At 39.5% G+C, this 121,896-nt stretch overlaps 4 protein-coding genes and 1 long non-coding RNA gene across 11 annotated transcripts; 3 read left to right on the top strand and 2 right to left on the bottom strand.

Annotated features, from left to right (window-relative positions):
• Positions 1-234: 234 nt before the first annotated feature.
• On the top strand, positions 235-23,848 carry LOC124116716 (L-threonine ammonia-lyase-like). 5 transcript variants are annotated; one of them, XM_048400323.1, is made up of 14 exons: positions 237-427; positions 2,579-2,585; positions 9,981-10,187; positions 10,896-10,966; positions 11,909-11,954; positions 12,547-12,732; positions 14,928-14,983; positions 15,900-16,062; positions 16,437-16,527; positions 17,567-17,642; positions 18,890-19,015; positions 19,519-19,686; positions 20,083-20,140; positions 21,396-23,848. In XM_048400323.1, exons 3-14 carry the CDS (start codon positions 10,032-10,034, stop codon positions 21,498-21,500), a joined length of 1,302 nt encoding a protein of 433 aa, XP_048256280.1. In that variant the 5' UTR covers positions 237-427; positions 2,579-2,585; positions 9,981-10,031; the 3' UTR covers positions 21,501-23,848. The 5 variants fall into 5 exon arrangements, with proteins under 5 accessions (XP_048256279.1, XP_048256280.1, XP_048256283.1 ...); XM_048400326.1 differs by having other exon boundaries at positions 9,978-10,187; XM_048400322.1 differs by lacking the exon at positions 2,579-2,585 and having other exon boundaries at positions 235-427.
• Positions 23,849-25,995: 2,147 nt separating this feature from the next.
• Positions 25,996-30,227, bottom strand: LOC124116715. Of its 2 annotated transcripts, none has more exons than XM_046478152.2 (4): positions 30,052-30,227; positions 29,594-29,721; positions 27,818-27,955; positions 25,996-26,444 (listed from the first exon to the last, which is right to left on the bottom strand). In XM_046478152.2, exons 2-4 carry the CDS (start codon positions 29,711-29,713, stop codon positions 26,367-26,369), a joined length of 336 nt encoding a protein of 111 aa, XP_046334108.1. In that variant the 5' UTR covers positions 29,714-29,721; positions 30,052-30,227; the 3' UTR covers positions 25,996-26,366. The 2 variants fall into 2 exon arrangements, with proteins under 2 accessions (XP_046334108.1, XP_046334109.1); XM_046478153.2 differs by having other exon boundaries at positions 30,076-30,225.
• Positions 30,228-30,382: 155 nt separating this feature from the next.
• Positions 30,383-34,715, top strand: LOC124116714. Of its 2 annotated transcripts, none has more exons than XR_007222337.1 (2): positions 30,383-30,453; positions 31,469-34,715. It is a non-coding gene; the product is annotated as an uncharacterized LOC124116714 (long non-coding RNA). The 2 variants fall into 2 exon arrangements; XR_007222336.1 differs by having other exon boundaries at positions 30,391-30,463.
• A 5,491-nt stretch (positions 34,716-40,206) lies between these two features.
• LOC124116713 (nuclear cap-binding protein subunit 2-like) lies at positions 40,207-45,942 on the top strand. The gene is made up of 4 exons (XM_046478151.2): positions 40,207-40,389; positions 40,933-41,114; positions 43,231-43,369; positions 44,979-45,942. The coding sequence occupies exons 1-4, from the start codon at positions 40,321-40,323 to the stop codon at positions 45,072-45,074; spliced, it is 486 nt and encodes a 161-aa protein (XP_046334107.1). The 5' UTR covers positions 40,207-40,320; the 3' UTR covers positions 45,075-45,942.
• A 4,950-nt stretch (positions 45,943-50,892) lies between these two features.
• Positions 50,893-94,726, bottom strand: LOC124116712 (zinc finger SWIM domain-containing protein 5-like). The gene is made up of 17 exons (XM_046478150.2): positions 94,360-94,726; positions 74,036-74,126; positions 70,296-70,423; positions 65,471-65,614; positions 64,394-64,542; positions 63,869-64,019; positions 62,855-63,034; positions 62,264-62,440; positions 61,631-61,783; positions 61,276-61,428; positions 60,182-60,367; positions 59,641-59,793; positions 59,039-59,174; positions 58,457-58,614; positions 57,822-57,985; positions 57,209-57,356; positions 50,893-56,121 (listed from the first exon to the last, which is right to left on the bottom strand). The coding sequence occupies exons 1-17, from the start codon at positions 94,724-94,726 to the stop codon at positions 55,322-55,324; spliced, it is 3,438 nt and encodes a 1,145-aa protein (XP_046334106.1). The 3' UTR covers positions 50,893-55,321.
• Positions 94,727-121,896: the final 27,170 nt, after the last annotated feature.

The following is a 121,896-nucleotide window of genomic DNA, read 5'->3' as shown; positions in this document are numbered from 1 at the left end:
ATATATTCTATCCTTCATTGATACACAAAACTGATTCTCATTCTATGTAATGTGTATATTTAATATATCTGGCATAACTGATTATCCCTATTAAAAGATGAGTTGGATATATACCCCAATGTACAACTGTTTTCGAAGTAGATTCAGTTGAGTACTCAAACTTGTTATCATTACTGTTAGCAGCTGTGTGGTATCTAGTATTCGAGTAATGGGGGCATTGAATGAGTCACGTGACCGAACACTTCCATCAATCAAAACGTAAACACCCACCCATGTGTTGGTGTCTGCCGTGACCGTATATATATTTACGCAGAAGTGTGCCTGACCGCAAGGACATCATACCCTCGCAACGAGATCCAACCGAAGGCACTTGGCTATCAACTGACCAGTCAACAAAAGCGCTATGAACGGAGAAACTAATTTTGACGTGCGTTTTTGTTTTGATCTTATAACATTGTTACTGATACATGGGTACTGAGTCTGCTTTGAACTAGTTTTTATCTCATACAGGAAAGTATGACGCTTGTTTAAGGATATTTTCATTCATATTTTGTGTATTGATGGACAGAGTGAACATATTTTTAGTATCAATGTGTCACGAAGGAAGACAGAATCACTGACGTACACACGACAAAGTATCCCCAAGACAAAAACATCACGTAATCATTCGTTTTGGGTAAAACCGGTTGAAACCACATTTTCTCACCTATTTCATAATACTCTTTTGACACGTCCATGTTCAATTATTAGAAATAGACACCAACTGAGATTTGTGTTTACATTGACCTTGCAAAACGACAGTCACCAAGCAGACGATGCTTTGGTCAACGTACAGTTTTACCACACACTTTGAGCTGATTGGATTAAAATGACACACCTCCGATGTATTATGACGACATCAACTACATATTGACCAATCAACACAAGGCATTTCCTGAATTTGACCTTGACCTTATCATATGACGTTTAAGTAATAGTAAAGAGGTTAGTTATTGACAGTTTTATTTCAGTCAGTAATTTATTTGTTTTATTAAATTTCAGAATATTGTTGTCTGCATATATTCAATATAAAATCACATAACAATTATTTGGATTATCACAAATACATCTCAACTGACTTTAATGAAATAGTATATATACATATTATATACTTATTATATTACATTAGTTTGTATTTCGATACAAGTGAGAAGTCATGTCCCATAAGGGTTCATGTCACATGAGGTATTTTTCAGTCTTCATGAAAAATACAAGCTATCATTTACACTTGTATTTGATTACTGATAACAAATAGATGACTAACTGACTCCCGTCATTAGCGCATCCTTGATCAGCTTGTCATGGAACCACGCACTACCTTAGATTCTTGAGTGTCTTGGCAATCAGTTTAAGAACCCTTGAGTCTTGTCAGTGTGCACAGCTGGTACAAGTAAATCGGACTGGTATTATCACATGGAATGCATGACCCTGCATGTTCATAAGCTTAGGGTGAAATATTTTAGTGATTTGTTGCTCTTTGCAAGAAAAAAAGACGAAAAATACATTTCAACTTTGAGATATTGGCATCTGCGTATCAGATAAACATTTCATGGCATCAGGCGCATTGCACTGCAGGATCTGGAATACAACTTACAGGCTTTGACTTTTGGCATAGTAAAAGGAGGTTGGCACCGTCATCCATTTTAGAATTGATGCCTGGAATGGATTGATCCCTGTCCCTCTTGTCAGTAACTTGCCTCAAATTTTCTCTTGTACATGTGTGCAAAGACGTATATACATGATATAGATAAGTCTTTGATGTGTGTAATTTGATTGGACAACTGTTTATATATTTAACTGGATCATCGTGAATGTCATTATAAATGATTAGGGGTGATTTCCATTCCTATATTAATTCATCATTAATTTGACTTCCTGTAAAATCTTTTCATTCAGACTTCATCAAATATATATCATGATATATCCAAAGGTAGTCCCACATTGTGAATACAGCTTCTTTTGAGACTAGGACTAGATGTTTTATTCAGTGATATGTCAAGTTTAAGACATTGTCTCTCTATGTTAATAGAGTTATTATTAACAGTTTGATCAGTACAAACAATAAAATTTTAGTTTACACACACACAGCAGTGCTAGAAACTGGCACCAGTCCCGTAGTCCTTGCCAAACTGCCCAATAGTTTCGGTATCATAAGGACTAGTAGAAATTTGCCATTATTAAGGGTTTTGCTATATGTTATCATAATAAGGACTAGTGGACTAAGAATGTACAAAACTCATTTTGAATACACTAGGATTGCCAATTGGCTCGAGCCTAGTCCCTGTTGAGGGATGGTTGCTAGGTGATGTTTGTATGGATGGGTGACCACTCAGGGAAGACTCTGTAGCCCGATTGAGCAAGTGGAGTGGTGTACACTGTTGACCCTCCAGACCCACCCTCCATGCAGGGTCCAGTCACTACAGCAGTGAGCAGCTGCTGTCAGGGAGCTAGGATATTTCCCACTGTGTTGTTATGCTATTCCCTCACATTCTATAGGAATGCTTGTTGATATGAGTTTGAACTGTTTTGCGAACACCAGATGATTGGTGAGTATTGCTAAAAGTCCAGGGCTTTGTTCCACTAAGCGATCTTAGAGCTATACCTGTCGTAAGTCTATGTTGAAGCAGAGACTATAAAATAAAATCTATTTCATGGTTTCTTGTTGAAGAGTGGGAGTTACGATCACCTTACTGCTAAGATCGCTTTGTGGGCCCCTGTGCATTGTGAATGTGTTATGTCTCTATCTGTGTAATCTGTTGTAGTCTTTGTGGATACCTTTCATTTCGTACATCTGAAATCTTCAATTTATCTCTCACTTTGTCTTTGAAAAGTTTGCTTTTGTATGCAATGGACTGTTTCATCACATTCTGAAATTACTGTGCAGTGTCTCAAAATTATTTATGAAAGTCATTATGTTTTTGTTGGTTAGATTGTCATAACCCTAATGTTGAAACTGTCACAGAATTAACAATTCCTTAGATTCAAACACCACAGCAGCTAACCTAAAGGTCAAGTGGATCCCATTAATTCCGAACAGGGGGTTCTGACTGGAGACGACTAGCCCAAACTGGGCTCTTAGCTTCATTTTCAGTAGTGTATAGTGTCATGTGGACTATTATAAAAATTCACAATTCATTATCATCATGTTTCGTACTGCATTATTACTGTTAATGTAAGTAACGTGACAAAAATGTATCTCCACAGCCCTAGACCTAGTCTGGTATACAGACCCTGATACAAATTAGGCTGGGACGAGTCTAAGTTTACTACCCGGGTACTCGACATACTATTACCTGACCCTACCCTGACCCTACTCTTAGGTACAAAATGTTCAAATGGAAGTTTTTTAATGGAGCCCTGGCAAAAAGTATTTATATATAGTATAAAACGATCTGATCATGCATATACTGAAGTTGACTGAAGCTTTGTCTTTACTCAAACGCATCAAAGTCAGAAGGAATGTGTGCACAGTCAGAAAGAAATGTGAACATTAGCGACTTGTACTTATAAAGTGTAACCATGAAATTTTATTGTTAATGTCATAAATGAATATATCATATGACTAACCACGGGTCCCACCCGACTCAAGTACCCGATTTATCGTCCCAGCCCTAATACAAATATATCCAATACAGCTCATGCAAGTCTATAATGTTTGGCAAGTCTAGATTATTGCAGTATCTGAAAATGAAGAGTCTCTGGGCTCCTTATTAAAGTTTTATTAAGATAATTGAACAACTGTTTTTTTTCCTGTACAATATGTTCATTTCAGAGACTAGATGCTAGTGTACCCCAGACCTATCCATGAGACAAAATAACATTTTCAAGAAGGCTGCCATAGGCTGCATGATTAATTTGTTATCTACATCTGTATGTTAAGTGTCTTCACACCACTTCTTGAATCATTCCCAAAGGACAGCTGTTACTGCAACATTCAAATACTTGTTTTTAGATCTTGATGGCATCTTAATGGTGTAACCTGGGGCGCCTAGCTTGTCCGCGGCATGCATGTGCTTTGATGAATGTACTCACTCACTCTTCTGACTTACATAATCTTTCACATTCTTCATGTTAAGTTTTGTCTTTTTTACAAAAGCCTCTCTTGTTTTACACTAACAGTTGTCCTAGATCTGCGTGCCAAGATTGACTTGAAATCAAATACAGCAAAAAGATTAAACTGCATATATATCGGCTAAGAACTCAGTCTGCTCATAAAACAAATTGGACTACTTTATTTCAGAAAAACGGGCGTTGGGTAAGCCCAGCAGTTAAAGCAATCGCTTGTCAGGCCAGTTTCAATTCCCCACATAGGTACAACGTGTAAAGCCCCATTTCTGGTGTCCCACCACTGTTATGTGAGATCGCTGGAATATTGCTAAATGCAGAGTAAAACTGACTTATTTCATAAAACAGCTCCTGCAGTCAAAATTCTCTGTATAATAGTAATTGGAGGGCATTATCTGTGCATGTTTCTTTAATAAACCTAACTTCTTATAACACTTGTGAACAAGGTGATGAACACAGTCAGTGTAGGCAGGAGCAGTCACGATCAAAGTATCAGCCTAACAAGTTCCATGAAAGTATTTTTGTATGCTACCTGTATAGACAATCCCCACAACTGTACATTGTTGTAACATATTGAGACTACTACTACTACTACTACTACTACTACTACTACTACTACTACTACTACATATGATCTGCCCATTGTTTTAATGCCCCCCCCCCCCCCCCCCCCCAATCTTTTACCTTGACATTTATATAAAATCCAAGTATGTACAAATTGCACTCCTATTTTCATGACAATAAAGTATCAGTCTATACAATACCACCATATCTGTTTAAGAGTAGTCATGAACATATACATATTCATTTTTCTGTAAGAACATTTTCTACTTTAAACACAGTGGATTTATTCATTACATTGAGGGAATGAAGAATTGGCTGGCATAATCACTAGACCCTGAAGTTATCATAAGTGGGAAAAAGGAGACAGCCATATCGCTTGCTTCAGACAAACCTAATAATCAGCAGGCCACTAATCATGCTAATTAATGCTCGTTAATACAACAGGCTTGATTGGGCAGCTCCATCTGTTTGGTGTATGTTTCCATTATGAGTAATGCACAGCATGCATGAACACTGCAGTAGCATATTGTGACAGTTATCATCTCTGGTAATTAATATTCCAGTTGAGATGTGAGTACCAGCCAGAAATGATATAAACAATAATTTTAAAAGAAATCGCATCAGGAATTATTAAAAAGTATTCTAAATATTAAGGAATTAATTTGTTCTTACCTAAGCTAATTATATCTTATTTTTCAAGTAATTGAAATATTTGAAATACCCTCCCATAATATATAATGCACTGTGTAACAAATAGCAGGCCGTTCGTACCCTGTTCCATCAACAGGAGTCAGACAAGGTACTTGCCTTGATCCCTCATTTATTATGGAATGTGAACACTCAGCCTGTGTGTGGTAGCCAATAGCAGCAGTCCCTCATAAACATGTTTGTCACATGCAAATAATGTCCACATGGCAGACGACCTCCGCGTGAGCTGATGTGACAGTTGGTGACAGCATCAACGGTTCATTTCACCACGTGTTGTGAGATCACATCTATTCGGATGGAGGTTAGAGAGGTGTAATCAGATTATCTGTAAGTTGTATTATATTATCAGGGATGAAATTGTTAAAACTGTGTGGTTTGTAAGCATGGTTAAAATTTAAAATCCTTGAAGAGGTTTTGTGTTATTCAAGTTGGCTTTGTTGTTCTGGATCGAGGATAAGTGAGTGCTTGTTTTTGTTGCCTTGTCTGTAGTTTGTTTAAGATAACTGACTTATTTGCTAGCACTCTCTTGCTGTGAGAGAGATAAAGCATGCTATTGTTTTCATATGACTGAATTTTATTGCCAGCTGTTATTGGAGATAAAACAAGCACATTTATAACTTAGTCAGCATTTAACTGGCTATTCCTGAAAAATTAACATTAATGGAGCCAGAGACCATATATGGTCTCTGATGGAGCTAATTATGTTTCTGTTGGCTAGCCTAGGAATATGTCATGATGTACAGATGCACATGTATATGATTTAGTACTAAATTTGGATAAATAGGTTATATTTGATGTAAGGTAAAAAATAAATTTATGTAAACAATATTTATTTTTCTGAAAAGAGATTGAATGTTACTTACTAGTAGTAAGGTAAATAAATAAACATACTCTCAATGGTACACAGCAGGTCATTATTGGGTCTATTCTAGGACACTGATTTTCCTCTTAACGTACATTAAAATACGAGCTTCTGATTGGTTATTTTTCATATAGCCGCTCACAGGCTAGGTGGGGTACATATTTCATGTCGTCTGCTGAGAAATCAATCAGAACACATCTTAGGTAACATGCTTATCTCTCATAAGTACTGTTGAGTTTCTGAAGTGAACCAACATTTTTATCCAAATCCGTCTGGTTCAAGATTTGCTACCTCTGTGAAACTGTTGACATGTTTTCTGGACTTGTAGGAATGAATGTCGGTAAGATAAATTTGTTGTCAACCTAATATTATCCAAAATGTCCTAAATATTCTTTGAAATTGGTAATATATATAAAAAAATGTGGTATTCAATATTCATAAAATCATGAAAATGTTCTAGATTGGCATGTGTCTCTGGCAGTTGCCCTGGTATTTTACTCTGTCACAGAATGTTTATCAGTAAAGCTAGGAAAAATATATGTAGCCGGGTCTTAAATTCATATGTAATACTTACACATGGATAACTCACTACTCATTTATATCAGTGTAGAGACTGCATGAGTTCTGTGACTATATAAATAAACACACACCCTAGTGCACAAGTCAATCATACTTCACCCTAACTACGTCCAAATATAAAATGTAATTAAAACTACAAGTGGGATTGGAGTTAGATAGCAAGACATGCATGGTCATGTAAAAACATTAATTCACTCATGTGAAATATTCTTCATGTTTGCTCTGATTATCACTGTAGTGGGCTGATATTAGCACATGTCAAACAAAATCATTGTGACCTTTTTATGGCCATGCTGCACTAAAACAAAATCATTTTATATTATACTCGAAGTTAAATATTGTCCATATTCAGTGCTTTAATGAATTTTAACTCAAATAACCATTTGCACTTATCAAATCAAACTTTTATGCTGACTATTTGAAGTGTCTTGGCCATAACTTTGCGAGAAACATTCAGTGAAGACATGCACTAGCATTTCACAAAGACTAGATTCCAAGAGGCAACTGCAGCAATCTCATTATACCTGCAGTAACCATTACTATGATCTAATGAAAAAATGTCTCTGTAAAATCATACAAATTATTGTTTACAGTAACAGAAATTACATGTTGCTGGTAGAAGGTGTGTAATTTGTGTCTATTTACAGTTTTCACTCACTATTGCGCCCTTCAATATAACGCTAACTCAGTTACAGCGCACATTAACGTATGGCTCCCTAAATTTACTTACAACTCAAGTTTGTTTTACTTTGACATGCCGGTAAAGTTTGAAATTTGCCAAAACTGAGAGCTGTAATTTCATTGGTCAGGATGTTATTCTCTGCCGCCTTTTGCTTTGCTAAGGCAATCATTTGATTGGTTGAATGTTTAAGACCTTGGATCACAGTTACTGAAATGGCTATGAAACATTCAGGGTTTATGGCTGAGAAGTTTATATTAATATTTTACCTATAATGATTTTGGTTGAAAAACTCTTGGGGATTGCTCAGGCGGTTTTAACTGTTATTGATGAGTTTTGATGTATTTGATAAATCCTGACGTTATATGGTCTGCAAATAATTGTAATGCACCCAAGTGATATCTCCTGTAGAAGCCAGTTTGGGATAATGAAATATTTACACATGTATGTTACATCATATATCTATAATCCATAAAAAAATGTACACCGATATTGCCAAGTAAAGTAACAATGAAAATATCTTAATTGATTGGCATTGACAGAGTAAAATGTGCTTTTCAGCATTATATGGACAAAACTAGATGTTATTATATGGTTAATGGGTAAGAACATCAGAAATGATTTGATACCTTTGATTGACCAATCAGAACTGAGTATTCTCAGTTCATGTTAAATCTTTCCTTTTGAATATCATGAACCCATTTGACACACATCCAAAGGTATGTCAGTCACTGCAACAAGAATTGATCTGGGGCATCCTGTAGGAAGTTCTTAGCTGTAGTGAAGGTCATTCACAAGTCGTGGTGAGTTCTGCGATGTGTGTTGTTGTCATCTTGCCTGTACAATACTATGTTCAGCTGTTTGCTCAATGTACACTGTGGCTGGTAGTGTGGCCGTCTTCTCTCAGATTAGCAATAGTCTCTCATCACACATGGATTCAACATGGACAAAATATTCAGATGTGAAACTTTCTGAACCATGTCAAAGGGTTGTTAGCTGATCTTTCTTAGCACATTGTGGGCAAGGAAGGCCCAGTAAGGCGCCATAATTCTCTGTTCAGATATGCGTCCCTTGGGTAGGCAAAAAACTTATGATCAAGGGTTCAAATCCCAGTTCACCCCGATTATGTTTCTAGGTTTGTCAGCGCCATACCCGTGCTCCTGGGTTTTCACCAAAGTGGTAAACGTCTGAGACCTGCATCACTTTGGGCTTTCCTCCCACATCCAGCTGACATGCTGTGATATAACTGGAATATTAAAGCAGCGTTAACCCAACTCAGATCACTCACTCTCAGCACACTCCCAAGGTTCTCACTTGGTTGTTGTAGTTATTGATTAATGTAACAGATTTTCTATCATTTGGAGAAGTCTGGATTATTTGTTGATCTATACAGTGTTAGAAATTAGCAGAAAAGTTTCATGAGCAACAGGTAAGATAGACAAGCCTGGAAGAAATGAACTTGTCTTTGGTCTTATGTTTACTGGAGTTTTCTTATTGTACTTATGATGAGTTCTTGCCAGTACATATACAGTGGTGGTGATTCAAACATGAATGCATGAACAAACTGAGGAAACTTTAACCTAAATAACATTGAGGAGGTACAATGTTTTATTCGTATTATTCTGCATACCGTATTCGACATAATAAGTGCCCAGGGCGCTCTCAAAATTAGAAATGGGGGGCTCTTATTAGAATATTATTTTGGTGAAAAACAACAGAGTTGAAAGATCTTACATTTTGTGGTTTATGCTGACAGCCTGAAATGTTTATATACGATAGATATATTTTTCCAGAATTTAATTTCCCATAATTAAGGGTGCATATAACATAAGTATTATTCAAGAATAAATATGTCTTGTGTACATTGATCAATCGGAAGGGGTGCTAATTGGGATTGTTCACTAGCCAATATATTAGCAAATATTAGAGCAGGGCGCTTATTACGTCGAATACAGTATATAGTCTCTGGTCTTTCATGTTTGACCTACTTGACTGATGACCTCTTGTCTAACATTTAGTGTCTTCATAAACAATATATATTTATTGTTTGCCAAGAGGCTCTTAGCTATGTGATGTCACTGTTGCAAATAATTGAAGATGGCGTCATCCATTGTTCACAATATCAAACTATTCTATGTGATGTCATATCCAACAATAGGCAGAGCTGATGCCCCCCCACCCCACCCCACCCCACCCCCCACCGAGATCAGGACACCCACATTTCTCAGAAAAAAAGACTAATGTAAAGAATAAACTGCTCACAAATCAGAATTACAGATTATCTGCCCAACATGTAATGTTGAAATTCCCTCACAAGGCTCAAACTTACAAAATTTATTCACTCTGGAATATAATCCATAACTGCGTGTAGCTTGAAGTTCATTGTCTAAATGATTATTAATTTTCTTAAGGATTTTGGAGGAGACTTGTGTACATTTAAAAGAGAAATGGAGTAGTAATGTCCTAATTTGTTCCTTTAAGCAGGCATGTAATGGGGTGGTAGCAGACAGTCAGGATAACCTTGACGTGTACGTGATGGATCCAAAGACCCCGAATGAGGATGAGGACGAGGAGTATGTTGAGGTCCATGATGAGTTCTGTGACCCCCAAAATCCACAGGTCATCAAGTTCCAGGACATCAGTGCTGCTGCCTACAAGATCAAAGGGGGCATCCAGAAAACACCATGCACTGTACGTAGTATACCTATAGTTTAGACTAAATAGATGTATCATAGTTTCTTAGACCATGTAGGAGCTGTGTGGTAGCCACGTGGTTAGGCATTGGCTTGTCTGGGTCCTGTGCTCCATATGCAGTAGCTAGTCATTAGTCTAAAAGTCAAAAGTTCTTTAAAAATCCATACATTAAGTTGGTTGGTTGGTTGGTTTGTTGTTTAACGCCGCACTCAGCAGTATTCCAGCTATATGACGGTGGTCTGTAAAATAATTGAGTCTGGACCAGACAATCCAGTGATTGACATCATGAGCATCAATCCACGCAATTGGGATCGATGACATGGATCAACCAAGTCAGCGAGCCTGACCACCCAATCCCGTTAGTTGCCTTTTACGACAAGCACAGTCGCCTTTTACGGCAAGTATGGGTTGCTGAAGACCTATTCTACCCTGGAATCTTCACGGGTCCCCTACATTAAGTCTATGATCTACTGAAAGTAACGTCAAGTGATGTGTCGCGCTAGTAATCTCAAAAGGTTTAGACACAGTGTGAATTGGTACAATGTGGGAAGCCCTTCTTGGTCTCAACAACTGTGATATGGCTAAATAATGCAGTGCACCACCCAGCAGTCTCTCACTCTCACTCTTTCATTATAATTGCTTAGTCATCGTATTCTTGCACTGTGCTGACTGTAATAGGAGATTCATCCCGACTGATGTTTTCAGAAATCTCAGATGTCCAACTTGTTTGGAATGTCACTCTACTTCAAGAAGGAGTTTCTGCAGTACACAGGGAGGTCAGCTGACATCATTGTTTTTCTTGCTTATTTTTCTTAAAGCAAACTCTACTTACAAGTATATTAAATAGCAGCTAGGACTTTATCTGAATATATTCAGTGGCAATAAGGACTTTATCTACATGTATTCTATAGCAACTAGGACTTTATCTACATGTATTCTATAGCAACTAGGACTTTATCTACATGTATTCTATAGCAACTAGGACTTTATCTACATGTATTCTACAGCAACAAGGACTTTATCTACATGTATTCTATGGCAACTAGGACTTTATATACATGTATTCTATAGCAACTAGGACTTTATCTACATGTATTCTATAGCAACTAGGAGTCGGGTAGCCTAGTGGTTAAAGCATTCGCTCTTCACGCCGAAGACCCGGGTTTGATTCCCTACATGGGTACATGTGAAGCCCATTTCTGGTGTCCCCAGCCATGATATTGCTGGAATAGTGCTAAAAACGGCGTAAAACCATACTCACTCACTATAGCAACTAGGACTTTATCTACATTATCTGCATGTATATATATATAATGGCAACTAACGCTCTATCCACATATATAAGATAGCTACGCAATAAATCACAAAGAACAATGAAGAACGAAGCATGGCTAATTTCACGATAAAACATTTCTTGAGATTCGAACATGCGCACGCAACTTGATGACGTACTCAGTGGCAACTAGGACTTTATTTCCATTATCTGCATGTATATATCATGGCAATTAACACTTATCCACATATATTATCTGGCAACTATATGACTTTTTCTACATGTATTCAGTGGAACCTAGGATTTTATCTCCAGTACATGTAATCAATAGCACTAGGACTCTTGATCTGCGCATACCCACACACTTGATCTCCAGGGTTGACTTAAATGTGCCTTCAAATCTATGATTATTACGATCACCAAAGATGTGTTGTGTTTGTTCCAGTTTCAAGGAGCGAGGAGCGAGATACACTCTGCTACTGCTGTCTAATGTAAGTAGTGTAGTTCACTCAGACAAAACAATGTATTAGGAGAAAAATCTTTCAATTACAGTTACTCCAAACTTTTTAGACAATGCTATAAAGTGGTGGTCGAAATTAAGCATAAAAGTCTTAGGGTTCTTGGCGTTTCCCTAATGATAAAAGTAAAACATTTAGGGTCCCTAGATTCTTTGGCAAACCTCAAGGACCCCAGACCCCCATATTTTGAGCACGGTTGGCATTTCAGCTCTGTGTATAACAAAATCAAATTGCAATTTGTAGTTTTTCTCATCCACAATACTAAACTAAATAACCATATGGACGTAGCCTTTTATTAGTTTGTTTATTTCTTGAGTGGTGGCTTTTGGTTCCCAACAGTTACAAACCAAAAATGAAAAAAGTTTTACTTTGGAGCAGTTGCTCAAATATTGTCTGTTCATGATGTTGATAGTCAACTGTGTGTTGTGTGTGTTGATGACGTTGACAGTCAACTGTGTGTTGTGTGTGTTGATGACGTTGACAGTCAACTGTGTATTGTGTGTGTTGATGACGTTGACAGTCAACTGTGTGTTGATGACGTTGACAGTCAACTCTGTGTGTACAGGAACAGAAGAAGAAGGGGGTGATTGCAGCCAGTGCCGGTAACCATGCTCTGGCACTGTCATTTCATGGCAATGACCTTGGCATCCCAGTCACTGTCGTCATGCCAATTGTGGCACCGCTCATGAAAGTGTCCGCTTGCCGACATTATGGTGCCAATGTGTTAGTGAAAGGACAGGACATTGCTGAGGTAAGGACTCTAGGATGCTCTTTAATTAACCTTTAGCCTGCTGAATTATTTTCACACTTCTTACCCCTGCCTGCTGGATTAATTTTAGCATAAGGCGCTCTAAAGAGGGCGGGTGATTTATTCCTGATAGAAAACTACACAGTACTATATAAAAATGTCCAGATGTTTTCAATCATACCAAGGTTAAGACCAAAGCGAACATTTGTAACTTTTCTTGAACTTACCTGAATTGCGTTATTGAAGGTGGTTTGCGTATCATGCTAGGAACCTTTTAATATCGTAACATTTGTGCAAATTGATTTCAATAATCATATCACTGATATCTTAATTTTAATTGTGTAAAAATTCGGGGTTTTTTATCCGTAAATAACAGCGCGATGGTAAATTATGAACCATTTCAGTAACTTTCTTATCTAAACGTTAAACAGGAAATAACTTAATTTTCAAGGTCATCATGTCGGTTGCAGAATATGAACATTCGGGTTAATCTGACTTGTCGTGTTATAAAATTTGCAGGAAACAATTAATGACTTATAAATATTCACTAATCCTAATTTCAAGCGTTTTGATTGAATATTTACGATAAACAAAAATAAACAATCGTGTCATGATGCTAAATCAAACATATGTCGCGCTTCGCCCGACCTCTGAATAACACTTTGCTATTTCAATATCAACAAAGTTTACATTGCCTTTATAAATATGCCTTGGCGAAAGTTGACAATCTTCTCAATCGAAGGATGTTTTATTTGTCATTTTCCAATTAATATGACAAGAGAAAAACGACAATAAAGATCGTGAATTCTGATAGCAATAATTCAGTAAGTGCAAAGGTCACCGGATGTGATTTCACAGACAGGGGTTGTCTCCTGATAATTTTTAGTACCAAAACAGTTACAGTAAATTATGAAATATTTCGCCTATCACATACAGCAAAAACATAAGTCATTACATAGTATCAGTAATCACCACTAATATGAAATAAAAATTTGACTTTGATGATGTAATTGGCGTATTATTTAATCCGTTTGACCTTGCATGCTCCCGTGACCCGGAAACGGTAGACGATAAATCAACATGCAAGTTTCTTGGTAAACTTTATTTGAACTTTTGTTGATATTTAAGAATCACCATTCAATGTTACGGTGAATATAAATGAGCATGCTTCATATTTCTGCGATGTACACGCTGATAAGTTTCACTATTATAATTGTATCCCACGCAATACGTCTATGGATATCGTCGATCAGCAATTTCAGATCAATCTCTACAACAGGTGCACGAAAATGGGCTTGACAAAACGTGTTTCAAAATAACATTCTTGCGTTGTTGAATATGATAGGATATATATAAGCAATAAAATGCTACATACATATTTTCGGTGTTAGTTCCACATTACATTTGGGACAGTTTTCCTTTCATAATACATTCATGGATTCTAGCATGATTTTAGAACAATGACCTTTATTAGTAACATTTAGTTCTTTATTCGTATTATTTGACCTTTATTGTGTAATTTTGTCCTTTTTTTAATTTTGTATTTTTTAACCGAATGGCTGCCCATAATAGCCTTCACATGCAGTGGGTTTGTGTACAATATTTTTGAATGGACTGCTTTTGTCCTTACACAGACTACAGTGTTTTGTGATTTTAATTGGGTGCTAAAGCTCTCCTCTATACCAATGAACAAATCATTCATGCATAATTTGTCATTTTTGAGATGTTTCTTCAAAGTTATTGTACATGGCAAGACCTTCTTCAGGTGCATGTCACCATTGCCCTTTCAATGTGTAAACTGTCCTCATAATGATAATAAAATTGTAGTTAAAAATACTGACATGTCAGAAGACATATATGAGATCCTTACTTATGAAAACATAAAGTTTTCATTTCTCAAAATGGTCAACATGCAGATATAGGGAATGGAAACCCAGCCAAATACTGAATGAAGCACCCATAATATGTTAGAACACCCAGTTTCAGAAGTAAACAGGTCAGGCTTACAAAATAAAAGAATTGGTTCTTACCCTTAATAACATCACTGGCACTCTTGATTCGGTCAAACATTTTAACAGGTGAACATCTGAACCTACAATAAACACTTTGATCATTGCATTATGAGTAGCTAACAGTTTTGTAAAAGGTTATAAATAATTCTTTGTGATTGTGACAGCACACAACCCTTATTGTTTCAGTCCAAGGTAGTGGCAATGAACATTGGAAAGAAGAATGATCTGCTGTACATTAATGGGTAAGTTCAGTCAACAGATGTTTGTACATTTCAATCAACAGCGAGTGACTTGGCTTAGCTCTGTTTTCATCAGAGCTTTGGGGTGGTCGGCTAGCCTAGTGGTTAAGCCTTTGCTCGTCACGCCGAAGACCCGAGTTCGATTACCGACATGGGTACAATGTGTGAAGCCCATTCCTGGTGTCCCCCGCCGTGATATTGCTGGAATATTGCTAAAAGCGGCGTAAAAACCATACTCACTCACTCACACACTCATCAGAGCTTCAGTTCTATCACAGCCAGCAGCTTAATAAGAGGAAAGCCTGAAGTTATGTAAGTCATAGATGTGTAGACCTCGGACCACAGCAGGGAAAATTGTAGATATGATCACCGGGAGATCCACTACGGATAAGGGATGTAATTCTGCACACTCTGTGACAAATTACACAGGTGAGCCACCGGTGTTGATTACTTATTACACTTTAATGAGGAAGTCATTTATCACTGTTTCTGGTGGAAACTGACTGCCACTAAGGAATCTATTACATACGGCAATCCAGGAAGAAATACACCCTCTCCTTGATTGGTTTTGAATCTCAGAAAATCAGCAACTTGCCTTTTTATTTTGACATTCATCTTTCAGTAGGTTACACTTCTTTTCAATAAATTGTAATAAATAACAAACGACATTATTTTTTCTAAGAGACTGAAATACTAACAGGGCTAATATCTTTGTACATTCGGGAAATGTAATGGAGCAAATATCCAGGATTATTTTTATCTGTTGACATATTTAATATCCAGTCAGAAATATTTTAAAACCAACTGTTCAGCATTTGTTCAGCAATTATTGATTGTATAAAGTTGATGGGCTTGTGTTGCCTCAGCAGTGTTCTATATCTTTGAGTGCCTGTGCTTCATGTGACCTGTGTCTGTCCAGGTACGACCACCCCCACATTCTGGCCGGCCAGGGGACGATGGGGCTGGAGATTGTGGAGCAGGTGCCTGACCTCGACGCCTGTATCATCCCTGTCGGAGGGGGTGGGCTCATTGCAGGGACAGCGCTGGCCATCAAGAGCCTTCATCCAAATGTGCAGATCATCGTGAGTTTAACAAACATTTTATGTAAATAGTGATTTTAAGAATTGACTTCAATGTATCTCTTTCTGATAAACATTAAATGTTTGAGTTAACAAGCTTTCATTGTATGTAAACTAATATGCTAGTATTTGTTATCTTCTTTATTTGAGGACTTGAAAACTAGTACCCATTACTGTTCTGTCTTTGACATCCAGTTTCATAAGCACTGATATTGGTTGAAAAGAAATAGAAACAGAGAGCTCCCCCTAAGAGTAGTGCTGTGGTTGTAGCCAGTCCAGAGTACTTGGAGCTGACTTCTGAAATAATACTTCTTTCTTCTGAACTGTGAGTGTTTTGTAAACATAATGTTGATAATAGAAGTTATCTCCCTTTCCAGGGTGTGGAATCTGAAAAATGTGCCAGTTTTGCAGCAGCTCTTAATGCAGGGAAGCCTGTCTACACTAAAATTACCTCCACCCTTGCTGATGGTTAGTGCACTGAGCAAGACAATTTCTTCCTTGATGAGTGATGGCATTGTTCTTTCTCTTCTGGGGCGGTCGGGTAGCCTAGTGGATAAAGCGTACATTCGTCATGCCGAAGACCCGTGTTCAAATCCCGACATGGGTACAATGTGTGACGCCCATTTCTGCTGTCCCCCGCCGTGATATTGCTGGAATATTGCTTAAAGTGGCGTAAAACCATGCTCACTCACTCTCTTTCTTCATTTCTTATAAATAGTGCACTATTCTAGCTATATGATGGCGGTCTGTAAATAATTGAGTCTGGTGATGATCTCACTCAATGTGACTGTGCCAGTTCTTGACAGTACCCTTGCATGGCACATGGTGTAATGCTGATATGTTCATGGAGGTATGTACATGTGAAGATCTGGGGTAGAATAGGTCTTCAGCAACCCATGCTTGCCTCCCCGTGAAGATCCGGGGTAGAATAGGTCTTCAGCAACCCATGCTTGCCTCCCCGTGAAGATTCGGGGTAGAATAGGTCTTCAGCAACCCATGCTTGCCTCCCCGTGAAGATCTGGGGTAGAATAGGTCTTCAGCAACCCATGCTTGCCTCCCTGTGAAGATCTGGGGTAGAATAGGTCTTCAGCAACCCATGCTTGCCTCCCCGTGAAGATCCGGGGTAGAACGGGTCGTCAGCAAACCATGCTTGCCGTAAAAGGCGACTGTGTTTGTCGTAAGAGGCGACTAACAGGATCAGGTGGTCAGGCTCGCTGACTTGGTTGAAACATGTCATCGTATCCATATAGCATGGATCGATGCTCATGATTGTCGATTATTTGCAGACCACCGTCATATAGCTGGAATATTGCTGAGTGCGGCGTTAAACAACAAAGAAATAAACAAACATGTTCCATTGTTCATTTATGTACAACTTCAGGTTAATACTGTAGTTTACAGTCACACCTTTTATATTTACATTGTTTTACAGTTGTTTTGGTATGTTTATTGGACTATTTTATAGGAGTTGAGTCAACTGAATGCCATATTTTATGTGATATTTCAGGTTTAGCAGTGCCAGAAGTTGGCGTAAATGCCTTTGTAACAGGGAAACCCCTTATCGACAAAATGGTTCAAGTCAAGTAAGTTTCAACACCGGATAGAAGTACAATTCACAATATATAAATTGAAAGTGATTCTGTGTCATTCGATTGGCTAACCAAGCAATTATTTTTATATTTCCATAAATCGAAATTTTTTAGGCCAGGCCTACTGACAGACTACTGATTGGCTGATAATAGACATGATAGAATATTTGATTCTGTATTGCCGTCTACATTATTGTGTGTGTTACTGATTAGCAGTCAGTTAAGTTATTATTGTCGACATATTAATTTATAAGAATTTACTTCATTGTTTTTTGCAGTTATGGAGTATAAATGTAAAACATGTTGTGCACACTTTGCGTAAACATAGATTTACACAAGATGCACACTGTTTTTCATATTTATACTTCATAAATGCAAAGTCAATTTTTAAATGAATATCTTGATCAGCAATTGGAAACGTCAGTCGATCAACATTCACCATCCAACTAGCTCACACATACAGAGTGTGAATAATATTTGACTGAAATATCCTGGCCGACTGTAAGTAGGAAGTCTGAACCAGACAAACCACTGACCAGCCATGAAACAGGGGCCCATGTTAGAATGGGACCCCATCACTCTGTTGTTGGTTGTAAGAGGCCACATCAATGGCGTGTTAAGGCTGTGACTTGGCTGATCATAATTCGCCAATGGCGTGAATCATGGCTCATGGTTTTAGATAGTGATGAGTATGGCCTGATATTCGTACTGCAATTTATGGCAATAATGATTCATGTATTGGGATATGTACCACAATATGATACATGTGTTATTTCACCTATAATTTGTTATGAACTGAATGAAAATAATTCCATGCATCAGACTTCCCCCACATAATTTTTGTTGGATGTTGCTATGGTGCCAATGGTTGGTTGGTTGGTTGTTTTTTTTACGCCACACTCAGCAATATTCCAGCAGTCTGTTAATAATCGAGTCTGGACCAGAGTGAGTGAGTTGGGTTTTTAACGCCGCTTTTAACAGTATTCCAGTTATATCACGGCGTGTCAGCTTAATGTGGGAGGAAAGCCCGAAGTGATGCAGGTCTCAGACGTTTACCACTTTGGTGAAACCCACGAGCACGGGTATAGTGCTGACAAACCTAGAAACATAATCGGGGCGAACCGGGATTCGAACCCACAATCATAGGTTTCTGGCGTGCCCAAGGGACGCAACTCTGCACAGCATAACATGAGAAACAAACTGGTGATATGTACAGTAAGACCTGTCGGGGACTGTTCCAGAGAGGAGAACATTGCTATTGCCATCCTGCGTCTGATTGAGCTGGAGAAGGCGGTGGTTGAAGGGGCTGGAGCTACAGGGCTTGCAGCCATTGTTGAGGGACTGCTTCCAGAACTGGCTGGCAAAAAGTATGTCTGTATTTTCTGATAAAAATTCAAATCTGTTACTTAATGTTTATATTAAAATTCAAATTTGTTGCTTTTAAGTATATAGCTTTTCATGTAGTTTTATAAATAGCAGGTAATCAATGTTCATGATTATGGTGTTTTCCTATTCTAAATAAATTTGCCACAAAGAAGTATTTCAGTTTGTAATTTGAAGAATATTTGTGTTTAAAAAGGAAAGACAGTATTTGAGATCAGTTTCTTAATTTCTAGATGCTCATATAGTTTTGAAATATGCTCGTTATTAATATTTTAGAAGCATTGATTTTGAATGGCTGATAAGAAAGCTCACCTGGATCAACATCCGATCTTTACATAGAGAGGTATCTAATCGGAATAAAAGATCTGATTTCAATGAGATTGCAGTTACACAAAGATAATTGTTTGTTCTCAAGGTTGTTTTCATCAAGTGAGGATAGAATAAATGAAGTGTGTTTGTTTCATTCCCTTGCTATTGTAATCCCTAGGGTGGTTGTGGCCCTTTGTGGTGGCAACATAGACACAACGGCTCTGGGACGGGTCATAGAGAGAGGCCTCGCTGCAGATGGCCGATTGGTCCGATTTGTCGTCACGGTTACCGACAGACCTGGAGGCATAGCAGAGCTAACCCGTATTATAGCAGACAAGGGAGTCAGGTAGGGTTAAGATTCAGAATTTTTGTAACCTGTTGATGTGTCCAATTGTTCTCTCACTAGTTAAACAGTATGTTTACTTCATGAATATTCTCTACCAATTCATCGCTAAATTATACATTGTGTTAATCATAAAGATATTTTTTTAGAAGTCTTTTTTTAAAACAATTCTAATTAAGTCTAATCACCTGGAAAATATATAAGGCAGAGTTAAAGAAACTTGAGGACAAGTATCATTTTTATTCAATGTTGTGCTGAAAAACATATTTTCTCTTTTTCATACTCATTTGGCTAGTTGTTTTCCTCATATGGCTACTTGTTTTATCTAAATTATTATAGAAATTTATATTTCTTTTATTCTTCTATATTTATATAAAAAAACACTCCAATTTGTTATAGTATCAAGGACATATTCCATGAGAGAGCTTGGCTGAAAAGTGATGTCTTTGCAGTGCAGGTAAGTTCAGAATCAAGGTAAATTTTGAAACATGGAATCCAGCAAACTATTTTCATTGCATTTTGCCCAACTAGTGATAATATACATATAAACAATACACATCCAGAAATCTTGATGCAATGACAGCTTATATAGGCCTGGACTTCATCGATGAAAATACTCATGAAGTAAATCACATAGAAATATGGTGGTGGCACGTGGTCCTGTGCACAGCACATAGGTCACAAATCAGGTGATCCTTGGATGGGTGACCGCGTTTTGGCAGCTCGGCTCCTGAGAGTTTCTAGGGCTTTGGTCCTGCCCCACACTGAAACACTTGTAACACATGTGGCATCTCCTTGGCCAAGTGACTTTGTTCTTAATGTGCTTCTGTCCACCCAGCAGTGAATGGGTACCCGGTAGGATGAGATGGCAATGTGGTTGTTAACCTTCTAGCTACTAACAGACAGCTTGATCCAGTGACCGGGGTAATAACAAGCTTTGAGCATGCCCCTGAGTGGTGTGGATATATGTGCAATATAAATAGCCTTTTTTTATTATGTTAGTATTTAGTAAAAATACTTCACAATCAACAAAATAATTCCTTGAGTGTTATGTAAAAATCTGTTCAATTCCGTGAAGATTCCAGGATAGAATTGGTCTTCAGCAACCCAAACTTGCTGTAAAAGGCGACTATGCTTGTCGTAAAAGGCGACTAACGGGATCTGGTGGTCAGGCTCGCTGACTAGGTTGATACATGTCATCAATCCCAATTGCGTGGATCGATGCTCATGATGCCAATCACTGGATTGTCTGGTCCAGACTTGATTATTTTACAGACCGCCGTCATAAAGGTGGAATATTGCTCAGTTTGGTGTTAAACAACAAACAAACAAACAAATCATTGACGGCACTGACAGATAATCTCTAATTTCCACTAGGGTATATACAAAACTTTAAAATGACATGCTATGATATAACTGAAATACTGTTCAAAGAGGCATTATAACAAACTCACATTAGATGTTCCCTTATTTCTTTCTATCAGTCTATATTTAACAGAATGTTGTGGAACACAACTGTAATCTCACCTGATGTTGCCTGGTGACAACAGAATGTGTGCACAACTATACGTGTGAAAACTGAAAATACAAATTAAGTGACCTCACATATACTACTAATAAGGCTGTTTATATTGTGCACAATTCCACATCACTGGGGACCATGCTTAATGCACATAATGCATAGCTGAGTCATATCTTACATATGCTTTCAGGTGAAGTGCGTTGTTGAAACACGAGACGCTGATCACACCAAGGAGTTAGAGCAACTTCTACGCTCTCACTACAGCTATGTAGCATGGGGGCCGATCTACTTCTAATCTGTACTACAGCCCAACCTTACAGTATATCAGTGTAGCAAGGGCTGGGACAGGTAACCCGCATACTTGGATCGGGTGGGTGCTGAGTAGGACCTGGGTACCCACAGGATTACCCGGACCCGTGGTTAGTCATGTGATATTATTAATGACAAAAAATATCGAAAACTCTACGGTTACACTACAAGTCAGTAATATTTGCATTTATATGTTTGAAAAAAAGATAAAACTTCCGTCAACTTCAGTGTATGCATGACCAGAACGTTTTACATGTGTATCTAACTTTTCTAATCAGACAGTTTTTGCCTATCTCTTGAGACCTACAGCCGGGTAGGGTCGGGTGATAGTAGGGTAGGTACCCAGTTAGTAAATTTGAACTCATCCCAGCCCTACAATGTAGCATCGACACCAACCTTACAGTATATTAATGTAGCACTGAAACTAAACTTACAGTGTATCAATGTAGCATTGAGACTTACTAACCATATGGTATATCAATGTAGCACCGAGACCAATCTTACAGTTTATCAATGTAGCATTGACACTTACCAAGCATATGGTATATCAATGTAGCACCGAGACCAGGAAGGAGGGTGCTCACACTTCAAGTTTGAAGTAATCACAATATACATTCAGAAAATGTCCCAGTGAAAAGTAACACTGCTTGCAGTATAACAGTATGTATCACCCTATCAATTCTACACAGTGCTACATTGTGTCATGGATTGTTGCTTACTCAGTAAAACAAAGGTTTGTCTACAGGCTCAGTACAATGTTACACATCATATACATGTTATATATAGCTCACTTATCTCACTCAACCAGTACATCAACGACTAATTGTCTGTTGTTTAACGCCGCACTCAGCAATATTCCAGCTGCCGGTATATGACTGCGACCTGTAAGTAATCAAGTTTGGTCCAGACAATCCAGGGATTGACATCATGACCATCGATCCACGCAAGTGGGATATGACGACATGCATCAACAAGGTCAGCGAACCTGACCACCCGATCCCATTAGTTGCCTCTCATGGCAAGCATAGTTGCCTCCTACGACAAACATGGGTTGCTGAAGACCTCTTCTCATCACGGATCTTCACGGGTCAGTTGACACATGCATTAGTGTGAAGCATTTTCAAGTTTGATGTGTATCCTGGTGTTTGTTGTTTAATGCAGCACCCAGCAATACTCCAGCTATGTGACAGCCTGTTTGCATCAAGTCTGGACCAGATAAACCAGTTTGTATTGTGAGCAATGTCTCATGCCCTAATGGTTACCACTCAATCCATTTTGTCGTATCTTTCGACAAGCATAGGTTGATCCAACCCCAAATCCCTACAGGGTTATGTCTTGCAGCTTCAAATTAATATTTACACAAATACATGTCAGTTATGAATGCATTTACGTATCTAAATGATTGTTGGTAACAAGAAGAAGGAAGAACAATTTCAACCTATATTTCATATATAACACTGACATGCCCTTTCATTGTAAGAATGTTTTATTTTGTTGTTAGCACATTATTGCATGTCATTGATATATACCACTCCACTTTTGATTGGGGTATGCTTTGTCTCTCCATCATGCACAAAACTGATTCTCATGAAATGTGTATATTCAGATCGGATGACATATCTGATTATTCCTTTCAAAAGTTGAGTGGTTCATGTTGTCACTTGAGGCAGCTAATCTGACTTCACCGTAATGTCTACCTCACATAGTGGAACTGTTGTGCTGAGGGAGCTAATCTGACTTCACCGTAATGTCTACCTCACCTAGTGAAACTGTTGCGCTGAGGGAGCAGGTCAAAGGTTGGAGGACTGATTTTCACATGCATACCAAAACCAAAGAAATGATGAGTCGAGTTGATGTTTATTGACTTGAACTGTACAAATTCTAAAACTTTGTTTTGTTGTATTGAAAATAGACAGACCTCTTCAACCCCCTGCCCTCTAAATGAGGTATTAAGACTTTACTCCAATTTCTGAACGATTTTCCCAAGTTCTACAAAGCTGTAAAGAATGTGGTACATTTCTATCAGAAGTATGTTGCGTGAAGTGTTTCATGTTGCGAGTGTGGCGGTCGGGTAGCCTATTGGTTGAAGCGTTGGCTCGTCATGCTGAAGACCCAGGGTTGATTGCCCACATGGGTACAATGTGTGAAGCCCATTTTCCGGTGTGCCCCGCCATGATATTGCTGTTATATTGCTAAAAGTAGGGTAAAACCATACTCACTCACTCACTCATAGTGCTAGTGTCTGACAGTAGGTATTAGATGCAGACACTAAAGCTGTGGCACTTCACATTCAGAATCTCATATTGCAATATAAGCTCATTGTTTCTCCAGCCTTGCGTCTGCACAAAAATCCTACATGAAAGCGTTGTACTTATGTTTTAGTATGGTAAAATACCAATCTCAATAAAATCAGATATTACTTCTCGCTATCGCTAAACAAGGATCTGATGAGATCTCATTACGGGTCACATCAGAACCACCTTTCATCCAACCAATGAGCGTCGCTTACCAGATCATGAAAGTGACAGTCGGAATGTGTTTTCTAATCATGCAACCACGAAATATTCAACACGGGGTATTCCAAACGACAGTTACTGGTTTTCATTACAATCTAGGCCATCAATAAGCCATTCCAGAATGTTTTTCTTATCAGCTATAAATATTTTAATCGAGAATACGTCAAAATATGTTTGAATCTAGTGTCGTAAAGCTCGAGAAAGCTGCCTTCTGATTGCTAATGTCGATTTCTTGTCAGTCATTTCATTGGTCGGTCAAAATTTGCGAAAGGTCGTTCTGACGTGATCCGTAATGGGATGTCCTCAGATCTTTATTTAGCGGTAGCGAAAAATAAGATCTGATTTTAATGAGATTGGGAAAAATACTTTCTTGAACTTGCATAATGCACAATTTTGTACTTTAGATCTGCTATCTACACCAATCATTATCCGGGAATGATTTGGTTTATTTGTTCTTGATATATTAACAGTGCTACGTAACCATATTCTCCTTCCTATGCATGGTCCTTAAAACCATGTTCATGCTGTCTGAAGACTGTATAAGTTGGGTGTATTTAACCTTGCACAATATCAGTGAAACATGGAGGATATAGTCTTGTACTCCATGTCCGGTGAGTTTCAATGGAAACGTGTAGAAATAGAAGTACTTAACATGTGTGGCAGTCATATTTACACACTACTGTGGTTTTGAGTTTCTTGTATATTATAATAATGAGTATTAATAATGCATTAGATTCCATACACAAGTGCATGCTGAAAGCGATACACTGTTATTGCCCCAGTAGATCAGTGTGCTCTTAAATGTCGTTCTCAGCTCCCTGGGGATCCATACGATGACAGATCAAGGTAGTATTGACTACACTCTGGGTCATTTGGCAGTCCCAACCACTTTCCCAGAATGCAATTATTATAATGTAGATTTGTCTTACAGGAAATGATTTTATCTTGACTGCACAGAAACTGTCTCGGCTGGTTCTCTGGGTCAAAGGCAGGTTTTTTTGGGGTATGTAAATAATATAATGTAGATTTGTCTTACAGTTGACTACAAAGGAACAATGTTTCGGCTATTAGTAGTCAGTTAGTAGTTCTATCCACTTTTTCGGTATGCAAATGTCATAATGTAGATTTGTCTTCCAAGCAACGATTTTCTCTTGACTGCACAGAAACAATGTCTCTTCGCACAGGAAACCAATTACAACATCGAGACTAGAAATTGTTAATAGATCATATAGTCCATCCTTAAATTTCACTGGACTAAGTGCAAAGAGAAAATTGTCAACTAAACTGCCGGGTAAAAGAAGATATACTCCCATATGTGATGGTGGCTCAACACAGCGTTAGAAATTGGCACTAGTCCTGTAGCCCTTGACAAACTGCCCAATAGTTAAGGTATCATAAGGACTACTAGAAATTTGCTGTTTTTAAGGGTTTTGCTATATGTTATCATTATAAGGACTAGTGGAAAACTGTTTGTTTCAACCGCTGCTAAACATCAAACAAACAAGAAATGGTTATTCAATGGTGAATGTGTGAATTTGTGTTTTAGATTTAAAGTTTGCAGTGCTGCAGTGACTGTTTTCAGCCTAGTAACACTTTGATAATATTTGTAATTCTTTTGGTCAAATCCAGTCCAAGGGGGTGCTTTCTTTTATCCTGCAGTTTAGTTACAATTATCATTGACATTTTTCCATCTGGTAAAGGATAGATATAGTTGGCATGGAAGGGTGGTATCATCCAGCAGAGCAGGTGCAGACAGTGATTCATGTTAAGGCATTTATTTATAACAAAATTTCACTGCTGCATGATCTGTTATTTATCTGTATTACAGTATTATAGTATTTATAAGTATATTTTTAGTTTCAAATATTATTTACAGAAGACACGCATGACAGTTATGACAAATCAGTTTGATGATTTCTACAACTCTGTAAAGTATTGAAATAAAAAAATATAAAAATGTCAAAATGTGATTTGTTTTTATTTCTGTACATAAAATGTACAAAACATATACACAAAGTGTACTTGATGCAAAACATCAAGAATCTTATTGTAAACATTTCACTCTTATAATTTCCTAGGTTTTGTAAAACAACCCATGATAATCCAGAAAAATGTACTGGGAGCATGAATATGTTGGACTGAACGTCTTTCTGAAATATTTTTGTATACATACATACACTACGATGAAATGATGTGAGGTCCTTGTTGTGACACAGTAACTTTCCGTGTAAGCCACCGGGATTACTACTGACACTCTTGGAAAGTCTTTGCACAGGCACTGTCATGTTATGAAGACCACCACTGGGAATACTACTGGATGCACAACTTGTATTCATTTAGAAGTTCTCATATGGTTGTTGATAAAGACAGCCTTTGAAAGAATTGAGTCTCACGTCCACTTCTCCTTCCTCTAACTGCAAACACAAAATAGATCATTTGCCTCGTGAGCGGTCACAAATATTGAACTAAAATACTGACAATAGGAGAGCTAAAAGTGTCCATATGAGCTAAAATCCATGTCTTTCCTTCGTTCACCTCAATCTTATTTTCAAACAAGTTGATAATTTTACATTAAATTGTCTATTAATATACTCACACTATGCATTTCTTGCTTTTTCTCTTAATCCTTGTGTGGAAACATCCTAAAACAACGTTCCCAACTTCTGAAATCATTTCGGCCGAACACCCCTGGCATCACCACAGTCCCCACCAAAACAAATTGGTCACACACTACAATCCCATTCATCGTGATATTTGTCTGTTGTAATCAGAATATATTCATATTTTTAAACTTATCCCATCTCACACTATGCATTTGACACAGTCATGGTTGTAGCATGTTGAACACCAGCTTACTCGTGTGTATCTCACGGCTGTAGACCACCACAGGCTAGGGAATCTGAACCCACCCTCTATCCGTGGGATAAAATGCATAGTTTGAGTTAGGATAAGTAAAAAATAATGAAAATTTTACATTAAATTATATATTTTTATAATTATCCTATCTCACACGTACATGTCTGCTCGTCCATCCCCGCCTCACAGTTACACTAGCCTGTCAGCTCCAAGAAAGAGAATGATGTTAGGTGATCAAACCACCTACATCACGATGCACAAGATTGTAGGATGTGTCCCACTTGTTTGGGTGGAGACAATGGTGATGCGAAGGGTGTTCGGGTGAAATGGTTTTAGAAGCTAGACACTTTGTTTTAGGACGTTCCCACAATAGGATCGAAAGAAGTAAGAAAGGCACAGCGTGAGATCGGATACGTTTAAAAATATGAATATAATCTGATTTCTACAGACAAATGACAGAGGAAGATATTAATTCTAAAAATCATACATGGGAGACCATGGTTTCTCCTTGTAAGTTTCTAAGATCCTTACTGACAATGAAGTAATGTTTTTATTTTGAATCATACAAAATGACTATCAATACAGCACTCAGAAATTGAGCATGGGAAATTTGGCAAATACTGTCTAAAGGTGGAATACCTATGGTGTATTAACTTATAAGCATGCAAAGTGCACAACTGCATATTAATTAATTGGTGTAGAAAATCAGTTACTTATTATTATCTATCTCTGAATAGTAGCTACATGTAGCCGGTCAATGATCCACCGACCTTCCGCTCTCCAGCAGATGACCTCTCCACCAGGCCTCATCCGAACGTGCCCATAACCAACATTTATTCCATGCCAGGATACGGAGACTGAGGTATGAAGCTGAGCCTTACTCCACAAAGTGATCTAGGATACGACAAAGTGATCACTTCTTCACACTTACTTCATCAGGTCCATACAGTTCATCATAGCACTTCTTGGACATGCATTCCCGCAGACACTTGATGAAGTCCACGCTCCCCTTCCCTTCACATATTCCAGCTCGTTCACATCTCTCCTTCGCATGCTTGTAACGCTTGTCCTGCAAGCAGTATAACACAATCTCATTAAAATCAGATATCTGACAATCTCCAATATGATGTGTCTCTGCAACCCCCCCACAAGTCGTATCAGGTAACCCCTGCATGAATTTGGACTGACCATTATAAATGAAGGATGAGTGGGTTTTCATCCAAGAAGATGCAGCTTTATAAAATGATATGGCTTATCGAAAGTGGTTTACCACCTTAAATTTCAATCTTAGCAAAAGAAGACTGAAAGAACACAAATATTCCCTTGATAGTACACACTTTTGCCTGTAGATGCCATGGCTCTTGGACGGAATGTATACAATATCAACAACAATATATAGCATGATATAGTGTGGCTATTTCTTTGCACTCCCCAATCATATTTGTTTTTGTGATACATAAATCAGACATGGTATCCTCAGACAGGTATCCTCGGGGTTACGTACAAAACAACCTTAGCGCTATGACTGTCGTAAGTCTATGTTAAGGTATGGGAGTTATGATCATCTTAGCGCTAAGATTGCTTTGTACAACGGCACCCTGATCTTCACGCACAGAAGTATTGTATTGAAGTAAAAGATCTGATATTAATGAGATTGAGTATAACATAGTGTCTGGAATCACTTCAAAAGACTGACAGATAGTCCCTATGTGGTAAATGTTCAGTCATCAACTAATGATTGATCCTAGTTCTTCATCCCTTTACTATATATCATCTTGAAATATTTGCACTTAAGAATGAAATTCTTTGAGGACTCATCATAACTCTAATGCCCCAGATATAGATCATGTAGATAGGCTAAATTCAAATACACCCTTACTTTCTAATACTGACTACAAACTATAATGACACAGAATATTTGTCAAGCTAAAGTCAAATGTTTGTTTGTTTGTTGTTTAACGCCTCACTCAGCAATATTCCAGCTTTTTGACGGCGGTCTGTAAATAATCGAGTCTGGACCAGACAATCCAGTGATTGACATCATTTATCTACGCAATTGGGATACGATGACATGCATCAACCAAGTCAGCGAGCCTGACCACCCGATCCCGTTAGTCGCCTCTTACAAGCATAGTCGCCTTTTACGGCAAACATGGGTTGTTGAAGATCTATTCTACCCTGGATCTTCACAGGTCCCAAAGTCAAATGAAGGTATCCATATCACATGTATCACCAATATTTCTGAAAATTTGGATTGCTGTCATCGTCTTGTTGTCTAATTAACTCTGCTTTAGGCAGTATTCAAGCTATATGATGACAGTAATAACTGAGTCTGGACCAGAAAATCCAGTGATTGACATCTTGAGCACCGATCTAAACAAACTGGGATGTGATGGCATGCATCAACCAAGTCTGAGCATGCAAGCAATCCTGTTTGTCGCCTCTTACAAGGTTGCTGTAGACCAATTCTAACTCACAAGGGTGTCATATGTTCTGCAACAAGTGTAAAATAATACTGATTATACTGATAATAATAATAATGTTGAATAAAGTTAAGGAGAATTTTCCTACTTTTTTCTTAAAAACACATTCAAAAGACAAGGGATATGCACATAATAATGATTCATGTTCTCAAACTTAGCAAGAGCTTTATAATGAACAGAATCAGTGATTATATCTAGTAACTTATTATCCTGACAATACTGACATCTCGTTTCTTCTTGTAGCTGTATCTCTTGAAGGTGAACTCCACTCCACTGACGAGAACCAGCTCTAGCAGGAGGGACAGGCACAGTAGATAAACAGAGAGCTTTAATACACCTCTCATAGCTCAATCTGTCTCAAAATAAACAAAGTAAGCAAGTAAACAAATAGGAAAAAAACACAAGCCATATCAAGTTAAATTTTAATGAATCAACCATTTCAAATTTAAACTTGGGTATTTTAATGAATCAACCATTTCAAATTTAAACTTGGGTATTTTAATGAATCAACTATTTCAAATTTAAACTGGGGTATTTTAATGAATCAACTATTTCAAATTTAAACTGGGGTAAGAGCGTATAGTTTTGCGCTGCTTTAAGCAATATTCGGTGTTTCACTAGACTGCTTCATGGGCCTGTGTCATCATTATATCGGATGCATGATACAGAAATGAGTTCTCACCTAAAATCCTATGCAACGTTTCACCTTTTTTGTTGTCTGTGGGCTATGGCATCTCAGTCAATGTTCTACCATGTCTACCAAAGCATTAGCTGTAATAATCTAGTCCAGAGACACAAGTGGGTAATGTTGATGTGCAAACTCCACACATCGCCATGTCACGACAACGCATGTCATGTCGAGTTAATAACTTTAGTTGCGTACATTTCAAAACGAACTTTCTACAAATATCAGTGACATAATTTGTGATTATACGGAATAAAATAATATTAGAAATAAATTAATGTGTTATAGCAGTAGTAACTTAGATATTTTATACGAAACTGCGACAGGTGCGCGAAGTTAAATGCTCCAGAAGTTGAAATTTTAAGCGCTTGCCCAGTCTTTGATGTACACTACTGTCAGGTGACATTTGGTAAAAAGGGTGCTTTTTTGTCTTGGTTTTCCAATTTGCGGATAGTAATCATGCAATATTGTTGAATATACAGCTTATAGGGCCCAGGAACTCGTTATTGGTCAGTAAATAAAAATATACACACCCATTTTGTAAGTAGAGAACTTACATATAGACAGAGACCATATACCGGTAGATCTATATGGTCTCTGATGTAGGGGTATATAATTTTTTATTTACTGACTAATAACGAGTTCCTGTGTTATAGGTTATTGTGATGGAATATACTTAAAAAGTGTTTTGGGTGAATTCAGATACGCTAGCTTTTACTTATTGATTCTAAATCAGAATTCTGTTTGCCGCCAAATATGTTCGTTATTACTTATTAGTTATTAACAGCTCATTAGTTCTGCCACATATGTGAATCTTTGGCATTAGGGGACTGAACATAATCTGTCGCTACACATATTTGATCAATATAAATTTGGCATCACAAATGCAGCTTTGGACCAGTAAGAGAAAGTTTCATACAAAGCGATGCACAATTCCAAGAGAATAGAAAAATGATTACTGTGCAATGCTTTGTGAAATCTGTGTATGCACATTGTAACTGGTATCTTGGATTGATGGCAAGAGTTTGAGCATGTTTAACATAAAGTTTGCACCAAAAAATACCGGAGACCATATACTGCATATGGTCCCTGGAAATACATATGGGAAAGAACAATATGTCAACCAGACCTTCTACCTTTGAATTTGTTAGCAATGAGAATAAACATAAAAGCAAATTTTGAAAATCTTTGTGTCCACATTGTCAAAGGCAAATAAATAACTGCAGATCGTAACAAAAAGGGGGGTTCTGTTTTCATATTTTGGATGTGATAATACTGTTTTAGTTTATGTCAATCAAAAACATTGATGGTGGTCCATATCTGTCAGTCTCATTAAATACATGCAATTTTTTACCTCAAAGTGTGATAACTGATAAACATCTAAACATATGTTTTTTTATTTGTTTACATTTAGTTGAAAGAGGAAGAATGGAAGAACTGCAATTTGATGTGCATTATCACTCAGGAATTCAGTATATGACAATTGAGGTGCAGATAACCCTGCACACTGTGCCTAGCACTAATGCACATACTGGCACAAACAGAACTCGTGACAAGGTCCAGAAACAAGCCAAGGTCAGTAGCTGTGACCATATGACAGGGGTGATGAAAGCTCTGCAAGAGCCACTTAACATGCCAGGTGTATCTCAGGATGATTGGGATATAAAGACCTACTTCCTTAATGACTCCATTGAAGACACGGTCCCAGTGTTATGTGGGTCACCTGAGAATGACATGCAGTGTCAGGATGGTGGGAAGAACAAGGTAAATGTGGTACCGAAGGTGAAGGAAACACTAATTCTTCTACCAGGAAATGTGGACAGATGCCCGGATTTAAGCCTCCAGTTTGAATGTCTTCTGAAGAAGAGGAGTCAAGGATTGTGACTGTACTGCCAGTGTTGTAACTGTGTTGTATCAGTTTTAGGGTCAGGTTGTTCTACAATGGCAACACTGTACTCGGTGTCTTCAGAAGGAATGTAGACATCGACTATCCTGTATTGAAGCTATTGTCTAGTTTTTCATGTTACGAAATTGTAACTTTATGCTAAATGACTGTCTTGTAGATTGTTTCAACATAACTCAACACTCTCATCCACCACACACACCAACTACCCTTAACCCCCAACCCCCTAACCCCCCAACCCAAGACAGAGTTGTGGGTGACCGTGAACAAGCTGATTTTGTGTGCACCGTAGTTCATATTAGGCAGAAAAAAATAAAAATTTAAAATACATGTGTTTCAGGTCACCCTACTGACCCATTGTTTCACTTGCGACACAAATGTTTTTATCATGGTGGAAACAGTGGTCAAGAAACCCTTATTAATCATTTGGTTAAAAATCAGATTTATTTTTGCTACGGCTATTTTTACCTACAAGTTTTAGATACTTTGCATCTAACATGCATTCTCTGCAAGCCATCCATGTTCAACATCATTAAAACGATATAAAAAAAGTAGAACCTTACCTACTCCCGCATACCTGTTTGGTCCATGTAACCTGAAACACAAGTACCGTATTCGACGTAATAAGCGCCCATGGCGATATTTGCTAATATATTGGCTAGTGAACAATCCCAATTAGCACCCCTTCCGATTGATCAATGTACACAAGACCGATTTATTCATGTATAATACGTACTCGTGGGTAGTATGCACCCTTACTTATGGGCAATTAAATTCTGAAAAAATATATCTGTTGTATATAAACATTTCAGGCTGTCAGCATAAACCACAAAATTTATCTTTCAACTCTGTTTTTTTTCTTCTCCAAAATAATATTCTAATAAGAGCCCCCTATTTTTAATTTTGAGAGCGCCCTGGGTGCTTATTACATCGAATACGGTACTTTTTATTTGGCCTTACATGTGTCTCTGTAAATAGCTCCTGGCACATGGTGTTATGTACAAAATCCTCCTTATTTAACCTTCTCTGTATTTCATATGCCCTGACTCGAGTCCAGTGTGACAGGGAGTTCAAGAGAAACAGCAGGAAGTTTGAGGGCAATATATCTGATCTTGTAAATGTAGTATAATGTGCCAAAGATGTTATTATGTAAACATTATCCCCATTAAGCCCCTCTCCCTATCATGTGCCAGAAGAGTTCAGTGGAGGGAAAGGTCTGGGCTCATTGCTGACCATGGCATTCTGTGGCTATTGTGCTACTGGAGGTGAGCGTTGATGATTTGTGCACATGTTTTGTCATCTGGAAAGACGAAATGTCGACCAAAACATCTTGCAAATGGGACAACAGTGGTTGTCAGTATGTTGTCCCGATAGTACTGTCCAGTGGCCCTTCCTTGCACAATATGGAGTGGGGTTTGGTCAGTCACAGTGAAGCCACCCCACACCATAACCAGTCCACCGCCAAATCTGTTATGACATCTCAAGTTGACATTGGCTTGAAGTTCATTTCGACGTCGCCAGACACCACCATGCCTATGAAGGAAGTCCCAAGTGAATCGGAACCCATCTGAAAAAAAATGACAAGTTACCAGCAATGATTACCCCAGTTTCGATGCTGTGCACACCATTGGCGTATGTTGGCAGTGTGATGATTTGTAAGGGTCAGCACAGCACATGGCCATCGAGCATGGAGATTAGCTGCATGTGGACGAATTCAAATCGTCTGACCAATAACTTGCACACCAGGAGGCTGATGAAAGTTGCATTTGCTGTTTGAGCTCGATTTCATAGAGCCTGGTGTCAGATCGATCCTGTACTCTTGTCGTCGACCTGGGACGACCCTGGACGGGATCGATCGTCAATGTTTTGGGCTTGTTGGTACCTGTTCTGTAGTCTGCTAATGACAGACTATTGCATTGACATTTATATTTCAAATGATCCAGCTAAAGGACAGCCTACTCCAACGTCCGTGCTTTGTCGCCTGCATATTTAAGTGTTTTGCTAATTGCTACATATACTCAGGGAAAAAATCTTGAAACTTGAACGCATTGGTCCCACCCAACTGTTGTAATGAATATTGTGTTGTACATGTATTAATAAGAATGATGTGACTCCAATCACCTGAGACCAGGGTTAGTGTGTGACAGGGAACTCAGAGGCACTGCTGGAGGGCTTTAGGTTTGTTTCTGTTAATGTATATTATGTTGTACATGTATTAATAAGAATGATGTGACTCCAATCACCTGAGACCAGGGTTAGTGTATGACAGGGAACTCAGAGGCACTGCTGGAGGGCTTGACGTTTGTTTCTGTTAATGTATATTATGTTGTACATGTATTAATAAGAATGATGTGACTCCAATCACCTGAGACCAGGGTTAGTGTGTGACAGGGAACTCAGAGGCACTGCTGGAGGGCTTGACGTTTGTTTCTGTTAATGTATATTATGTTGTACATGTATTAATAAGAATGATGTGACTCCAATCACCTGAGACCAGGGTTAGTGTGTGACAGGGAACTCAGAGGCACTGCTGGAGGGCTTAGGTTTGTTTCTGTTAATGTATATTATGTTGTACATGTATTAATAAGAATGATGTGACTCCAATCACCCGAGACCAGGGTTAGTGTGTGACAGGGAACTCAGAGGCACTGCTGGAGGGCTTTAGGTTTGTTTCTGTTATTATGTACATTGTAGACAACACTGGTAGAGAATATGCCAGCTTGTTAATCCTGTCTCATTAAAATTATCTTCCAACATTTGATTTAGTCCATTTTCTGTTCATACATCAACTGTATATAGACAATGATGGGGAAGGAAAAATCCTCTACAATGATGCAAGCAACCTTGTACTTCTGAAATATATAAACTCATCATTTCATAGTACTATATCTGCATCACTAAAAAAAATTGAAATATGGTATACACATTGACTATTTATTAAAGGATAATGTCATGGTAGATAACCTTGGGCTTAAGGCATATAACAAGAAAACTAGACTTGGGATCAGATGGACACAATGGCTGCACAGCATGGATAGTGCATCTTGGAACAGCACATCTTCCCGAGGAAAGGGACTTAACTGAACTAGGCTGGAATTTCTGGGCTCGATCTTATCACCACTTGTTGCTATTACGAGTTATGTCCTTTCTATGCCCCTCCTATTGACCAATCAGATTCCACCTCTCATGTCACTTGCATTTGTTTCAAATAAAATGGCAGCAGCCAGTCAAGGCGGTGTGATCGATGATCAAGATCTATATTGTAATATAACAGGTCTTGCCTGCGACTGCATCAAATCACTAGAATACCTTGATTAAAAAACATGAAACGATTTGGAAATATCTGTCGACGCCCAGTTATTTTACACATCCTTTGCAAATCCTGCTGTCGACCAAAATCTGCAGTTGAAATCCATGTTGTTAACGACCCGGATGTCGATTTCGTTAGGAAATTTTTATTGGACTGCATAGATTAGTTACTTCAGCCAAAAAACTCCAAAATTCCAACCTAGTTCGGCAAGGGTGGAAACTGGACTTTAACAGTCAGTTAACTCCCTTGACTTGGGAAGATGGGAAAACCAGCTCTCAAGTATGAAATTGAAGATTCAATGTTTAAGTCAAAAACATTGCTTAATCTCCTTGTTTCTCGTTTGCCCCACCCCTGAAATAGAGGTGGTGAATGTGGTAGAGACAACTAATATGATAATCAAATTATTGAAATGTATAACATATGTGGCCTGTGTGTCTCTGTACCCTGACAGTCTGGATTGTTGCTCTTTCTGGCAGACCCGTGAAGATTCCAGGGTAGAATAGGTCTTCAGCAACCCATACTTGCCGTAAAAGGCGACTAACGGATCGGGTGGTCAGGCTCGCTGACTTGGTTGATGCATGTCTTCGATCCCTATGGCGTGGATAGATGCTCATGTTATCAATCACTGGATTGTCTGGTCCAGACTCGATTATTTACAAACTGCCGTCATATAGCTGGAATATTGCTCAGTGCGGTCCATTCTAACCAGAATTCACACGGAAAATCAGTGATAATTAAGATGTCAGTGCTCATAATACGCTCCCACACTCTTTAAAGATGCTCTGAATAGTGTTTGTTTGTTGTTTAACACCACACTCAGCAATATTTCACCATATGACGGCGGTCTGCATATAATCTAGTCTGGACCAGACTATACAGTGATTGATGTCATGAGCATCGATCCACACAAATGGGATACAATGACCTACCTCAACCAAGTCAGCGAGCCTGACTACCCGATCCCATTAGTCGCCTCTTTAATACCGCAAGCATGGGTTGCTGAAGACCTAGTCTATCCGGGATCTTCATGGGGGCTCTGAATAGTGAGTGAATGGTGTTTAAAGCCAGTCAGCAGTATTACATATGTCAGAGCGGATTGTAAATAATCGAATCTGAGACGGACAAACCAGTGACTGAATGTATGAACAACGATGAACCAGGTCACGGCAGTCACAACGCCTGACCATGCACACATCCAGTTTGCGTATTGTCGCTTGTTTTGATCAGCACTGGAGTGCTAGGACCTTGTATACATATCAGGCTTCCCCTCAGCCCACATTATACATACATTTTCGAAACAGAAAGACATTTACGTTGTATATATATTGTACTATGTATATATATATATAGTTTATTGCAACGCCAAATCAGTATGATGTGTCTTCGGAAAACGTGTTCATCGGCGCTGTGATAATTCAATTTATGTCTGGGAGGAGGTTTTTAATAGAGAAGAGTATGTTTGATGCAGACCCAGTAGAAAATATGTATGAAAAGCGTTAACGTTTAACAAATATATTCAGAATCTTGTCATGCACAAAGTGAACATGAAATACAAGATACGTTGCAATTAATGCTCTTCGGCGATAAAAGTATGATTGAAAGCTCAGGGCCTTGCAAACGAAGCCGAAGGTTTGTTTGTTATTAGTATAGTTACATGGTCATGTACTGTAAGTTGATGGTAGTTGGCCCAATTACTTGAGTGAGTGAGTGAGTTGGGTTTATCGCCGCTTTTAACAGTATTCCAGTTATATCGCGGCGAGTCAGCTTAATGTGGGAGGAAAGCCCGTAGTGATGCAGGTCTCAGACGTTTACCACTTCGGTGAAATCCACGAGCACGGGTATGGTGCTGACAAACCTAGAAACATAATCGTGGCGAACCGGGATTCGAACCCACAATCGTAGGTTTCTTGCGTGCCTAAGGGACGCAACTCTGCCCGGCGCGGCGCCTTAGACGACTGGGCCACCCATGCCCCCTTGTTACATGAAGTTTCTAACTCAGACACGCCACGGTCCAGACTTCTAAATAGTACACCTTTGTGAACTACATGTTTGTTTGTTTGTTTGTTTGTTTGTCTGTTGTTTAACGCCGCACTCTGCAATATTCCAGCTATATGACGGTGGTCTGAAAATAATCGAGTCTGGACCACACAATCCAGTGATTGACATCATGAGCATCGATCCATGCAATTGGGATACGATGACATGCATCAACCAAGTCAGCGAGCCTGACCACCCGATCCCGTTAGACACCTCTTAAGACAAGGATAGTCGCCCAAATTATGGCAAACGTGGGTTGCTGAAGATCAATTCTACCCCAGATCTTCACGGGTGTGAAATATATGTAAGGTATATCATTATGTGCCAACAATACCAAGATGCCGTTCTTCGTCCAGTGATAGTCCCTCATTTTGACAACCATCCTCTTCAGACAAGACCTGTTTACATGGACGACAATGCTAGACCACGCAGATCTCGGGCAGTTTTGGCTTATTTGCGTCAGGAAGCTATTGCCACTCTTCCTTGGCCGGCCTGTAGTCCGGATCTTAATCCGACTGAGCATCTCTGGGACATTCTTGGCCGGAAAATCAGATATCGTGATCCCCCAGTTCAAAACCTCGCTGGACTTGAAGCCGCACTTCATGAAGAATGGATCCGTTTGCCTCAGAGAAGCATTCAACGACTTGTAATGAGCATGAGGCGTTGGGTTGAAGCTGTGGTCAATGTCAGTGGATCATACACACGTTACTGACGTTTCTGTCTTGCAATAGACTCTGCACTCCCTAGGGTGTCTGTCTATGTGACACCTGATATGGTCTGCTGATAGCATGACAGTTACATGACAAAAAAAGTTTTTCAATGATTTCTAATCCTTCAATTTCTGGTCTTCGGTAAAATTCCTTTCTGCGCATATTCTTTTGGCACACAAGATAAACTTGCTTTGGGACAACTTTTGCATTACATGAGGTTTACATATACGGCTTATAACAATCGTACATCTCGTTATAATAGTCATCATTAAGTGCCAAAAGTAACAGCTCACAAATATGGTGGGTGGCGCTTAACTTTTGTGCATGTGTATATATGTTCTCTGCATCCTAGCATTCATTCACAGAGTAAGCATATGAAAGGGTAAGCATATACTCCGAGCCCTTTGTCCTGTCTGAAGAGGATGGTTGTCAAAATGAGGGACTACCACTGGACGAAGAACGGCATCTTGGTATTGTTGGCCATTCAGGTTTCAACGAATTGTCACCAGCGGAAGTTTGCAGCCGAAGGAAACACAACCCCATATCATGACAGCGCCCCCGCCACATGCTAAGGTCTTCTGGATGTTCCTTGGTGCAAAACGAGTGTGACGTTGCCTCCAAACACGTATTCGACCATCAACAGTTCGCAGCAGCATTCGACACTCGTCAGACCAATGGATCCTTCTCCAGTTGGCCAAGTTCCATCGACTACGGGCACGACACCATATCAGACGATTCCGCATGTGCCTCTCAGTCAGTTGAGGACGTCTTACTGGTCTTCTGGCGTTATAACCAGCTGCTCGGAGGCGACGCCTTACGGTCATCGTCGAGAGTCTCTGATGGGTAATCCACTGCAGTCTTAAATCTGTTGAAGTGGCAAATGAATTTCGTCTGACTATCCTGAAAAGACGTCTATCCTCTCTGTTAGAGGTCTTTCTTGGCCTACCAGACCTATGCCTGTCACTGACATAATTGGTTTGACCATGTTTGACAATCAAACGAGTGATAACACTGTGATGGCGACCCATTTGTCTTGCAAGGGCCCTGCATGACATGCCAGGATTTTTCATGCCAATCACTTGCCATCTTTCAGCGTTCGTTAACTTTCTCCTCACCATGGCTGATTTTCAACCTCTATTGGAAGGGGAATCTCACACAGGAGCAAAACGCAACCACGTGTCCGAAACTTGAATTTCACTATTTATAGGGTAGGGGAACTGCAACAACACGTAAAGCACGCTTTCCTTGTGGTATCTGGAAAAATTTGGGTTCATGAAACTATGGAAGCCTAATTCAGTCATACATCATCGTATTTCGTATTTCTGATTCCCACACGTGAAATCAAGAGACTATGAATATGGTGGCGCTTAACTTTTGTGCATGTGTATATGTACATATAAAAACAACAAAAGTAATAAGATAACAAAGGTGGAAACATTATCAGAAGAAGCAAACAGTTTATTATGGCTGGTTGGTGATTAGCAATGGACAAATGGAAGGCAAAAGCCCCAGGTTCGATAGATAGCATAATGTGTGAAACAAATTTCTGGCATGGAATGACGGGTTAATTAAATAGTCACATCAAAGACGTATATAATACGTCTTTAAATGAGAGAATCGGGTGGTCGGAACAAGCCGATTAAACTCGGAATGTTTTACAAATTGCAGCGCCATCTGGCGTTCTTTGTTGTCAACGTCCTTTCGTGCTCACTGACGTTCTTTATTGAAAACGTCCTTTCGTGCTCACTGACGTTCTTTATTGAAAACGTCCTTTCGTGCTCACTGACGTTCTTTCGTACACATGGTTCTTTCTTTTCTTATGACGTCTTTTCGTAACATTTGACTATTAATATTGTATTTTGATCTTTAGTAGTAACATTTAGTTCTTTATTCGTCATATTTGACCTTAATTGCGTAATTTTGTCTTTTTTTTCAACTTTGTATTTTTTGACCGAATGGCCGCCCATACTTAAACGTCTTTTGTGTAGAATATATGATATTATGTCAAACATTGTTTCACAAGTTGTATAAATAAAATATTAGCTGTGAATATGTTCAGGGGACTGGACAGATCCTTCACATATATCAAATATTGTTATGGCCACCCAAATCGGAAAGACAACATCACAAATATCCAACAGTCAGTAGCACGCGCTGTGGCGACGACCGAACAATCTCTGTTTGGAGCTTGCGCGTTTTATACTCTCCACAGCGACGTTGACGGCGGAAGCGCGGATTGTGTGTTTCACGAAACCACTCTTCGTTCAAAGAAAGCAACTCTTTTCAACCTTGTCCAAACCTTCAAAATGACTCAAATTTTGAAAAAGAGATCTGTATCAGTGGGTCTTAGTGCCTACCGGGACCAACATTTCAAGGTATTTCGCAGTCTTATTGTGATAATTGCCATATTTTAGTTCCACTTACGGAATCATGCACGGGAACGGGTATTGGTTGTCACATTTTGTCAAATTTCATGGGTATGGTTGTTGGTTATGCTGTGCACATGACCATGTAACTACTACTACTACTACTACTACTACTACTACTGAAAAAAAACCTCGCAAAAAACTTGCAGACGAGGCCGAAGTCTGCGAGTTTGTTTGTTATCATTTTTATAGTTACATACTAGTGTGCTTTCTGCTTCGTTTGCGAGTTTGTTATTATTATTAGTTACATGGCCCTGTATGACATGTATTAGTTGTTTGCTTAGGAATTGACGATAAATTAGTGGAACCTTTTCATGGCACAACTGGACATCCATAATGTGTGGATACTCGTATTAGTTAAAGCAGAGACCATATGGTCTCTGGTTAAAGTAGAGAAATTTATAGATAGAGAATTGGTCCGAAAATTGTCAGCTCCACTACAATCTGAATTATGATCACAGTGATGCAGTTTTCGTTGGTGTTTGTTTACAGGGAAGTCGAAATGAACAGGAAAAGGCTCTCACGTATTCAACAACTCTTTATGTTGGCAATCTGTCATTCTACACCACAGAGGAACAAATCTACGAGCTGTTCAACCGATCGGGGGACGTAAAGAGAATTATCATGGGACTTGACAAAATGAGGAAGACACCATGTGGATTTTGTTTTGTAGAGTATCCTTGAACCCTAACACCTTAATAAACATGTTAAATGTGATTTCACTATCATGATGAATTTATGTGTATGCATGTGTTTACCGAGGTCTGTATATTTAAACATCTGCTTGGAGAGCAGAATGTTGATGGTTCAATCCCTGGCCGCTTCATAGATCTACCAAAAGACATTAAAAGATGGTACTTGTTGTTACCCTGATGGTGCCTGGCATAAAGGGGTTAAAACATGGACTGGTCCGCTCAGAGTCAGCATACTGTGTCTGAGTGGGATATCCATGTCAAACTGCAGCATGGTATCTCGGTGGGCTAGCAGTATTCACCGGGACTACTACAAGCAGCGACACACACAAATACAAAGAATGTGTAATGCCTTATAGAGGTTATTGTCAGGTTGATAGATGGGGATTTCTTTGTTTTAATCTTTACTGTCTGCAAACTGATAGTATATCTATCAGGTAATTCCTACGTACATGCTAAAATATCATCAGCTTCAATCACTCTCACATCCATAGTGTTTTGCACCCAGTGGTACTTGCAGTTGACATTATTTGTGTCCATTGTTAATGTTCATGAGTACCTTATTCGACATAAGCGCCCTACTCTAATAAGCACCCACGGCGATATTTGCTAATTTATTGGCTCGTGAACAATCCCAAATAGCACCCTTTCCGATTGATCAATGTACACAATACTTATTTATTTGCGTATAATACGCACTCGTGTGTTATATGCACCCTTAATTATGGGCACTTAAATTCTGGAAAAATATATCTGTCGTATATAAACATTTCAGGCTGTCAGCATAAACCACAAAATATATCTTTCAACTCTTGTTTTTTCCCGACAAAATAATGTTCCAATAAGCGCCCCCTATTTCTAATTTTGAGAGCGCCCTGGGCGCTTATTACGTCGACTACGGTATAAGATGCAATATTTTGCATCCAGAAAAGCCCATATGCATATTTCTCAAAGTCAGAAGTATCTCATTTCCTGTTCTGAGCCATACATCGTGGAATAAACCCCTCTTAAAGACACTGGTTCTGTCTATATTTGCACTGCAACAGGTTTGTCATGTGTATAGGCTGCTAGCTTGTGCTTCATTTCGCTGATACAGTTGTGTAAGCATATTTGGTGAGCATTGCCCCTTACTTCTGTGCTCTATTGGTAGAGTGTCCGCTCAGAGCACACGGAGAGCGGAAGGTTCGGGGTTTGATACCTGTGCGTTGCATACCAAAAGACGTTAAAAGATGGTACTTGTTGTTACCCTGCCTGTCGCTCTGCATCAAGGGGCTTAAACAAGGACTGGTCATCTTAGAGGCTGTATACTGTGTCTGAGATGAGGATCCATGTTAAACTGCGGCATGGTATCTCAGTAGGTTAGTACTATAAAATCAACTTTATCGCCAATGTTCCAGGTATTTGGCCATTCTGTCCATGAAAAACATGGCTTATTCACCACAGATAAGAGAACATGCAAGTCTCGTGATACATTTCAGATTGTGAACAAGGTATCAGATCGCACAGTTAGTGTATCGTCCCTGCCCTAGCAGTCAATGGTAATATAAGGGTAACGCTACTTTTCAGGGCATTATCATTTGCAGAAGCCCAAGGTCTTCCATTAACTGCCCGACAAAGGAGGGCAGTTGGTAAGATCTCGGGCTTCTGCAAATGATAATGCCCTGAAAAATAGTGTTACTGTTATTATGGCTAAAATGGATAGAATTTGTTATCAAATAATTTTATTTTTTTCTGCAATCAACACGAATTTCACGACCCACTTTTACAAATATAGATGTCATAAATCAAACCAGATGACGTCACTATTAAGTGTGATGTCACCTTTCCCTATCCCTATGATGTCAGCTAACAACGGGTGTCATAATGGCCCGTCGTCAAGAAATATGAGGGCATTATCAAGTTTCAGACTGTCATTTGTGATAACATGTGGGCGGTTTAATGATAATTCTATCCATTTTAGCTGTAATAAATGTCATATTTTGGATTTATGTTCCTCCAGATATGAATCAGATGATTTTATATATGAATACTTGTAAATGTGATCATTCTCCTGTGTTTTTGTTTTGTGAAGAGTGGAACTTTCCTTATCGAAACACAGATATTATGAGAGAATTGATGCAGAGAATGCCCTGAGGTATATCAATGGAACTCGTCTAGATGATCGGATTATTCGAACTGACTGGGACGCTGGCTTCAAGGAAGGGAGGCAGTATGGGCGTGGCAAGAGTGGGGGACAGGTGAGTTGAGTGATAACATGATATGTGTAGCATGATAATCCTCACAAGGCCAGAGGGGCGGTCGGGTAGCCTAGTGGTTAAAGCGTTCGCTCGTCACGCCGAAGACCCGGGTTCGAATCCCGACATGGGTACAATGTGTGAAGCCCATTTCTGGTGTCCCCCGCCGTGATATTGCTGGAATATTGCTAAAAGCGGCGTAAAAACAAACTCACTCACTCACTCACAAGGCCAGACATTTGTTTTCGGATTTTTAGCCTAAAAATACAGGTCATTAGATCAAGGGAAAATCCAATTTCAGTTATTATTTTGGCAGATTTGTAAGTCAAGTTTAACAACATGTATGGCATTATGATCATGATAAGGAATCATGTTTATCTTATACTAAACTGACCACAAGACCCTTGAAGATCCTGGGTAGAATAGGTCTTCAGCAACCCATGCTTGCCGTAAAAGGTGACTATGCTTGTCATAAGAGGTGACTAATGGGATTGGGTGGTCAGGCTTGCTGACTTGGTTGATGCATGTCATCATATCCCAAATGTGGATTGAAGCTCATGATGTCAATCACTGGATTGTCTGGTCCAGACTTGATTATTTACAGACCGCTGTCATATAGCTGGAATATTGCTGAGTGCTGCGTTAAACGACAAACAAACAAACTCCAACTCATGTTAGAATAAGACTCCATGAAGAGATTTAGAAAACTTGTTCTGGTGAACCAGAGTGTGGGTAGTCGACTAATATGTATTTGGTAGTCAAGATGTATGAACTGGTGTCTTTGTTGCTGTCAACCACTGATTTGCCTAGCCCAGATTGGATTATTTACAAGCCCCTGTTGTAATTACTGAGTGCAGTGATAAACAACCTAGACTCACTCATTTAAATCTTATCATGCTTAGGGACCGACTACATGTATTTGATATTCTAGGAGGGAGGGCCTCGAATTAATCGGATAAAAAATGTCCCAGAAAATCTTGCAAAAACAATTGTTTCTGACTGTTGATAAAAAGAAATTGTCTGCCACAAAAAATACATTTTTGCAAGGTGTTTTTAATTTTTGTTTGTTATTTAGTCTCATAATTGTAATTTAAAAAGTATCTGGTTTGGCAGCTGTAGTCTCCATACAACATTCCATCAGGTTTTACAAAGAAAACGTAAAATGTCATACCAAGGATGAGGTCTTTACTGAGTACTAAGAAAAAGTAAAACCTGCTCAGACTCATTAGAGGATTTACAAAGAAACAAGTAATGTCCAAAACAATGATGAACATCCCTGATAGGTTATAACACAGTATCACCTTCATAGACCCGTGCAGATCCAGGGTAGAAAAGGTCTTCAGCAGCCCATGCTTGCCGTAAGAGGCGACTATGCTTGTCGTAAGAGGCGACTATGCTTGTCGTAAGGGGCGACTAACAGGATCGGGTGGTCGGGCTTGCTGACTTGGTCGATGCATGTCATCGTTTCCCAATTGTGTGGATCGATGCTCATGATCCAGACTTGATTATTTACAGACCGCTGTCATATTGCTGAGTGCGTCGTTAAACAACAAAAAAACAAAATAAAACAAAACTTGAAATTTGTGAAACATGTACTGTTTTTCTTTTTAAGGTGAGAGACGAGTACAGGACAGACTATGACGAGGACCGAGGAGGATATGGGAAAATTGTGACTACTAAGATCAGGACAAGGGAAACACCATACTAACATCAGGTCTCCAGGGGGTACGGGTTTCATCGGGACACTTTGAAGGAGGTGGAGGTTGTGTTCCACCTTCTCGGCATCCGAACACGGGATCGGATACTGTGACATTGTGTGATGGACTGCAACTGTGCTGAATGTTTTGTCAATAGTGGAAACCAGTACAGGGCTTGATTTAAGGAACTTGTTTTTACTTGCACCAGGTGCATGTTGACATGAAAAGCTAGTTGCACTAGACAAAACCAGGTTGCACCCTGGACCCATAAATTTATCAAAGTTGAAACATGCATAGGCGAGTCGAAATAAGTACAATTTTGTGATCACTGATGACTGTGTCATGTGTCATGAATTACGACACATAACACAGCAATTAGTGATGCAGTATGGTAAATATAGCTTAGAGGTATGGAGTGTGTTCAAAACTCCTTATGTAAAGGTTACTCTGACACAAATTGGACATAAATATTAGGTTGCATTTTTCAATAACAGAATGCACTAGTGCATGTTTTATATAGACTCAAGCCCTGCAGTAGTTAACAAGTTGATTTGAAATATTTAGTTCCTTTATATTTGAAGTTTGATAAATATTTTTTTCTGCTTTAGTTCTCTTCATTTCCCCATTATCATGTGTACTTTTGTCAGTGAAATAAATGATAGGCATTGATAAGATTTCTGTTCATTCTGTGATGATCACAAGTAGTCTATCTTTGTCTGTGAAACATGTTTGAAATGATTGAACTTTTAAGCCGGGAGACTGTAGCCATGGTAACAGAAGTTTTACTGTTTTTGTGGTGTGTTTGAGCGAATTTTCATGGAAGATGGTGAATGTAATGTTGACTGAGGTGGATCTCATGTAATAAAATATGTCAGTGATGTCATGGTGTTTCTTTTTATTATTAAACCTAGTCCTTCATTCCAACACAAGGAAACATATAGCTGAGAGCCACAATGGGATCTGACATTAAGACATGACCCTCGTAGTCTCATATCTTTCACACCTGTTGTGGGGGAGCACCAGTCGCCTAAGGCGCCGCGATTCGCTGTGCAGAGTTGCGTCCCTTGGCCACTCCAGAAACCTTTGATTGTGGGTTCGAATCCCGGTTCGCCCCGATTATGTTTCTAGGTTTGTCGGCACCATACCCGTGCTCGTGGGTTTCACCGAAGTGGTAAACGTCTGAGACCTGCATCACTTGGGGCTTTCCTCCCACATTAAGCTGACACGCTGTGATATGACTGGAATACTGTTAAAAGCGGCGTTAAACCAAACTCACTCACTCACTCACTCACTGACACCTGTTGGCCTAGAAACATAGATCCCATTATATCTTACTTGTTATTGGAGTGAAAGCTGTTTTTGACACTTCAGCAATTTTGGTCATTCGTCTGATCAATGTTTTATCAAAACAGTTTCTTTGACAAAAACCCATATCTGACACCAGGAGAGGAGGGACACCAGGAGAGGAGGGACACCAGGAGAGGAGGGACACGCCCTAAAAGATGGGTGGTGTAGCAACTCGCTTAACAAGGTCAAGGTCGGGTGTGTCCTCCATTTGTGTTGATACAGACGCGGCCTGGAGGATGTTGTTTCAAACGTCAACCTAAGAATGGCCGAACTAAGCTAGCATTACTGGCTGGTTCTGGTCCTATCGTATGCTTCGTTCCATGGCAGTACAGCAATGTCATGCTGCCTCTGAAAGTCTGTTACAAAGTGTGGAACGTGTGGGCCGGCCTTGTCCTGCTGCTATGTGTCGTTGGGTCCCTGCATTTGTACAAAGTGTGGAACGCTAGGGCCGGCCTTGTCCTGCTGCTATGTGTCATTGGGTCCCTGCATTTGTACAAAGTGTGGAACGCTAGGGCCGGCCTTGTCCTGCTGCTATGTGTCGTTGGGTCCCTGCATTTGTACAAAGTGTGGAACTTGTGGGCCGGCCTTGTCCTGCTATGTGTCGTTGGGTCCCTGCATTTGTACAAAATGTGCAACATGTGGGCTGGCCTTGTCCTGCTGCTATGTGTCGTTGGGTCCCTGCATTTGTACAAAGTGTGGAACTTGTGGGCCGGCCTTGTCCTGCTGCTATGTGTCGTTGGGTCCCTGCATTTGTACAAAATGTGCAACATGTCGGCCGGCCTTGTCCTGCTGCTATGTGTCGTTGGGTCCCTGCATTTGTACAAAATGTGCAACATGTCGGCCGGCCTTGTCCTGCTGCTATGTGTCGTTGGGTCCCTGCATTTGTACAAAATGTGCAACATGTCGGCCGGCCTTGTCCTGCTGCTATGTGTCGTTGGGTCCCTGCATTTGTACAAAGTGTGGAACATGTGGGCCGGCCTTGTCCTGCTGCTATGTGTCGTTGGGTCCCTGCATTTGTACAAAGTGTGGAACATGTGGGCCGGCCTTGTCCTGCTGCTATGTGTCGTTGGGTCCCTGCATTTGTACAAAGTGTGGAACATGTGGGCCGGCCTTGTCCTGCTGCTATGTGTCGTTGGGTCCCTGCATTTGTACAAAATGTGCAACATGTCGGCCGGCCTTGTCCTGCTGCTATGTGTCGTTGGGTCCCTGCATTTGTACAAAATGTGCAACATGTCGGCCGGCCTTGTCCTGCTGCTATGTGTCGTTGGGTCCCTGCATTTGTACAAAATGTGCAACATGTCGGCCGGCCTTGTCCTGCTGCTATGTGTCGTTGGGTCCCTGCATTTGTACAAAGTGTGGAACATGTGGGCCGGCCTTGTCCTGCTGCTATGTGTCGTTGGGTCCCTGCATTTGTACAAAGTGTGGAACATGTGGGCCGGCCTTGTCCTGCTGCTATGTGTCGTTGGGTCCCTGCATTTGTACAAAGTGTGGAACATGTGGGCCGGCCTTGTCCTGCTGCTATGTGTCGTTGGGTCCCTGCATTTGTACAAAGTGTGGAACATGTGGGCCGGCCTTGTCCTGCTGCTATGTGTCGTTGGGTCCCTGCATTTGTACAAAGTGTGGAACATGTGGGCCGGCCTTGTCCTGCTGCTATGTGATGTTGGCTCCCTGCATTTGTACAAAGTGTGGAACACGATCTCAAACAATGTCGTCCCGGAAAAGTACGTCATTCAAACCGCCATTAACAGTGATGAGTTGTGTTCTCTCATGAGTTGTGATGTCACCCCATACCATGACACTTCCATTCTCAAACCTATGAACGTCTGTATGTCATGTGATTATGTCTAGAGGAGACATTTAGAACTACTTAAGCTGAATTCCTCAATGTCTATGAATAATGTCACACAGGGACGGCCTCATCATATGACAATTTCTTTTAGATTGTGCACATTCCACCAAAACTAATGCCATAATTTAAGTTTTCAGATAAGAGTGAATTTGGTCTTTTTCTCACAAACATGGTATACTTGTAAATCATTAGAGAAAACTAGTTTCAAAGGTTTCATGGCTGATGTTTCCAAATATTAAAAGTGTTCAAAATGGTACGCAGCCCACTGTCTGAGAGTGACATCGATTCAGGCTATGACTGATGCAGGCTTTGAAGCCAGACAGATCATGTGTATGTCGGGTCGCCGAAGTGAAGCGTCCATTTGGAGTTATAACAGAGACGTCACGATGTCACAACTCTCCGCATTAATATAGTTCGCTTTAAATAATTAAAGTTTGATGTTTATTGGATTGTTTTGTTTTGATTTATGTATCTGTCATAAGGATTGAAGTTGTATTTGTTGATGCTCATCAGCTGAAATATGGGCGGTCGGGTAGCCTAGTGGTTAAAAGTTTAATTTACGCTTGTGATACTGAAGATGGTTCGATTCCCGACATGGGTACAATGTGTAAAGCCCATTTCTGGTGTCCCCTGCCATGGTATTGTTGGAATATTGCTAAAAGCGGTGTAAAACCATACTCACTCACTCACCGAGTAATACAAACGCCGCTATAACATTCTTCTGGATGCCTGTAGACCCTTCCATGACTATCAGAGCTGTCCAGATGAAACCTGGACTCATCTGTGGACAGTATACTGTCCCAGTCTTGTCTTCTGAACCTGAGAAGCTGCCTACACCAAGTTAGGCGTGCCTAAAGGTGACGTGGAAGCAAATTTGGGCATATCGATGGATGTTCTGCCGCTAATTGGTCTCAACCCAGGAATTGTCTGAGCTGTTGATGTGACTGTTTGGCACACCGATTCCAAATGGTAAAGGTGAGCCAATATTGTTGTCTTGGTGACGTGACGTCACACGTGGATGACCGACCTGTGGCAAGTGCATTTTAGTGTTCTCAATGCTGATTGGTCAGTTGGCATCACTGTGTTTTATTGTTGAGTGAGTGAGTGACTGAGTTTAACGCCGTTTTAAGCAGTATTCCAGTTATATCACAGCGTGCCAGCTAAATGTGGGAGGAAAGCCCGAAATGATGCAGGTCTCAGGGGTTCGGGATTCGAACCCAGAAGTGTTTCTGGTGTGTCCAAGGGATGCAACTCTGTACATCTAATAGCTGTCCCCCTTTATTGTTTATTGTTGAAAGAAATATGATACATCATCCATTGTTCATGACATCACAAATTGATTACAGGACATCATCTGAACAGTAGACTGCCTTTAGTAAAGTTAATCTTTAGGGTTGACAATTCATGTTTTTTTCTCTGTCTATGAGTATAAAATAACCTACACAGAATTATGGATTATCTGCCCCTAGTGAGTGAATGCTGCAAGTCCCTGGCCTTTAACACCATTCAATCACTAGGGACAGATTATCCATAATTTCTTGTAGCTCGTTGGTCATTTCCTAAATGTTGTGCATATGTTGCATTATTCACTGAATGTGGTACTCTAGTCAACCAATCAGACAGCGTGTCCTCAAGTGTGATCATAATCAGAACAAGGAAGTAAACATCACACTGACATCAGTTATATTGGTCATACTGACTACATTGTATGTTAACACTTTTTCAAAGCTGTGTTTTGTACTTATGTATATTTTATCCAATCAGGTCGGGTATTGATTTTCGACAGCCCTGCCAGCTATATCCCCAGGCTGTATGTCCTTGCCCTGGCCAGCCATACCAGTTGTTGACAGCATTAGCAATGATCCACAGTCAAGGTACAATGAACAGGTGTTGACTGGTTCTATCCCTTTGTATCGACTCAACTTATCCCTATTGTGACACACCACGGAGCACCTTACATTGCAATACATTTCAGGCAGTGATCGACCCGTGAAGATCCGGGGTGGAAGAGGTCTACTGCAACCTATGCTTGTCATAAGAGGCAACTAACAGGATCGGGTGGTCAGTTTTGCTGACTTGGTTGATGCATGTCATCATATCCAAATTGCGTAGATCGATGCTCGTGATGTCAATCACTTGATTGTCTGGTCCAGTCTCGATTATTTAAAGACCGCCATCATATAGCTGTAATATTGCTGAGTGCGGCGTTTAACAAACAAAATCAGGCACTCTGAAGTGTGGGTTGCAATGATCCACGAGTTCGAATCCCATGATCACCCTGATTATGATCCCTGTCCTGCCAATACTATGCCCTATATTCAACAAAGTTGTAAAACGCGATGCTTAGCATATACCTTATATCGTCGTCTATAAAGCATTATACGGTAACTCGCTTAATTGGTTGAAGCGTGTCATTGATCCCAATTGCGTGGATCGACGCTCATGATATCAGTCACTGGATTGTCTGGTCCAGACTCGATTATTTACAGACCGCCGTCATATAGCTGGAATATTGCTGAGTGTGGCGTAAAACAACCAACCAAACAACCAACCAAGGTTATACGGTAAGTGGCTTTCTCCAACATGAACCCAACTCTCTAACCCTAAGTTGAATGAAAACGAAAACAGCAGAATGCATTTCTCACTCTTTTTATTATACCATGAAAGATAATATGAAGGTACAACTTATCAAAACCCATGTTTTGGGTTCAATAAATAGACATCTTTTTGTTTTCATTATTTTTAATGAGTGATGGTAGCGACCAATGACGACTAACATTCGACTCGTATACAACTCATGGGCACAAAATACAGAAACAAACCAACACAATACATGCACCTTTCTGGATAAACAAACCCAAGCTTCTCCCATGTCTAACAACAGTGATAGCATCCACCAGACTCCTCCACGAATCAGGGTGGTCCTTGGGTACACACAGTCTGTTTTAAAAACATATCTCAACAATTCATCTTCCCGTTCACAAGAGGACAATCATCCATCACATTGGTACGCTGTTTTCATTGGTATTAAGCAGTGTTGTAGAAGCTTAAACTGGGCTTGAAGTTTTGATTGCAGGCTATTTTGACACTAATTATACAATCCTTAAACATCCCAACTGTATCTAACTTAATATGAATTGTGCTCAAATAAATAAATGAATTAATATGGCTTCATTTATGATAAGAAAACATTTGCTTGTTCTTTAAATGCCTTAATTTAAAAAGCTACTTACCCTAAAAATGGAAAATAAAATTTGCTTATTTTTTTTTTTCGAACAAAAATTGCTTATTTGTAATACCAGTACAAAAGATAGTACATTAGTCGGATAAACGTCTCTAGGCAAGGACATGATCATGCATGGATTGATTGTGTCATGCTGACCTTCAAAACAACAATAGCACTGTATAAACCAAGATGTAGCACTGTTAGTGACCATCATCTCAGTATGTGCAGTCATGTCTTACACATGCAACACAGACACAACTAGGAATAAAAAGGTCATTATGACTAATTATTATTTAAAGAATAAATAATCCAAAATCATTACATAATAAATCCATTCTAAGACAGATTATTTTAATAGTATATGATAACATAATAGAATTGAATGCCACTTATTATAATATTTAAGTTTCTATGATGACGCTATGAAATGTAAGGGACATTACTCTTCCCTTGTGTTGGAGAAGTTTTCAAATACCGTAGGGGAAATTGTCCAAAATAGTAAAACTATTAAAATTCAGGGCTACCTATTTAGAAAATGGGGAAATGTTTTTACTTCCTTATGTTATGGGATCTATCTTGCAATTATGACTGATACAAAACAATAGTACATATACATTACTTATAGAAATAAATATATAGAATAAACATTTTACTGATCTGTCACAAGATGCTATAGGCTTTATGCACATCGACATATTGATAACACATGCTAAGCTCTGCTGCATATCATTACATCCCTGTTGAGAGCTTGGCAATATTGCTCGGTGTATAGTATTACAAAAGTTATTATGATTTGGGAAGAAAATACTTCAGGCTCAATGTAATCAATGAATTTCCTGTAGTGACAAACTGCTCATGGGATTTACATCAATTCCACACCAGCTGACGGCGATTCAATACTGAATGTTCTTGGAATTGGAACTCAAATGATTTCTATTGCAATACATGACAAAGAAATGAAAAAAAACAAAAAAACATTATGAGCTAACGGAATCAGAATGTTTTGGCAGGTGTTGGGATGAATATAAAACAACCTACCTAACATTTTGTACCATGAAATATAAAATATTTTGATTGCTAAAAATCCAACATTATATAGATGGCAGTATATGCCCTTTCTGTAGTGTGTCGAGGATAGAGTGCAGGGGAGTTTCAAAAACAAGTTTAGGAGAAAACAGACTTTGAAAGAATGTAAGAAATTTGACTGGAAGGAGGAATTCAGTATCTATATTGAAATTGAAAATTCTTGTACAAGGGTTTCTGACTAGACTACAAAATGAGGCTATGCACATCGTTATGAGAATATGGCTGATTCATGATGATTATGATGATGATGGTGATGATTGATGATGAAACTTTCAAGGTAGATTTAGTTTGATTTGTACCACTGATATCCCAACAATGACTGTTTATGAGGTAGGCCCAAACAAACACATCGATTATATACTTCTCAACATTTGCAAAGAACCAAAATAGTCATCTTTAGTCCAAGGTGTGGTCTTAAAACTACTCAAACGTTGAGTAGCATATCAATACACGAACAACCAGTAAAACAGTCATTAAATACATACAAAGGGATTCATTTCCAATTTAACTCTAGCCTTTGTCTGCACAGCTGAAGTAAAGGTTTAAATTTGTAAATAACGGTCTCTAAAAACGTTTCTGTTTTCAGTTTTATGGACACAAACGACATGTGTTGGGTTATCAGCGGTGAGAAAATTATGCTGGCTACATGTTTAGATAGTCGACATTTGAGGTAGATAACACACAGTTTTTAATATTATAACTTTCATGGAAAAGATGATATCACATTAACACAAATGTCAAGACAGACAACAGATATCATGGTTCTTTGTACAGGTAATATGTCACACAATGTTCAAGGTGCAGGACTCATTAATAACTTACTTAGGTTATTACTGAGAGTAAATAACTCTACAATGGCAATGGGTATATATGCTTAGAAACAGTTTGAAAATACAAACTTAGGGCTTGAAAAAAATGGGTTTCAGTCCCTGAGATCCATATTTTATGAATCCTGATTTCCATCAAATAAAAAAAAAAAATCAGAATTTTAACAACTTGGTCACAGAACAATACCTACAGCTCAAGTTGTTTCCATTTTCTTTGTATGTGAATTCAACTGAATGAATACGCTGACAAAACACATTAAAACTGCATGACTGAGACTCTGAAAGAATAATAGAGTGCCAGGAACAACAATACACAGAGGTAGCCAATTCCAAAAAAAATAACACCCCAGAAAGGAAATTAAAAATCCCATTGGAACATCTTTTTCTCCTGACATGAAATACATGTATGCTCAAACAATACTCCGCTAATCCTTTTGTTCCAAATTAAAACACATAAATGGAAAATGTAACCAATAATAATATTCCACAAACAGGCATAACGTAACAAGTACAATAACAATACATTTTCCCAAATCAAGAAAATACTGCAAAAACAGATTTAGAATATATCAACTAAATTAAAAGTTTATTTCAAACTTATCTTAAAATCGTATTACCCTGTCCTCACAGCATGTGAAAACTTGTAAACTTCTCACATCTTTTACTGTGACAGTTCCGCCTTAAAATACTCAAACAGTGTTATACTCAAGTGTTGTGTTCTCAGAGCTAACAGTGTTTGCATACAACTGTTAATGAATGGAACAATACATTCAACATATTGTTTGTAGTATTTCCCGTACGAACTCAATTTTTTCAAAAGGATCTTTGAAAATAATTTGGATTCTTTCGACCATTTTTACCAAACATGTACCACTGTGGCAAACTAGTCCATAGAAAGTCTGGAAGCTAATGTTAAAGCTCCACAGCTGAGAATGTGTCAAGCCCCAACACATTTTTAATAATGGCTTTAATTACTTGTTTTTGTTCAGAGAAATCCAAAATTGGTTGATCTTATACAAGATCCTAATATTCCAAAGTTTGTTTATTTATAGTTTTTCCAAATATCAATTCCTTGATCACATGCTGAACCCTGTAGATGCACATAGCATGACACCTATTGCATTGTGGGAAATCTATAACCTGACTGATTACGAATATTCATATGACCTCAGGTCAGTTGTTAACCTACATCAATGAACATTCCTTCACGACTTGCTGACATCTTGGTCATGCGGTCAGAGTCAAGGTCAGAGGTGACTCTGACCAGCCAAGCTGGTGACCTTAGCATGTGACCTCTGACCTACAGGTGACCTTGACACTGTATCAGGTCAACACAACACTATTTGTATCATTTCTATACATTCCTGGACACTGTCCAACACTTTGAGCTGTATTCATTACAAATCCTATGTGTAAAATCTCAAAACATGCATTTAGTGTTTTCTCAATCATTCCATAAAAAATATGTCATACAAAATACAGACATGGGAAACGTGCTGATAGCCTTTGGTTACCATATATATTGCATTCCTGAGTTTCAACTCGATATATATATTGCTGGTCCAATGATCAAGTGAGACAACGCATTATGGCTTGGAAAACTAGAAAAAAGAAGTCAGTTTGGCATGACAAACTACATCCTCAGTGTGTAAACTACTGACAAATCATATTCTACAAGTATTCAAAAACAATATGTATATTGACATATAAACAAAAGGAGAGAAATCAACAACTGTGTGAGTTATGAGCCTATCTGGAAATACTGGGTGACGATAGTTGCTTGTCCAGCCATGTTTGCGTTTCCCAGGGTCACAGACAGATGGGTGTGGCACCATTGAGATGAAGAAAAGAAGTCCATAGCACTGATGAAGAATGATAACTTAAAAGTGGTCCCGTGAATAATGCTGTCGCACAATTGCTCACTCATAATCCAAATCGTTCCTTTATTAAATACATAAGCTTCTTTTTGCCTTTATACACCAGTTTCATGTTCTCAATGAGTTGAGCAAACTGTATATGTCCGTCTTGAGCTAAGATGAATGTTTCCCTAGCCTTGCTGAGAAACTCAATGAAGTCTCCGTAGTGTCGGGGACTAATATGGGTCAGTTTGGAATGAGTCGTTTGGATGTATGCGTATATGGTCGCTTCCATAAGTTGTCTGAGGGGTAGCTTTTCATACGACAGCAATTTAATTGCTCGTCTTTTACCGTCCGCACTTGCCATACCCGGCGCCGTTAATGTACACCGACGCAAAATGTCTGACAGTACAGCAGCACACTGCACATTTTCTACGAGTAACGGGATCATGTTGGCCAGTTCCGTTTTCCCCAGCGAGTGACTGAGCAAGCATGCCCAGTGAATGTCATTGATGGCTGGGTGGGTGTCTTGATTGTAAGCTAGGTGGAGATTTTTCATGGCAAGGAGCGCCAGTCTATATGCTCGGTGGGGGTAGGCACGATGCTCCATATAGCGAGCGATAGTAAATAACTGACTGGAATTCATCACATGAGCTGCAGCGTCGATGACGATCTGATACGCTGTCTCGAATGCTACAGGATCCTTCTCACACAGAGTTAGGGCACACAATGCACAGTTCTGGGGATCTTTGGTGGCACACTGGAGTGCGAGGCTGCGGGCACATCGAGCCAGCTCCTCGTGTTGGGGGTACGTTAACTTCAGCTGGTCCATCGTTGCTCGGGACACCACTGTCGTAGCCACAGTACCTGTAACAGCAATAATCACAGTTAGTGAGGAATACAGCCATACTAAATGAAGTTCACAAAGAAATATGTTAATTAATGTTTACTGCTGTGTTCAGTAGAAATGCATCACATCAACAAAATTCGTCCCTGATTTAGAGGTAAGTGTTCAACCCTTGTAGTGGTAACTACCCTTTCCTTCTAGGGCTAAAATGGGTAACTCGGGTACTCAGATTGGGTGGTTCCTGAGTAGGACCCGATAACCCACAGTACTATCTGGACCCGTGGTTACTCACGTGATATATTGTTTAATGACTAAAAACTCACTGTAGCTCAGTGGTTACACTACAAATCGCTAATGTTTGCATTTCTTTCTGATGATGCCAACATTCCTTTTGACTTGTATATGTTTGGGTAATGATAACGCTTCAGTCAACATCAGTGTACCATGATCTGATCGTTTGATACATGTATCTAAATAGTTTTTGCCAGGGCTTCGGTACATTTTGTTCCCAACTCTTGAGACCTACAGTGGGTACCTGGGTAGGGTCGGCTAATAGGGTGTCGGGGAGTGAGTGAGTATGGTTTTACGCTGCTTTTAGCAATATTCCAGCAATATCATGGCGGGGGACACCAGAAATGGGCTTCACACATTGTACCCATGTCGGGAATCGAACACGGGTCTTTGGCGTGACGAGCGAACGCTTTAACCACTAGGCTACCCGACCGCCAATATATAGGGTGTCGGGTTCCCAGGTAGTAAATTTGGACTCGTCCCAGCCCTTTTCCTTTCCCTTCCTCAGTTCAAGCAGTCTATCTGCTTCACAATTCAGTTTTCAGCATGGTCAGTGTAAAAATCAATGCTCAGTATTACTTAAAATGTAAAGTTAATTACCTTGAGTACTAAATTAGAAGTAAATAGCTCTTTAAAAAACAACAACTAAAGAATAAAATAAATTGCACCAACATAAAAATCTTGGTAAAAGAAAGTTAAGAGTGATCAAAATGTCTTCAGCAGTCAAGCAACTGTCGTTTACCCCATGCATGAGGAAGCCTCCCGGTTCCATAAACAAGATGGAGACACTGATGAGGATCAATGAGCGAAACTTACTTGTTGCCTCGATGGGTGCAAACAACTGGAACCAGTTTTGCATGATAGAGATGAGCGCCTGAACTCCAACCTCTGTTGCACACGTCACCAACCACCGCACCATTTCCCGACGTCGCCAATTCAGAGTCATCAATGTCATTCTCATAACCTACACAGACATGGAAGGATGCAAGTAACATGTCTGCAAACATGGCACAGGGAATAATTTTAAGGGAAGTCATCACAAAACATGTTCATTTACTTGATGTTGAGTTACCTCCCTTGCCACAGGCAAGCAGTGATCAAGATATACGTTGCAAGTGTTAGAAATTAAGGGAGGTCCATCATTGATAATTACTGCTACATAGTATATAACTGAATGTGGGGATCCCTGTTATTAATTTAATATGATGGTTATGGCAAGAATCCACTGACTTCCATGTTAATTTTGAAAAACAGGTATGGTCTTCAATACACAGTTTCTGTACTAAAACCCAAGATGTTCATAACCCAAGATGAAAACCACTAATGATATGTTAAAACCATAATTACAGTCACTAGTTGAATTAAAATTTGGTTCAGTTTCAGTTTCAGTTTCAGGCAATTCAAAAGCAAATGGCAGCAATTCTCCTACCTGAAGACCTAGTTCAAATGCGGCATTGAGAGCAGGCATGTGTTTGGAGCCGTCTGGGGTGGTGGCAATCTTGAAGGCATCCTGCGCCAGCTTGTACAGCTGGGAGGAGCTGTGTATGTGCTGCTGGGCGCACTCCAGCACTCGGCGCAGTCGACCGGTGTCACCTGCAACATAACATAACCCACGGCTACAGAAACATACAAGGGGTGCGGACACTCACAGCAACTTGTCCGACAAACACACTCATCAATATGGTCTGGTGCTGTCATTCAGGTTTTCTGAAATCATTTTTACTTACTGTGTGTTCAACTGGGCCAGTATTTCACTAACCCATCATTAATAAATTATTCATAAACACACTTAGATCGAACACAAAATAAAATTGAAAAGTAATATAACCAAATCAACCTCGTCCTCATACAAGCATATTGATCATTTCCCAAACACAGACATTGTTCCCAAATGCATCATCCAAACTAGCTTCACAGGGAATCAAGCAGATTTCCTCTATTTGCCACAATCCTTTACAAATTATTCACTGATAAGAACTGACGTCTGCCAAATTAATCACATTATTGATCTAGTGCAATGTTTTATTCTGGAGAAAGATGGGCAAATGATCACTCAGTACTAACTTTTCGAGGCAGCAAGTAGCGTAGAAGCCAGGTCACACTGCTGTGCCTCCACGTGACTCAAGATGAACCACCGCGGGAAGCGACTCAAGATGGCCGACCCAACATTGTTGATGCCATTGTCAAGGTTCACTTCATCTGTATTCTCCAGCACCGGTAGTCTGAAGTCAAATATTGATTATTAATATCATGACAGCACACAATGTGTTAGTGAAGGAATTGTATTACATCTCCTGCCAGGCAGCTAACACATCTTATCACTGCGCAGGACAACATTGATTTACGCACAATTTATACAATTTCCAGTAAATGGTCCAGAGTTTCCATAATCACATTCTTTCCCCTTCTTCTCCATGGCACACGTTTGGTGCTATTGAACACGGTTTCCAAACTTCATTCAAAACTTTATGACAATAATATTCTTACAAATCCTGTGACAGAAATTTATTGATTTTTTCTTCACGTTGGAATACGTTATTGACACAACAATTAATGCCATAAGAGCAAGGCTGATTGTATTTCATAGATAAAATCGGATCAGTAGCCTTGTCTAAGGGCAGTGACTGGTGATGGGAAGATGCCTACCTCATTGCCCTCATGCCGATCATATAGGCGAGGTCGACATCAACAGGAAGCAAACAGTTGAAGAGGTAGCGAGCAAATGTGTGCATGGGGTAGCTCTCCGGATGGATGCCAACTCCCAAACCACTACTGGGACCCCCTGAAAGATAAATAGTCATGCTTGCATTAAATAGTGCTCAACAATATTAAAGTATTCATAGGTCTGCCTCTCACTGAACTGGTTCTATTTCCTGAGTAAGCAAGTGAGTTCAGTACATTGCAGCAGTGTCATAACCATGGACAAACCTGGGTGCCATTGTACAAAGCAATCTTAGCGCTAAGGTGATCGTAACTCGCATACATTAACATAGACTTATGACAGTCTTAGCTCTAAGGTTGTTTTGTACAATGGCACCCTGGCCAAATTAAAATATCAAAGGCTAGAATACACACAGACACTGAATCTTTAGTGAGTAAACACATAATCTGTGGAGTGTAAACTTCGATATAATAAAACTGAAGAAAACAGCTTCCATGAGCAGGATGTAATGGTCGTAATATTTCTGCAGGATTTGATATTATTGTATTCATGAACCAAAGCCTTCTATTAACAAGTAAACACCTACCTTCCAACAGCAGCGTGGCCTGGCTCTTCATGACGCCAATGATCACCGGGTCCGAGGGAATGTTGTGTAGCATGGACAGCAATCTCTCCTCCTGTTTACACGCCTTCTCCTGAGCGTACAGCCCCGACGGCATGATCCTCTGCTGCCCGAGACCTACACACAAAAATTATACACTGTACAACTGTCAGCAGCTTTGGTGATGTTAAAACTGAGAATAACAATTCATATGTACTAGCATTTGCAGAAACATAGTCCAAAACGTGGGAAAGGATTTCCCATGATATATCAATGTTGGAGGGAGTGTGTGAGTGAGTATGGTTTTACGCCGCTTTTAGCAAGATTCCAGCAACATCAAAGCAACACGGTGCACATGAAAGTAAACAGGCAATATACTACAGGGCAATAATGGTTACCGAGATGATAGTAAACAGGCAATATACTACAGGGCAATAATGGTTACCGAGACGATAGTAAACAGGCAATATACTACAGGGCAATAATGGTTACCAAGACGATAGTAAACAGTTGGCAATAACCATACCTATGAGAGCCACTTCTATGGCTAGAGTGAGGTAGGTTTCCCCGGATACCAATCCTTCAGCAAAGTGTGTGTAGCGCTGTGAGGATGACGACGATGAAGATGACGTTGATGATGATGAAGATGAGGAATGGTTGTTGCTGGAACTGTTGTTGTTGTTACGGGAACTTGAACTTGAAGATGATGACCCTGCGTAAAACAACATTCCATATGAAACACAGTCAAACATCGTCGTGTCGGACTTACTGTTGTCTCGAAGTAAAAGCCTGGTCCCTGTGTACTAGTTCATTAATGATAATTTTTCAGTTGTGTCGAACCTCTGACACTCGAAGTATTTACGTAGGTCCCTTCAACTTCAACTCATTTCTATCTTGACCTTCCCCAGTATCCAAAATAAATGATATCAAGCTTAATGTGATACATATTTCATCAAGCTAGATGTGGCCATGAAATTCTTAAGCATCATGTAAAATGACAACTATCTATGATGAAATATGGATCTATATTAAGGCAGTATAAAGAAGAATGCATGAATAACTCAATACTCAACCTAGACACACACAATATTTCCAGTATATGTTAGTCTGCGTTTATGAATTAGTTTAGCGGATATACAATTACTAGGCCAGAATCATTTTACAACATGCAGGATTCAGACTACGACAAATTAAGATAGTAATATAAGTTTGTCATTCATATAAGCAGTAACATACAATATCACTTCCCTGGGTCATTAGAAAGGATTGTTAATGAACATAAAAATGATTAAATTATTTTTATGATTATTAAACAGTAATCATCAAAAGGAAGAGAACTTATGGATGTCAACTTCTTTATTATAAGGAAGTTAACATCCATGAATTCTCTTCCTAATGTGCATCACTTCTAAATGCAATTTGAGTGAGTGAGTGAGTGAGTATGGTTTTATGTCGCTTTTAACAATATTCCAGCAATATCATGACAGGGGTTACCAGAAATGGGCTTCACACACTGTACCCATGTCTGGAATCAAACTCGGCGTCATAAGTGAACGCTTTAACCACTAGGGCTACCCGACCGCCCCAAATGCCATTCAAAGTAATCGTCATCATTCTCACCACTTCCATGATGTTCATCGGGCCCCAGACATGCCTCCAGCAGGGTTTCAAACAGGACAGAGATGGGGTTCAGGGGGTGACCAATCAGACCAGTTTGATTGACAGGTGGTTGTGACCTTGACCCACATGTTGACATACAAGGATTGGCTGACACTGCAAAAAAACCATTTACAATTATTATATAACCAGAAGCATGACTTGAAAATATTGATGAAGATAATGCCATTAAGTACACATACTTGACAGTCACTTTAAAATATCTTCTGAAACTATTTTACAAAGATTATATCTGTTATTTATTCAGGTAAACTTGATACAGTTTCTGTAGCATCAAGTGAATCGTCTTGACACATACCTATATCTCTCTGCAAGTCTCTGTATCGTTCTTGATTTCTCTTCTGTTCTAACTTCATTGTTCTTACAATAGAAACAGCCAATCGCAAAGCTTCTTTAATGTAACCATGGGAACGCAGGGCATCCACTCTGGCACAAGCTGTAGGTATATGCTCTGCAATTAAAACAAACATATTACTGTCAAATCGACATATGAACATTACTTACATATAATTTTCAGGAAGTTGACCTGACTGAGAAGCTGTATGTTTCAATTGCTGACGACTGTTGTTCATTCATGCAAAGAGTCAACCCTACATTGAGCAGAAGTTATAATATACTACTCAAAACAAATTAAAGAACACATGATATGACCGACTTACTATAGTCATATGAAAAATACTATATGTCAACTTTCAAACAAACCCCAAAACACGTGGTTCTCAGGTGATGCCTCTTTATAAATAGGTCAGGAAAAGAGGCCTAGTTTGGACACTAACCTTTGTAACTTATTACTTGTTCTCTCAGAAACAAAATGCTACCATGCAGGGACATATTACTAGTGTCGTATTGCTGACTGAGAACAAAGACAGGTACTTCTAAACTGACTGTTTCAACTCTTGTTTTCCAATGATGGCTGACACTGAGTACTCACCATGCCAGAGAGGAAGTCCCCGGGAGTCGAAGAGTTTGGAGTTCCATGCATCACGACTGTGGAAATTGTCCTGGTGGACAATCAGTTGTAGGTGTCGGTCTTCCCACGTCAGCTGGCTCGCTTCCTGGGCATGCTGGAACACTGTCCGGGGGCGTGGCCGGGTCTGAGGGGGTGTATCTGGAGACAAAACACACACATAAAAACAAACTGCTACATCATCCTATAGTCTTGTACATGGACACACAATTATCAATACATGAAGTGAGAGTGAGTTACACCGCTTTTAGCAATATTCCAGCAATATCAGGGAGGGGGACACCAGAAATGGGCTTCACACATTGTAACCATGTCTGGATTCGAACCCGGGTCTACGGCGTGACGAGTGAACACTTTAACCACTAGGCTACCCGACCGAACCTTCGATACATAAATCAACCGCACATCCCAGAGGTTACATAGGCAAGGATAACAAATTGACCTCCATACTGATATTTCATAGTTGGCATTCAAATATCAAAGGTAACAAGTAACATTTGTTCTAAATCCATAACAAAATCCTTCATAAAGGTAAGACATAATGTGACTACATACTGTTCGTGCCTCCAGCTAACAGATCCCGGGTGAGGGGGACATCAGGTATTTGCCGACCCCCATCTGCATCCTCAAGGGGGCACAGAGAGTTCCCGATCCACTGGTCCAGGAGGGCACGCCACTGTTCCTTCTCAAGCGGAGAGCAGCTTGGATTTAGCACCACACACACCCATAATGCACCTGAAATAAGTTTCCGTTATAGTAAAAAAACTAAAGTATCCTTTTCTCAAAATATTTCCTTGCTATGAATTTAAAAAATTACAACATGCAATTTACCTAATCTAAGAAGATTATTCCACAGTGTTTGTACAAATTGAGACAAGGTTGATCACATTACAGCAAGCACTGTTAATAAGGACTGTACAGTCGCCAGGGAAATCATGTGGATTTTCAAACAGTCTTATGAATGAGTCCTGGGGTTGGTTGGTTGGTTGGTTGGTTGGTTTGTTGTTTAACGCCGCAGTCAGCAATATTCCAGCTATATGATGGCGGTCTGTAAATAATCGAGTCTGGACCAGACAATCCAGTGATTAATATCATGAGCATCGATCCACGCAATTGGGATACGATGACATGCATCAACCAAGTCAGCGAGCCTGACCAGCCGATCCCGTTAGTCGCCTTTTACGACAAGCATAGCCCCCTTTTACGGCAAGCATGGGTTGCTGAAGACCTATTCTACCCTGGAATCTTCACGGGTTGAGTCCTGGGGTAGCTCCATGGGTACACATGTACCCATCTCCAGTAGCAAGTGGCCCCGGGAAGATCCAGGTTAGAACTGGTCTTCAGCAACCCATGCTTGTCGTAAGAGGTGACTAACGGGATTGGGTGGCCAGACTCACTGACATGATTAATTTCGTAAATCAATGCTTATGATGTCAATCACTGGATAAGCGGGAATATTTCCGAGTGTGGCATTAAACATCAAAGAAAACAAATCCAGCAAAGAATATCACCATAAGGAGGGTTTCCAGATTAACCTGGCACAGTTTCAGTGTACGGGTATATCCTTACCCAGCTCATCCCAGAGTTGTCGGCAGTTGTCAGTCATGGGTGTCCCTTGGGTCTTCCAGACAGTCAGCCGAGGATCAGCCAGGAACTGCTCTGTGATCAGCGTCAACATTCGAGCGCCATTAGAGTCTCGGGCTCGCAACATCTCTCTCACCTGCAAAGTGGAAAGGGATATGATTTCAAAAGTCAAAAAACATATCTCAAAGGGATAATATTTGTCTGACTGGATATGTGATATTGACCTCTATACATTTCGTACCCCACCCGTATATACTACTTCAATGATAGGTTTCAAGCAATTTAACATAACTGATCAATGGTTCTCAAAGAAGTGATCTGATTGTCTGAGTTACAGAACCAAACAAACATGGAGTCTAGTTTTGATTGGAAGAGTGACCTACCTTGGCATCATGGAGGCTAGTTTTTATTGGCAGAGTTACCTTACTTGGCAAACAGGGAGTTACGTTGATTGGAAGAGTGACCTACCTTGGCAAACATGGAGTTAAGTTGATTGGAAGAGTTACCTACCTTGGCAAACATGGAGTTAAGTTGATTGGAAGAGTTGAGGTATCCACCCTGAGAGAGGAATGTGCGAACTTGTTCCCGAACCTGTTCTTCATCCAAATGCCAACTGTTGTCATCATCAATAGATGCGCCTGCTGTAGGGTCCGGGGCACCTGCAACACCGCCACATTATTCTATACGAGTTCCACAACAACTCAAACAATGAGTGAAAGTGCAGTCCAGGACTAAACAACACTTCAATGAGTTCAGGTAGGGTGAGTGCTTGTGCTGAAATCATCAACGCTACAGCCATATTTGTAAATCTGGATTTTCGCAAAACACCCGTGATACATTCACATAATTTTCATCGTTATTTTGCGTTTTAAAACTCAATGGAATCTGTTTGGTCTGATAATAGACTGGTTATTCTCAGGCATTGACATTTTTATATTTATATTTCACTAAAGTTTGCTTATCTCCATTAAAATATACCACACCAGTAGTTAGTGATTATGAAACAGACATTAACAATAAAAATATTCTTCAAAGGCTTTGGTATTGAATTGCAGGCAATTATTATTGTAAAATATGTTCATTTTTCTAAATTATCACATTTACCATTGCTAATGTATGCAACAGAATGCATAATTAACAATAATATTTTCACATATGTAATAGAATAGAGAATCATTATCTCTGAACTCTTTTTATTTCCACAAATGTGATAACACATGTTTCCGTATATAATTTCATAATAAATTGATATTCATACAGTGAAAAATCATGTGAAAAATGTTTGATCATTTATGAAATGTGAATTATTCTACATGGAGACAATGCTAGGATTAATCAATACCAGTGAGGAATGGAGTTTGGCCATCACAGCAGACACATCAATTTTCCTACAAGAATTATCAATACCTGTCAACACAGCTCTCAAGACAAATCTAAATTCAAACTCCTTTGTTGAGCCTCAGAACAACAAATGGACCTGTCACATCACATAAATTTCACAAAGCAAATCCCTACAAGACATTTGCACTCAATGAATATTAACACACTTGTTAGTTTCTGCAATCGACGCTGTGATCAATGACTTACCTGGAAGCATGTTGATTTCGGACATTGCCTGCAAGATTTCATCTGCTATTCTCTGGGCTGTGGGTAGAACATCTGTATGATGTTCTGCGATTAAATACTGGGCAAATTTCTGCAGCTGTTCCCGACTCATCTGTAGAAGTGTTTCTGTAATAGATGGCACACAGAATATGAGTGAGTGAGTGAGATGGGTTTAAGGCGCTTTTAGCAATATCCAAGTAACATCAGAAGAAATGGGCTTCACACATTACCCATGTGGGAATAGAACCTGGGGTTAAGCATGAAAAGAAAACACCATAACCACTTGCCTACCCCACTGTCCCATAGATACTATTAATAGTTAAGCTGAAATGATTAGACACTGAACAGTGTTGAGAAACATTTCACATAATAGATTACCAACTGGTACTTTGTAGTACACTCTCGACATATTGTAGAAAAAAACAACTCAGAATAAATATGTTTTTATTGCAAATATAAGGTTTGTGTGCGTGCTGGTGATGTGCTTCATTCCAGGTCGCTTTATAGACGGGGTATATGATTTAGGGTTGATTTTGAAGGTGGGTACAAGGGAGTTGCCTTATAGGGGGGTCGCATTAAGGACGGCAATATATGGTAAACATACGAATACTGTATGTCATGCTGCACACTTTTCAGTCGATGGTACAGGAAGTCACTCATGCCACTGCACCCCAAAAGTCACCATTACCAACAGCAGTATCAAAACTATCATAATTCTTTTTGGTTTGTTGTTTAACGCTGCACTTAGCAATATTCAGGTTCTATGCAGCAGCCTGTAAATAATCGACTCTGGACCAGACAATCCAATAATTTATGATATTATTAGCAACAATCTACGCCACTGGCATCCGATGACATGCAATCATCCTAGTCTCGGGACTCTCAAGTTGCCTCCTACAACCAGCACAGGTTGCTGGAGATCTGTTCTAACTCCTGTTCTAAATCCCCACAAGGGTTATCATAATTCAAGCCAAGCAATAGTATTAACAGTCATATTACTATCGTTGATGACATATAACTGACATATAGCAATACTGACATCTGAGATAATGGGTATAGCAGCAACTACAAGATCTAACCATCAAATCTTGTATCTTGACCAGACCAATATCTTTTGTTTGTTTTACAAATTTTCCAAACCAGTGTGTCATAATGCATAGGGCAAAAAACAAAACTTTAGCTTGGAACAGGCTGATGATAATCAGCTAAGAAAGAATATCAAAGTGAACCAAATGCCATAGGAATCAGGTTTATATTTAGAAAACACCTGTCAATCAAAACAGTACTTATTTCAGTCTCTTAAAAAGGGTTCAAACAAAACTATTGATAAAGTATTTTTAGTAGAGAGACTAAAACATCACATAAAGACAAGCTCCGGCCATAGTAATTTAAGCAAACATTTTTGTGGTTGATCAAAGGACAATACTAATGCAAATGATGGAATAGACCGAAGCATCAAATTTTCAATCAGCTGTGCAGGGGCACTCTGAGATAGACTGGCTATTAGCACCGACATTTCAACCCTGTTATTAAGTCTGTAACTTGAACCATTTGGCTAATGAGTCCTTCTGATTAAACACACAGACAGCAAGACACTGACTAATGGGGAAATAACAGCAAAACCACATGAAGAAACACCATACTATAGTCCCCTGACCCAAGAATACCCTGTACTCTAAGATGAAAGCAGTTTCAACATTTTGGAAAAGAATTCATATAATTTTAAACCTTAATCATATCAATATCAGATGGATACATGTTATACGATATATTAATGAGACCACAACAGCTCTTCTTGTCATTCTGAATCATGAAGATATTCAAATGTTCTTGTGAAGTGAACTCAATGTGACCTTAATCTATTTCTAGGTTTTCACAATTCAGAATAAACAACTCAAAATAGTGAGGGCAGGATTAAGCATGTATCTAATTATTTGGCCAGGGACCTACATGTCCGACCGTTCATACTGACTCCAACTGATGAAGATGCACAAGACTTTGTAAAATTAATTCAAACAATGATACTCAACTTTTGATGGGGATAATTTTCATCTTTCCATGATACACAAAAATGATTCTCAGAAGTCAAGTGTATATTTACATCGGACATATCTGATTATCCCTATCAAAAGTTAGGTAGCATACAATCACTATTAGCATGATTAGACAAACAATCAGAGTTACTGCTATAGAGGTTTGTTTGTTTGTTTGTTGCTTAACATCATACTCAGCAATATTCAAGATATGATGGTAGTCTGTAAATAATCAAATCTGGACCAAACAATCCAGTGATTGACATCATGAGCATCAATCTACGCGATTGGGATACGATGACATGCATCAACCAGGTCAAGGATACTCCTGGAAGAAACCATCTTAGAGTTTTGTAACCAAAACTTTTTTAGTAAATTGAACCTTGTAATTGACACTATTAAACCAACCTAATGTCCGATTGTTACACAACCAATGTCCTTTAACCAAAAGACTCTCAGTACAATTCTTTTGTATTTCCCAATAAACAGGTGCAGCCAAGCATCAACAAAAATTGATAAATGATAAACTACTTCAACTTTAAATACATTTTATGGGCTTGTATCTGAATCACCAATAATGCATGGAAACAGAATTTAAAACCTATCAATATTATCATGTCTAAAAATACCTACAAACTACCCCATAACAAAAGCTAAGCAATCATAGATATAATTCAGAGAACACGAACTAAAAAAAACGGATTTGCACCTAGGTGACGAGCTAGGTACAAAACAACATGGCCCCCTCTATCTTAGCCTTTACTGTGCTCAGTGAAGCTATGGTGGAAATTCATCTGTAATGTGAAGCTCATCCATTAGTTCCAAGTGGATTAATTTGAAACCCTCCTTCAGAGGACAACCATAAAGCTACATTCAGTTTAAATTAGTTCAAGTGTAAGAGCTCCATAATGAATTTTCAAAGATAAATATTTATGAGCATCCAACATAAAAACAGACGCCACCATAACAAACAGGAACCTAAAGTTTAAGCCAACATCTTTTATTTGATATAGTTTAAAGAGAGTAACCATTTTAATTCTATGAAACTTCACAGCTTAATTGTCACAATATTCTGCCCTTATCGTCTTACAACGTCACAGAGCAATGAAAAAATTTGCAGTTAGTATCATTATCCTTAATTTTCAAAATGGCTGTCATCGTTGAATTTATGGTTTACTGAACCTAAGAACCAAAAAATAATTTGTTGTTGGCATGATAATGCTATACAACTGACACATGCATTAATACCCACTCATCCAGATATTTTGATTGCCTAGGATCTCAAATGAAATGTTTTTCAGCTTTGACATTAATTTTCCAAAATATTTCTGGAGGTTTTTTTCAGATGTTTTCTTGGTAAAAAAGCGTTTGAATTTGTTCGTAAAGTCCATTTCAATCTGCAACCACTAATAAAGAAAATACTGAAGTAATGTAACAATATTATTTCAAATATTGGAAGATCAGTATATGAAATATAATACAGCATAATATTATCATGAAATTGATAACCATTTCCTTTTTTCAACTTTGTTTAATGGATGTCCAAAATATTTGTTTTTAAGATTAACTTAAGTGAGACAAATTCTTTTCAGAATTTCTATTTTTGTCATGCAAAACACATTTATCACAAACTACGTGACAATCAATTTCTTAAAAAATATATTTGCTCATCAGCTTCTTTACTGAGAGGAACATTTAACACCATCCTGCAGTATCAACAACATACATCAGTCTTTAACAAACAACAATGTTTACTTGAAAATGTATTATCTATAATGAGCAGTAAGGAAAACATTACTTGTTATGCAAATAAATCCACTGATAATGCAATCAAACATATTTATTTGTTGACATTAAAATCTTTGCAGACACCGTCTAGTCAGGGTGCACTACTTGTCTATACGTACAAGACACGAAAACAACAAATTCCTGTTAACATATCATGCAAGGAAATCTTAATGTATACTTTTGAACTTGAAGGAAAATTTGATACCATATCCATAACTCTGACACTATAAAAAAACTTATACAAAACTAAAAACTTAATATTTTGGCTCGTTTGGATCAGTTTGTACTGTTTTAAGGAACCCCCATCGTTGACAAAGACAATACAATGGTCGTATTTTGTAAGAAGCTTTCTAAACACAGTGAATGCTTGTTAACCTGATGTTGCTATATGGAAGCAGAATTCTATCCTATATTCTCACATCAGCAAATATCTAGAATGACCCCAAGGATTTTTTCACGTTTTAATAGACAGTAACAACAACACCAGTCTGCAACTTTAGCCACTTGCCTGAAGCCAGAGTCAAGTCAAGTTCAGTTTAATTAGCAAACTCAGCTTATAAACATCATGTAACAGTCTGCAAATTGATCCACTTGTCCAAAGCCTGAGTCAAGTACAATTCAGTTTGGTTTAAGATGAACATATAACACAAAATATACTTAAACTAATACTAAAAGCTACTTCAAGCTTGTAGATTTGTAGTTTTGTCACAGACAGCAATTCTATTATTTGATCAATCTGCAAACAAACATCACAGTATATTGATTCATAGAGGTGCGACAACAGGTGCTTGCGATGGAATCCTATATGTTCCCATAGAAGATGACCAAACATTGTTTGACACACTGGGGCACTATTACCACTTTCAGTGACAAAAAAGAATTCTTCTGCTGAAATCCTATGACACCCTATTTTTAACCATCAGTGTACTTGTTAGTGTAGCCAGATAGACTCTATTGTCAACACAGCCTTCTATGGCAGTACCTACCGGATATCGGCACCCGTAGTTGGACACTGTCTGCTTTCCGTATCCGATACAGTGACAGCGCCACCACATGGTGGCACCAGAATATATCTCGGTTTCCACAGCCACATTTTACAGATGTGATTTTACACCTGAAAAACAAACACATTTGTGAGCAATTCTTAAAAAAACTTAAGTCAAACATATTTACAACAATTTCATAGCACTGAAAATGAATTCCACAACGTGTACTCAAGAGAAGAACTGAACTCCAACCCAAGCCAACTTGACCCCCGGCTTCATATGCTGCCAACTTCATATCGTGTTTTAGATTGGTTGGTTGGTTTGTCGTTTAACGCCGCACTCAGTAATATTCCAGCTATTTGACGGTGGTCTGTAAAAAATTGAGTCTGGACCAGACAAGCCAGTGATTGATATCATGAGCATCGCTCCACGCGATTGGGATTGATGACATGCATCAACCAAGTTGGGGAGCACGACCACCTGATCCCGTTTGTCGCCTTTTACGACAAGCATAGTCACCTTTTAGAGCAATGGCTAACAAATGTCAGTTAAATGTGTTTCAAAGTTTCTATATTATTTGAAAGTCATGTAATACTTGCAACAATATAATTAAACATGAAACATAAACTGCCTTAAAAAAATAAAATAAAACAAAACATAAACCAATAAAGTAATAACTTAACATTGTTCTTTACATTTAAGAATACTAGTCTAATTATTCAGTCATATTTAAGAGTCCTAAACTTTATTATCAAAAGACAATTTTGAATTTTGTTTCCCATCCCATTACACATGTGCTACAATAACTCTTTCAAAATACCCCGACAACAGGTGGTTGCCCCAGAGCTGGATCCATGGTTGAACTTGAATACACATTCAAGTTGAATATTAACTGCCTTTGATGAATTAGAAATAGTCGAAAGACTCTAAAGTATTCCTTTAAAAAAAAACAGATAAAAGGGATAAGTGAAAACACAAAACAGATGCGACGAGACCTAGGAGATAAAGCTTGCCCCTTTATGACAATAAAACTATTTCACATTACGTCATTCCTGTTTTCAAAATGCACGCAGAATTAAACTCAAATAGATCGCCAGAAATCCATCCAACAAAACATTTCTAAATGTCTTTATTCTTATTATTATTGTAACAATAAATGTCTTTATAAACCAGTAAGGATAATAGCCCAGACAGCCATTCAGTATATTCAAACTAAATGCATTTTATGTGCTTGTGTGAACCTCATATCGCCATGTCTCCCATTGTGAGCTGGAAAGTCCTTAGAATGATAACTTGATAAGCGTCCATTGAGATGGAAATGTTTTATTCTTGCTTCCAGATGATTTATATAAGGTTCTTCTCACACGTTTGGTTGACTTCAATCACACTTTCAAACTAACTGTTCGCTTTATAGAAAATATTGATTTTTAGCTTCTCGAATAATTGGAGTTTCAATTCAAGATAATAGACATTCAATGAGCATAATGGCAGAAATATTAACTGCTGAAAATAACCACACAATCCCTTAAACCTGAAATCATATTTTTGCATTTTGAATCATCAGGTTCACAAATGGCCCTAATTGGTTCCTTTGGAAGTGAAAAAAATGTTATCAAGCTTGATAGTTTGCTTTGTTCTATTAGCAGTTGTAATCAACACCATAAATCGCAGGGATCCTGAGACTAAACACATGAATTCTACTTCTGGTTGACAAAATTAATCGCAGTTTGCATCATTTTGTCTGCAAGGCAACCAGTTCTCCACCAAAATCTCATAAATCCATTGTAACAGCAAGCAATTAGTAGGCAACGTCTAATCCAGGCTCAATCATAAGGGTCTTTACATGAAATAAACATTGATAAACGGCAATAAAGTTTGCAAACAAAGCACATCTCCGCTTCAAGGAGTTTGAGGAAAACTAGATATCTCTGCTTCCTTGCTTCTCTCATGTGAAAAATGTTTTTCAAACGCAGTCACCATCACAGCAAGGAACAGCGCCCCCTGTAGGACAGCTTTCTCTACAGCTGAACTACAAACATGGAACGCTTGTTAGCACTTGGATTCTTAGGCTAATAATCCATCTTCCTAATTATACATCATAGACAAATTATAGTGGAGATAACTTTTCATGTACAGCTTAGCAATTTGAATGTGTGAAGTCAGGTGTATTGATGGAATCGTGCATGCTTGACTGGCTACCAAAACATTGTTGAAAATGAAGAGGGCCTCTTGACAGAGTTGTCCCCCTTGCTACACTCCCTGATTCTGGTGAATGGGGTGGTGAATGGGTGGTAGTGTGGGTGATGCTGTAATCATAGGGGGTGGGGCTACATGGTCAATAGCTTCATCAACAGACGGAGACAAGTATGTCATTCAGAGTAAATTGTCACTGACATCAATGGTGTCACATTTCGATTCAATTACAAGTTTTTGTTGAAAACTGATCCTGGGAGAGGTGAACTTGCCACAGATTGGCCATGCTCTAACACTTTTATGATGATTAGAAGCGATTCCTGTTCAACTCCTTACTTCCACATTATAAAGGTGGTCATATCCTGCACACAACACACAGGATAGCTACCATTTAAAATGTCATAAATCTGTTTACGGGGTATTTAATATTTCATTAATATTATCATGTAATAAATTTTAGACCAAACACAAATGGTAGGCTTTGATTTGAAGATTAAGGATCAGAGTCAGAAGATAAATTTATTCTGAAATACTACTTCATATGTTTATTCCTCATTTATCAGAACCAAGACAGAATTTTTAGCAAAGTCCTCAGCATACAGCTAGTGAAGTAACAAGCCACACCAGTGAAGATCCAGATTAGAATTGGTCTTCAGCATCCCATGCTTGTTGTAAGAGGCAACTAACAGAATTGGGTGGCTTGCTGACTTGGTTGATGCATGACATCGTATTCCAATTGCGTGGACTGATGCTTAGGATGTCAGTCACTGGATTGTCTGGCCTTGACTCGATTACTTACAGACTACCGTCAAATAGCTGGAATATTGCTGAGTGCGGCGTTAAACAACAAACAAAAACAAACAAACAAACAAAAGTAATCAGCCAAACATTGATGGTGTAATGAACCAGTTTGTACCAACTCAAGTTTGTACTTCACCCAAAAGAGTACCGTATTTTCTTGAGTATAGTGCGCACATTTTGTTCCAAAAAACACAGCTGTGTAGAAGGGGGTGCGCATTATACACGAATTAATGAGTTTTGATGTTTTTCCCCCATGGAAAGACATTATCGTGAGCACGTAACACCGGAAAAACCATGTCAACAAATCCATACTGAAGTACGTAAATTAATCATGTAATTACACTGTCTGGCAGTAAATCAACCTGTCTGGTGATTTTTTATCTCAAATTTCGAATTTGTACTGACAAAGTTTCTCATCACCTGTTTGTTTGCCGGACTTCACTAAAGGGGTACGGTGTCATTTTTTTTCTGCGCTTGGTATTCAAATTTTTTTCCCAAAATATTGAATCTGCTAGAGGGGGGTGGGCATTATACATGGGTGCGCACTATACTCAAGAAAATACGGTACTAGAATTTGTACTCCACTTAGAAAGTGTAATCCCAAACATAATACTTGTTACATTTGACCACTTTCTAAAAGACTGTGTATTCACAGGTCGTACCACAGTTCATAACAACCCAGTACTGTAGCAAGTTGACAAAATGGCAGGCATAATGGTATACTGTATGTAGACAAGGCAACTCACCTGTCAAAACTTATTGATACTTGGTATGGTTTTTCTGGCTCTGAGAAAAGGGGTTTGGCAGGCTCTGTTATCGTTCCGCTTAAGTGGAAGCCTGAAAAAGAACAAGACAATCTTAAATATGAACAAAGATAAACAGGTACAAAGTCAAGTGTAAATCACATGTGCTAGAAAACAATCTAATTCTGAATGTATGCTGCAGATTCTTTCAATGTTCACAGTTAATAGCAATATTCCAGCTATGAGAGCAGCCTGTAAACAATGGAGTCACACAAACCAGTGATTAATATTATGAGCAATGGCCTACACCGTCAGGCTACGAGGACAGGCAATCACCGAAGTAACAGGGTGTGGCCACCCAATCCAGTTACTTCTTACGACCAGCCTAGGTTGCTGGAAAGCAGTTCTAACCCTTAATCCCAATTGAGTGATTCCTGCAATGAATGGCTCTTTAGAATACATATCACATTTCTCAAAAGAACAAATACAATTATGACATACATTCCTCCACGGCAGTCGTGGTATTTCAATAACATGCATGTCTTCGTTAAGGGCTTTACACACTTAATCCAACTATGGAGGCACTGGGGTAGCCTAGTGGTTAAAGCATTTGCTCGTCACACTGAAGGCCTGGGTTCTGTTCTCGACATAGGTTGAATGTGTGAAGCCATTCCTGGTGGCCCCCGACATGACATTGCTGGAATATTGAAAAACCCACTACACTAACTAAAGCAACCAGCTGTATGTTCTAGTAACGTCTACTAAAATGACAAACAGAAATATCTTAAAGTGACAAATACTGCCTAAAATATTTTGTAGCATTTCCATAGCAACACAACAGGACATAGATAAACTATATTCATAAAAATTATAGAAACCTGAAGCTCTCGACACTCCACTTTCCACTCTGTTCAAACTATCCCATCACATCATCATAAAGATAACGCTCCTAACATAGCCAGCCCCTTGTATTCACTTTTAACAGACTCACATTGCTTCATGCATGTCAACATCCTAATTGGCATTCTGATAAGGGATTGTTAGAGTAATTTCCACAATTCACAATGCCCAATATGCAGTGGCTGTAACGCTAGTAGACCCCAGCGGCACACCGGCCTACACCTGGTCCTGAGTGCGCAGGGCCCTGACTGTTTGTAGCGCCACAACCATCGTAATGACATCCTTTAACAAAGACTTACAACTATCGTAAAACTACAAACACATTGAGTTTCGGATGATAACAAACATCCCAGGAATCCTACATTTCTTTCATTTCCAAAGCATTAGAAGCACTACAAGTGGGTGAATTGGGTCTAACGCTTCTTTGAATACATGTATGTGGAACAGTATATTAACAATATCACAGCCTTATGTGGAAGGTCCTAAGGTGACACAGTTCATAGATGTTTACCGTTTTGTGGAAACCATCAATTTCTTGGACGGTGCAGAAAGACCAAGGATCACGACCTCGGTAGATATGGGACTGAACCTATGAAAAGTAGATCCTGGTCTTAAGGAATAAAATACGCAGAGCCAATTGCAGCAAGGATCAATTTCTTGACCTCATATGTTTTCTTCCACCCATTTATACAAGAGTCATAAACTGATTCCAATTACAATGCTAATTAAAAAGGACCGCCTCCGTGGTCTTGTGGTAGAGCGTCCGCCCGGAGAGCGGAAGGTCCGGGGTTCGATCCCCGGCCGCGTCATACCAAAAGACGTTAAAAGATGGTACTTGTTGTTACCCTGTCTGGCGCTCGGCATTAAGGGGCTAAAACAAGGACTGGTCGGCTCGGAGTCAGTATACTGTGTCTGAGTGGGGTATTCATGTTAAACTGCAGCATGGTATCTCAGTGAGCTAGCACTATAAATCGGCATCAGTCCGGACTAGTACAAGCAGCCACACAAACACACACACGTACATGCACGTCGCTATATAAGTGTAATAATCTTGGACGCGACGTTAAATCCAATTTCACCTCACCAATTAAAAAGAGCACACATGTCTTTTTCAACATGTTCAACAGGATCGAGGCCTTGAGTGACTATTGTTTACTGAATGGATGCAGTGAGGTCTAGAGTTTTAACCTAGAGTAGGTAAACGTGTAGAACAAAAGAATAAAGAATTGTTGCTATCTTTTTCAACATGTTCAACAGGGTCGAGGCCTTGACTGACTATGGTTTACTGAATGGATGCAGTGAGGTCCAGAGTTTGAACCTCAAGTAGGTAAACGTGTAGAACTTCTCATACACAATTTAATAATAGTAGTATTATCATACATTTATGATACAGTATTTCCGTCATATCACAGTATGTCAGCTTAATGTTGATAAATTCCAAAGCGATGCAGGTCATAGACGTTGACAACTCTGGTGACAAGCATGGGTATGGTGCAGACTAACCAAGGCCCATAACGGGGATGAATCTGGGATTCAAACCCATATCACAGAATCCTGGCATGCATAAGGTATGCAACTCTGCACAGCTGAGGTCTTAAACACATCTTATTCCCCTATAGAAAGGCATGATAAGTTAATATTACCTCATAGCAGAATAAACTATGTACATACCATGGGCAACATTTGTTCTCTAATATAGATAGTTATTCCACCTGGTTATTCTTCATCAGCCACAACATGCTAACTGTGACAATATGTCCTATTGGCAGATATACATCCAAGTTTTCACTTATCCCGTTTATAGGGCTATGCAGTCAGGTGCATATATTTACTTTTCTCCTAAACATGACACTTGAATAATTTCAACAGATAAATTGTGTTTTTGCAATTACAGATTTGAGGTCTTAGTGTCTATCGCACATACATAAATGTTTACTTATGAAAGACATAATATTTGTGTAAAAGTACAGGTTTGAGGTCACAGTGTCCTACCTATATATGTTACCAATATCATGTTTAGACCGAAAATATTTCTACACTCCACTTACTATAGGCACTTGTTAATATTTTCAATAAATTCTTTCTGATCTTTTGTTACCAGACAAAAAAAACTTTCCTTTGTCTATATACATGAATTGCTGCAAATATATGCAACGTCGATCATATTCAATATATCATGATATATACAAAAGTATTTTTTAATAATTAGAATGTCTCAAATTTCATTATTTACATGTTTGCATATGTATATCCTGAAGAAATATAGATGTCTATCAAGCATATTTTTGTTGCATCCATATTATGCCTATTCATGTTTAGTAATTCTAAAAACATAAATGACAATATATTTTATGTTGCATTGATGCTTTACATCCAGTATGATGCATACATCATTTACATGTCATGGTCAAATAGCAGACATCTGTTCTGGTAGACATCTTGTCATGCTGTTCAGCACATATGTTCAGTATAAATTATCACAAAATTTGAAACATAAATCTATAATTTTGTCATCAACATTTGTTGAACAAACCTCACCATCAGACAGCTGGGAATAATTCAATATTTGGAGTACAACGAGTAATGATACTGCCTTTGTCCCTCACCTACATCAATAGCATCATTTTCTCGGGAGAGGAAAGTCAAATCAAGCAATGAAAAATATTTTGTCCCATATTTTCCTATCAACAAGATCAAATTATTGTAAAAGTATTATTCCAAAATGTGAATAAGTGACGAAAGAGGTCACAGGAATTTGAGACATATGAAAACTGAAATTACACTAGATAATACTGTAATAAATATTACCAATCACCATAATTTAATTAAATCTACACAACTATGACCATGATGAAACACACAAACCCAAATGAACTGGATCACAGTTCATACTCAAACCCAATGATCACACAACACAGAATACTCCTAAATTACAATATTAATCAGTAGATATTTACTAATATTCATCCACAATGGACACACAACGATTCTCAGTCTAATAATACTACATATATATGTTGCATGCATGCATATGTCTATACGCACTTACTCAGTTGGAAAAGATTGAGCAATTTAGTTTGGCAATACCCTGTGACAAAGACGGGGAGTCAGAGCCAGGAGCTGGGGTAAGTTGACAAGCAATGTAGGAATGCCAATGGGTCTTCTAGACCGACACAAAGAGGTAACTCTAGCATGGGGAATTCGCCTTCTCCCCTTCCTCTTATGTTCATTAAAGCACCAGTGGGTAATAAGCCTTTCTGGCTGATGCATTAAAAGACAAAAGATTTCTTTCTTGGCTTGTTCTCTACCCGGGGCAGTGAACTTAAGAACCAATCACATTTTGGGTAATCAAAAGGCTGAGTGTTAGGTGATTGATCTGCCTTGAAAGTGGAGACGAAATAGGCAGACGTCCGTTCATGCAGTTAAACACCCTGCAGAAAGAGGGCCACACCGTTTTTGGAGGAGGAGTGTGGGGCACCGTTGTGCAGGCCTCTCCGATTCCTGGTCAAACAACCCTTCTCCCATTGACAAACTCCGCTCTTCAATTGAGAAATGCTTTTGTTGACTATCAACATTGGGTACAATACGCACACTGACAATCATTGTAGCAGCCCTAAACCTGAATTTCAATGAAAGCTTACTTCCACATGACAAGGGTTTTTAAAGGGAGTGATTTGTATCTCAACTTGTAACAAAAGCCCAACTGATCTCATAGCAGTTGACAAGTCTAGCTTAGGGCCAGCAAGTTATTGATGGTTGACATGCAGATATTAATGACTGCTGGGAAACCTTGTCCATGATACTCGATGTGGGTATATTGAACCATGATACAGTTTCTGACATACTTTTTGAAAAGGCAAACAAACTCGGATAAATATTCAAAGAATGCAGTGCATCAGCCAGGGCCTAGCCCCTAACCAGCATGTAAACTTTACCATGTATACTGTGGGGAAGAATTTACCTTATCTGTGGAATTTCTCACAGGGGACACAAGGTTGTAGCTTGGAGAACGAACACTAACCATGGTATTTATAGATAGTGTGTCCACACCAGCAATCACAACTCCATCAAACTCAAGCTTGTCTTCTCAGGGACATTTATCCTCGAGTTTTGAATGACAAAGAACGGACTTTGAGTGGTGGCTAGATCTACAAAGTGAAGTATGGCTTGACCCCCAGGCCGAGCCTTGGGGTGGTTGGAAGAGGGATAGGTTTATGGTCCAGGGGGCACACTCAGATCCCTACTCATGCCTGGAAGAGTCCAGACCAGTCAGCTTTCCAGCGGAACAGATAAGCTGAAATAACATCACTGATTTATTATTCCTACCTGTGAGGCTCATGCAGCCATGAGGCCATGTATCATGATGAACATTGCATGTGGGCCGATAGATCTGTCAGCTGTCTATTCATGCCTGTCATTGCATATCGGGACATTTTAGCCACCGACACCGGCTGCGCCTATGAAATATATATCTGTTGTAGACACAGCCCAGCATGGAGCAAGCCCTCAGCAAATGATGTCCCAGGGAAAATGCCAACCACATGTTCCGACTGTGGCCATGAAAGGCCCCGTGCAAACCACTCCATTTTCTGAACTTTGTCATCCATTACTATATAATTTGAATGTGGATACTGAACATGGCATGTGTAAATATTTGTAATAGCACATGATACTCAATACTTTATGTACTGGCATAACAACAATAGATAATTGGAAACCTTACTATCACAGAATCATTTGCAAGTAGGCTCAGGTTTCTAATTTCTTGTTAATATATTGAGAACACTCAGCTCACAATAGTCTCAGTAGCGATAAAAGAAGTACTCAGGTTAACTCAAAGTCTGTTGAACTGAAGTACCGTATTCAACGTAATTAGCGCCAAGGGCGCTCTCAAAATTAGAAAAAGAGGACTCTTATTAGAATATTATTTAGGTGAAAAATATACAGAGTTGAAAGATCGTAAATTTCGTGGATTATGCTGACAGCCTGAAATGTTGATATACAACATATATTTTTCTAGAACTTAATTTCCCATAATTAAGGGTGCATATAACACACGAGTGCGTATCATTTATGAATAAATAAGTCTTGTGTACATTGATCAATCGGAAGGAATGCTAATTGGGATTGTTCACTAGGCAATATATTAGCAAATATCGCTGTGGGTGCTTATTAGAGCGGGGTGCTTATTATGTCGAATACAGTTTTCCCAAGCCAAATTATAGTCAACATGTGAGCATGATGAACTAAGAAAAGAAAACACAAACTTAAATCAAGAAGCCTACATCGGCTCCCTTTCTAAACATATCAAGTTGAATTTTATGACTATTATGTGCAAGAAGGGAACAAAATGTTGATTTCCCATCAGAATTTCCCCACCCTCCAGGGCAATAAGAATTCAGGATGTCATAAAAAACTCCATGTGTTAAAGTATTTGATCACGTACAGCTGTTGCCCTTTACAAACTTCCTCACCAACCCTAGGAAATGTACCCTCGATGTTTAAACTGAAGAGCATCTTACCCGGAATGAAATACACAAACATATGACCCAGGTTAGAAAAATCTATAAAAGTCATTTGAATTGGGTGTTGAGAAGAATTTATGTGGATGTCCTCGACCACTGCCATGTTACAGAATATGAGCTGGATTGATATTCTACTTGATAATCTTAGCCATTGTGCTAGCTGTAGCACTGTAAACAGTCACCTGAAGTTTATATCCACTTACTGTACAACCGACAATATATGGTACCTTGCAAACCGTTGCTCCGTAATGAGTAGGAGGCCAATGTAAAAACCTAGCATTATTCAATACTCATGATATATGCTATAATCTCTCATGCAGAAAGTATTGTCATGTAAAATGGATTTTTTTCGACGATATGAAAGCTTGCGATGAAAATGGATCGATCTAATAGATTCCTGATAAAAAAGATAATTTTGCGTGCTATCATTGAGCCCATATGTAATTGGAGAATACAAAGGAGCATATCTGTTCTGTGATTAGCCAAAGAAAAACATCATGTTATTCTGGTTCACAGATCAATCGTCTCGAATGACTGAAGGAAGTTATAAAAGAACTCTCGCAATAACCCTGCTGAAAGGCTGCATAACAAGCCTTCCGTTCTAGCAGTAACTCACTTGCTTAGTTCATCTCACCCTTATTAGTTGCCTACTTATGTTTAAAGCCCACAAAAAATGATGTACTTCCCATAACCTGGCCTCATTTTTTTTAAAGTCGACCCTTGCAATTTTATGGCGATGCACTTCCATCCAATAGGAGAGGTGAAGTGCCCTAGTGGCGTTTTGCTCATCAGGCCAAGGTCAATTGGTTTCCCCACATGGGTAAAATGTGTGGAGGACATTCTTGGTGCACTGCCATTATCAGGATTTTATGGAATCGACCTCACTTTTCATGTTACCGGTAATATGATAATTAAAAAAATATCAGTTTTGCCTTCTTCTTTTTTATCATGACTTTTGGAAAACATTGTAGCAACTGAAAACCATGAAATCTAAAGATGAATATGTTTAGGTCTAAAAAAAACCAAACTAGTGAAAATCTACAACATGGAAAATTAAAAAAATATACAAGTGCTGAAAGTGTATTTCTAAAAAAATCAGTTTCTAATCACTGACTAGAACTATTCCTTCAATAAATATGTAAATTTATACAAGTTCAAGAGATACTTCCCCCTCCAATCCCTTCCATAGACAAAGCACTGCTGCATACTCAATATTCATGAGGCTAAAATTAGTAGGTGTCACATCTGATCCTATTGTGGATGAGTAAGTGCTATCAATATGCAGCTGGACTTAAGGATGCAGGCAAGTCCAGCTGAGTCCAAGGAAGCTTTGGGCAGCAGCTCTGCTAAGCTGACCTCCCATCCTCCACCAATCTTCATCACTACACCAGAGTCAATGAGAACACATCTGTCATGACTGTGTGCCACACAATAGTACCTGTGCCCGGCCATTGTGGTCGTGTGAGGGGGCGTGACTCTCCTCAATGAACAAGTGCAGCACATGAATAATATATGTTTTCTCAATCATTAGCCATTGATCTGCCCCCATCAATCTCAGCCCAACTAACAAGGGACAGAGAAGGGTTTAGTGGGGTTTAGTTCTCCAATAGAAGCTTCTTGGAGCTCTGGACACAAATGACCATAGACTTGCACTGGCCAGACAGCAGGGAATAGTGTCAGATTTCGTCTGCAGTTACTGACTGGCCGTTGACCTCGAACCTGGGGTCATGAAATACCAGCATCGCAGAAATCCATGTCAGTCAGTTGGCATGTGTAAGGGATACCCGATATTCAAATCCAAGGGGTGCAATTGGTGGGTAAATAGGTACAGGATGCCTTGTCAGTGTGATGTATGCTTGTGTCCACGACAGTAGCCAATGGGAAGGTATGCTTTGTCTCAAAATTATCACTTTCCATAATGGAGCATTGTCCTTTTATATTAAATTATCCATCTCAGTTTGAGAGGGTTCGGAGAAAACCATGAGAGAAGGTAACTCGAGGACATGAACCAGCTAATGGGGATACTGATCCTGGGGACAATAACATGTATCAGGCTGTTAGGGACAGTGAATGAGTGAGTGAATGTTGTTGTACACGGCAATCAGCAATAGTCCATTATAATATGGAGGCCTATAAAAAAAATCTGGGTCTGACGAACAGGCAGTTGATAGCATGTCCAAAAATCTACACTATCAGTTAAAGATACAGCACTATCACTCAGGTCATGCACCGAAACCATCCAATCCTGGGGACTTATTTTGCACCAGAATCAGTGGCGGATTCACACGGAGGGTTCTTTGCCCCTACCCACCCACCCAAAAAACAAAAAAAACATCAGACATTGTGTATGCAGACCATAAGGAAAAAATTAGTGGTTTACATATTGTGTATGAAATTATTTGGGTAGGCATTAGGATGGACCATCATTTCCACTATAATGAGAGAAACTGTATGAAACTTTTACAGTAAATTATATCCAGTTCCTTTAGAGAATAGTTATAATAGTACAGCTGGTTTAGAAGTAACACTCTTCTGCCAAACTTGACTGGACTAGTTATCTGACATTAGCTGAAACAGATTTGAGTTTCGCCATGTGCATAGTTTTCTAGCTGGACAGATAATAGTCTGGGCTGAACTTTAGGAATTATTTATCAAAGCTGCTGACTGTAAATTGAGAGAGTTTGGACGGCTCCCCAGCTTTTGGACTGACAGTAATGCACCCTGAAGCATACACTGATATTTCAACAATTATAGTCCAATAATACCAGGATGGAGAGCTTCACAACTGTGACCAGTGTCCGTGCTGATACCTAACAATCAGTCATTCAAGCATTTCCTTTTCATACTGTCAAAATCCTTAAAATGATTCCACCCGTTTACATGTAGTAGTTAAGAGATCAGCCCAAGTGTGTAGTGTCCCGGAATGTCACCTGACAATGGCCGGAACTGACCTATTGTTGCAAGCACCTGCCAGTGGCTACAACACCTGAGTACGTCCAGTGATAATTGAGCTGAAATGATCAATGAATTATCAGTTTCTTGTGAATGTGTAAATGTAGATCCAGATACTAGATCAATACCCAGAGATTGCTGTGTGTGAACAAAGGATAAGATCATGGCAGCACTATTGTATATAAAAGTAATCAAACCATGTCCCATCACGACTGTTATAACAAACTTTCAACATGTTCAATTGAAATGAAATATCAATGCAATATAAAGTCAACATGATCAGTGTTATTTACAGTATAAGCTCACTGAAACATCTCATTAAAAAGAAACAATTACAGCATAAAATAACAAAAAGGCATTGTGACATTATCAACGTTTTATGATAGTAATTATATACTTGTGGGTAAAAACATTATGCTCTTTCAGTGTGCAATGTGAATCACTTCATGATCATAAACAGAACAATAATCTGTACACGCATACACGCACACAGACACACACACACGTGTGTGTGTGTGTGTGTGTGTGTGTGTGTGTGTGTGTGTGTGTGTGTGTGTGTGTGTGTGTGTGTGTGTGTGTGTGTGTGTGTGTGCGTGTGCGTGCGTTCCATATTTATAATGACATGATAATAATTAAATAAAATTAACATAACATTATTACCAGCAAGAAATAACTCCCCTCAAAAATTTCATCTATTAAAGGTGTGATAAGAATAGGATAAGGAAGCGAGTGTCATGGGTCAGCCTCCACTGCCTTCCTGTATTGTACGTAAATCTAGGTCATTCTATTTTGAAATAAGCACACAATGAAAATAGTGTCATAAAGGTTTAAATGTGACAGAAATATCTTGCTTCCTTCTGTTGGCTCAATACACACTCAAGCATGGAGATGCAAAAACAGCTCATGGGAAAAACTGACAGCGATCTCTATTTAAGAAGCAAAGGTCAGAGGAACTGGATATCGTTTGTGCAAGAGGATTCCCATAGCATCAGCTACATCCTCTCACATCACATGAGAGAACTTCCCTTCATGGTGACTGTCCAGTTGTAGATGCCTCCCACTAACCCCCTACTGCACTCATATTCTGTGTTGAAAATACCCTGCCACTCCCCAGGCAAACCATGCTGTATATATGCCCCATTCTTTGCTCTGAATAGCAACAACACTCACCCGTAATCACCCCCATGTGGAGTACAGATAACCCTGTGTAGAGTAATGGTAACCCCATGTAGAGTAAGGAAATATCCATTCTCACACCCTGCGCAGTGGACACAACCAAATATTTCTCCCATGTAGAGTAAGGAAATATCCATTCTCCCACCCTGAGTAGTGGACACAACCAAATATTTCTCCCATGTAGAGTAAGGAAATATCCATTCTCACACCCTGCACAGTGGACACAACCAAATATTTCTCCCATGTAGTGTAAGGAAATATCAATTCTCCCACCCTGTGTAGTGACACAAGCAAATATTTCTCCCATGTAGTGTAAGGAAATATCGATTCTCCCACCCTGCACAGTGGACACAACCAAATATTTCTCCCATGTAGAGTAAGGAAATATCCATTCTCCCACCCTGCACAGTGACACAAGCAAATATTTCTCCCATGTAGAGTACAGATCATCCCGTCATTAGCTAGTAGTAAGGCTAAACGATTTTCATTTGTAAGTTTACAGATACTTCTTGGGGAAATTTGTGTTTGGAATGTGAAAAAAAGACAATTCAGATTTTTTTTTGTTCTTCAAGAAGCTATTGAACATATATGTGTGCAGTACATCTATGAGGCCAGCCTCTTTTTATCTTTTAGTTCAACATTGTACACACAATATTGGTGCTAAATATGTAACTTTGCAGTCACACAGTATTTAAACAGTATTAAAAAATAAGGCTTCCCCACCCTGCATATCTTAAGAGTATTACCCTGACATAGTAGAGGACAAATAACTCAACCCCAACCTGAATTGTCAGAACACCCCACCCTGAATTGTAAGGACACCCACTCCTATTCCTAATAGATACTACCACCATAAAGACAAGACCATATCATATTACCCCCACACTAACAATTACAACAGCCACCAAAAAATATGAAAGAGGAGACAAAGATTTCATTTTGCGAGACAGGACACACTTGAGTCCACTGCTCCACAAATTAACCTTTACCTACTTTTCTACAAGGAACAAGAGCTCTCTAATTATCCTCACAATAAGTTCTCCCTCACACCCAGTCACTTGAACTCCATATAAAGAGCCTCATCCCCCTCTTCCTCCCCCCTCCCCTCCCTATTGTCCCCCACAAGGCAACCAACCAACCCCCAACACAATAAGAGGGAGATAAGTCATTAAAGTCGTTCAATACTCTCTGAAAGGGTGTACTGGGACACTACTATGCCCATGTGGAAATTCCTACATTAATTTATCAAAGCACCTGTCACCTGAAATGCATGAGGAGACTGCAATAAATGAAGAAAATAACTTGCCAACAGGTAGATGGATCTAACATCATTTTACCTATGATTTTTATTTGTCCTCTAACACCTGATCAAACCCACAAAAGATGAGAGTGTGCAATATTTGTCAACAGCTAGTATAGTTGAATATGTTCACAAAGACAAGCAAAAAGGAGTATTTTCGCCACAAGATTATCAAGCCGCTCGTTTTGTGAAGAAGTGATTCTCCAGTTAGAAGGCGCGGAGGAAAACACTCCTGCACAATAGGACGCCAATTGGAGGAAAGGGATGAAAGACTGTTTTCTCAGTTTTGTGAGGGTTTTGAAACCCAATCAGACTGGTGTGATGTGGGACCCAAGTGACAGTGGACTGTGAAGGCAACCAACTCTCTGCCCATCCACCGACAACGGCATCCTGCACTGGTTCACCCAGGAAATCCCTTGCCCTGAATCTTCTAAAGCCAGTGAAGGCAGGATTGCCTGGCTTTCACAGTTACAGTCATACATGTGCACCATCGACACTGTCTCACTTCAATGACGCTTAATTGTTGGCTGTTTCTTCCTCAGGTAAAGTAAACGCAAGGCAGACCACTCCTGCCATGCTTAGCTGAGCTAAGCCTCTTTGCCTTAAACTACTTATCTGTATGTGTGCTGGTAGGTATTTGAGAAAGGGATGACTTGAGCGTGAACAAAGTATATCACAAGTCGTGTCTGGCAGTCTGGCACGGGGAGGTGGCGACTCATTCCTGTGAACACGCTCAAGACACCTGCCGTTATAACTACCCAGGAATTTGGATTGAGAAAGAAACATTTGTCAGTCCTGTGAGGGCTGTACACGCAAAGTGTAGTACGAGGGCTTTATGGCAACAGGGAGAATTCCCTCAAGGGATTTGACAAACAAATCTGTTTTGTTGTGGACATTGTGTATTTGGTCGCAAGCGAGGAGAATATAGGGCAAACACAGAATGGAATTTTGAGAATCTTAAAGAAGGCACAGAATACACGCTTGAATCTCGAGAAAATTACAACAAATATCCAACTGATGACTTGCTGTGTTGCCAAGCAAAATACAGCCAGTTGAAGAGCTGTGACATTCTCGAAAAAGTGGAAGGACTCAAAAGCAAGTTAATTCAGAGATTGCCAGTCAAATGACATTTTTAGCTGTGGAGCAATCTACAGCCACTTGGCTACAGAAGCACATTAACAGGTGTAGGATACGAGACCCCTAGTAACTCTCCACAAACACACACATTAGCAACAAGTCAGGTCTAACTAAAACCTGGATTAAGTCACTCCGGGGAAACTAATTAACATCCCATTTCACATTCAATATACAAACATACTCAGAATCTCAACATTACCAGATTATCATCATCATCATCATCATCATCATCATCACAGTTCTGATAATTAGTATCATATTATGTATAACAACCTTATTGGCACAGCAAAGTTACTTATACCATGTCTACACTATTGTCCAATATTTCATATTTGTTCATAAATTTTTGTATTTATAATAAAAAGGGCCTCAAAATGTTTTCACCATGCTCACAAAATGTAAATACTTTCATGTAATTTACAGCTATTTATTAGTATGATTAATGTAAAAAACTGGCCCAGCATTAACCATGTGAACTGCCTCCATGAATCATAAAATACATTTTTCCCAGACCCTCCCACAAGCTGGGGGTCCAGCAGACACCAGGTCCACATTCCTGTACACAAGGATTGTGAGCCAGACCCCCATCCCCCAGACTGGCTTCACTCAGTAATGGATCTCTGTATACACAAGTATGACACCAATGTAAATCTTACACTGTATATATCGGTCCTAAGGAGGTACTTTCAATAGCTGCAGGGGGATAGACTTCATACCCCTTGGCCCACAAAGCCTAACAAAGACAGATAGCTCTGTCCTGATCCTTGTCAAAAGAATTATCTCACATCCTTCTCATGTGGTAATTTATTCATCAACATACCTGGCAGAATGCCAAATTATTTTGACATTCAGGTGACGCTTTAATTAATAAGTCATCTCTACGACCCTGTTTTACATCATCCGTTCAGTACATGCACCAAGAGGGCTTCGAAACAATGCCCTTCTGGTAAAATTACGTCAGTTGGAACATATGAAGATCAAATTTGCATAGAGTTACCCTCAAGGACCCAGGATTAAGAATGGGTCAGTGGACTGCTCTGGGTCCCTGGAAGAATGCTTAATTAATCATTTCATATATTGTTACAGGGCTTGTCGTGACCGTAACCTGCCTGGCGAGTGGCGACTCAACTGAACCTGAATTCCTTCTCATTTAATGCATACATAAAGTACCATACTTGTCAATTGTTTTCATTCAAAGCAGATCACCATAAAACGTATTATTTGCAAACTTCAAAGGATGATATAAAAAGAAATAAGGACAAATTACATTTATGTTTAATGTTGTATAATGGTATATAAATATGTGAAACGTGACATTAATCTCAAAGATAAAACATGAAAAATTCATTCTGAAGAGGATACGCTAGTATAAACATAGTGCAGATATTTTCATATACTCTAACTGACATGTATCTCTTTCAAACATCAAACAAATATAAAGTTTGATAAATATTTAACATTAGCGTCAATAGACAGGAATGTGAGGACAGACGTATACTCCATGTACACTGGCCATGGAATGCTACAAGGCAGAGCTGCGAGGGGTTCCTTACACTTTCTACATAATGTATATAACTTCGGGGATAGCAACATTCCTTGAGCACTTAACATACTTCATTAGCCTGATTAGGAGATCCATAACACAACCATGCCACAAGCATGAAAATGTCATTTCATCATGACATATTTGCAGTAATACTTTTGCAAATTGTTGTTTACAAATAAACAGTGAGAGTATGGTTTTAGGACGTTTTAAGCAATATTCCAGCAATATCAGGGAAACCAGGAATGAGCTTCACACATTGTACATGTGGTGAATCGAACCCTGGTCTTTGTCATGACAATGTACACTTTAACCTCTAGGCTACCCTACCTCCACTCATATATGTAACCATACCAATCCCGCCATGAGACTGAAAAACATAAATGCTACTGATTAACATAATATGTCATGTGACACTGGCTATTAAGTGCTGACTGTGCACTGTTAGTACAATTATGCAGACTTTCCTAAACACTTTGTTGCACATTTTGAATGAAAATGTTTACTATACCACAGTGCACAATGTACAAACAACAGTGCCACTGGAATTTTATGTGAGTAGACTATACCAGTCTGTGACTTAAGCCATGGATTAAAAGCCAGAATCAGCTCTTTCAGACTTGTGGACTTAGTTCGTGTTCGAGACTAAACTCTACTGAAAATGAGTCAAAATATGGTAAACTGAAACACACTGGCACACTTACCTAACCTCGCCTGGTTATTCATATTTGATGTCATGCATAAATTATCATCGACTTATTAGAATTTAATTTCAACTGCATTTAAAGGGAAACCAGGTTTTTTTTAAAACCCTTTTTAATGTATATTAATCTAGCAGTTGAGGAGTATCCTAATTACAATGTACATGGTATATATGTGGATCAGGGATCGAAATTAGCAATAGCCTGGATCAGTGTTTATTAACGTTAAAGGTATCCTAAGGTCTAGTAGAATTTCAAACATTTTGGTGGTATCACTATTTGGGCTAGTAGATGTTTCACTATTTGGGCTAGTAGATGTTTCACTAATTGGGCTAGTAGATGTTCTTGGTTAATATCCCAGTTGATGAAAATCTGCATCAAGATATGGAGCATAGGCCCCTTCAAGTCTAATTTAGATGCCTTAGATCAGTCCATGCAAATATGGTAAAGCAATGTTAATATTATGAATACACAATCAGAGCTTTATCCAGCAAACTTGTAAAGATTTTTTTAGCATTTTTAGGCTGACTAAAAGAAAATCAATCCAGCACACCCTCCTGTTTTAGATTAAGTATACTAATAGGTAATTATCCTCCTACATAACCTACACAATTACACTTGTCAGTTCATGGGGTTCTCTATGAGCGCATACTCGGTCCAACATTGTACACAAAACTAACAATAAACTTTACATGAGAACAAAGATGTTGACGGATGACGAAGTAGACACAGTTTACAGTAAAATCCATAAGTTGCTATCCTTAAACTGTGTCTACTTTATAACAAAGGCAAGCAACAACCCTAAACCTTCTTTCATTCCATTTGAACTAAGCATGGGAGCTGTAACTCCATACAGAATATCACCAACTTGAGTAAGACAAATCACCAGTTTAATGTCTTATCTATTACCAATACACAGGTCTCAGCATATCGAGGCCTGTGACTAGAGTAATCTCTGTCTACATTAGTCTATGCACACACATCTGGATAGCTGTGTCACCAACGTCTCGGTGGGGAAGGTCCTCATTTCTTTTGTATTGTTGCTTGTGAACATTATCTATACTTGCTTTATCTTTCCAGCACAGACAAAACACAATTTGTGTAACCTCTCAACACATCAATAAATGTTCTTTGAAATATACTGCATAAAATAAAACTCATGAATAGATAATCACACCAGCAACAAAGGTTTCCAGCTGAAACTATGCATGAGGTATTATTGTTTGTTCCATTAAGATAAAACATAAATTTCCATTTCATAACACAAGACAAAAGTATGGAAAGAAAGTCTGTATAAACTACATGTTGATAGGGAAATTTTATTTTTCTATCATACACAAAAAATATACTCACAATCTCAAGTGCATATTTGAATAGAATGACATATCTGACCATCCCTATCAATATTTGAGTATATGTATTTGTTTTTTGTGTGTGCGCACGTGTGATATGTACGTCATGTACATACAGATCTATCTAGGACAGTGCTATACACATATTTGCTGAGGTTTTGCTTGAGATAAATGCCAGGACATGGCTATGATTCTATCAACCTTTTCCCTGATCTTACTTCACATTACAAATTTACAGTTATATTTTGTATTTATTTGATTTCATTCTGAATGACCTACACTTTGGACATGTTGGAACACTATCATACTTATTAAACACATTACTGATGTAAAATAACACTTATAAGGACATTCAATCCTGTTCATCTATTAAATATACAAGCCATAAAAACATGAAAAGAGGAGTGTTGGCATGGTTACATGGCTCTCTTCATTTGGGTTAGTAAATTATTGAGTAGTTTTTGGAAGTTGATTTTTTTTTAAATGTACAATAATGGGCCACAGAGGATTTATTCAAAAATTTGATTGTATTATGATAGGGATCACCAGAATAGGGATTCTTGAGCATGACAACACATTGTCTACACGCTTTATACTATAACATACAAATAAATACTCTTGACGAAAACAAGGAGCTGAGGTGGTCTGGTTAGAGTGCTGAAGGGGTCGGGCTCAATGGTACTTGTTTTCGTATGTTTACCTCGTCAAGAGTAATCATTTGTTTCGTTTAACCGAAATTCACTTTAAAGTTTATGAAATCTTTAAACAGTCCTCTTTCATGACAGTAACTTATCTGCGAACTGTGAAATGTTCGTACCACATACCATCTTGTTTTCTAGCAGACGGGTCAATATTCATCATGTGACAGGTCAATACTGATCATGTGACGAGTCAATATTCAAGGTCGGTGTCAGTTACATGATTCAGGGTCTACGTTGAAATATATTGTTTTGTCACATGGTACGGATTAACCAATGGAACTGCAAGATTCTTTATTGAGGTATAACACTCTATGCTGTTAAATCGCTACAGGTACTTATAGTTTTACTTAAGAACAATGTTCCGTGTCACATGAACAGTACCAGGGTCTTCCACTGTTCCAGCTACCAACCAGAGCCTCTAGAAGCCTGATTTATAGCATGCCTAAAGCATGGCCATCTTTTCTCAGCAATAATACACAAAGTGATCTAAATATCACCCTGGCCTCGCTCTGCATTTGATCTTCAGGAACAGGCCGCCATTTAATTTGATCTTAGGCTGGAAAGGGGATACAGTCCTACATATGGGACCACTCAGTTGAGTCAGCTCCACAGTTAAACATGATACTGTGAAAGCCAGATTAACATTACACAGGCCCATATCAACATGAAACAAGTTTTCCTTAGCCAAATCAGCCTGATTCAACACCAACTTGAAACAGTTTTTAAAGCCAAATTAGACCACAAAGCCAGATGAAGTCGTGACCCATATATTTTTCCGGGTTAAGAAGTGGACTGAAAGAAGTGAAGCTGCTGTTCTGTAAAGTGTGTAAGAAAAGTCTCATAAGACAAACAAAGAGCTCTGGAGTGAGTAGATCTGTGTCTAGTACAACTCCACATGGCCTGGTCTTCTCATGGCACAGCTTGAAGCTTGGCTTTCCTGCAAACCAGCTGTGAAGCTGGGAGCTGATAATAGAAAGCTGCCTCTCAATCACAGTTGAAATGTGACCATCCACAGTCCCCAGTTCCTATTCAGATGCCCTCCACTCACACGGAGACATGTGCAATGGACGAGATCTTGTCTTTGGTCACTGTCAACAAATGCCTTCATGTTGACTCTGGACAGGTTGAACTTTTCACATTGACAGTTTAAATCTTTGCAAAAGGATTTGAGCAAGTTTCATGACAGCATGGCATAAAGATACTGTTTGAAATTGTCGATCTGGAATCTTCACTGGTTTCTTTGTGTCAGTTCAATGTTAGAAGTATAAATAGTTCTAGTTTGTAATTAAACAATGAAACCTGAGAATGCAGTTTGCAGGCAGGACATGTAAACCGGACATGTGAAGGAGGAGTAGAACTGCAAAAAGTGTATCTAAAATGCTGTCAAAAATCAATATACAAATATATTTCAGAATAACAGACTGTGTCATTCTTCTACATCAATTTCAAACATGTAATGATTTATTTATTTTTATTATTAGTTGGGTTTCCAAACCAAACATGTTTTTACCAGACTACCATGATTACTAGAAGGAAGTAAAGGTACTATCACGTTTTTTAGGAAATACATATTGATTTCTGTCACTTAATTTCAAATTAATCATCAGACTTGGTAAAAGATCCATGACAAAGCACATTCTAAATCCAAGGCACCAATGATGAAGAATTCATTAATGAGAAACAATGGCAGGATTAACTCTAGGTGCAATAAAAATGCCAACAGATTAGCAAAAGTGAGGCCGTCTGAGCAAGAAACTAAGTAGGTCAATCATGCAAAGCAACCCCCTACCAATTTCCCCTTTTTCACACACAACTTCCATTACACCAGCTGTCATTTCATTGAGGTATGGACACGCCCCCTTGCCTCACAGAAACTTATTCAGATTGCCTCAAAGCAGCCCTACTCATTATCTTATTTTATGACCACTTTGAATGTGAGAGCCAGTGCCGGGAAGATTAACAAACCCCAACTCAGTTACACTTGAATGTCTACCTGCATACCATCTTGATCAAATTGCTTGTGAGTGTATTTTATGACCCAATTAACTGTCTAATCTAATCTGATTGCTAGATTGTCTGTAACTCCTCAGATAAACATGTGGCTCAATTTACAGACCAGAAAACACACCCATGTTGGTTGATCAATGAGCAAGTCAATATTATATGCAATAAACATCTCTATCGGACCAGCACAGGGTTTATGGTAATTGCTTGTAAAGAAAATACTCAGCTTCACTTCACTGACCTTTTGAAGGAGGTAAAAATATATTAAAAAGAGCTATGTACATTCAAAATATTCAGCCCTCAAGATGTGCTTTGAAAATGTACAAGTGAATGATTGAATGGAATCCACAGAGTAAACACACTGAACAAACATTCTATCAAGCTCGGTCACAATAGCTTGTTTCGGAATTTAAGTGCCATAAAGTACAGATATATTTTATGACATCTTTCTGAGTCATAGAATGCTTAGGAGAAAACATGGGGACAACTGTTAAACGTCAATCACAGTATCACCCCTCATGTACACTCAGGGGTTGATGACACAGAGTGAATTCTCACAACCGGAAGTGAATAATGACCCCCACAAACATAGTAAATAAAGGGAGTGTTCTTTCAATTAGGTTGTAAAAAAAGGTTGGTGTGTAAAGGGACTTCTGTAGGAATATATATTCTTCTTAAAACATTGGTCTAGGAGAAAAATGAAGTTTCTGTGGGATCAATTATTGAATCGATAGGCCCAGCAGCCCGTCTCGTCTGAATATATTTTCCTTGCAGAACCTCACACGTCCGTCGCCTCTCTGTAAATGTTAAAACGATTACAAGCCGAAACTGAGACGTGAATTTGTGCCTAGCCCACATAAAGCTCGAGATATCGTTGACACATGCGACAGGCGAGCTCTGGGGTCGTTTACAGATATTCATTTCACTGCGATACCCACCCATTTGCCTTGCAATGATTAGGCCCTGTATAGCCAGAAGAGAAAAGCAATAAACTCTATCGATCTTCACTTTCGTGGGTTGCAATTCGATATCTTACCTATTTGCAGAACGTTGGAAACAGCACCGTTTTCTAAAAGTTTAATTCCCTGATAAAAAGGCAGCTTTTGGCTTTCACAGTTGTCCTTATTAGAACAGTTTGCATAGGAAGAGTACATGCAAATATCCTTTTCATTTCGGGGAAACGACCAGTACACAATCCGACTTTGAACGGGCTCCGGTATCCGATCGTAAAGCTGTTCTATCCGTTGAAACGGAATATTCTCTGCCACAACTTTGGCAGAAATGTCCAGAAGAGATTCCACTTCTCTTCTATGTCCCTTTTTGTCATTAGATCCATGTGCTCTGCGCGAATTCTCGCTACAATCGCGCGATCGAGAGGAGCACAACCTCTTCGAAGCCGCCATGGGAAACATATGATACTACTGGGAAGGTTCCCACTGCCCATGCGCGAAGAGGCTTAAAATAACTTGGCGCATGCGTATCGCTGTGGTATTTAGGTAATCCTGATTCCGACGTGAAAAATTAATGCCTAGTCCGGGCCCGAGGGAATCCCTTTGGGGAAATCCCTTTGGCTGAATGGAAGGTCAGCTGTGCCCGGGATCCGGCTTAGTATTTACCCCATTCATATTCTTTAGAGCGAATCTACGCGAGGTTTACACTCGAATTGGCCACCAAAGCAAGAACAATCTTTCTATGCTGTGATGCAGCCGCGTTACAATTTGTTCAAACACCTACGTTTTGTGTCCGATTCGCGCATTTGGGACCGCGGTCTTTCTGATATGGGTGTGGAAGTGACGTGAACTCTGAAATGCTCAGAAATGCTTCTTGTGCTTTTCTTCCCTTATGAAAGAGACGCGACCGGAGGACAGGGGAACAACTATACATTGATCTTCAATACCTCTAATACGTCGTAGCGCGTGTCCCGTTTGGATTGTTCGCATGTCGGATTCAAAATGTGGACTAGCAGAATTTAGCCACACTGTAGATCGAGCTAAGTTGTAAATGAAACGTGGCGTCGAATGTCAGCGCCCAATCCTATATGCAAATATCTGTTTGAAACGGACACTCATGATGTATGACCTATAACGCTTGACCTACGAATATGAATAGCTAACATGGCCGCGTGATGATCGCAATCTGAATGAGTATCCAGGCCTGTAACATATATGCAATATACACACGTTTTCCCGAACACATGTGCTGTTTCTGTTGTTCTGTCAGCGTATAAATAATTACTCATCAACAAGTCCCGTGTTCTGAATATCAAACAACCCAAATATACATAAATTCAGACAGGCCTTTTAATAATATTACTGATAATAGTAGTAGTAGTAGTAGTAGTAGTAAAAATAATATTAATAACAACAATAATAATAATAGGCCACTTAAATTGTGCATATTTCCACACCACACAGGGGCATGCTCAAAGCGTAATTATTACCTCAACAATCATTCTCAGCTCCCTGGGGAGTATACAACCCGAGCTGCCTGTTAGGCGCTAGATGATACATATGCAACATACGTTTCCCAAGCGATTTTAATGTGAACATGTGAATTTAATTAATTTTTCACTTTTACAATATAATAAATAACAAGACGTCACACACGACGCATTGTGTGTCGCAGTACTTCACACCTCTTTCGTCAGCTACCCATAAAGTATTTTCCAATTAACACCAGCTTTCTAAGGGATATGCTGACATGCCCTGCTTTGAATGTTCTTGCATGCCTATTACGCTCAAAGCGTTTATATGAAGGGGACGTCTGTGTCCCCACACCCCGAAGCAACAGTTCCCCGCTGCAATAAACCGTCTGAATAGTAGGTATCAAAATCGCCAAGGAGACTGGATGGTATTTTCAGCAACGCGTGAAAGCTTTTGCCGGAAAATACAAATGTTTTCATTGTCTCTGATTTCCTTAATTGCTCTTCTGTTGCAGTCAATACACTGTTCGCCGAAAGGTGTGATGTTTTTAAAGAGAGGAGGGAGGCGACTGAAGCATCACTTCAAACCGCATTGTTGTTGTGCTTTCCCAATCGAAGGTTTCTTTCCGTCCCGTTGCGACCAGCAGTCACAGGTGGCCATGTGTCGCCAGCAATTCATACCCTCAACACGTGTCGTGTGATACTTATTACTCAACATGGACGCGTAGCGGGGCTGAATGCATGTGCGTGCTTACCTTAACTGATTCCGTACATCAAATATAGCCTTGCTCTGCATAGTAAATCGATGTGAACCAATTACAGTTGAAAGAAAAACTACCTGTGTTTATCATAAAACAACGCCATGTGTCCATTATGACGTTGTCCAAGCTGAAACGTGAAATGCACGTCAACGAGTTTAGAATATCCTTTATAGACATCCTATATGATATATTTAATAGATATGTAAGTAACATGGATATATGTGACCTGGCTGATTGGCGTCATCATAACCGCGGACTACGCTCATCGTTGCCTGCACAATACACGTTTAGACAAACGCAGTCTAACCACACTTCATGGAACATTTCTGGTTAGAGTGAGTGAGTTTGGATTAACGCCGCGTTTAACAGTGTTCCAGTTATATCGCGGCGTGTCAGTTTGATGTGAGAGGAAAGCCCGAATTGATACAGATTTCTGACGTTTACCACTTTGGTGCTCATGAAACCCACGAGCACGGGTATGGTGCTGACAGACCTAGAAACATAATCGGGGCGAACCGGGATTCAACCCAGGGTCATAGAATTCTGGCGTGCCCAAGGGACACAAGTCAGCACTGCGAATTACAGTGCCTTAGACGAATGGGACACCTGTATACTACCTCAAAAAGGTCCACAGCAACCACTGCTTGTCGTAAGGGGCGACTTACATGGTCAGTTTCGCTGACTTGGTTGATTGGATGGATGGTTCATTATGTCAATCACTGGATTGTCAGGCCCAGACTCGACTATTTACAAACCGCCGTCGTATAGCTGGAATGTTGCAAAAAAAAACCCCATCATAATTATTATGTAGGAATACAAAAACAATATTGCCATAATAAGGCATTAACATTGTAAAAGTAATGAGCCAGTACTATGGGAAATCAGGTCATTAATTTGAACGAATCCGATCACATTGGCTCAAGATATATGTCTGAATACGTTACATATAATCTTTAGTCTGTGCCCCACCTGTAGTGCGCCTTTCATTGACTACTTCATGTAAGCACGAAGTGCATCGCAGCGATAAAACCAATCCTTTAGATTATCGTATAGCAGGATGTTATGAATAAAAAAAATCTCCTCCACGGTTGATGGTCGGCTGTAATTACCCTTAATCAGGTTTTAAATATTTAGTGGGGCTTATCTGCAGGTATAAGATGCATGTTTGCGTGAAAAAAAAACGATAAAAAAACTATTATTCTGTTCATCGTATATGAGAAGTACAATACACTGAAATACACTGCAGGGCAAAAGACGAATGCACATGAAAATCGGATTTGACAGAAAACATTCCAAAAAACGTTACTCGGCTGAAAACAATCGCTGAAACACTGCAAACTTAAGGTCCAAAAACAGAAGTATGATACGCGTATAAAAAATATCACCATCGAAAAACCGTTTCTTGTTTAATTGTTTCATTTTAGCCTCCATCAAACTTGGAAGTATACTTTCTATTGCGCGGCAGTTTGCATTGTTGACCCTTGTTATTTACTGGTGTATATGTTTTGCTATAGAAAGTGTGTATGTTTTCATATGGTTAACAGACATATATAATCAACTGAACAACATACTTTACGAATAATACTTTAATACTTTATAGTCCCCATGAATTCAAAATCAACAAAACAACATCCCTCGTCATCGGTATGCTATTGGTATACCAATCGGTATGCTGAAGACGAAATGCATATCTGTTGAGTTGTTATTCTACCTTTCAATACTAAAGGTTGTGTTCCCTTCATGGACTACAGCTAGCAATCACCGCAAGCGAGGGCGGTGGGGTAGCCTAGTGGTTAGAGAGTTCGCTCGTCACGCCGAAATCCCGTTTCGATTCCGCACAAGGGCACAATGTGTGAAGCCTATTGCGGGTACATATTCACAACCGTGATTTTGCTGGAATATTGATAACAGCGAGGTAGAACCATAATCACTCACTCACCTTTTCAATGCGACCACTAGATCTGCATTATGATTGAAGCCTTAGCATGTATTGTTTTTTTTGTTTAACGCCGCACTCAGCAATATTGCAGCTGTATGACGTGCATCAACCAAGTCAGCGAGCCTGACCACCCGATCCCGTTAGTCGTCTCTTACAACAAGCATAGTCGCCTTTTACTGCAAGTATGGTTTGCTGAAGGCCTATTCTATCCTGGATCTTCACGGGTTAGCATGTATTGCGAACTGGCGTCCTTCGACAAACCCTATATAGTGCATTATGCATGCAGAAGCAATGCACGATTTATTGTGATCAGTTGTTAACAAAATATTCAAAAGAGTGTAACATGTTTTCACCAGTATATTTGTGTTCAAACATGTAACACATAACACATTTTCAAGATTGTTTTGGGGGGTGGGGTTCAAACTAAAAAATATTAGACCTCGATTGTTATACGCGCTTTGTAAAGCGTAAAAATAAAAAAAGAATACAATTCACCTTCCATGAAACACAATAGTTGTAGTTATAGCTTTGTGATGAACCGAGCAGTATCGTGGAAATTGAAACCTCTTTGCGAAACCTCTATTCGACAGGGTGGCTCAGTCGTTCGCTGAACAGAGTTACTTCTCTTAGTCATGCCAGTATCCGATGATCATGGGTTCGAATTCCAGATTCGCCCTGCTTATGATTCTTGCTTTGTCAGCATCATATCCTTGATCGTGGATTTCAACAAAATTGTAAACGATGAATACCAGTAACAAATGTTGTATTTGGGATAGCACTTTCTTCGTAAAGTACAGATTCTCGTACTTTTATGGGTTTAGTCCCGTCCGGGATTCGAACCCACTCTTGTCAGAGTGAGGCACCTAATCGCCAGCACACAAAGTCAGCGATTTAACCCACTCAGCCACCGAGGCTTCCATAAACATGAAAGTGTGACAACTGGTAGTCTAGATCACATACTTTGAGTACTCTGACAAGTGTAAATTGGCACGGCTCCCATGGCTGAAAGCTATGAATACGCAATGTCATTTAGAAAGTGGTCAAATGTAACAAATGTTGTATATGGGATAACACTTTCTTAGTAAAGTACAGATTCTCGTACTTTTTTTGGGTTGAGTCCCGTGCGGGATGAATACCAGCATCACTTCGGACTATCCCATACATCACGGATGATTGAATCGATGCGCAGAGACATAAATGAAATATTGTTCAAAGTGGCGTTAAACCCACCTCACTTACTCTGTCCGGCATTATATCGTGCCATTGCTGCCCCTTTATATCTCACATGCAGAGTTAGTATAGCGCGATAGTCACACAGCTGTACCGTTTGCATGACATACATGGCGTGACGTCTAACCTGTGCGTACATTGTTGCTGCGTACGTGCGTGAAAACTGTGTGACAAGACCTGATTCATTTCCTGTTGATCACGATGTCTGATGTGTCTGGAATTCATGACTGTTTCAATTAGAACTAGACAGTTGAAATGTCATATGTATTCAACATGGTATATGTCCTATATTCTGGGAAGGGGTCTCTAGTGCTCTGTGCTTGTAAGGCCCAACTGAAATATTCCGAAATATTGTCAGCTCTTAGTTTCTTTACTTGTGTACATATGACAATAATAGATATCACATGAGATACAACCGCTGCTTTGAATTACATTTTGAAGAAAGAAAAATAATAATTTGTTTCGCAACCACTATCTGTACAGGAAGTAAAGTTTAATTCGTGCAAAAACACAATTTTAACTACACAGCTTATATCGATTTATCTCGCGAGAGTATAAAAAACAAATACGTATTTCACGGGTTGTAAAAATGTTTCAATTATATCATTAATCAGCCGGGAGTGCCTTTCAGCTGAAACGAGTTCATCGCTTAGCATCGAGTGCTCTCGCAATTCAAACCACCAAAACCGCCAAATCGACAACTGTCAAACTTCCACCCTTTTATTTTCACGTAAAATTCTCACAAAAATGAAGAAAAAAACACCACATGGTGTGTAATCTTAAGCCAACGTATTTATTCAGTGTCTACGCTAAGAATCCCTAGATAAAAGGGGCGGCGACATCTGGCGCAGCGTACATACACGGATAAATTACCTCAATACCGTATTGCCCGGTGATTAAACCAATCCGACGCCATATTTTCCCCTTTTCCGGTTTGTAGTCACGTGACGGATGAGCCGGGTCTTCTATTACATGTAGCCGGATGCGGAAACTTCAAAGTGTTACGTCCGACATTAATAGCAACTGTATTTCGAAGAATCCGTATTAAAAAATAGTTTAATGCTTTTCGCTGAAGTTAATAAAATATATACTACTCAACCGTTGCTATGGCTACTGGGATATCTTATACAATTATATTTACATATTTTCATTATTATCTAACTCTAAGTACAGTTTGGTCAATAACTCTGTAATCAGTTTGGCGTATCAGTGACTGATAGGAACATATATCGAAAGTTGAGTACCGAGAAATGAACATGTATACGTATTATACGCTCATTATTGATATTATTCTATTATATTCCTGCTTGTGTGTAAAAGAATCAGAAAGGGTTAACAAGAAACCATTTTGAGTTTCTTAATGTAATTATTTACGTAATGAAACGGTTTAAACGTCAGTCTTTGCATGTCCCCTGTCGTGATAATCCTACAAGCGGCATAAAACCATAACCCCTCACTCACTCAAAAGTCGAACTCAGTATCTCCCAGTTATGTATAATAAATTTGTTTAGTGCATGAAATACGTAAAAGATATACTTTATTTATCTCATAACAAGATGAAGTTACTCATGTAGTGATAGTTCTTTCAAAAGGGAATGTTTATTAATTATCAAGGTGATTGAATATAGTTCAACAAAGGGTTTTCTACGATTTCTGGATATGTCATATATTACAGGTGTACGTGTGTGCTGGTTCATGTTTTGATTGTATTTTAACGTCGCACTCAGCAATATTCCAGCTATATGACGGCGGTTTGTAAATAATCAAGTCTGGACCACACAAAAACAGTGATTGATATCATGAGCATCGATCTACGCAAATGACATGCATCAACCAAGTCAGCGAGTCTGACCACCCGATCCCGTTAGTCGCATCTTACGACAAGCATAGTCGCCTTTTAGGGCAAGCATGGGTTGCTGAAGACCTATTCTACCCCGGATCTTCGCGGGTCTGCGTGCGCATTGAAAACAAATATCATGACAGGAGGTATGGGGAATGTGTAAGAAAAGCTATTTAAATCTGTTTACACAGCTGTTAAACCCTCGAGTATTCGGATACATGGTCCTGTCACACCAATGGTTATAATCGGGTGAAACTGGGATTCAAACCCACAATCGGGGTATATCCTGCATGGATTGCTTAGGTTATACGAGAGATTTGTACAAGATCAGTTTTTTAGTTGTTATCTTTTTTTCATATCTTCTGGCGCATGATCAATGCCTGGGGACAATCGTAAGTCTGTGTTATAGAGTATACGAACGTTACGATAGTCGTAGTGATAAGACCACTAAGTGAAACGAGGCCCTGACTGTCAAGTAGCACAGTGGCCAAATAGTTCGCTCGTGCCGGGGACAATATTGATGTTGCTGTCGTGAATGAATAAATCTTGTCTTCTGTGATATAAACGGCCCTGAAACTAACAGGTCGACATAACGTCAATAATGACATATGCTGTGACGTCATCAAACATTACGTCAACAATGCTGTCTGTTTTACGTCATTAATGTTTTTTCACGCACTTCACATGTGCTTCGTACGAATGTACATTCAGCCGCTTATTTTGAACCCTATTGACATTATAACCATATACCGCCAAGTAAACATTTCTTTGAGAGTGCATAAATTTTCGCCATGCTAGTTTCAAACGGCTATCAATACACACAGTTAAAAAGACAAAGCCTGCATTTAAGAACATGTTAGCTGCGGATTCTTGAGTCTTGTCTAACGTTTACTCCCTTCTAAGGCTCAAGCCTTACTATCTCGTACACTAAATGAGCAACGCCCAGCCCCAAAATCTGCACAGCAAGTGCACAAATGGTGGGCATTAGTTACAGAGGTGTCCATGTTATACAGCAGTATAACAGAAAGTCTCTGAAACATCCTTCCTCCCTCCCTCTGTGAATAATTTATAAGAGGGAGGTACATCCTTCTCAGGAATCAACCGTCGGTGCGTGTGTAGACGCTGATTATGTAGATTCAATTGCCACCGTCCCCCGAGACGAAAATCCAAGCGCGCACAAGGAAAAGATAACTCCGTCAGGCCAAAGATGACATCCTTATGGGAAGGTGCGCCGTCTTCAAGAATGATGAATGGTGATGGCGGATTAGAGGAAGCTCACTTATTCCGTGTGGCGTGGATCTATATGCACACTTCATGCCGTGTAGACTAGAGTTATTGACCAGTGTTGGGAGCGCGCCGCATCAGCCACGTGGTTTTGACCATCTGTCAAACTGCAGGCCGTGCAGAAACGCTCCCCATACAGAAATGACATTAGCGAGAAAGATTCGCGACAGGGGGCTAAAACAAGGGGCTAGTCGCCCCACATATTGATTCCCTACAAATATCTGTCACAGCCACAGATAATTTAAAAGGATTGAATTACGGGGTAAATCATGTTACATGAAATTTTCTTTGTCAGGATGGCACCGAGTCGCACGGAAGACGCAAGCGAGAGCGAGCGCACCCCGCCGATGCATAGCTAATGCTATAGGGATAATGTCAGAATTTCACTCGGGCAGTAATCGGGCTTGCTTTTTTGACAAGAGCCGCGACACCGCTTCCCGAAATGAAGGAAATTGTCACGCAAATTGTACAAGGGTGCACGGAGCTCGGTCCTAATGACCACTGCATCGGCCAATACCATTGATTATTCATGTCTGGCAGACGACAGGGCCACCATGCTGTAGTGTCGCCGGGGGGAGATATTGCGTGGAGCTGCGGTAATATTTTTTATCAAATTAAAAACTTTGCCTTAAGTGTCATTTAAAGTTCAGATTGACGATAGCTAATTGTGCGGCGGATGCAGAGGTTTGCCGGATACGAGCTGCCAGTATGGTGGGCACTTCATGGTTTAGTCGAGCAGAGCTGCGGCACCTTGCTGCTCCAAGGAACATGTATTCCAAAACATCCGACTGATACATTCCCTGGCCTTCGTGTCGAAAAACCACTTCAACTGTTTCACATGCCCACCTTGGTCCACCAGAAACATTAAGGCGCGCACTTGAACAACTTTGTTGTTTGTTGTTTAACGCCGCACTCAGCACTATTCAAGATATATGACGGCGGTATGTAAATAATCGAGTCTGGGCCAGACAATCCATTGATTGACATCATGAGCATTGACCTACGCGATTGGGATACGATGACATGCATTTATCACGTCAGCGAGCCTGACCAGCGATCTCTACTCGGATCTTCACGGATCTTCACTTTGTGGCCTATAGGTTCTCCCGGAACGTCACATTACCTGTCGGACTCCTTCACTTCGCTGCTCGTAAACACCTTCATTGACGTTATCGTTTGTAACACCTGAACACCTTCATTGACCTCATTGAGCCCGAAGTATCATCACTCATCAGACACCAGAACATCTTCAGTACATACACCCCGCCACCAGAACATCTTCAGTACATACACCCCGCCACCAGAACGTCTTCAGTACATACACCCCGCCACCAGAACGTCTTCAGTACATACACCCCGCCACCAGAACATCTTCAGTACATACACCCCGCCACCAGAACATCCTCAGTACATACACCCCGCCACCAGAACATCTTCAGTACATACACCCCGCCACTCGTCCGATGGTAGATGACCAGATGCTTGAAATACGAAGACGTACATACATCCGACACACAATTGTCATAACGTGTGGTGAGTGAGCAAGTGACTTTATTCAAATATGCCTCTGTTGACCCGATATGTTAGGCGGATATATAAACCCCCTAGCGCCTGTAGGCAGCTTGAATTGTATACTCCCCAGGGAGTTGAGAATAATAACAGGAATGCAAACGGATCCACTGGTCGGGGAACAAATAAAACTGCATTTGAGCAGATACTGGTACCTGGATCCGTGCGGGATATTAATGTATAATATAATATATAATAATCTTCACTGACCTCGGTAAACTCGAAACATGTCGGGCACCTGGAGGCCTTCATTCTTCTCTTTATAAAATGGCAAGGTTGGAATATCAAGATGGTAAAGCTGATGCTCAGGATTAGGGCAGTAATAGCTACTAAACTTGGCATTATATACAGGATATTATGTAAAGTCAGAACCAATGTGTGTGTGTGTGTGTGTGTGCGTACGTGCGTGCGTGTGTCTGTGTGTCTGTGTTGATGTTCTGTTCCTCGGTGCATCCTGCGATCTGAGCCTATGACTAGTATATCTTCTGCAGTTTCACTGATGGTATAACACTGACGTCGATATGTGCAGATTTGCAAACTGAACCTGGTTCGGCTCCCATTTGAAAACGCGTTCTGAACGCGAGGTACCATGGATTAACCAGTGGGGAGTAGATACATCATTAAGTATACATGACAAATGTTAATTGTAGATTTGGCCAAATCCTTCACTGAAAGTTATTTTTATAAGACCGGTCTATTAACTGAAGACCACGCCTGAAAACAAAAGTCATTATTATCATGAAGCCATTTAAGAAGTCTGAACAATACCTGAAAATAGTGATGATTATTGGTGTACACGTGGTTCCTTCCTCTAAAAAAACCCCAATCGTTTGTTTATTGGTTGTTTAGCACCGCATTCAGTGAATTCCAGCTATATGAGGGCGTCCTGTAAATATCAAACAGACCAGACAATCCAGTGACTGACATCGTGGGCATCGATTCACGCATTGGAATACGATGACATGCACCAACCAAGTCAGCGAACCTGACCACCCGATCCCATCAGTCGCCTCTTACGACAAACATAGACGCCTTTTACGGCAAGCATGGGTTGCTGAAGACCTATTCTACCCCGAATGTTCACGAGTCCACCGAACATGTTGTCGCTTCATACGACAAGCATAGGTTACTGAGGACCTATATTCTTACTCGGATTCCACACTACAAAACAATGACCATGATATGAACATAGAACAAAATAAGAATACCCTCCACTATGCCTTAAAAACATTTACACATGTGAGATTTTACTATTCAGTTTACCTTTAATTAAATATGCTGATATTTTATTCAACAAATATGCATAAAAATACATAATTTATAATTCCCAGGACATATTTAATTAGATATTATATATTACATGGAGAGATATATTGATGTATATTGCTGTGTACAATTAAGTTGGAGGCTATATTATAAATATATTGTTGATGTATATTGCATATATATTAAGGCGGAGATATATATGTTTTATTGTGTTTATTGCATGCATGTGCAGATATAAACGTTTTATTGATGTATACTGAATGCGTATTGAGGTGGAGATATACATGTTTTATTGGTCTATATGATAGCTACGGGATAAATCGCAAAGAACAATGAACGTCATTTCTGGAGATTCGAATATTCGCATGCAACTTGATGACATCATATTTTGGACGACGTTATTTTTGAGAGGGAAGTGTCTAGTAAGTTGTTCCCCATAGACGTAGCTGGGCTATGCAGATAAACGCAGTGCCCGAACGAAACTTGGGAGATGTACGGCAATCGATGTTATGAAAAAAGGTCCAGATGATCGACGTGAGGATTGTGAGAATATGTGGGCAATACCAAACTTAACCAACCTGTTCGTAAAATGTACTTGTCCGACGTTGTGGAGGCCGAATTCTATTCTGGGAGTCATCATTATATTAACATTTGGGTACATATCATCAACATCCGTAAAGAGGCTGTACAAATGTTGATATCTCATATAAGAAATAAACGACTCGTGGTCGTTGTATATTTTTTTTAATATTGTATGTATGTGGAGGCGGTCATATAAGAGTTATACATACTGCATGTATTTCAAAGTGGAGATATAAAAGTCATAACTCAGACTGCATGTGTTAAAATCGATTTGTCACTTAAACACGAAGTATGTATATTGTGGTAGGAGATATTTGGACATCGTCACACAAACGGACCAACATCAACTGCACGGCAGCCACCATCGCCAACACAACTATAGGACGTTAGGGTAACTTGGTTAGCATGCAATGCCATGGCCATTATGGGCCTTTGTAAAGGAAATTGAATTTACACCAGCTTAATCATGCTAATGTATTCGTCTTTCACGTCGTATCACCCATGTCATAGTTGTATTATGTCTGCAACGAAACCCATAATTCGCCATTACACGCTGCACGCGCTGCACACGATATATGGCATATATTACAGCTATGTAGCGCAGACCATGTAGCAGGTTAGATGTGAGAATTGTCACATGGCTAGGGTATAATGTGTGTTTTGTTTGACTACATTTCTTAGAAGTTGACGTATGACAATGTAGACGCAATTTTAAGGATAATAACCATACCAAAACGTCTCAATTACAGTAAAATATGGAAGTTGTTATCCATAAAATTATGTCCAAAGTGTAGGTCTTGTTTGATTATTGCTAAACGTCACAGCCAGTAGGCAATCTTCCAGCAATAAAGCGACCTAAAAATAATTGAGACTGTGCCAGATATATATAGGGGTTGATATGATGTTCAACGTCCAAATGATGCCAATCAACATTAAACAACACCAACGTTAAACAACAAACAAACAAAAAAACAAGGTTTTAATTAGTTACTAATGTTTACAGAACTTTGCTTTCAACAAGAACACATCTTAATCCGAAATCTTTAAATATCGCGATATTTGCAGTTTATATACATATGACAGTCTGCTGTAATAGGAATATCATGACTTTGTGATGCCAGGCACAAGCTTTGGTAAACCATTGACAGACATCCTTACCTTGATCCAGTATGGGCGGAATGGGGTCTTCGAGTGCCCATAACACTTATACGGAGACATTACTGTCCCGTTATTTCTGACAATCCTGTAGACGAAAACTATTGACATTTGTAAATAGACTTCTTGGCATTTTACACAGTCGTATAACCAGATAATTTGACCCATGCCAAGAAGAATTTATCAAATTACGGATTTTGTTGTTATTCATCCTTATATGTGTTTTCGTCCATCTACTCGGGAATTACATGGGATAAATCAAGATGGAGTATAAAAGTCAAGATGGTGTTGTCCACACAACTAACCAACATACCACGTCTTCTGTGTAAGAGATCGCCTACTGTCTTCGCTATTTCGGCCGACCCGATCCTCTTTTGTGGTTATGTATTTGTTGTTTAACGCCGCACTATGCATATTACATCTATATGACGTCGGTCTGTACATAATCAAGTCTTGACAAGACAATCCAATGATTGATATTATGAGCATCGATCCGCGCAATTGAGATACACACCGTATTGATCCGGCCTAGAATTGGTCTTCAGATATTCATACTTGTCGTAAGAATCGACCAACGGGATCGGGTGGTCAGGCTCGCTGACTTGGTTCACGCATGTCATCGTATCCCAGTTGCATGGATCGATGCTCAATCACTGCATAAATTATCTGCTTAAGACTCGATCATTTACAGACCGCCCTCATATAGCTGGAATGTAATGAATACGGCATGAAACAGCAAACAAACAAACAACTTTCGACGAGCATATGGTTGCTGGGAACATGCATATTCTTTTGCTGATGGGGGGCGGTCGGGTAGCCTAGTGGTTAAAGCGTTCGCTCGTCACGCCGAAGACCCGTGTTCGATTCCCGACATCGGTACAATGTGTGAAGCCCATTTCTGGTGTGGCCCGCCGTGATATTGCTGGAATATTGCTAAAAGCGGCGTAAAACCATACTCACTCACTCACTTTTGCTGATGTGTTACGATACGTTCGTGCAGCTGTCAGTCTTTAGAAATTATAGACTAATATAGTTCGTAACAACCAGGCACAAGAAAGTATACCCCCGTGTTTGATGGTGGCTAAAAACGAAACAAACAAGAAATGGTTATTCGATGGTGATGTGCTTGATACAGGTATCATCATGTCGAAAAGTATTAAAGTAATATACTTTCTTGTCCCAGGCACAAATAACCAATAATAAATTCAAAGTTATATAGATGAATTTTAATAACGCTAAAAATACAAATTATATGTACTGGTGCATGCATGGTTCAATCCCGTCAGGCCATGCAAAGGGCTCCTTCACGTCCGCAGTGTGGTTCCAGTAAACCTCTAAACATCTCCCCCTCAAGGGTCAGCGGGGAAACTGGGGACAATGCTATCCCCTGATCTCTATGACTACTAATTAACGTAACTACCTAAATTATACCCAAGTCGTCTTATACAGAAATCTCCTAACAATGGCTATTTTATTGGCCAACGAGGTCCAGGGATTTCTTCTAACGCCGGTAGATTTGTACTCCGGGCGATACAGTTGGCATGTTTTGTCCTCCAAGGGGGTGCACGGCTTATCTTCTTTCTTTAGACACCCCAGAGTCCTTTCAGTTTCGCCAATCAGGGGATATCGAACATCGATTTGTGTCATTTAGGACTTTGACAATAGCGCTATGAGCTCAGAGACTTTCCAGCTACTATAAAGGATTTGTTGATTTCTGCCTGAATGCGAGAGGGTCGACTGTGTTTCCTAAGGCTGTGGTGTCACGTGTAGGGGTATATAGTCGAGATCATTAATTATTTTGTTACTTAAGGACATTATGTGACACAAAGATTATTTTTTTATCAGTACACTTGAGTCGTGTTGAGATGGATATTTAATAGCAGATCTAGATTTAATGACGTGCGGTCTTGAGCTGAATGTGCTGTGCTTGAATCATATACTACAGCATATATGATGTTACTACTACTGCTACTGCTACTACTGCTGCTGTAACTTCTACCACGACTGCATCTGTTTCAATAGCGCTGCCATAACAGCCACAATATACGTGCTTGCATCTCGTTATTATCATATACATTGAATAACGGCGCAAGCGCCACCCATTTCACTATAGACCCTATAACCACAACGACCGTCAGAAGAACGTTGCAGGCACGACATGAAATATTAGTTTCGTAACAGAAAGAAAAACATTTTCCTGTTTAAAGAATTGTGGAAATACAGCCAGGCGTGTGTCTGCCCTATTGTGCAGTCGGTGGAAAAGTTGGACATGCATGAACTGTAAACCAATTAAAAGTTAACGCGTACTAATACAGGGAGATCTGTGATCGGTTCTTGTTTTATGATTTAAACAAAAATGTTATAATAAATGCTATGCACGAAGAATATTAATCCCATCTTTTCAAACGATAGGACGCATTGCATTAACGTTTTATTAACTACTAGGTTGTAAGGATTGATTTTTCATCCGAATCTACTCTCTATACATCACAAAGAACGGGCGTGTTCCTGAATATCACTATCTCGAGAAATCTTGAGACTTAGACTTGACACGCACGCATAATGTCAAGCCGGCTCCCGTGTTAATAACGATTTGACTGTATATATCCATTTTACACAGAACAGATATATGTTTATAAATAATGTGTTTCACCTACATAGACTGTCTACAAAAGAGAAGCGATAGTATATGTCTCTTGTTAGAATTAAAACAATATACGGCTTTTTGGTATGCAATATTTGAACGTCTTCCATATTCGTATTGAATAACCAACTTCTGTAGCGTTTATTTACCTGTCAACTGAAACACAATCCATGTTTTTCTACCATGACGTATGCATTATTAGGGCATCGTCTTTATCTTTTGTTTTTCTCATCGACCGACCAATTACATTTTCTCTTTCACTTGGTAAAACCACGGATGTCTATTACTGTCTGTTGTAAAATATACGTTGCTTTACTAATGGCGTCTTTTCTTATTGACTATTCGGCCACGAGGTGGAACAGACGCATCCCTTTGGAACATCAGGGCTTCGTTTGCTCTCGCAGATTTGGCAGAATTTCTAATCAGAATTTGGCCGTCATCTGGTCATGCCAGAGTGACAGCACACCAAAGCACACGTCAGAGGTCACAGAAGGGGGTCATAAGCTGACCGGTCACGTGACTTTTATCCCGATGCGATCAGGTCACACATGTCGGAGGGCAGTTAATGACCAAGAGCCAATTCTTATGGCATCAATACCCCCGCAATTACTGACCAGTGACCACTGGGCGGTAAAATCTTGTCGTGATAAAAGCCGAAGAAAAGGCTTTGCCTACAGCGCTTGAGCTATTTATAGCCTCTAGCGCACGCGCCGCATAGATCACGTGGTGAAAAGGTGACGTCACAGCCGGTCATTAATTACGACGGGAGGTCACTTGAAATACGGTAATACCAGGTCAATCAGTCACCGCTGGACAGTGGGCAGATCGGACAATAAATCCCCAATATCTGGCGTATACGGGCAAAGCCGTGTCATTTTAGAGGAATCAATATGGACCAATCAACATGCAAGGTGACGACCGCCTGAAACATTGATGGCGCACGCAATGGCGGACCGGACATAAACTTGACGCAAAGCGGACGGGGCAGGCGTAAGGAAGGTCTAATGAATGGCGAAATAAATCGAATTGTATTGGCAGAGCATCGAGACAGTGGGTAATCACTTCAGACTGTGGACATATTTCTGGCAAATGCAGGTATCTTTGTACGGCTTTTGTAGTTGTCAGAAGAACGGACATATTTTCGAACTAATGAACTGTTTGACGCGACGTGCTTTTCATCTTTACTGAAGTCCTGTATTTATAGCCAGCGGTGCTGTTACATGGACAGACTGCCATTTCAGTTATGTTGGGAATTTGATCTCCCAGAATTCATCATTATTACCACGCAATACTGCCAGTTAGGATAGCTAACATCAGCCAGCCGCGTGATGATTATTAACATAAAAGACGTCAATGAACATTATTTGCAAAGATGCTTGAAACTTGCCCCAAGCTTGCGTTGCTCGCCATCGACGCCTTCCAAACAGACATATTGAATTAATTCAAACATGAAGCGTATATGAAAAGTGACGGTGTGCGTACATAAGACCTATCAAGATGGCGCGTCGCCCAGCAACGCCTGATACGATTACCCAAAAGTATTGAAGGCCGCATATTCTATCCACTTTCGATCGTTCGGTAATACGCGTACAGTCTCCTGTTGTCTTCGTAATTACAGACAGAACTCCTTGATTCGTGGGTATCGACCATGGCTGCTGGCAACACGAGATTTACAAGATGGCACGAGGTTGACACGAACTGGAAAAAATATATGGGTACGTCTGGAGATGGGCGTACATTCCTCATTGATAGATGGTCGTTTGTCATGCACGTGCAAATAATATAGTTAATGCTGGGGAATATTTTGGCATCAATGTCTTGTTGCCATGATAACAGCGTATTGATTCAGTTAACCACGCACACATGCGAACTGAGCACAAATGGTCTCAGGAAGCGATACAGAGGGGAGAGCAGACAGTTTTCAATTCTAGAATACTTGATAACCGTGGTTAATTAATCAAATTGAATCAGACGGCCCTGCATCCCCGAGTCTATTCAGTAATATCCATATCCTCTTGTTTGCACGAACTGTCCCCATCGTAAATCTACGTTAGTATCGCTACCAAAATTATAGCATGTACGGAGAAAATCCGCTTTGCCAATTTTAAGTTTTTATTGGATCATTCTCGCGACCGACATTAACTATTATGTTCATCCGCAAGCAAGAATCGATTGTACAGACAATCTGCCACAGAAATGTGGATATAAAATGGCCATTATTTTCCAGCCTTGTAAATTTATCTCCCCGTTTCGAGGTTTCACAGCAGGAAGTGCAAATGACATGTGTACAATACTTCTCAGCGCATGCGCCCAACGCGTCCACCCTGAAGTAACCAATGACAAACGAGGTTACATTGATGACACCGTGTGATTTCTCTTCGTCACACGTTGCGAAACGAGGTTTGTCACTATTAGCATATTTAGTTCACCGATTCCCGATATCCTAGATTATCTTTTTGTTCCCTTGGGGATGTGAATGGGGAGACCCTTAGCGTTAGAAGCACGTGTGTGGTTCATTATCATAAACAACGCTATTTTCATCAAGCTTTCATACTCGCAGCCAGCAGCAGTCCCGATCAAACTGACGTCTTTACAAAAGAGGCCAAACAAACTTTTCGATTTCCTTGATAAACTGCCTTTCGCTGGAGTAGACGGGCTTATTAACGAACGCCTTTGTTTTCAGAAGATATGCAGAAGTAGTTATCGATCCAAGTCAGTGTGTGCCAGTTTAAAAATGCATATGAAAATTGAAAAACGAAACGATCAATGGAAGAGTGTACTTGCCTCGGACATGCTATGGATTTAGAGTCACACAAGGTACAATTTTGATTTTGTAAAGGAAAATTGACTGCAAATTGCCACGTGGGTACGCAGATCTATAGAAGAGGAATTTCCACATCACTGAAGCGATATTATATTGATATTAAATTGTAGCTCGAGCAGTCATGAGGGATTAAGCTTCGAACCAATTAGAGAACAAACCCAATTAACTCCGTTGCTATTCACGTCTATAATAACATCCCATAAACAACAGCAAGATCGGCAGAACAGATATTTCTATATGTCCATGTTCCCCGATTCATCGACTGCTTTCGTTCCGTTTGAACGAGAACTCGCAAAGTAATTGAACAAAATGAATTCCCAGCGATGAATGATTGTATTAGATTGTATTGCAGCTTCATGTGAACACAGTGTATAATGTTGGCTGAATATGGTCATCGCATGAAAGCACACCTTACCCTCATCACTACAATAAATCGGTCTGGTAATTAGGGGAGGAAAGTCCGCTGGAACCTTGCCATACATGCATTTAAATTGACATTGGGTCCTTAGGAATAACGCATGGCTTTGTTTGGTATAGAGTCATTTAGGAGATAGAAATCTGAGGTCGTCCCCTGTAGATTAGACATCTCTTATTTTAATTTGGAAGCGAACGCTTTAGTGCCAAAAAAAATCGAGCCTGGACCAAACAATGTATGAGGAACGTTCCACGACGTCTCCAGACTATGAATTAGTCGGCCCCTCATTGCGAACAGCGACACAGACCCATGGTCTGAACCAGTTGTTTAATGTTCAAGTAGTTCAGACAATTTGTGAACAGTTTTATTTCAGGCTTGATGGAAGGAGCCAAACTTGAGCGTGGATTACGAGCTGGCACGATCAGTCTCCCATTTATACAAAATATCATTTCAAACAGGGAGTGTTTACAAGTCTTAAATATACGCCCTGTTTCAACAACACAGTCTCTACGATAAGCTGAAACTCTTCAATCGATATTGCACGGGGATTGTTTTTTTCACATCATGTTATATTCTGTTATTTATGTACTAGACATGCATTGGTAAATAAAACTTTATTATCGTGTACATTAATACACTGTTTACGTAGTATTGGTGACGTGTTTGAGAGAAGAGCTCTGATTGGTCACTTATATCAGTTATCTGACTTTGGACATCATGTGACTTAAGAGGTATTCCAGTTCAGCATCCGAAGTCCGAGGTCTGGATTCCAGTGATGACCATCTTCTTTGGTAGTCGCCATCTTTGTGGAGCAATTCGAAATAAGAACAGCGATTTGATTGGATATCTTCTCAAGGGGCACAACTCGTGCTCTACACGGGATGACGCCGCGTTCGAGCCAAGAAAGGTCGATTTGAAAGGGCAAGGGTTTGAAACTAGACTTTGATATAGGCTACTTGACACCTTTGACTCGGGAAGATGAATGGTGACATACGCAATATGATTTATTCGTGATTTATTCATGATATATTTATGGATCTCGGGGTAGACTGAGGGTGAAGTGGACATGGTCGTTGACCAGGCTTCTGTTGCGGGTCACCTATAGCGTTGATTACGGCTCATGCATTCGATCACTGGGCTTTCTGGTCCAGACCCAGGTCGCCGTGACATATTATGCACATTGACCCATGCTTTGTTAAATAACGTTCGCTTACTTCACGTATATTTTGTGTAATGCAATTGAGTGAATGAAGTTTAACGCCGCTATCACCAACATATATTCCAACTGTATGTCACTACGGCCTGTGAAGGATCGAGTTTGGGCCAGACAAACCAGTGGTTGAAAGTATGAGTCACAATCACTCGCTGATCACGTGCCATCGTACCCGACGGCGTCGTCGAGTACGATGGCACGAAATCAGCGAGTAACCAGCTGATCATCACATTAGCTCGTATATAAGCATGGGTACTGGTAAAATGCCTTGGAATCCCCACAGGGCGATGGGTAAATTAACACAATTTGCAGGTTCTGGTATACACGGGGCGGTCGGGTAGCCTAGTGGTTAAAGCGTTCGCTCGTCACGCCGAAGACCCGTGTTCGATTCCCGAAATGGGTACAATGTGTGAAGCCCATTTCTGGTGTCCCACGCCGTGATATTGCTGGAATATTGCTAAAAGCGGCGTAAAACCATATTCACTCACTCACTCACTCTGGTATACACCTTCAAGGACGTCTGCATTCAATATTTGACGATAAATATTCTTATACAACACCCTCTGTTAGGATTCCTGACCGAATGGGTCCCCAGGATATCATGCTTACCCCCATTTTAGTCGGTTTTCACAATGCACATACACACTGTCATACTCATCGTGTAACGACTGACTAACGGGGGATTAGATGGTCTCAATGTATGATCTTGATGATTGTGTGTGATATCTCGTTTGATTGTTGTTTTACGCCTCACTCATCAATATTCCAGCTATATGACGGCGGTCTGTAAATAATCGAGTCTTGACCATACAATCCAGTGACTGATCGCATGAACATCGATCCACGCAAATGGGATACGATGACATACATAAACCAAGACATGCATAAACCAAGTGACCACCGGATCCCGCCAGTCGCCTCTTACGACACGAAGAGTCGTCTCTGTGTGACATCTCACTTATCACATGCAACTCGCAAATAAAACAGATCTAATTTAATTAATATGAGTATTTCAAGTATATTATTTATTTAGGTTTCTTTTACATTCTATTATTAGCTGCCAACCACTGCAATATTTATGTAAATGCCACCATTTTCATGTCCTGAACAGTATTATATGTCGACATTTATGAAAAAAAGTGAAAAGAAAACAACACAAAATAGCACAGGTTATATCCGTTTCGACGTCGACTTCGAGTTAAATGTATAAGAGCCCCTCAAACCCATGCTTTTCTACAGTGACTGACGTCATCCGCAATCTCATTAAAGTAAAATCCTTAACTCCGATGCGACACCTGTCTGTCTATCGTATCGGAGTTAACTATCTGATTTTTACAAGAGTGGTGGCCTGGCTTTTTATTTTAGTTTTAGTAAATAAAGGAAAGGGAAAGGTTGAAATTGGACTCACTCACTCAAAACCAAGAAACAAAGTATGTGAAAAACGTATCTATTAATAAGGTTCATGCAGTACTACTCTGTACACGTAGAATGACGATTGTGGGTTTTTATCGACATTTGTCCGTGAGTGTCCGAAAACAACGCAGCTTGACATGGGATAAGGAATGACACGTGTTCAGGCCGGGCACCTGTGGCTTCCTACGTTAGAACGTGATTTCCCCACTGCTGCAATGTCCAGTTGTCCAGCGAGCCTCCCGCGATCATGCACTCATGCAACACGGTGGCGCTTTGTCCACTCAAATCTAGTTTCTGTGAGATGATTTTAAACTGGTATGTCCACTCTTTCATCTGGCATTAGGTTTAGCGATTTCAGATCGAGGCTCAGAGGGTGACCACGTTCAAAACAGCGTGATTGATTTAGAGGATTTACAGACACTACGATCAAAGATGTCGGACAGGCACGTTGGATGTGTATTGATGTTTGAGGAAACTGTTCTGCAACTGGGTCTATTGGTATCTTACTGCAACAGAAAAAATGACACCAGGTTCAGCTGTAGCTCACCTGATTTCAAAATGAAATACTTGCAACAGAATATTGCAAATTTTGAATAATAAACTGAATAATATTAATATAGACTGAAGCAAACCATTCTTTTCTTCTTTTTGTCGTTTTTTATTTGTTTCCAACATGGTAAGGTGAGTGAGTGAGTGAGTATGGTTTTATGCCGCTTTTAGCAATATTCCTGCAATATCACGGCGGGGGACACCAGAAATGGGCTTCACACATTGTACCCTTGTCGGAAATCGAACCCGGGTCTTAGGCGAGACGAGCAAACGCTTTAACCACTAGGCTACCCGACCGCCCCTAACATAGTTAAGACTATAATGACATTCTTAACATCCATTTCATCAAAAAGTTGTTGAAATAGTTGGGCGATGTTTCACACACTGGGTGCACTTGAGCGCCGTGGAATGATCTTCTTGGCATTTGTAGCGCTTATCAATCATCCCTTCAGCATTCACTTCATTTCTGATCTCTTGTTCGAAAACTATTTCGGTCATCTTTGGTCAAAAAGTACCTTGTATTACAGTACCTTGTATCACTGGATCTTGTATGTATTACTGTACCTAGAAACACGGATACACACGCACACAGCGACACAGACACACAGAAACACACGCACACAAAGACACACATGGACGCACTGCGACAGACAGACACACACACACAATAACATATTTTAGATAAATAAATGTTTGTTGTTAAAATTATGTTTTACTACTGTTCCGCGTTAGGCAGGAAACAGTCACTTACCTTTGTATGCAATGTGTGTGGGTGGCAGGTGCTTCTGGTGGAGCAGGAGACGTTTATCCTTTTAGCGAACACCGGGCGTTTGCGTATATACATATATAAGATGCACAATAAAGTTTAACGGGGTTTCTTGAAAAGTGAAGGTTACAGCTGGGCCAAACATAAAAATACGCAAAATATATAAACATATTCATGGCCGAGTAATTGGTCAAAATAACCGTTTGAAGTGCTGCACTCCATGTCACACGTTTCGATCCTTTGCGAACACTAGAACTACTTCTGATGGGATGATCTATGAAAAGTTGTAAACAAAGGAAATATATCGAAAACATTTACGAAAGTCGGCCGGTGGACAACTCCTCACGAGGTTGTTTATATTTAACTTATTAGTTCAGTTAATTTCTATGGATGACAGTTTCAGCCCGGGACATTACCTTATAGTCAGATTAACAATCTGTTTATGAATTCAACCATCGTCACATCTATATAAGCTGGACGTCATAGCACCATCACTGAAAGGACAACATGCTATCGGCGTTTGTCATGTAAACCACGCTGGCAGCTTCGCCACAAAGGCATTAACATACGGTTCCCCAAAAGGTAACAAGGTGACGATGCAGAGACTAATCCCGGCGCTTGTTAGAGGAAATACAGACAGAATTTATTCTGTACTTTAGGGCCTAGGGCTAGAGGAAATACAGACAGAATTTATTCTGTACTTTAGGGCCTAGGGCTAGAGGAAATACAGACAGAATTTATTCTGTACTTTAGGGCCTAGGGCTAGAGGAAAAACAGACAGAATTTATTCTGTACTTTAGGGCCTAAGCTCACAATACAAACACGATGAACAGGATGATCACACGTTTATGCTGATTAAGCGGCTTGAGTAGAATACTCTAACATTACAACGATAGGAGTTTTGCTTCTTATATTTAGTGTCTGGCGGAGGAATTTCATCAAACGTTTAATAGTATGGATATTGTCGGTTGACAATGCCAGAGGGAATACGATACAAATATATTGTCCGACAATAGGATCTTCCAAAATATTTTTGATTGACATGGTGGGATAGCTCATCAGTGACATGTCTAAATTACAGAACAATTCTGAAGCTAATCGACCTTTCTGCCCCCATTTTACACGTATGGCTTGAATTATAATTTAAAACATGGGTAGGTTAAATATGAATCACGTTTCTAATATGGCGAACTTTATACCGTTGTCATTAAGTTACAAATTCTTATCACGAAAAACTACCCTCATTGTTACACGTCACATGCGTTGCTCCCTCCCAAAATACCAGTATATATTCAGAAAGATATCCCTCCACACGTGGGGCACGGCCACAGCATCGCAATGTATCGCATTGCGTGACCAAGATCCCAAATCTTACTTTCAGACAGAACTGTGGATGTATATGGGTAACATTCTAAATGAAATTGGCGAGGCACCCAATCGCCAGCACACAAAGTCAGCGATGTAACTCACTCGGCCACCGAGGCTTCCACAAAAAATCAGGATCCGACAACTGGTAGTCTAGATCACGTACTTTGTGTACCCCTCTGACTCAACCCCCAAAAGTACGAGAATCTGTACTTTTGCTAAAAAAGCGTTATTCCAAATATGGTATTTGTTACATTTGACCACTTTCTAAATGGCATTGTGTGTTCATAGCTTTTGGCCATGGGAGCCGTGACAATTTACACTTGTCAGAGGCTATACAAGTCCCGGACAGGACTCAACCCAAGAAAGTACGAGAATCTGTACTTTACTGAGAAAGTGTTATCCCAAATATGACATTTATTATAATGTTTATAGTCTAAATAATAACTACTAGCATGTAGGATTGTATGTCATTATACACCACGTATGTCCCTTGTACAACTACTAGCATGTAGGATTGTATGTCATTATACACCACGTATGTCCCTTGTACAACTAATAGCATGTAGGATTGTATGTCATTATAGACCATGTATGTCCCTTGTACAACTACTAGCATGTAGGATTGTATGTCATTATAGACCACGTGTGTCCCTTGTACAACTACTAGCATGTAGGATTGTATGTCATTATACACCACGTATGTCCCTTGTACAACTACTAGCATGTAGGATTGTATGTCATTATAGACCACGTATGTCCCTTGTACAACTACTAGCATGTAGCATTGTATGTCATTATAGACCACGTATGTCCCTTGTACAACTACTAGCATGTAGGATTGTATGTCATTATACACCACGTATGTCCCTTGTACAACTACTAGCATGTAGGATTGTATGTCATTATAGACCACGTATGTCCCTTGTACAACTACTAGCATGTAGGATTGTATGTCATTATAGACCACGTATGTCCCTTGTACAACTACTAGCATGTAGGATTGTATGTCATTATACACCACGTATGTCCCTTGTACAACTACTAGCATGTAGGATTGTATGTCATTATACACCACGTATGTCCCTTGTACAACTACTAGCATGTAGGATTGTATGTCATTATACACCACGTATGTCCCTTGTACAACTACTAGCATGTAGGATTGTATGTCATTATAGACCACGTATGTCCCTTGTACAACTACTAGCATGTAGGATTGTATGTCATTATACACCACGTATGTCCCTTGTACAACTACTAGCATGTAGGATTGTATGTCATTATACACCACGTATGTCCCTTGTACAACTAATAGCATGTAGGATTGTATGTCATTATACACCACGTATGTCCCTTGTACAACTAATAGCATGTAGGATTGTATGTCATTATACACCACGTATGTCCCTTGTACAACTACTAGCATGTAGGATTGTATGTCATTATACAAAACCACATGGCTTGGTAGGCCCATGGCGGGCATTATTAATTATCAATATTAATACTGCGACGCTAAGAGACATTCGCGCACTCTTTTCCATCAGTGGTATGTGACAGCGGATGTGGTAACGTATAAGCAATAAAAAAAATCCCACTTCGGGATGTGAACTTTCCTTTGTGTCAAGATTTTAATGTAAACTTCTCAATCTGCCACCACCAGACAAAATTTATATGCAGTCTGTAAAAGAACTGTTGGTGCAGACACGGCATGTATGAATACACTTGCACTTCAAAGGTAAGTCCATGCACAGTAGTGTATGCAAGTATGATACCTGAACATTTGCTGCAGGCTGATATGGTGTTTATGCAACAGGTGCTTCTAGTATGCATGCATGCATGCATGCATGCACGAACTGTCAATTCGTTCACTTCCAGTTTATTAATATCATTTTTCAACAACCGTATATCAAATATCCCGACATATTTATATTCGGAATATACAGTTCTGGTTGCGTAATATATATATTATTATTATTATTATTGGGGTGGTTGTAGACATCAAGCAAGGAGATACAGCATGGCAGTTTCACCGAGAGAGTCATTAAAGTGTTCACATACCTTAAATTTTCATTTCATAGAATCTTGAAAAGGACAAGTCTTTAGGGGGTCTTTATTAAATGACATCAATTTGAGAGTCATTCTTTTTGATATACCGTCATGGATGAAACTCTTGGACCAGTCTCATATCATTTACCATCGCTCCGCTTTGAAAACCCGAAACCGTGGACAAACACTTTACACAAGCCGTTACCCGTCTCATGCGAAAGGAGCATTCTCCCTCAATCCCCGACTGCACGCTTGGACTACCAGTTCAACTCCACGGCTTATCCATACAAAGCCCGACTTATCTGCACCACACGACGGATTAATAAAAATTTGTCCGTTTAGAGTTTTATTGTGAACAATTTTAACAGGCTATCGTAGCATTCACTTCACATTCACTATTGATTTTATTACCACTTTCGTACACATTTCATGCTTTGTTTGCGTGGCCAGTTATTTAACGAGATCATTTACAAATGATTTACCTTTACTGTCGAAGGAGGAATAGTGTTTGCAAACAAATTTGTTAAAAGGACACGCCCCGATCCCCAACTGCACATTCTCATTACCGCTTGCATGCTATAGTTAGCTCCCAAACGTCGTTGCCCAAACGTCGTTGCTTCGGGTCTGTTGTGGAGTGGCTGGGTTTCAATGCTAAAATGCTTAGTTTTGATTATATTATTCTGTTACGTCACTTCTTACTGATATCGATATCTATAAATGTCTTATCCTGGTAGATGAGTAGATAGGATAAGGACCCAATTAAGCCGACCAGAAATGTCGAATTGCTGTGTTAGCTTAGAAATATTGGTATGGACCTTATCAGACACGTTCCAATGGCTGACAAGCAGCCTTATTTCTCTCTTACACTTGAAAATGTTGTACGTCTGACCAAATACACAAGAATGGCTAAAATGAGTGAAAATGGCTGCTAATATCTAAATATGAGCCAGTCCGTGACCCACCATATGTTTGTACTGATTCTCTCTACGTCCCCTGAAACATTCAAACACTTGTTTATGTTCAAATATTTGACCCCCACTAAAATCAGCCCGAGGACACATGTTTGCCTTATCTATACAGTCAGCGATGTTTAAAGTCCGAAACATGCACGTGTTGAAATTTCTAATGACATCTAAAATATTTGCTATTTATTTTATATTATTCAGATCCTCTGTGGCGTGTCCTTCCTCTTTAAAGCATATTGGGACATGGTGTAAGTATAAACTTGTGTCTTCCCCACGTGTAGGATCCGCAGGGAAGTATCGTATTGGAGTAAAAAATCTGATT

The sequence above is a fragment of the Haliotis rufescens genome, unplaced genomic scaffold (genome assembly GCF_023055435.1).
Source record: "Haliotis rufescens isolate VD_foot unplaced genomic scaffold, xgHalRufe1.0.p SCAF_2, whole genome shotgun sequence".
Classification (NCBI taxonomy): domain Eukaryota; kingdom Metazoa; phylum Mollusca; class Gastropoda; order Lepetellida; family Haliotidae; genus Haliotis; species Haliotis rufescens.
This window is presented reverse-complemented; position numbering and strand designations above follow the sequence as displayed.

Coding starts and splice junctions, on each gene's coding strand:
- LOC124116716 (XM_048400322.1), top strand. CDS start 404: ATGAACGGAGAAACTAATTTTGAC. Junction 10,188..10,895: donor TCCAGAAAACACCATGCACT/GTACGTAGTATA, acceptor TGATGTTTTCAG/AAATCTCAGATGTCCAACTT. Junction 16,528..17,566: donor TACCTCCACCCTTGCTGATG/GTTAGTGCACTG, acceptor GTGATATTTCAG/GTTTAGCAGTGCCAGAAGTT.
- LOC124116715 (XM_046478152.2), bottom strand. CDS start 29,713: ATGAGAGGTGTATTAAAGCTCTCTGTTTATCTACTGTGCCTGTCCCTC. Junction 27,956..29,593: donor GCTACAAGAAGAAACGAGAT/GTCAGTATTGTC, acceptor TACTGCTTGCAG/GACAAGCGTTACAAGCATGC. Junction 26,445..27,817: donor AACTGTATGGACCTGATGAA/GTAAGTGTGAAG, acceptor TTGTGTTTGCAG/TTAGAGGAAGGAGAAGTGGA.
- LOC124116713 (XM_046478151.2), top strand. CDS start 40,321: ATGACTCAAATTTTGAAAAAGAGATCTGTATCAGTGGGTCTTAGTGCC. Junction 40,390..40,932: donor ACCGGGACCAACATTTCAAG/GTATTTCGCAGT, acceptor GTTTGTTTACAG/GGAAGTCGAAATGAACAGGA. Junction 41,115..43,230: donor TGTGGATTTTGTTTTGTAGA/GTATCCTTGAAC, acceptor ATCGAAACACAG/ATATTATGAGAGAATTGATG.
- LOC124116712 (XM_046478150.2), bottom strand. CDS start 94,726: ATGGCGGCTTCGAAGAGGTTGTGCTCCTCTCGATCGCGCGATTGTAGC. Junction 63,035..63,868: donor ACAACTCTGGGATGAGCTGG/GTAAGGATATAC, acceptor AACTTATTTCAG/GTGCATTATGGGTGTGTGTG. Junction 62,441..62,854: donor GTTAGCTGGAGGCACGAACA/GTATGTAGTCAC, acceptor TTTTGTCTCCAG/ATACACCCCCTCAGACCCGG.